At 39.5% G+C, this 121,896-nt stretch overlaps 3 protein-coding genes and 1 long non-coding RNA gene across 9 annotated transcripts; 2 read left to right on the top strand and 2 right to left on the bottom strand.

The window, feature by feature from the left end:
• The first annotated feature begins 8,095 nt into the window (after nt 1–8,095).
• Nucleotides 8,096–45,056, top strand: COL1A2 (collagen type I alpha 2 chain). Of its 2 annotated transcripts, none has more exons than XM_080582156.1 (52): nt 8,096–8,297; nt 10,164–10,174; nt 10,796–10,813; nt 11,470–11,508; nt 13,030–13,113; nt 14,458–14,514; nt 16,771–16,815; nt 16,908–16,961; nt 17,278–17,331; nt 17,708–17,761; nt 18,309–18,362; nt 18,647–18,700; nt 20,312–20,356; nt 20,591–20,644; nt 20,756–20,800; nt 22,693–22,746; nt 24,461–24,559; nt 24,642–24,686; nt 24,788–24,886; nt 25,403–25,456; nt 25,558–25,665; nt 26,514–26,567; nt 26,671–26,769; nt 27,582–27,635; nt 28,028–28,126; nt 28,857–28,910; nt 29,622–29,675; nt 29,804–29,857; nt 29,957–30,010; nt 30,825–30,869; nt 31,748–31,846; nt 32,571–32,678; nt 33,572–33,625; nt 34,199–34,252; nt 34,775–34,828; nt 34,920–34,973; nt 35,072–35,179; nt 36,184–36,237; nt 36,331–36,384; nt 37,239–37,400; nt 38,328–38,435; nt 38,876–38,983; nt 39,613–39,666; nt 39,768–39,875; nt 40,062–40,115; nt 40,461–40,568; nt 41,170–41,223; nt 41,350–41,457; nt 41,890–42,136; nt 42,569–42,759; nt 43,833–44,075; nt 44,635–45,056. In XM_080582156.1, the coding sequence occupies exons 1-52, from the start codon at nt 8,228–8,230 to the stop codon at nt 44,779–44,781; spliced, it is 4,095 nt and encodes a 1,364-aa protein (XP_080438282.1). In that variant the 5' UTR covers nt 8,096–8,227; the 3' UTR covers nt 44,782–45,056. The 2 variants fall into 2 exon arrangements, with proteins under 2 accessions (XP_080438282.1, XP_080438283.1); XM_080582157.1 differs by having other exon boundaries at nt 11,473–11,508.
• A 4,820-nt stretch (nt 45,057–49,876) lies between these two features.
• LOC308190596 lies at nt 49,877–56,425 on the bottom strand. Its single transcript, XR_013947356.1, has 4 exons — nt 54,037–56,425; nt 53,606–53,759; nt 52,933–53,129; nt 49,877–52,033 (listed from the first exon to the last, which is right to left on the bottom strand). It is a non-coding gene; the product is annotated as an uncharacterized lncRNA (long non-coding RNA).
• A 104-nt stretch (nt 56,426–56,529) lies between these two features.
• On the top strand, nt 56,530–88,633 carry CASD1 (CAS1 domain containing 1). 2 transcript variants are annotated; one of them, XM_080582159.1, is made up of 18 exons: nt 56,530–56,849; nt 66,332–66,428; nt 67,006–67,126; nt 68,288–68,332; nt 70,085–70,147; nt 71,456–71,500; nt 73,417–73,540; nt 74,784–74,998; nt 76,040–76,465; nt 76,867–76,956; nt 77,541–77,660; nt 79,833–79,989; nt 81,547–81,626; nt 82,512–82,613; nt 83,912–84,052; nt 84,258–84,335; nt 85,190–85,282; nt 86,369–88,633. In XM_080582159.1, exons 1-18 carry the CDS (start codon nt 56,717–56,719, stop codon nt 86,633–86,635), a joined length of 2,397 nt encoding a protein of 798 aa, XP_080438285.1. In that variant the 5' UTR covers nt 56,530–56,716; the 3' UTR covers nt 86,636–88,633. The 2 variants fall into 2 exon arrangements, with proteins under 2 accessions (XP_080438285.1, XP_080438284.1); XM_080582158.1 differs by lacking the exon at nt 76,867–76,956 and having other exon boundaries at nt 56,531–56,849.
• Nucleotides 88,634–89,412: 779 nt separating this feature from the next.
• Nucleotides 89,413–120,299, bottom strand: SGCE (sarcoglycan epsilon; the record flags this gene model as incomplete). 4 transcript variants are annotated; one of them, XM_080582163.1, is made up of 13 exons in its annotated part: nt 89,413–90,724; nt 93,609–93,643; nt 94,466–94,509; nt 96,352–96,540; nt 97,274–97,300; nt 98,024–98,235; nt 100,934–101,096; nt 102,780–102,978; nt 104,260–104,332; nt 106,624–106,781; nt 109,327–109,449; nt 113,736–113,840; nt 120,142–120,299. In XM_080582163.1, 13 exons carry the CDS (start codon nt 120,287–120,289, stop codon nt 90,692–90,694), a joined length of 1,509 nt encoding a protein of 502 aa, XP_080438289.1. In that variant the 3' UTR covers nt 89,413–90,691. The 4 variants fall into 4 exon arrangements, with proteins under 4 accessions (XP_080438289.1, XP_080438287.1, XP_080438286.1 ...); XM_080582161.1 differs by lacking the exons at nt 93,609–93,643; nt 109,327–109,449 and having other exon boundaries at nt 89,413–91,653; XM_080582160.1 differs by lacking the exons at nt 93,609–93,643; nt 113,736–113,840 and having other exon boundaries at nt 89,413–91,653; nt 120,142–120,289.
• Nucleotides 120,300–121,896: the final 1,597 nt, after the last annotated feature.

Raw genomic sequence — 121,896 nt, forward strand, 5'->3', positions numbered from 1 at the left:
GCAGCCTGTAGTCCCAGTCCTGTGACCAGCTGCAAGAGAGGTTAAGCAGCTGCTGAATCACTCCTCCTGAGGCTATCCAGGCTACTCAGTTTGCAATCCCAAATTATTCTGGGAGACATTGCTTTCTGGAGGGCTGCTTAGGGAATACATGCAGCTCATGCCCTTGAGCCTTGCACCATAGCATGCCCAAGGCACACTCTCCTATATGTTACCTGTGGCCACCTCAGAGCAGGGCAGCCTGCTCACTAGTGATTTAGCCCCGCTGTCCTACAGGGCAGCATGGCATCAAGTCCACCATGCCAGGTTTTCAACACCATGCCTAAGACAAAACCTGTTGGCTTCCTGAGGTGAATCCACTGAGATTTCCCAGTGTTTTAGGACTGCCAGTTTGCCCTTTTCAGAGATTCAGTAAGTCCGGTGATCTATTGCTTAACATGTCAAATATCTTATTAAAATCTCATACATGAAAGTATCACTCTGCGAAAAGAGTCGAGTACACTGTTACAACAACGGTGCGTATATCTCACAAGGCTATGTACGAATATAACAACTCAAGGATTAGCAACCATTAGCAGAAATTAGGAGAAAGAATGGAGAGCTACCACTCTGTCCCCATTAGCAGTATTTAGTAGCAAGGAAAGGTACTACTAAGAAGGTATTATGTGCTGAATAGTGTCAGAAACATTTAGCAAATGTACTTTTGGTCTGAAGGCATGACAGACCTGAGTAAGGGAACACCTCTCTGTTTGCCTGCCCATTGCTTCCCCTTGTAGCCTACTCCAGCAGAAATGATGGAAGAAGCTAAGAAGATACTAAAATTCTGCAAGTTTCATGAAACTGGTGGTAGGTTCACGGAATCGCCTGTTTGTTTTGTGTTTTTTCTTTTTTCATTGCTATTACAATGAATGATGACCCATTAATGCATTATAAAAGCTTTCAACAAAGCACAAGCAGCTTTAAAAATGCTTGTAGGGTGAGATGCCATGCTGTATGCCACTCATTGATTCTACCACTTAAAAAAGGGAACTCTGTGGTATACAAGTAATGATGGGACATAGCAAGATACTGTGCTCAGCCGAGCCTCACGAGTGATTGCATCTGCAGAGATTTTACATTTGCCACTGTGACGTGAGCATATGCCATCAGCCCTTGTATTCAGATGGTCTAAGATTTCTTCCTGGTCTGCAGCAGGAGATCTTGCTTGTCTTTTCATTGAATGGGGCATAGAAAGTTGTGGGAAGGACGTCTAAGTGATCAGCACTCTGATGATTTCCCCTGAATCTCTACACCAGAATGAGGGATTCTAACCCCACATAAAGCAGAACTGACATATGTCCATAGCTGTAGTAGGGTATGAAAGCATTTCAGACCTGTGCAGGATTTTTAAAATTATTTTACTATTATTATTATTATTTTTTTCTGTGGGATGACAAGGAGTGAAATGTTTTAAAGTCAGGGAAAAGCCTGGACTGACGGGGCAACTTTGTTTCTGAGTCTTACTAATATCTGGGTGCTTCCTCATCTTTCAAAGCAGGATTTAGCTGTGTTTGAAAAGTACGCCCACTGCCTGTGGGAATTTAGCTGCTTCAGAAGCTAGCTTTAGTGATGTGCGCTGTCTGAAACAAGCCTTCACTTGCACTGCTGCTTATGTTAGACTGTCAGCACGCATACCAAATGGCATCCATATAATGAAGGATCAGTTTGAAAGTGCTTCCTTCAGAGACATATTTCTTTCCTTTAAATCATCAGTTATGTATGCTTTCTTGTAGTGAGAATTTATTGCCTGCTATGTAAAACTAACATCTATTCATGTTCATTGAAACTCAGAATCTGAAAATAACAAAAAGACTGACTATTTTTTGACCAGCTATAAACAGTTCTGGTTGTATTTTTATTATTATTTATTTTCTTAACTGTGCAGTGAACTTTTTCAGTAGTTAATTTCAAGGCAAAGTACCATTGTATGGCAGTCTCCTGTAATGTTGCATGTGTGATTTTGATTGCTGTAAAAAGTGTATCAAGTAATAACTAGAGCTTTATATGGTACCATCCAGAACCTTTTGTGCAAATACATTTTCATACAAACCAAATACAGCCCATGATCATGTTTGCTTATGCTCAGTTACTCCACTGATACATCTCTCTTACATTTACCAGTGCTTATTTTATTTGTGTACTTCTGTGTCCTTGACCTTATCACTTCCAAGGCTGTCAAGAATGTGAAGGAATGGATCTACACACATCTGCTACAAGTGATTCATTGCATTTTCATTTTCTTTTCTCTGTCTGTGATGAAAAGGGAACTCTGAAAGTCCTCACGAGTTGAGGTCTCTGTAGCTGTCACTACAGGGCTATGCTACAAAGATGCAATGGAACTTTTAAATTCTGTTATTTGATCTCCATTTCAGCAATGTGCTGATTAACAGTGGTATAAGCTTTATTTTAGCATTACTTTAGGTTGCTTTTACTAGAATTCACTGGGGCCAATGATCATTTTAAAAGGACCACCTGCCTCAATTTTATTTTGCCTTCTGTTTCTGATGAGAATTATTTGTGCCTTATGCCAAAATTCCAATGCTGGCAAATGGAATGGGCCAACGAAAGATAGTTAAAGCAAACAAAAAAGGCCAAAATATTTATGATATGGCTTAGATGCTTGTGAGATTTTCCAAGCATGTGAGGTTTGCAACTGTAATGAATAGTGGCCTGGCTCTATTATTACTGAAATCAGTGGAAATTTCCATTCTATTATCTGAGCAAGAACAGAATCAGTGTGTAGGGCTTATTATAAAAGCTGTGCAGACTTATACTTTATTAAATGGAATGGAGGTGAAGACCAAATGGTCCTAAAAATAGCTTTAAAATTAACTTTCAGATGCAAATTAATCTATTCTTTTATTATTGTGTTACTTTATTAGATGATCTTCAGTGTCATAGAGCAATAGATCAAGTTGATAATGATTTTAAAAGTAGTCTATGTGTCCTGAATTTGCTTAAGCCTGATAAATAAGTTTGGCTACGGTAAAGACCAATTGAGTTTTCTATCAATATGTGGACTAAGCCTTTTTTTTTTTTTTTACCTCTTCAATTACTAAATATGTAACCTTTGAGGAGCAACAAACAAAAAGACACATATATATGTATATATACATATTCTACATAAGTAGACAGTATTCAGAGAGCCCAGTGACTGTGACTGCAGAAGTTTATCCCATCTGAGAAGGATACCTAGACATCTCAGTTTCAGTGAAACAGACTTGGGTAGTCCTCTTTTTTGTCTTAAGTATAATTGAAGAAATTTTTCCACTAAATTTGCCTACTGACCCCTTTAACAGTGCTCCCACATGGAATGCGGAGCTGCAACTCTCTTCCCCATGCCTACCAGCAGCTTCTTCTTGAGAATCCATGACCATTGCTCCCACTGAGAGCAACGAACGATAATTTATTTCAAGTGTCCACAGCCCCCAGGGAATCGGAACTAAAGGCAGCAGCTGCTACTGCTGTTAATGTAGAACCTACTTGTTTCTCATTAAAAGTCAATTTGCTGGACTATTCTCAAAAGACATTTTAGATGATTCTGAAAGAACTGTCTTAGAATATCTAGGAAGTATCAAGAGTCAATGGCTATGACTCTTCCATACCTTTCAGTGGCACTGTACAGACTCCTAAATGCTGGTCCATGGACCAGTACAGACTCTTTTTATGTACCTGTGCCATGCTCTTAGACTTCTGTATATCTCTAGTCCTACAAGGGAGCAGCGTCCTGACCACAGAGGCTTTGTGTACCTGGTCCTTCAACACAGTGTGCAGAGGGCTGGTGGAAGTTCCTTGCACTCTCTCATCTCTCCTCTGGCTGTTCCTATAAGGATTTAGCACAACTGTTTTACTTTATTTTGTTTTGTTTTGTTTTAACTAAGCAGTCAGGAATAAAAAAGCAACATGAAACAACAAATTGCAGGGAGGGGGATGTGCTGTACCATTTCTGTGTTTTCTCCACTGACAGAGATTCTTTTCTCATTGTTATTCAGAGCAAGATACTGACTGCACCTTGCTAAGATGTGAAGTACAGAGTCATAAGCACCTTCACTCAAGCTATATCTAATTAAGCTATTATGTCTACAAAGCAGACACCAAGTAGAATCTATCCAGGGTTCAGCTTTGTGCTGCATTAATTTGTATAGACACTCATATTTCCATGTACCCTACAAAAGAAAGACCAGACCACTGCACTAGAGACAGATTGTGTCACTTAACCATCCCCACCACTAAAAGGAGTCCCACCGGGAAACCACTTCCCCTATGTAGCTTTCTTGTTCAGCCTTTACTGCTATATAGTTGGGCATGTATCCATTATCTGAACGAATGTGTGAAGCTTTGCATTGAAATAGAAGCAGAGAAATCAATAACTATTTGCAACAATTACAAATACTTTGGCTGTCCCATTCATATCAGCCTGAGGAGAACTGGGTTCTGAGAGCATGCCAAACCCGACTGCCCACCTTGGGGTATGAGGTTTGGCAAGAGCCTAAAAAGATGTAGATTCATTCTCTGAGCTCTAGCATTGCTCCATGTGTTCTTGTACTATGGTACTGGCCAAAGAGTATTAGACTCTTTGGGTGAATGGATGGATGGATGGATGGATGGATGGATGGATGGATGGATGACTGATAAGTTTTAAAGAAGTAAGCAAGGCAAATGCTTCCCAGTGTATTAAAAACTGTTACAGCTTTTGGAATTTTAGGTCTGCATTCTAATGAATTGTTCAAAATTACAAGAAATAAATCTACTTTGACATCACCTGAAGTGTCACCTCTTTCAAAGCTTGACTTAACAGCAAATTTTCCAAGGGTTATTTTTTTATTATCATTGGTTTCAGTTTAAATTGTGCCGTAGGCATTACTGGCTTCAGTGTGAAATATTTCCTTTAAATAAATACGATGCAAAGAGAAAATGAGTTCTCAGATGTTTCCTTGTTAAAGTTGGCTGATCAAATCATTTTTGTTATGCTAATGGCTCCAAAAGCTGTCACGTTACTTCTGTTAATTTAGAGCTCTTGTACTAGTAAAGATACCTGCATGACAGCAAACATTTGCAGTAATTGCAGTTTGAGGAAATATATTCTCCAAGTTCACACTATAGGTCCAAATTCAGTGAGCACACTTTTTTTTTATATACACTTTGACTTTTTCTAAAGTTTCTAAGACTTTTGCTTGCTTAGACAGAGTAGGTGAGCAATGTAACCTACCTTCACAATGGACGCTGTGACAGTATATTTATGATAAAGATACCCAGCATAATAGGCCTTTGTCACTTACCCTAAACTCATTTAGTGTTGTTTGAATCAGTGCTGATGGTAGAGACAAAAAGGGATTCTTCTTTCTTCAAAAATATGGAAAAAGACAATGGATGTGTACTAGTGAACAAAGTGACCAAGGGCTCCACAATTTCTGAAGGTCAAGTATACATCCAAGATTGTTATGTCAAAGCTGCCAGTCCTACAGAATTTCACTTATGGGTTTTTCAGCATGGTAGGGTTTTGACAGAAACCTGTAGTCAGAGGAAAAGAGCCATACCAATGAATTATTATTCTTTATCTCCATCTCTATTTTTTTTTCTAAACAAGGGCATACTGACCTACATGCTCCAATCCTGAAATGGTTGGAGCACACCAAAAACATATCTTATGAAGGTTAGGAACCGTAGTTGATCATCTCAAGAGCTTTCGTGCATTGCTGAGCTTCTGTCTCTCTCTCTCCCTCAACTATCCGCTTCATGGTAGAAGAAGAAGCAGTTGAAAACCTGTGTCTGAGTGTGTTCTTCCTTTTGGGGGAGCTGGGGGCTTGTCTATCCTGTGTAAAATGTGAGGGGAAGGAGGGAGGGAAATGATGGCTTAGTTCAGTTCGGTCAGGACATGTATCCACAGTGTTGCACCCCCAAGAGAATTCCATTAGTAGAGAAGGGCTATCATTTCTTGAAAGCATGCATTTAAGTAGACAAGCAGTAGTTGCCTGACATTATGTATATGCAATTAGAACAGATTTCATCACAAAATACTCTAAATATTATTATAAGCAGATGATGAATGTTCTGTTCGTGCAACAGAGACTAAATTAATTTGAAGATGAAATGAAGAAAAACTCCTATAGAGTCAAATGACTGATTTCAAGGGACGAGTCTTAAAAACCCTGCTATTCAGTAGAAGCGGAGGTGTCAGGAAACACTCATTCTTGGACTCCAGCCTCAGCGCTTTGGGTCTGATTTCAATCATTATTTCAACTTGTTTGGAAGCTCAGTGGGCTATTGTAGATTTATGTTGGTACAAACTTTGAAGTAGTTAACTTTGCTGCCCAGCTCAGTTTTAAATCCTATTTAAATTGATACCATTGACATGATACGATCTCAAAGAGTAGATATGTGCTGTTTACGTGGTATACTTTTATTACAGTGTTGGTACCATCACTTGTTGGGCTCCCGTTTTGTGGCCAGACATACTTTGCTGGACCACCACCTTTTGCCGATGTCGCTTTTTAGCCCGAGGTAGGGTTTAATTCCACGTTTGTCACCCATTTCACCAGCACTCGTGGCAGCTGCCAGCCAGGTACCCAGAGGCGGCCTCAGCCCGGCCGGGGCCCCGTGGGCTCATCCCGGCACCGGGCTGCGCCCCGGGAAACAACCCCAGCGGGTTGCCCCCTCAGACGGACACCCCGAACAGAGCCCCCACGCTCTTTGTAACCGAGGCAGCTTGCAGAGGAGGGCCGGGTACGCCCCGGCACCTCCCCGAGGACAGGCCGAGGGAGAGCGGCCCCCCTTCGGCCCGGCAGCGCGGAGCCTTTCCCCGAGCGGGACCCGCCTGCTGGGCGAGGGGCCGGGGGAGGGAAGCGGAGCCCGCCCCGAGCGAGGGGGCCCACTGGGGAGCTCCAGCCCGCCGCCGAGCTCCCCTTCGCCTTCGCCTCTTCCCGGGACTCCCCTCAGCGAGCGGAGGGGGCCGGGGCGGGGGCCGGCCGCCTGCTCGGAGGAGCCCCTGGGCGGGGAGGCGGGCCGGGGGCGGGCGGGCCGGCTGCGGCTTGGCCCGGCCGGCGGCACCACGTCAGCTCCCCTCAGCCGCGGGGGCCAGCGGCCGGCGGGGCCGCGGTGGGCGACCCCGGGTGACTGCAGCCCGGGGAGGGCGGACGGGGCCCTGCCACCCCCAGGGGCAACGCGGGCGGCTCCTCTCAGCCGCCCCTACCTCCCCGAGCGCTGTGGGGCGGTCGGGGCAGACGTCCTCCCGTTTCCCCCTCCCCATACACCCACACCCCACGACGGCAGCAGCCCGCTACCGGACAGACGTGGCAAGCTGCGAGCCCTCCCTCCCTCCCCCGGCCCCGGAGAGCCGCCCTGGGGCTCCGTGCCCCCAAAGCCGGGCGGCGCTGGGGACAGCGGCTGCGGGGCACCCCGGGCTGCGCCCCCCACGGGGACCTCCGCACGCTGCCGGGGCGGCTGCGAAGCCGGGGGGGGGGGGGGGGAACGCGGCGGACACGGGGAAGGGAGGGAGAGCGAGGGGGGCTCTGCCGCGGCGCTGCCGGCGAGGGGATGCGGAGGGCGAGGGGATGCGAGGGGCCGGGCGGCTCGACGGGGGTGAGCAGGGGCACGGCAGGCAGCCCGCCCCCGGTGCCTCCCCACCAGGCCCTGGACAGCTCCCGCTTTGAAAGCCCTCGGAGCGCCCCCGGGGGCCGCGCAGCCCAGGGAAAAAAAAAAAAAAAAAAATCAGGGCGAGGGGCGGGGGGACGTCCTGAAAAAAAAAAAAAATAATCAGACGGCGAGTCAGATTTTCCTTCCGAAAGCCTCAAAGTGTCCACGTCCTCAAAGCATGGAACCAATTTAGCGTGGCCGCCTCCCTCCCTCCATCCCTCCCTGCCTCCCTCCCTCCCTGCCTGCCTCCTCCTCGCCCCCCCCCCCCCCCCCCCCCGCCGACCCCGGGGCACGTGACGGCCCTGGGAGCCGCGCGGGGCCCGCGCCCGCCCCGCGCCCATTGGCTGCGGCGGCAGCGGCGGCTCGCGGCGCCGGGACCCTCCTGCGGTATAAGTAGGGCGGAGCGGGGCCGGGGTCACTGAGCGTGCCGGGCGGCGGGGGCGTGCGGAGGTCGGGGGGAAACTTCTCGGGACTGTATGCCTGCGTCCCGCAGGTAATAGCTAGCCACCGACCGGGGGGACTCTGCGGCACAAGGAGTCTGCATGTCTAGCGTGTAGACATGCTCAGCTTTGTGGATACGCGGATTTTGTTGCTGCTCGCAGTAACTTCGTGCCTAGCGACGAGCCAACGTAAGTTGCTTTCGGCGTGTTCGTGGCCGGGGTGGTGGCAGGGGGCGGCGGCTGGCCGGCTCTCCGCGCTCTGCGCCCGCCGTGCTCCCCGCCGACGGCAGCCCGCGGGGCGGCGAGTGCCGAGCGGCAGCTTTCGGCGCCCCGGAGAGCGTCTGGTAACTGTGCCACCTCCGTCCCAGGGCAGGGTCTAGCCTGGTTAGGGTGTATTTTCCTTCCAGAATTAGCAAAGGGTGGCAAAAGCCCAAGGAGCTAAAATCAGCCCAAGGAGGTAAAATCAGCCCAAGGAGCCCCACCGAAAAAAAAAAAAAAAGAGAAAAAGGAAAGGAAAAAAGAAAAAAAAGGAAAGAAAAGGGCGAAAAAAAAAGAAACTAAACTCGCATCCAAAGGAGAGCAGATGCTTAAAGCCCCGGCGAGACGGGAGCGGGGTCTCGGCCCCCCCCGCCCCTCCGCGGCTCCCCGCGGGCCGCCGCCGCCGCGCCCCCTGGAGGCGAAGCGGGCACCGCGGCGGGGAGCGCCCCGAGCCGGCCCCGCCGGGCCGACGGGGGGCACCGCACGGCCCCTCCCCGGGGCTCCCCGCACGCTTTAAGCCGCCCGCCGAGGGGGGAAGGCGGCCCGAGGGCGGCGGGGAGGCTCCGCGCTTAGCTGAAGGGGGCAGCAGAGCCGCGGGGGGGACGCCGGCTGCCCCCCCCCCCCCAATTCCCCCCGCTGCCGGCGCCGAGGCTTCCTCAGCCCGGTGGCCGAGGCCAGAGGCGGGCACGGGGAGCCCCGTCTGAGGCCTGGCCCCCGGCCCGTTCCCTCCCCCTGTGGCGGGCGGCGGCAGCAGCGCCCTCGGCAGGCCGCTGAGGGCCGGCGGCGGGGGCTGAGAGGCCCGGGCGGGAAGCCCGACGTCCCCACAGCCCCTGCCCTTCCCCCAAATAACACAGCGGGGGCGTCCGTGTCACCAGCACCCGCAGACAGCCGCTTTCTGAACTTTTATATTGAGTTGCCATCGGTATTCTGCCCGCTCACTGTTCTGGAGCTTGATGATGTTCTGCACATCGTCACACGTCGCCACACCACTTCATGCCCTACTGTGTGAACCATTTGAATTCAGTGCCATCAAACACCCCCAAAGGGACACTTTTTGTGGGGGACGGGCACGCCACACCCAACAACCTGTTAGTCAAATGTCAGATTGTTGGCATTGAAGTGTGGTGAAAGAGATCTTTTACCACGGTAAGTTTCAGCCAAAACTAAATCATTCACTGCTTGAACTTTGGAAAACAGATTTTAAAAGTTGATTTCTGCATCTAATTAACAAGAGCGTACTTAGAAGGAAGTAACATACAGAAATAGAGTTTTTTGCTATTTGGTGGATAATAGCTTCAAGCTATTCTGGTTACACAATGGCATTTTACATTTTAGAAATGGGTCCATTTGAGTAGAACCATTCCCCTTAAACGTGCGAGGGGCCATCTATATCAAAACCTAAAGTTGTGGCTTCCAGTTCGCATGTGTCATCGTACCTGGCTTTATTCATCTGTTGCATGCACACATACATGAAAATACATGTATTTTTTTCCAGGGAGATATTTTTAAGTGTATTTACAACAGGCTTATAGAAAATAAGCTGTCTTCTTATGTATCAACCAAATGACTTGTTTTATTTTATTAGCAACTCTGTTTTGACTTGGAAAAATATAGTGATCACACTTGTGAGTCCTTACAGTTTAAGATAATCACATTAAGAGAAAGAAATTGCATTAAGAAAATGTTTTTTGCGTTTAAAAAAATACATTTTTATTTAAAATACTGAAATGTCAACCTTTTAAAACCATTGAATCCACAATCTAATTATCTTTTTTTTCCTTTCCCTTTTTTCTACAGGTGCGAGTGAGGTCAGTATGATTATTTTTCATCTAATATATAATATTAAACTTCAATTAACAGGCTAGGCTACCCTTTCAGGGCAGTATTATTTACTAACCTTAATTCCCAAGGTGGCCATGGAAAGGTACCAATTAAATCCTGAAGGGACTGCATGGAAATGTACCCACCCCAATTTCTCAAGTGGGCTGGCCTTTTTAAGAGACTGCCTTCATAGGTGTAAAGATCATGAGGAGAAAAATAACTGAGCAGTGGTGTTCGGACGTTATACCTGGCAGTGTGGATTGGAGATGACTGTACTTTAAGGCCAGTCTTCGAGGCTAAATTGCGTTGCACAGAAGGATTATAAAAGAACTCAGGTGTGACTTCCATTTATGTTATATTTGTAGGTTTTAGTAAGTATAAAATTTACAGTCTTCAATAGGATGTTCATATGTAGGCGCATATATTTTCACTAGATAATAAACTCTTAGCCTTCCTAGTAATTTAAAAAGCATAGGATATACTTGCATATATTGTACCGACATAAATTACAGAGTTGTAAGAAGATGAGCCTAAATTTGTACATTAGTTTAGTTTAAAATATTGGGATAACTTGTATCTTTTTTAATTCTCTGCTTTATTTCTTCCAGGCACCTGCAGGGCGAAGGGTAAGCATTTTCATTTTTCTTCTGTGGAAATGTAGATGACATCAAATATTCTCAGGCAGAGTAATATTTTGTGGAATGTTTGATGACAGAATATTGACTAAATCATTATTTTCAGTGTTCACTGAGATGAGTTGGACATAAAAAGGAGGGAACAGTGGGTGCAACATGTTAACACCATGGTAAATTCAAATTTTGGATTTAATCTGCTTTATCCAAGAGCAGAACTAAGCATACCAAGAACAAAACTGCCTCAAGGAAGGATTCTTGTTCAACAAGATTTCCTTTAGAAAGGTTTCATGAATTGAACCGTACACTAATATCCATACTGGTCTAAAAGGCTAAATAGATTCCATTTTATTTCTAAAGTCACTGTTGTTAAATTAGAGCCAGTTACTCAGATGAGAATAAAACAAACTGTGTAAGTACTTCTGTGGACTGTGCAGTGATACCTTGACTGACATAGTGATCGTAGTGACTAATCTGTTTTCAGTAGCGTATTGAAGAAAAAACAATATACCATGGAAATAGGTATAGGACTTCTATATGCAGTCTTCTTTCCCTTTTTTCATGTACACTAATTATTTTTAATGTATCTCTTTCTCTGTATCGTCCTGGAAAATTTCCATGGTAACTCATTAAGTTCTCTTTTCTTCCAGCAGGGCCCCAGAGGAGACAAAGGGCCACAGGGAGAAAGGGTAAGGAATTAGATTGACGCTTATTTATTTGTGGTCTTTGAACAGTTGTAGGAAAATCAGTATGGAAAAAAAATCAGTGTAGGCATTAATGACAGATCAAGTGATTATACATGCAAGCTTCTACAGGTACAATTTCATTGAAAAGAAATCAAGTTTTCTATGTACCGACGCTGCCACTGGCAGTACCACTCCAACATACTTATGGTCATTGCACCTAATTAGATGTGATTTTGGTTCGGAGAACAGCCTAGCACTCCAGATGATGGTTGCAAACTTTTTTTTTCACGACTTCTTGTACTGGACATGGTGCATGAAAATGCAAAAGAGAAAGTTGTCATGTAAAGACATAGTCTTTGAACAGGATGGTGTAAAGATAAGCTCTCTACATCAAACCCAAAGAGACAAAGGTAGCCTAGAGGATCATTCAATACCTGTACCTCCAAAGGTGGCTTGAAAAAGCTCTCCTCTTGGCAGCCAGGCATTTGTCATCCACATCTTGTTAGTCAGAGCAGACGTTGTGCTGTTAAAGGCAATTTTAAATGTAACCATAGATTAAGAGAGTTGGTATGATAATTTAATTATAGTGTTATAATTAAATTTTATTTAATTGTAATGTTCATATTGTTGATACCTGCTTTTCTGGTTCACTTCTGCATCACTGCTGCTTTTTATAGAGCTGTATTCTGAAATTCACGTCCTTAGCTGATATTTGCTTTAGGCTGCCACTATCTACCTCTGTTTAATGAAGTAAGATACATGCTTTATCCTGAAGACAACAAGCCTAATCCTGTCCCTTTAAGAATCCTTAAGGTTTTTATTACGGATTTCATTTAGACCAAATGAAATGCCTCACCTCAAATACTGTGATGGCAAACCTTGATCAGCTTTGTGTATTGAGGATGACAGAATGTAAGAGCAAATATTCTGGACTGAACATGTCCCTTCAAGCTGTTGTAGGAGTGGTTATGACAGTGATAGCAAAGTGACGGTACCAAAAGGAACCAAAAACCTGTAGAAAAGTACTGTTCCATTGTCATCAAACTTCTGATTATAGCAGCAGACAATCCAGGTTGATTAAAAACTGGCCTTTGACCTTTTCTGGATATATGTTAGTTCATAGCAGTAAGACTGACCTGCCAATCCTCGGCTTGTCAGAAATTTTTTGGCTCTCACAAACAGAAGCTGTGTGGGTCTGCATGGGTAACCCGGGGTTCGTGTCCAAGCTTTAGTTGCTTGAAATGAAACTTCTCAATCTGGAGGTTGTGCTTTGGTAGCATAGTGCAATATTACCCTCATAAATCTTCTCAAATATGAAACTACAGTGCGTATCTGATGGAGGAGTGGCAAGGCAATGTAAATTCAGGCTGTGCTTATTTTCTGAAGTTGGACATACTTTGAAACTGCACATACAGCAGTGCTGCAGTATGTGCTGTAGGTTCCCAGTTGTTAATAAAATCATCGCTTCAGAGATTTTATGAGCTACTTCTAATGTTTGCGTTATAATCCTCCTTTTGCCTGTAGGGTCCACCAGGTCCACCAGGCAGAGATGGTGAAGACGGTCTACCAGGTCCTCCAGGCCCCCCTGGTCCTCCAGGTCTTGGCGGAGTAAGGCATCCAAATTTTATGTTACTGAAACTGATAATCAGAGCTTCATGACATCCAAAGGCTAAATGTATATTTGCTGGAAAACACTGACATTCTGCTGGAGAGTAGAGGAAGCATACTCTGGAGAGAAGATCATGCCAACCACTAGAGTCGGCATGAAGTTTGTGGTCCCAGTTCCAGTGAAACACTCCTTAGGATTTCCTCAGGAACTTCGGATTCTATGTGCAACAGGGATTTATGCAGAGGAACAAATCAACCTCGTTAATTAGATCTGTGCTAACATAATATATATGGATTAGGAGTCAACTAAAGGAAACCTGTGCTGTTAAGCGGATGGATGAAAGAAACAGTACTTTGCTGTTGTGTTCAAGAGAAAGCAGCTGTACTGGAATAAGCTTGAGAAAACTACTCTTAAGCTAGAAGTCCATAATTAAACATCAGTACCTCATTTCCTTTAGAATTTTTCATCTATCCGCACGAATGCTGCAGAACACAAGTGGATTGTCATGTACACACTTTCTGCAGAAGTGTCCATCATCTATGCTCTGTCAAATGCTTGTTTTAACTCTTTGTTTGACTTAGGCTTGGGCTGGGAACATAAAGACATTAAACAGTGTCTTTTTAGCAAGTGTAGTAAATCCTCTTGAATGGACTCTTTTGCCCTCAATACGTATAGCAATAATTTATTTTCCTATTAGCAAACAAAAAACTGTTTTTGTTACTTTCTATTATTTTAATAGACTAATGAAACAAGCAAGAATAAGATTGTTGATTGTGTTGCATAGATCTCCTCCGTTTTAGTGAAAATATATTCTACAAAGCAAGAGGTGTATTTATCTACAAGACTTATATAATAAAAGATCAGAAATCCAGTGCAGTGTTTCTGAGGCGGCATGCTCTGCAGATCTCTTTGAAGCTGAAGGGCCCATCTCATCCAATAATTTGTCAGGGCTGGGCTGTGAATTTTGCTTAAGTAACGTGGTAAAAAATATGCATAACGTCTCTCATTAGAAATTAAGCAGAATGATTTGAGAGATTCAGGAATGTTTTCAATTTTTAATGGGCACCAAGTCTACATCCTTAATTTTCAGTTCAGGCTGTTGCAGTGCCTCTCTCACTACTGGGTAGATATTTGAGGCCAAAGTGTAAAATGGTCTTCCTGGTGAAATAAAGTCTTTCTGGAAAGAAGCAAATATAAATGGGCCATGTTTACTGAGTTTTAAGTATGTTCCTTTAACATATCATATAGCAAGTCAAATGACAGGTGCATATAGAATGATAACTATCAATACTTGTTACAGAAAAAACTTTAGTGCTTTAATTTCAAATTTTTGTCACCCACAGAATTTCGCTGCTCAATATGATCCATCTAAAGCGGCTGACTTTGGCCCAGGACCTATGGTAAGTATAAGATTTAGCACTTGATAACTTGCATAAACATGTATTTCACATTTTCTTTTGAGTCTAATCCAGCTGTATTAATTCAAAGCATAGTTTTAAAATCAGTGTTTTGAGCATATATTAAGTCAGATTGTAAACTGATCCTTCGACATAGCACAATGTGAAGTGCTAGAAATAAGTCTTAGGACTGTATCTTCAACTGGAATATAGCACAAGTAGGTCTTGAGCTTTAATTCTGTCTGTTGATCACACGTCTGTGAATCTCGTTAACCAATGATGGAACATCTGCTTTGGGTACAGTATTACTTTACCTCTGTTGAGACAGAAGAAGTTCGTATTGTAGGAATGAGGTCAATTGTAGAGATGCTCTCTAAAGCAGACAGATCTAGAAAGTAACTCAGTATCTTAGCTCCAGTCAGTGACCGTTTTATCTTCCATGGCTGTACAACCCTTCAGGACAACCCTTTTGGCGTGCTGGTATTGTACAGGTTTGGCAGAACACTGGCCACTACATTTAGTTCTGAGCAAGTGAAAAAGCTAGCACTTGCTACTGCGAAGTTATTCTGAGGAGGAATCTTTCCCAGTATACTATTTTCAAATGGACATTTCAGGAGTCTTCTGCCTCTCTACATGAATTTCTAAATTTTCCTGATGATAGCAGGTATTTTTCAGTGCATGTAGATAGCATGTAGATGGGTTAAATTCATCACACACATTGATGTCACAGACAATGCATCTGATGGGTGAACAGCAGGATGAAGGCTGCCAAGGATTAGTCTGGGTCATATTCTGGGTCAAATACTTTTTTCCATTCCTGAAAGTAGTATATCATCAGATTCATTTTTGAAAATACATTGGCATTCATTGAGATCCTTAATATAAGAAAACTGGATTATTTTAATCAACTTCGGCCTTCAGTGTCTGACAATAAATTAGAAAATATAGATGAAGATTTATATGGCATGTCACCATTTCTAAAAGCTCCAATTGTTGACTCAATGAGGATTCATTGACAGCAAAAGCAGTAAGTTCTATCTTCTGTGAGGCATTAAGTTCCATAAAGAAAACGTGAGAGATTGGGAACACAGAAGAGCAGGGAAAAACAGTTATGGAATATAATTTGTGAAAAGATTCACAGGGCTTATGCAGCACATATGATTCAGACTGTCCAGTAACTGTTGGTTTTTTTCCTAGAATTAGTGCATACTGTTATAGCCATATGATTGCATTAGCTTCCATAAGTTAATGCCTGTAATGAATATACATTTATTCTCCTTGAGAAAACTTATTCAGTCTCATTGGAATGGTATATAAGCCATTGAAAAACTGTTAGTCCCCTTGTAATGAGAAAAACCTAACAGGGTTCCCAATGAAATTTTAAAAGCAGATAAAAGTATAATAGCTTCTGTTGAAACGTCTCATGAAACGTCCATTTGGACAATAGAAGGTTAAATTAAATTTCAGTTAAAAGTTGTCTGCCTGCTTAGTAAAGCTTAAGATGACTGTTAAGGAACTGCACTAATCTATGGAAAAATCCCTTTTAGGAGTGATTTTTGACCAAATTTTTCAAGTTGTATATAAATCTCTAAAATCAGCCAATGAGAGTATATTAGTGACTTATTTTGGAGGTGAAATGAAGAGAAATTAGTCAAAAACAAGCAAATTGAAATAATTAAACAGAGTTAGATCATTATTTGAAATAGATGTGTGCTCAATATTTGTAAGAGGAAATTGATTTCTTTTCAAAATGATGTGTGAACCTCCTGGTTCATGGTAACACTGCCATTTGCATACATTTGTTTTCATTTTTTCCTCTCTATTATTTTAATGATCCTTTTCTCCAATATCTATTCCTGAAAACTATGATAAAATGGACAGGCCCAAAACACAACCCTTCTTAATGTGTTATGACTGTCTTTAAACTCTGGAAGTTCACGCACAGGGAAGAAGTGGGTACATAGAGGACTAAGCAACTGTGTGAAAGCACTTGTTAATGAGCCAAAATAGAATAAGAAGCCTAATCAAAAGGTTCTCAGCCATAATGGCACATTCTTAAATCATCTCACTGGCTTCAGATTTGTTTGTATTTGGACTGCCTATGCAGATCTCTTAATTTCCTCAAATTTCATTTGGACATTGCACGATGAAAACTGTTGCCTTTACCAAGGTTTTAGGAATACCAGGAACTGGTGTTATTGATGAGTTTAGGTAATAGTGATTTTAAACAGAAAAACAATATTTGTTTTTCCTCCCTAGGGTTTAATGGGACCTAGAGGCCCACCTGGAGCATCTGGACCCCCTGTAAGTACACTCAACGTATTAGTCAGTAGTAGGATTTAGACATAGCTATAAAATAGCCAATTCAAACACCAACAATCTCCATTCTCTTCTAGGGTCCTCCTGGTTTTCAAGGTGTTCCTGGTGAGCCTGGTGAACCTGGCCAAACAGTAAGTACAGGTTTCACGTACAGACACTGAGCGTTAGAAATAAGATGCAAAGATAGGCCTGTAATGCTTAGGCCTGTTAATCCTATCCATATGCTTGTTCTTGAATGTTAGAATTGCTTGATCCTGTTACAGAAACAGCTGAACATTCAGATTCAGACTCCTTCTGACTGGAAACTCATGAAGTGCAAAGGCAATTAGGATGGAAGTACCTTGATTCAGTTCAGGCTCCAGCTATGACCAAACTCTACTGAGAAACCAGGGAAGAGACTAACCTGAAGAAAGGTGCTCGAAGTAATACTCAATCTATCTTTAACAGGGTCCCCAAGGTCCTCGTGGTCCCCCTGGTCCTCCAGGAAAGGCTGGTGAAGATGTAAGTTGTTACTAAAACTTTTTCATCTCTTTGAGGGTTGTGATTCAACTCGAACATTAGATTATTGTTAAACTAAGCATTCTATTGGCCATCATTTCTATATTGTTCTTTATTATCCGATAGAATAAATAAGCCCCTGAAAATTTATTTTATAGTACAAAAGATGCTGTCTGTTGGAAATGTACAGAAAAATAGATAACTTTAAAATCTCTCCAAATACATTATTTAGCTTTCTGAAAACGGGAAAAGGGAAGCTAACAAGCTCTGTCTACCAAAAAGGAAAAGCTTTGCTAATGTCTTTTCTTCTTAAAAAAAAAATATGATGTTCTTTTGCAAAATGAGCTTTCCTCTCAGTGCATTTTTACTGCATTTTTAGGGTCACCCTGGCAAACCTGGAAGACCTGGTGAAAGGGGTGTTGCTGGCCCTCAAGTAAGTATTGATCTACCGTCTGGTATATAAAACAGTGCTTTTAGCAATGAAACCTAATGACATTTCTGAATTGCACCCCATAAACAATTCATCAATATTCCTTATATGGATTAATTTCAATATCTCCATTGTAGTTCTTACCTTCAGGGCTATCATATAGTTATGTCTTTCTTTTGTTCCCTGTCCCCCACCTTCTTACCCCCCAGTAAAGCAAGAGTAATAGAGGTAACATAGTGAGGAGCTGCATAGGTGGTGAGCAGGTACCTTGGCATAGAAACTTAAAATAGCTGTGCTATCACAGGTTAATTTGTGAAATTTCTGGGATACAGAACTGGAAAATCAGGTTAATTATTTTTAGTCTTTGAACACATTTGATCCTGGGAGGTTTGGGAGTGGACTGTGATCCTCATTTGAATGATTGTGGGTCCTCACTTGAATGATCATGACCCCAATATACTCACTAATTTTAATGAAAGACTGATGCTTTTTCTTTCTTTTTAACTGCAGTATAAAACATGAGACAATCATTCATGCTCTGTGTTTTTAGGGTGCTCGTGGTTTCCCTGGAACTCCTGGTCTGCCTGGCTTTAAGGGAATTAGGGTGAGTCTATACATACCTTTTCTCTGAACAGTTAAAACTGACAACACTTCAACATACTGAAAACACCTGGAAATCCCTTCAAAGTTGAGAGTATATATTCTAAATCCTTCAATATCTTTGAAGTTTTTAATATCGCTTGGCAAAAGAGAATGCTTTAAAAAAAACTTGTAAGATTATATTAGAAAATCATTTTGTATGGAAAGAATTTTACCTTTTAAGACTGAGCTTGTGTGTAACAGTTACTGAGAAAATACATACTAAGTATTTTTTTCTACTCTATATAGGGACACAATGGTCTGGATGGTCAAAAAGGACAACCTGGCACTCCTGGCACCAAGGTAAAGATGAAATCTGTAAATGTAGGGTGCATTTTTAGCTCTTTCTAGGGAAATATATATGAAGTCCTCTCCAATTGATCTTTCGTGTTGTCATTGAATGTTGCTCAGTTGCAATGATAAAGAAGTCAACAGATCCATGTAAGACAAATACTTGCACCTCAACATGAGAAGTCATGTTGGGGCCTTATTCTTAAGCCCTTAGTCAATAAATTACTTTTAATGAGTAAGAGCTGCAGAACTGGGCTGCTAATAGCTGGCTTTCTGTGCTTTTCTATGGAATGTAATCGGGGTTTTTCTCTAAAGCACACTGAAATCAAAATATCTCACTTCTCTAGAAAATTCAGATATGTTGCTTTATTTTAAGGCTTCCTCCTAAAACTTTGGATAAATGCAGTGCTCTTCTGAGTTAAGGTTACTTGATCTTCAGTCTTTTTCCTTTTTACCTTCCTCAGCTTGGTGCATATTTGAACACTGCTTAAGAAAGTATTTTTAAACATGGTCTAGAAACATGTTTGGCAAACTCTTCTCTCTTAATTTCATCTCTCCTATTCCGCTTCAGTATCTAATAGCAGTGTTCTTAAACACTACTGCACTATTGGGTTGTAGGAAACATTAATGCTGCTGACTTATTCATGGTAGATTTGTATTCAAGAACTTGTAACAATGAAAAGGTCAAGTACTAATTCTCATTATTGCTTGTTTCCAAAAGCTTACACCTACTTGTTTATAGAGTTATTAATTGTATTGTAGCAATTTCCCATATCAGTGCAACTTAACCTTCAGAAAAAGTTTGGGAATGAGATAACAATCACTTCCCTGGTCTTGGAGATTAAAAGCAGATAAAGTCAATAAATAAACAAAGAAATAGGTATTAGAGTCCTAATTTGACTGGAAAACACAAGTATAATGAATCAAGGGTACTCATAACTGTGATTAAAGCAAAAACAACTGGAGTTTTGCAACATTTAAGACTGGGTGCATTCAGATGTGTTCAGGATACCAGTGCTCTAGGACAGATCCTGTCATTATAGGCCAGTCTAGACTATCTGTGGGCTTGTTGAGAGCTTAGTCCTAAAGGGAGATAAATCATATTTTAGTGTCTGTCACCCATATCAGTAGTACTGGTCTTAAGGGTCTGCCTCAGATATTTGTCATATTTCCAGATGTTTGACAGCACAGGTTAGGAACTTTGTCACCATAACCTAAGGCAAAATAAAGTATCATCCCCTTTCTCCTCTAGCTAAATAAACCTGCCATTTGATTTGGATTGTTAGTTGATTATTTAGTCCTTATCTCTTAGATGGGTGCTACAGAATAAATATCACAGAATAAAGAAAGGGGATAAAGAAAGCAGAGATTGGCAAGTGAAGCAACTTGCTGTGGGCCTCCTCTTCTAAGGTGATTTCAACTGGCCATGTTCCAGTATACAAAGGGACAGTCATTGCCTCTGCATCCTTAGATGATGTGCTGTTATTCTGCGTGGTGGTGTGAGTGCTACAGAAGGCAAGGACAGTAGAATACAGCAATTGAGTATCTCTTCCAATGGTGTTGTGCTGTCTGTCCAAGGAATCTTATGAGTAATTTAAGCCTGTGAATTTTCTTCTTTCTTAGGGAGAACCTGGTGCCCCTGGTGAAAATGGTACCCCAGGACAACCTGTAAGTATTTAGTACTGCTTTCAAAAATTTGATAGATATGGCTCAGCCAGTGTTTTGACCAGTTACCATCAGTGACACTCTAGCTAGCTAGATGTTCTAATGTAATAATCTATGAATGTATGGAATAGAATTGTCTGGCTACACCCTTCTTCATATAGTGACTTAGCAGAAGTGTATGTGTGTGTATATATATATATAGTGAACAGGTATAAATGAATTTAACTTTTCTTTCAGGGTGCTCGTGGTCTCCCTGGTGAGAGAGGAAGAATAGGTGCCCCCGGACCAGCTGTAAGTGGCTTTCTATCTGTCTGTTTGTAGTCATGAACAGCCACTTACTGTGGCTTTCTCCGATCTTTGAATCTCCTTCCAGTTTCTACTTACCGTGTTCTCTGCTCACAGGGTGCTCGTGGAAGTGATGGCAGTGCTGGCCCCACTGGACCTGCTGTAAGTTTCGGTCTTGATCTTTTACAACCTGGCCTTATGTCCATTACTCCCTTTATATAGGACTTTTCAGGCTTCAGAGAAGTTGATTCTGTGGATGTTTTTAACACAGGTCTTTTTTTGTCATAGTCTGATAAGCAACAGTATAAGCCCATTGCAGACAATATCCTCAAGTTTTATATTAAACACATCTTTGTCAAAGGGACAAAATACTCTCTCATAGACACCAGTGTATAGGGAAACAGCTGATGAACAGAATCCTCAGTTGTACCAGTGTAACAGAACAATAATCATCCCAGATCTAAAAATCAGGAATAGCCCAGAATAGTTTTTCCTTCTTGCCTTCAAAATGTGGGTCAATGATGAAGCCAAACTTGGTCCTGCCTACTTTGCCAGAAGTTGATTTTATTACTCCTCATCACAGCAAATATCTGTCATGCTTCAGCAAAATAGAATGTTTACAGAAGTATGAGTTTCACTTCAATTCCCCCACACAATATTTAGAAACATACATCATTAGGCATTTAAAACAGACAAATAGACAACCTGTAGTAGCAAGGGTTTGCATTGGGTCACTGTGTCTATGCCAGTGAAGTAATTTTACATATACTTAAGTTATGATGCTGCAAACATTCTGTAAAGCTTTTTTTTTAAACTAGAACAAAAATACCGTTAAATTCTCATTCCTCTAGGAATTTAAAATGTAAAGAGTCACTATAATGGAAATTCAGAAAGTTGATATTTTCATACATATTTTATAGGGCAATTAATCTCATTTTCTGTGTGCAAAACCAGTGAGAATACCAGGTACCCAGTTTACAATGACCACAGTAGGTTATAGAATGTCAAAAGCCAATTCCTATTTGCCATATAGGCTGGCCCATTTGAATTCCTTAGAACTCTGAGGTATTTATAATTCAAAGATGTTAGCTCACAAAAGCAGATGTCAATCTCTGATAGCTATGAATGAGTTGGATATTTCATTAATAATCAAAGAAAAACTATCCCTTTGTATTTTTATACATTAAAGAATAACAAAGGCTATGAATCCATCAATGTATCTCCTCTTTTGGTGTCTGGCTACTGTATGCTAGGAAACATGTCCTATCACAATCAAATTTCACAACAGTTGCTAGGTTCAGTAGAAGGTCCTTGGCAAGCTGACATGAAAGGGTACTGTGGCTGTCCATACCTGCTGCCTCAAAAATTATTCTGTTTATAAATCAAGATTGCTAATCTGTTCACACCTTAGAATCAACTCCTGCCCTCAGCAACTGTTATGCTTGATCCAAATTCTAGTAAACATTCTTACTGACTTAATTAAAAGTTTGGTCAAGCACTGACTTGTAAAGTGGTGCAGAGATCTCACCAATCCTCTTCGATGTGTGAGGAAGGACAAATGCTGAAGGACAATGAGCTCTTGTGATAGGCCAGAACAATTACTGCTGTGAAAGTGTACACAGTTGTCCCTACACAGTAAATGTGTTGGAAAGAGCCACCTAAGAACTGCAGTTGCAGGATGCAGTGCTCTCCTTCATCCATCTTGGGACTGTACAGCAAGACACCTCTCCTCGCAGATGCCTGTCTCAGCCCATTCTCTGTTTTACTCTTTCTCAGGTGTTTGCCCTCAAGGCAAGGTTTTACCAGTCATTGCTTAACTTACACTTTTTTAGCTGCACTACAAATGTTTTTCACCATTGACCTTGCTATCAACTGTTTGTAGTGAACCAAATCTGTCCATTTGGAGTTGCAAAAGGCAACTGATGTTCTGAACTGGTAATGTGCAGAAATGTCTCAATAAATGTGCATTTAAAATAATCTGTTTACTTGAGCAAGCAAGGTATTTGTGTAATCACTGAATGCATTTACTCATATGCTTCCCCTTGGTTTTATAGGGCCCTATTGGTGCTGCTGGTCCTCCAGGCTTCCCAGGTGCTCCTGGTGCTAAGGTATGAATATCTCCTTCTACTGGTACGATGAATATAAAATATAGTTACTAGTATTGACAGGCAACAAAAATACACCCTCTTCGAAGTGGGAGTGCTGTCTTACCAAACTGTTACAGATCAGAATGAGCATGAACTCTACAGTACTTGGAGAACTTGATACATGAATGTTAATATCAAATACAGCGGTTAATTTCACAGCTGATATGCACGCATACTGAAGTGTTAACAAGTTATTTACCATGTTATATGTCCAGAAGAAAGATTTTACTTTGGGATCCAGGTTCCATTCTATTCCAGAAGTGACTGTACTGTCTTGTGTGACAGATGCAGTTCTACATCCAAAACAACATGTAGAAAAAAGCTCAGGAGGCCTGCACAGCCAGCAAGTCATGGCTGGGAGCTGTAGTTGTTAATGAGTTAGGTGGGAGCTGACTCAGAGGACTGATGCTAGGCAGGCTCAGTAAGACACAAAACCTAATTTTTTCACTGCATCCTGTGTGGTGCTGCTGTTTTATGCACCTTTGAAAGATGATGTGGATCATGACAAATAAGCAAAGTAGCAGTTTTTGTCACTTTAAATAAGTAGTGGAGGGCAAAGAAGCTGCAGTTGAGTTTCAGGCTCCTTCTAACCTGAGTTCTTGAAGTTACGATGCAGAAACTGCGTTCAAACTTTCCAGGTTTAGGGCAATGCCATTTTGCTCTTGTGGACTACATGATTCAGTTTATTGCTCAGATCTTAGCATTTTTACCTGGGCAAGGCTCATTATTTTGAATTTTACTGAAATTGTCCATAAGATTTTAGGCAAGTGTCCATACACTGCATTTACAAATTTCACTATTTATCCAGAAGAGCTGCGTACACTCACGTGTAGTGTGATACCGTTTTTCATCCTTAACACGCGTATACAAATTCTGTGTCAAAATAGACAAAATTCTTATCTTGATCTCCCTTTATAGTAAGATAGAATATTGTTTGCTAGACCTCTTTATATTAACTGCATGGAAGATGAGGAAAATTTGTTATTCTGATGGTTATTCTGAAAAACCAAGACTTCTGGAAATCATGAAATCTGTTCTGATACAGATGTCAGTGTGGTTACAGCAAGTAATTTCAAGAGAAAACCACCTATATATCCAGGGTGTGGACTCTGGATACTTACAGAATTTCTCATTAGAAGTTGTCATTATATTCAGTTTAGGCTTTTATAATAGACTAAGTGAATACAAAGTTCTGAGAGCAGTACCTAGAACAGTTTCCCCTATCATTTACACCACTGTGAGCACTGTTCCACAGTACTCTGATCAGCCAACATTTTGCACTTTGCATCAGTTCAAATTGCAGCTTAAGGTGCAAGATAATAGTCAGTTAGGTCTCAAACACTGTAAGGCATCTTAGGCCACTGCTGGTGACACATGGCTGCAGATAAGACTGCAATCTTAATCCTAACTTTCTAGGTCAACCTGATGTGTAATTCTTGATAATAACACAGATATGCTGATAATCTGTTGTTCCCATGTTAACCATCAGCTTCAATGGGGTCTACCTGGGCTTCAGTGCCTTCGAAATCCAATAAAGGCTCTCAGTCCCTCGGTTCCCTGGTCTCTGAAACAGGGACTTGTATTGTGGTCTTAATGTCAGGCAAATAAAGGATTGCTTTGCTATTGCACGAACATTGTGCATACTAATAGAGAGCTTTATCCTTTTCTCAAACAGGGTGAAATTGGACCTGCTGGTAATGTTGGCCCTACTGGTCCTGCTGGTCCAAGAGGAGAGATTGGACTTCCTGGTTCCAGCGGTCCCGTTGGCCCTCCAGTGAGTAGCTTGCTAGTCTTCATTGTTGAATGGTGCATTTGAGACTCTGAATTAACCAGTATTGTTTTTTCTGTGTTAATAGGGCAACCCTGGTGCTAATGGTCTTCCTGGGGCTAAAGGTGCAGCTGTAAGTACAGCCATACTTCCACTTTGTTTTAAATTAAAAAAAAAAAAAAGCAACAGAAAAGATAATGAGCTCACCATACATTTTCTCCCTCTGTTGGACAGGGTCTTCCTGGTGTTGCTGGTGCTCCTGGTCTGCCTGGTCCCCGTGGTATTCCTGGTCCTCCTGGCCCCGCTGGTCCAAGTGGTGCTAGAGGACTTGTTGTAAGTGACTTTCTCTGTTGCACGTCCTCATTTGAAAGCTGGACACAGTGTCCATCATTGTAAAAGATTTCCTCTAGATATATTTTTGCATTTAATGCAGACACTTTTGTTGCTTCACTATAATTAGGGCTTCACGATAATTAGGCATTGTAGCTCATTTGTGTTACACTGAGACTGAGGAGGTTGACTCTGTACTCCCTTTGAGTGCAAGTACTAAGCTCTGTCCATGTTGATGCTATCAAGAGATGTGACAGCAGTCTCACAATCAGGCCCTCAGGGGGTATCCTCAGTGGAGGAACCAGCGCTGAACGCTTTATACTTCCATTATTGTCATTTCTAAACATCTTTAACATGTTCGTTTTCATGCCCAGTTACATTCATAGACCATGTATCAGAGTAGAGGCAGGCATGACATTGGATGATGAAAGATATTTTTGATTCATGAAAGCTGTACAGGTAGAAGAAGATTCTTAGAATGGCATGTAATTCTGTGATCTCTTTTATGTTGGACTCTAGGGTGAACCAGGCCCTGCTGGTGCCAAGGGAGAAAGTGGTAACAAGGGTGAGCCTGTAAGTATGGCAATGTGTGAGTGTTGTTTCAATGAATAAAGCCTCATAATACCTGCAACACAGCATCTGATTTCTTCTTTTCCTCTGTTTGGTTGAAATAGGGTGCTGCTGGCCCTCCCGGCCCTCCTGGTCCAAGTGGTGAGGAAGGCAAGAGAGGCAGCAATGGCGAACCTGGCTCTGCTGGTCCCCCTGGCCCTGCTGGTCTGAGAGTAAGTTCTCTTTTCATGTTCCAGAAGTAGAAACAAAAAGGAAAGAAGAAACAAAGCTAGGCTTTGCTAGACAAAGGCAATTTAAATAATTTAAAGTCATTAAATGCGTGTTATTGCAGCTAGGCAAAGCTCATTTGCCATTCTGAGCCTTTTGATTAGTTGGGAACAATCCTGTTTTTGCTTTGCATTAATGCTGTTTGCTATCTTATCCCTGAATTAATTATAGGTTGCTTTGTATTATCCATTGTTTAACGTTTAGTGAATCATTATTGATTTCTCTATAAACCTTCATGATGGGATTTAACTGCTTGAAAGAGATAATTGGCTCACAAATAGTGTGACAAAGGTTTCAATTCAGTGTCTTCATGGATGTCTAGCACCCGTTTTGCTGGGGGAGGAGATAATGCAGTGACTTTCAGGAGGCATGTGGGTGGCTTCCTGCAGGAGCAGGAATTCAGTGGAAAAGGCTAGGAAATAAAGGCAGTGTTTCCACCATTTTTTTGATAGAGATCAGGATTCAGTATTGCACCTCATGCAGGTTGTGCAGAGTCAGATAAGCTAGTAATGCTCTGCAGAGAAGTGAAGGTGAAATGCTACCTGCCAGGTTGTGGAATCCTAGCTGTTGGCCACACAAACTGTTAAATTACACTGAAAATGCTCTCTTAAAGCAGGTTAAAGTGAGAGATTTCTTCACTGCTCGTTGCAAATGTATATTGTGAATGCTTAGAGCTGCACTTATGTTATATTCAGCATACCTGCTTGAAGAGCTGAAATTTAATAAGCGCTATCCACCTTACAGGAATAGATTTCTCTTTCCCTTTCTTGATTTGTTTTGTGTTCACTTGCAGGGTGTGCCTGGATCTCGTGGTCTCCCTGGAGCTGATGGCAGAGCTGGTGTCATGGTAAGACTTCTCCCAGAGTCACTATTTCTAAACCATCTTTTTATATACAGACACATGATGCTTTTTGCCACCTCTGCCTAATTTTGTGTATTTATTTTGATAGGGACCTGCTGGTAACCGTGGTGCTAGTGGTCCTGTTGGTGCTAAGGGTCCTAATGGTGATGGTGGCCGTCCTGGTGAGCCTGGTCTTATGGGTCCAAGAGTAAGTTTGAACTGTGCAAAAATAAAATCGCTTGCATTTGGGGGGATAAAATTATTCAGAACTCCAACTGCAAAAAAAAAAGTCTCTGCTAACCACAGTTAGGGGATTTCCATCAGTCCATTGAAAAAATACCCGTGAGGAAATGATTAAGCAGCATCAAAATGTTAATTGAAATTCCTTTCTTTTGTATGTGGTAGCATCTTACTGCCTTGATCATGGAGCAGTATTCACTTATACTGGCTACTGCACTGACGAGAGGGGTTCTGCTTATGATTATTTACACAATGTGATCATTAAGATCACAATTGTAGTGTGTGTCCTCTGTAACTAACTAAAAGAAGAGCAAACTCTATTAAAATGATGTGAGATGGCTGATCTCAATTCTTTCAATTTTATTTTGCTCATGATTTCACTGAAAACAGCCATCTACTTCGGTGGTCCTAGATCCAGCCAGATTATTCCTATGTCAATGACTTTTGTCCTCTTTAATCTATTTTCCCTTCCTATCCCACCTCCCATGAAGTGAATGCTTTCAATGCATGTGTGAACTATTAAGCATCTTCAAACTCTCTATTAAAGTAGAGCATAAATGAGTTTGAGTGAAACAGGTACTTAACCTGTCAGTCACTTTCAGCCACATGGAGGCACACACCACCCAACTGAACTTCAGTTTAGATGTAAACTTAATAGGACATGCAGCCCTGTTTCCACAATGTATATCAATAACTTGGCATCTGCGTGTGTACGTGTGTGTAAAAAAGCTGATTAAATGTTGAATGCCTTCTAAAGACATGAAATCTTTCCTTTCTTAGGGCCTCCCAGGTCAGCCTGGAAGCCCAGGCCCTGCTGGCAAGGAAGGTCCTGTTGTAAGTACTCTGATTTTAATTCTGTTTTTCCAGTGCATGCAAAGCATAAGCATAAACTGAGATTTAAGAAGCAGCGTTCTCAACACTGAGGTCTAATTTGACTATGTAAAACCAGTAAGACTTTACTACCATATTACTCAGAAGATCAGTAAAACACTTGCCATTCATTTCTGTGGGTCTTAGATCAGGACTATCCTCTGGAAGAGGAAGAAGAAATTCACAGCTCTTATAAAAAGGAGAAAAAGGGAGGAATGCAGGTGCATGTGGTGTATAAACAGTGTTTAAAAATTAAATGGCATTTGCTCCCTGTCAGTACACTTCTCTCCTAAAACTGAACTCTCAGAACCAACTAAATTACCCAGCCATTCAACATGTATTTTTTATTTTTCTAGGGTTTCCCTGGTGCAGATGGTAGAGTTGGACCAATTGGTCCAGCTGGCAATAGAGGTGAGCCTGGCAACATTGGATTCCCTGGACCAAAAGGTCCCACTGTAAGTACAGTAGAGAAACTTCCTATTTCTATGAAACTATTTCCAGACTAAGTCGTAGGTCCCCAGTCAAATACATCTCTCTGTGTCCTGTACTGTTTACTGGATGGCATTCACTTACATTCAAGAGTTCCATCTTAAATTGCTTTCCAATTATCTAAAACGTGATTAAACAAAAAACAATTTTTAGGAATATTTGGACATTAAAATGATGGTAGCTACATATATTTATCACTTCTGTATATACAATTCAGTAAAAGTTCTGTAAAAGTTGGACACAAAGCCTAAATTTCAGTTCCAGGGGACTGTTATTTCAAAGTGTAGTCCAAAGCTTACTCACCTGAGAAGAAAAGCTGTCAGTGATTTCAGTGGGGCTTTTGACGTGTCCCACAAGTAACAATAGTTATTTCCTGGATTTGCAGTGTTGCTTTACATGCACATGCACACATAGGTATAGTGTCTGAAATAGGAATTTACATGGATTTTCAAGGGCTTGGATTACTATCTCAAAAAAATAAATGATTGGAGTTTTGAAAAGACGACATTTATTTGCATAATTATTTTATCTAACTGGTTAAACAGGACAGATGTCAGTTGTTTTTTTCATTACGGTTAAAGAAATGTTACAGTAAATCTTTCAGCAAGGAGAGTATCAGTCTCTATCCAGTAGTTTAGACTGAACCTAATGTGAAGTCTTTGTTAAATTTTGGTGTTTTTTTCTTTTTGACTTCAGGGTGAACCTGGCAAACCTGGTGAAAAAGGCAACGTTGGTCTTGCTGGCCCACGGGTATGTGGATATGTCTTTTTTATGAAACTCCATAGAGAAAAACATAGATTTTCAAAGCCTATGTAATAAGATAACACTTTCTTGTGCAAGCATGAGTAGGTGATGAAACAGAAAAGCACTTTAGAACTCATTCATACAGCTTCATGTCAGTGGGGATTATTACTTAAGGATTAATATTAGCATAAATGAAAATTATCCCTACTGGGTATTAATTTAGTAATTAATTATGGGGTATTAGCTTCCTATTAAGAGGAGAAGATAGCACTTCCTGTGCAAATTTTTGAGGAGAGTGTATAGTTTCTAATTTATTCTATAAATTTCCAGCACTTTCTTACTGATAGTTGTAATTTAGTAAATCTTCCATGTAAGGGTTCCAATAATTGGTTTGTTCTGGGAAAAATACAGTCTCTCAGCCAGGTTCCTATATCTATAATTCCAAAGGAAGTTTTTGTAAGGATGAAGGCACTGCAGTTACTAAAACAAATGCAGTGTAAGCATCTCTAGTACATTAAATGTATAAGTATCTCCAGTGCTTTTTGACAGTGAAGCTCTTAGAAGCAAATAGGTAAGTCAAATAAACCTAAGACTTCAGCTTAAATGTACCAGTGTGAGTTCAAAAGATGCAGCAGGAGACCTTTTTTTTGACACAGAGGTACTTAAAAGAGATATAACAAAAAATTTGATAACAGCTTTCTGCTTGAACACATTTAGGGTGCTCCTGGTCCTGAGGGAAACAACGGTGCTCAAGGTCCTCCTGGTGTCACTGTAAGTAATAGACTCCACACAGATCCAATATGTGATTTATCTTTCATCAATGGGACTTAACCATTTTCAAGTCCATTTTTCTGTATTTCTGCTACCAAATTAATCCCTTGGTTTTTTATTCTATCCAGGGCAACCAAGGTGCAAAGGGTGAACAAGGTCCAGCTGGCCCTCCTGGCTTCCAGGTAAGTAACTACGTGCTCTGCCCAACTTTATCTGTTTTACAAAGCATGAAGTGCTTCTGCCTTAACTTCATTTGTATCCTTGTTTTTTTTTATGCTTAGGGTCTGCCAGGTCCCTCAGGTCCAGCTGGTGAAGCTGGTAAACCCGGTGAAAGGGTGAGTGCCATACACAGTACTGCACAAGTATATGCAGGTATTGCATAAGCATTATGTTTACAACTGCACATGTGGTGAAGCAAGTACTTGTTGAATCCATTCGCAAAACAGTGATCTGTGTTATATGTAAAGTTTAATAGTCCCTTTTGTTAAAGGTAGCCATAAATGGAGAAGGTCCTTTGTCATTTGCAACATACTCCTTTTTTCAGAGTTCTGGTATGGAAAAATAAAACCAATCCTTTGTTTTTTGGGCAATAAGCAACAATATCCCCCACAAAAGACAAGACAGTACATGAAGAATATTTTATTCCAAATTTCTCTTGAAATCTACAAGGTTCAATCTAATTGGCATTACTCCAGTTGTATGGGTTTGCACATAACTGATTTCAGTGGTTTTACGATGGCGTACAACTGAGGTAACAGTGATAATTCATGCACCAAGTTCTGCACAGTTAATGTGTGATCGAATCTGCAAATTGTGCATCCTATGCATCATAACCACCCTTAAAATTTTATAGTTACACCATTCCATGTCCCATTGTAAAAGAATTTACATTGCATGTGCCTTACAAATGAGCTTGGAGTTCAATAGCTCTTCACACAAGAAGTACAGCTATTACCATGTGTGCTCTGAGATTTTTGTGCAACTATATGAAAAGCATTTATGTATCTAAAAGATTCATTTTAGTCTGAAGATTTTCAATATACTGCTGCAATTTGAGAAGCATTTCTATTTACTGCTAAGAAACATTCTATTTAAACTAATAAGTTTGCTTTTGAAATAACTTTCATCAATCCATCTCCTCTCTTCTAGGGTCTTCATGGTGAATTTGGTGTCCCTGGTCCTGCTGGCCCAAGAGTGAGTAATTCATCTGAAATCTAGTAGAGACTGTAGAGACTGTCTTAATAAAGTGTTCAGTAATAATATGATCTGTATACTTTTACAAGTTTCTCAAGACAAACAGCTCTTCTTGGGTACAGAACACAGCAGACTGACTACCCGGAAAGAGAACTTTCTGTGCTCTTTCCAGTTGTCAGGGTATATGATTATACAATACACGCCAGTGTTAGTAAACTTCTAGACAAGCAATACAAATATTATCCAAGTAATGAGGTCCTGATGAGCTGATCTAATTTTTTTTGCATTAACAATCTTCACAATGGGAGTGTGGATGGCAAAAGACTGGTCCTACAGTGTTACTCTGAGGCCTGGTACATATGAGAATTTTCAGCTCCATTGTCCGTAGATCGACTTAATCCTGACCAGTTCAGTGATACCATCCCTTGCTAGCCAGCTCCTGCCTCCCATGTAATGTCATTGTAAACAAATGGTGGGCAGAATCCAGAGCCTGGAGTAGTCATTAGAAGATACTGCCTTCACCTCTCTTCACTCCCGTGCAATTATCTGCCCTCAAATTGATATCAGAAGCTCCATTTGACAACAGTATGCAAGTCATTATTCAAGAGTAAGCACAGTAGCCAAAGTCCGTGATCAAGAAGTACCTGTAAGTTAATTGTCAGCTGTTATGATGCAAGACTTTGGTACCTTGCCGTATTTGTGTCAACAGCTAGAGACAGTTCTTCTGACCAATTTAGTTAATGTCGATAATTTTAATATTAATAATAGTTTGTTCAGCTAAAAATGCATCATAATGTCACTGCTATCAGTCAGTTCTTTTAAATCTCTAAGCTACAGGCCAATTCAAGGAAAAACTCCAATCAGACTGTCTCTTGCAGGGTGAGCGTGGTCCTCCTGGTGAAAGTGGTGCTGTTGGTCCTGCCGGTCCCATTGGAAGCCGTGGTCCATCTGGCCCGCCAGGCCCTGATGGTAACAAGGTATGTCTCTGTCTCTTCTAGCTGCTATTGCCTCACTGTTGAATCGCTGATGAGGGCAGTCAAAAGCCTTCTTTACTGAGCATAGCTGATTGCTGGTAATGGGTAACCTACACACCGTAGCCACTGGGCCATTACTTCAAGTAGTACAGCTCCATGATAGTAGTAGTAAAGCTCACAGATAGTCCCCACTAACAGATGTTTTGTTTAGCTCTACAGAGTATAGAAGGGGAGCTCCTGTTTGAAATCAGTTTGAATACAGCTTGTCATCTAGGAATACTGTTACTCTGATCCAGGGTCAAAGATTTTGGCTGAAGTTCATACTAAGCTCTTTTTATACCCACCTGGGGCAAGGTGTTCTTGAGTCTAGTAAGCAATATTTTCCCCAAAACATTAGCGTGATAATGAGTGATCATCTACCAAGCTAACACTGTCTGGATGCTGAGTGTGGGGCTCAATTTTCAAGATTTTCACATATACTCTTTCTACTAAAGTTTACTTTAGATTGTGGGACAGACTAAAACCTCAGGAGTTCACAGAGTCAGGGTTCATGTCTGACATCTTCGCTAGCTGAAAAAGTAAAATAAATACAATAGCTTGAGACCAAATACTACTACTGAGTCTATTTAAAAGTAAGCAGAATTATGGTCTTAGTAGTAATAACAATTTTGTTCCGTATTGTGTGAATTATTTCACTCTGTCTTACAAGATATCCTGTTGCTGCTAGGGTGAGCCTGGTAATGTTGGTGCTGCTGGTGGTCCTGGCCCTGCTGGCCCTGGTGGAATCCCAGGAGAGAGAGGTGTTGCTGGTGTTCCAGGAGGCAAGGGTGAGAAGGTAAGATTGGTGGTCTAACCTGCTTTGTTATGGCATACACGGGTTTGGGAGATACCTGAATTACACTAGCTGGAAAAAAAAAAAGGCAGCTTACCCAAATGACTTTCATATATTGTGAAACTGTATTTCAGTGTTCATTAATACTCCATAAATACAAGTTTTGTTGGTCCAACAGACTGACAATCTTTTGAGGTTCTAAGGCTGTATTTTGATCTTTGCAAATTGGTTTAAGTGGCAGTTAGTACTTCACAGGGTTTGGTAACAATCAGCTTACCTTTACCAAAGCAATATTAAATTTGTGTAGGCTTTACAGCAGGAATGGGCTTACAGATCACAAAGGACTGAATCTCTGATCAAATCCCTAACAGTTCAACTCTAGGTGCAGTGCCTATGACATGTAAATCAATCACAAAAATGTTGTGATTATATCAGATATAAATAAAATCAGAAACCATTTTAGCTGGCATAAGCAGTTTTATAAGGCTGTGACGTCTAGTTAAGTGCAGGTCCTGTTGCAACCTCTGTTTTATTCATATAATTATCCTTAATTGATTTCTATCTTGTTAAGTACATCTTGTTCTAAATTCTATTCTGTTCATTATTTAAACTCTATACTGAGATTTCTGGAACTTTAGATTTTTTCAGTCAAAACAATAGCCATTTAGTGTAAATGCAATTGTAAGGAACTTAGGATAAAAATTGCTTACAACTTTCTGTAAAATACTATGCACTGACATGCAGGTTAATAAGTCTGTTCTCACACCAAACCCACCATGATATATATCTCTGTAATGCATGTATACTTAGCAAACAGCTCAGGGCTTCTTTCTTAGAAACCATTCTGTTCATTGCCAATATAATTGCTTTTTTCCTCTCTGTGTATGATTTTCTAGGGTGCCCCAGGTCTGAGAGGTGATACTGGTGCCACAGGAAGAGATGGTGCTCGTGTAAGTATTTCTTGGTTCTACTTGAGTTTGCCTTGCTGCACTTCAGAATTTAAGTGACTAAAAAGAATATTTAGGACTTTCATTTTCCAGTGTATATTATTTCCTTTTACAGCTGTTTGCTTTTGAGGCAAATTAGCATGATTGTGTAGCACCTTATCCAGAGATGTTTGAATCTGGGGAGTGAGAAAAGCGATCACTTCTCATGCACACAAGCAGAGAAATGACATCAGCAGAGATCAATGTATTTCGTAGACAGTTTTCAATGTGATATTGTCCTCTGGAAGTTTATAGGCTCAGCCCAGAGACAACCAATTCAAAAGGCAGCCTGTAAAAACACAAAATTATCATTAATTTGACATCTTGGCTGCCTGTCCTAGATTGCATGTTTTGGGAAGAAAATAATGGCATAGATTTTATTTGACAAAATCATGTGTCCGTTATATTAAGTGTTCTTTATATTAAAATACCTGCAGGGAAATCACATATCTATCTCCAGGAGAAAAGAGAAAAAAATTAAGTAGTCAATCTTGCTTACATATTGTCAGAAATGTTGTCCTGTCTGTTGACCTATAGGGTCTCCCTGGTGCTATTGGTGCTCCTGGCCCTGCTGGTGGTGCTGGTGATCGGGTAAGTCTATTCTTTGAATGAAAAATAATCTTGCCTATTTATATAGTTTACCCACAGCAGGAGTATTCAAGATGAAGTGTCTAGTCTAATAAAAAACAATTCCAACTTGTTAGAGTGTAAGTTTTGTAAGTTTTTCACATCTGGAAGGCAAGGGTTATTGGGATTTAGCCATAGCACCCATACCTCTTCTTAAAAGGACAGGGAAGGGATAAACGCCTATATGGCAGTGGTTTTTACTGCAAGAAAACTTTGATTTGGGCTTTATCAGAACTCTTTCCAGTTGAGGCTAATTGCCATGGTCCTGCTCATGCAGTGGGAAGACATTCTGATATGGTACTGAAGAACCACACATTAGCTCATGATGATTCTTTATCCTGTCCAATTATCATTAGAAACTATTAAAGCAGTGCAAGTCAAAACACAGACAAGGGGAGATTTACTTAGGCACCTGTACCACAGGGTCTACTGTGTTCTGACTAGCGTGGCGTTCCCCCACATCATGTCTTCTGCCTTCTGTTTCAGGGTGAAGGAGGTCCTGCTGGTCCTGCCGGTCCTGCTGGTGCCCGTGGTATTCCTGTAAGTAGAAATTCCTTCCACTAGTCTTGTGTCAAAGACATGATGTTCAGAAAAATGCCCTCTTAAAGCCAATTCATTGTCCTCTCTTTAGGGTGAACGTGGTGAGCCCGGTCCCGTAGGTCCTAGTGGATTTGCTGGACCTCCTGTGAGTATTGTTGCCCTTTCACTGATTCACACCATTCCTTTACTTTCTTTGTATGTTTTTCCAACTCCTTATTGTGTGTGTTTCTTTTCTGCCCGTAGGGTGCAGCTGGTCAGCCTGGTGCTAAAGGCGAACGTGGACCTAAAGGACCTAAGGGTGAAACAGGACCCACAGGTGCTATTGGGCCAGTTGGTGCTTCTGGACCACCAGTAAGTGAACTGTCTTTGTAAAATGCGTGGTTCCTAACTGTGCTAAGCAAGAAATATGCTAGCCTGAAGGCCTTGAATTTTGAAAAGGTAATTAAAAAAAGAACAAAATTTCAAACTAGGCTGTGAGGAAAGTCAGCATTCTGATTTTCACCCACTATATAAACTTTGTCAATCTATTTATGTGGGCTCAGATCGTGAGTCTGGAACTGAAAGGAAGAGAAATAAGTAAATAATTTTCAACTTGCCCTGAAGATCAGCAAAATCAGTCTATCTTGGACCATTCAGGGCGTGTTTGTGGGTAAGTTCCTGAGCTGAGGACCCTGATACCTTCCTCTCAAAGACAAGATATGCTGTTGCAAATCGAGTTTCAGTCCCAGTCATGCCGAAGCATATGTGCAAATTTGTCTGTGCACCCACTTGCAAAAAGGCTTTTAATGTGCTTACACCTTTATAGCCCAAAGGTATCCACTACTTCACCTGCATGCAACCCATTACTGGGGAATTGGTGGAAATAATGCAGAAAGTCAGGCCTTGGTCTTTGAAATACTGTGAAGTGTTGCAAGATAACATGGCTTGGGGATCTTACCATATGCTTTAGGGCAATACCAGGCCTTGGAACTACATGGCTGAAGCAGTCATACTGTGCAAACAGGGGACTTGCTGGTTTTTGCCTTACTTCTCCTTTCACCTTTTTACTTCCAGATTTGCTTAGATGTATATGCATTGGCAAGAGAGATTTCAAGGGAGATTCACTGGAGTTACAAATGCCTTATGCAACTCTTTGCAGTCCTTGCCATATTGATTTAAAACATACATGAGAATTTCTTACCCCTAATATTAGGACATAAATTCTGTTTTAGGACCCAGTACTCCTCCCAATAAAGTAAATAACAAAATCATCCTTCTCTTTTGTAAGAGTGAAATTGACCCCTTGACTTCCACTTTTTGTGAATATAAGCAGTCTTTGCTTGAATCATCTGTCTCTTTCAATCCTTCACATATAGGGTCCTGCTGGCGCTGCTGGTCCTGCTGGCCCTCGTGGTGATGCTGGTCCTCCTGTAAGTCCTCAGGCTTTTAACATTAATGTTGGTGCTTTCCATAAAGTCATCGTTTCCTTTAAACCAAATTTTCCTTTTTACTTTTATTTTTAGGGCATGACTGGTTTCCCTGGTGCTGCTGGAAGAGTTGGTCCTCCAGGCCCTGCTGTAAGTAACTAATGAAAACGTTTTAATGGGAGACAAGTCCAAAGTTGGATTGGTTAGGGATAATCCTCAAATTCTGACTGTATTGGAATTACTTCAGGTCTTTACCTGGATGAGAGTCACTTAACTGCTTAAATTCAGAGAGTGGGAGTTATGCATTTAGTTTAGTTTTTTTACAAGCCATCAAGCATCTGTCTGCATCTTGTAGTACCTAGCCACTTGTAAAAATCTGGGGTTCTTTTGTTTTTATACATTGAGTGTAACTACATTACCACTGATTTCAAGTAGAATAAAAAGATTGACCTTCCTCAAAAGGTATGGAGAGATTATCTTGTGTCCACTCTTTCTAAAGTATCTGCAGTTCCAACCCCTGTCTGAAACAGGGCAAGCTCTCCTTTTATTTAAGAAGGGAGTCACTGCTGCTTTATTTCTCAGCCAAAAAATCTTATTTTATATTGACTTTTGTAAAACTTCCTATTCACAAGGGTGTTCCAACCATTAGGAAAAGGCATTTCTTTCCTATATTTAAATATACTTTAAATCCAAGTATCCAAAGCAAAACAATCCTGTAGAAAGTTTTTTTTTCATAGACCTTATAGTTGCAATTAATGTCTCCAGAGCCGATCAATATTTTCATATAAATTCCAACACATTCAATAGATATAGTGAATATATATTCAATAATTCTGATTCCAGCTATCCACTGCTAACAAAAGTAGTAGCAGTTGCTTCTCTGGAACAGCTGATAACTTGTTTATTGCAAAGTACCATTTCTGTACGTGGACATAAAATGAAACCTGTTATCCCCGGTTAATTAGTCTATATTGTAATGATGTCATGTTCATACTCAATCCTAGGGCATCACTGGTCCCCCTGGTCCTCCTGGCCCAGCTGGCAAAGATGGTGCTAGAGGCCTGCGTGGTGATGTTGGTCCAGTTGGCCGTACTGGTGAACAAGGTATTGCTGGCCCACCTGGTTTTGCTGGTGAGAAAGGTCCATCTGGAGAGTCTGGTGCTCCTGTAAGTTACTAAGTATCACATCTCATTAAAACTATCTCTCTTCAAGTAAATGTTACAGCTTCTAAGACACTTTTGGTACTTCTGAAGGGTTTTTCTCCTTTATCCTTAAATTTGTCAAAGGTTTTAAGCAGAAGCTCCACTGAGACTCAAGAATTGTTTATAAAGATGTAGCTAAGAGTAAAGTCTTCGGTGTACTTGTCAGACATGCATTAAAATTTCGTAGGTGGCAGTTGAAAATTTGCTGTATAATGTCCAGTATAAAGCAAAAAATGTTCTAGTTTTATGTTGTAATAAAAACATAGTTGACGTAGAGGGCCTGACTGTAATTAAGAATAATAAATAGGGTGATCAGTCAGGATGATTACTTAGGCCAAGTTTAGTAGCACGTGCTCAAATTTTAAGAAAATTGAAAAATCTCTTAACTAAACAGCCTTTGCCTTTCAAAGGGTCAGTAAAGAGCTCTAAGACTTGTCTAGAGATGTTAGGAACTGCCTATGTATCTTCTAAGGCTATCTCAGAATCAGATGATCACTGTGGAATCCCCTCACACAGTTCCCCTCACACAGTCATTTTCTCTGTACTGAGTACCCCAGTTTTCATGCACCACTCACTGTTAGTGAATGGCAATGACTCAATAGATCTTGTCCAGAAAGGAAAAGTGTGTGACGGTTTTTCAGAAAGAGCATTTTCACTGTTGTGGAAGCAGTTGGGGAGGGGAGATGTATAACCGGCATTACCTCCTCACAGACCTTTGCCTTTGGAGTTTAAAGTTTTCTGCCTTGGTTACAAATTCTTCTATGTGGGAACCGGCACTGACACACATTGAGATCATTGGAAAGCGGTTACAGAGCAGAACAAATGAGAAGTGTGAAGGGCCTTTAAAATCATTTTTTCTCTGTTAATATAAATGATGTCTTCATGTCATAGGGTCCTCCTGGTACCCCAGGTCCTCAGGGTATTCTTGGTGCTCCTGGTATCCTTGGTCTGCCTGGCTCTCGGGGAGAACGTGGTCTTCCAGGCATCTCTGGAGCAACAGTGAGTATATGTCTAGTTAACTGCTTTAAACGGGCTAGTGTAAAGGAAAATGAGGTCTCCTCTTAAGGCTTACTATGGGACAGGAGATCTAGATTCTGCTGTTTCTGTTGCTCATGCAAACAGATGATAGTTATATGGAGCCTACAGACTTAGAGCAGCAGGAGAAATTATTGCTTGCTACAGACAAGATTTGTGTCTGCAGGTGAGCATATTTTTGAATGGCATCAGAGGTTTTTGTTCTTAGCAAGGCATAGAAGAGGCAGAAAATCTAGAGTGAAGATAACATTTACTGTAGTTAGATATGTTTCTCCTTGTCTCCTTGTTTGTTTCACTTCAGAATTGATCACAGGGAAATGTTTCTCTTAGACATAGGCCAAAAGTTCTATAAGACTGTTTTTGTTGTATTATGTCACATTTTGTTACCACTGTTCCTGTATTAGGGTGAACCTGGTCCCCTGGGTGTTTCTGGTCCTCCTGGTGCTCGTGGTCCCTCTGGTCCCGTGGGTTCTCCTGGTCCAAATGGTGCTCCTGGTGAAGCTGGTCGTGATGTAAGCTGTGTCTTATTTCCTCTTCAAGATTGCTTTTGTTTTGAGCCAAAGACAAATACACAGAAAATCTGGATGCAACTGGTGGTTGTCCTGCTAGTGAACTTGTACCTTCCAATATCTTGGTGGCCTTGCTACCAGCTCTTCAGAGCAGTGAATAAATTTATCTATCTAACTTAGCCATCCAGGTTAGTAGTTCACCTTTAAGAAGGGTATCCATACAATGGCTAGACATAGCAGTTAAAAGATAATGTGTACATATTTTATTTTATCCTGTACAGATAACTATTATAAAGCTTTCTGTGGGCTATATAAGGGAAGTTTATTCCTGTGGGCTATATAAGGGAAGTTTTACTGGAGTCCTCAGATTATCAAATAAAAGAACAGCAACAAAAGTTTTATTTTATATTGATCTTGTAAAACCTAGAATATTTGAAGATTGTCTTAGTTTTCTGAGAACATGAATGTAGGGACTCGAGGTGTCATCTGTAATGAAGGGTTTGTATCTTCAAGACTTTAGCTATCTCACCTTAATGTCTTCTCAATCTCACTGGGAGCAATTGGGCTGACATACAGTTCTGTGTGATATGAATGTTGATGGAATTTAATATTTTTAAATGGTATTTTAACAGGGCAATCCTGGAAATGATGGTCCTCCAGGCCGTGATGGTGCTCCTGGTTTCAAGGTAATGTGTTCTTTCCTTCTATTTCATGCTTATGAAAGAAGTATTCCAATATGTGTAAGTCAGTAGTAACAGTCTCTCCTCTTGTATTCCCTTGTTTCCAGGGTGAGCGTGGTGCTCCTGGTAGCCCTGGTCCCAGTGGTGCCGTGGGTGCTCCTGGTCCTCATGGTCAAGTTGGTCCTGCTGGAAAGGCTGGAAACCGTGGTGATCCTGTAAGTTGATGAGATCTTGCATTTTTTGATTGATACAGGAGTACCATTTGTCCATCATATGTGTATACATTATACGTCAAAACCCTGCAGTATGTGGATAATTAATAAAAGTTCCATGCTTAACATATCTGCAGAAAACGATGTACAATATACAGCAGTGACATGCATTTTCTTTTCTTGTTTCAGGGTCCCGTTGGTCACGTCGGTCCTGCTGGTGCTTTTGGTCCAAGAGGTCTTGCTGTAAGTCTTGATTTCTAAGTACCTTACTACATGCTTGCAAGAAGAGAAAACGTGTTTTATTATTAAGGGCTCACAACTGTGCTCAAGCCCAAAAAGTAGTGCTTAAAGAGCCGAAAATATTTATAGACCTAGAATCTCGATCAGCCTTCTCTCCCCTGGGACCAATCCTGAGGCTTTTGAAATCGACACTGACACTTTTCCTGGGTGTTTAAACAGGATGCACATAAGTAAATCAGGGGTACCCTATGGCATAACGTAGAATGCTTGTTCTTAATTCTTGCTTTGAGAGTAATAACTACTTGAAGCCTTCTGTTTTGTTCCTCTGACATCTGTATCCCTTCCTAGGGCCCACAAGGTCCACGTGGTGAGAAAGGTGAACCTGGTGACAAGGGTCATAGAGGTCTGCCTGGCCTGAAGGGACACAACGGATTGCAGGGTCTTCCTGGTCTTGCTGTAAGTGAACGATTTTCAGTATTTTGACTTAATCCAGTCGGCAGCATCTGTCAAAGGCCATCAGATCCTCTTTAACATTCAATGCTCTCCACATAAAATGTCAAGTTTTCATAATGCCATTGATAGTTTATCTTAGAACTGTGAATACTGTGAGCCATGAAGCTCAAGTGCATTTGACTACTCAGAATTAAAAAAGCTCTGCTTTTGTTTTAGTATCATTTCCTTTTTTTCCTCAGAAATTGCAAAGCTTTTGTATCACAGAGAAGCAGAATTCATTTGTAGATTGTCTTCCCTTTAAATTCTGGTATCCACTTTAGGAATTTTGACTCTTACTTTTAAAGGCTTCTCAGAAAATCTGAAGAAACAATGTAGAGACCTTTTTATATAGGTTATCCCTGTAAATATGTACTTCCACCCTCTCTCCTCCCTCCCTAAAACAGGCATTTTATATCCCAGCTCCACTAATAAATGCCAGTAGCCCTAGATTTCCATTCTGTGAACCCAAATACATCTGCTGATTATAGTTCCCTCCTGAATCATGCTAATACAATGTGTGGCACTGCATTTTTTTTAAAGACGGTGCATTTGTCTTTCCCAATAGGGCCAACATGGTGATCAAGGTCCTCCTGGTAACAACGGTCCTGCTGGCCCAAGGGTATGTAAATATAAGAGCATATGCAAATAATTCTTCCATTGTTTTATGCAATAAATTTTTACGCTCCCATTTACAAATCCCTTTTTGTAGTGTTCTCTACTGTCATTAAACTGAGTTTCCTTTCAGGGTCCTCCCGGTCCTTCTGGTCCTCCTGGTAAAGACGGTCGCAATGGTCTCCCTGGACCTATTGGCCCTGCTGGCGCACGTGGCTCTCACGGTAGCCAAGGCCCTGCTGTGAGTATAACTTTTATTTTGTTGTTTTAACACTTCAGTCACAGTTACAAGAAAATAACTTCAAAACCTTAATAGTTTAGAGAGATGTGTTTTCATTCGGGGGGGAAAAAAAACACTTCCAAATGCTGTTGTGAGTTAACATTCAACGTTTCCTGAATAGGGAACATCTCAACCGTTCCCTAATAAACCTGAAGTCCTTGTTCATTTCTTACGGCCAGACAGTATGTGCACAAAGATGTGGTAGTCCTACGCAGTCAGTCTTCTACTGCTTTAGCTCATAGTAGTCACCACACAACGGGTCCATAAATCCTTCCTCAGATAAGAGCTGAGAGTGCTAGGACTTTGGTAGGACAATGCGTGTGTAGAAGCAGTCAACTGAGAACCCTATTTATAAGAGAATGCTTCTTGTCTTTTGCTTTTGGAAAACTTTAGGGCCCCCCTGGTCCTCCTGGCCCCCCTGGTCCTCCTGGTCCCAATGGTGGTGGATATGAAGTTGGCTACGACGCAGAATACTACCGGGCTGATCAGCCTTCTCTCAGACCCAAGGATTACGAAGTTGATGCCACTCTGAAAACATTGAACAACCAAATTGAGACCCTGCTGACCCCAGAAGGCTCCAGAAAGAACCCAGCTCGCACCTGCCGTGACCTGAGACTTAGCCACCCAGAATGGAGCAGCGGTACGTTAGTGCCAGATAATTGCCCCTTCTGTCCCAGGGAGTACTTCCAGCTTATTGGCTTTCTTTGATGAAGGGTATCCCTGGCCAACAGGTGAAAATACTAAATGTCAGGTGAAGAAGTTCTGTCTGCCTTCACTGAAAATACTTATCTATGAGGTCATTCTGACAAGTTCTTCATATCTGTTGTTGTGCAATTATTGCAATAATTTTTCAAAATAATACAAAAATATTTAAGCCTAGTTTTTGAATAAAATTTCCTATATATTGACAATCTAAAATACGTGTTTCTCCCAACTGACACCCTAATATTTTACTTAGTTGTGATATTCATCACCTCTCTCTTGAGTTCCTATAGTCAAACTATGAAATACAAACTGAATGCAAATGTTAGCCTCAATGAACTATTGTTCATATTTCTTTCCTCAATTACAGGTTTCTACTGGATTGATCCTAACCAAGGCTGCTCTGCAGATGCCATTAGAGCATACTGTGACTTTGCCACTGGTGAGACTTGCATCCATGCTAACCCTGAGAACATTCCCACTAAGAACTGGTATGTCAACAAGAATCCCAAGGACAAGAAGCACGTATGGTTTGGTGAAACGATCAATGGTGGCAGTCAGGTAAGTGATGTACTGGAGAATGATTGTTTCCAACAGTGCTGTCTGAAGAATTCCGCATCTACTGTCTGTCTGAGCAAAACTTGACTTAAACTCTTAGACAAAAACAGGAAAAGGGGAAAAAACTACCTTTTTACCTTTTCTCTCAAGGGAACTCGGTTCCATTTGAGTTGAATCACAATTCACTAAAATTATTTCTTAGTATTTTTCTAACTTTTCTTGGTGTCTGCAAATGATCAGTTCAGTATAAGTGGCTATTTCTAAGGGAATCCTGGACTGGAGTATGGTATATTAGTATAAAGACAGTCCAGAAACTGTCCAAAAAAGTAAGAAAAACCTCTTTGCTTATCCTTTTAATTGGGATTTATTTTTGATATATTGCACTGTCCCTAGATAGATATTTTTATGACACGTAATAGATCCTGAGTGTATGCTACAATAACACTCAGAATTACTGATCTAAGTAAAACCAAGAAATAAGTCTACCTGCATGTTAGACAACAGCCTGTCGAAAATCTCTTATGTACAATTAAGGAGATCTAACTATGTAACTCTTAAATGAAATTGAATTAGTCTGATGAAATCAGTGTCCCAGGTTCTTTAGTATAAGAACATAAAATTCATCACTGGGTCAGAACAAGGGTAGCCTAGAGTCCAGTTTCTCTCACTGGCTAAAAGCAAATGCTGTAAAAGAATATAAGAAGGAAACAAACATCCATAACATCCACAGACACTATTTTATTAAACTAAAAAAAAAAAAATCAGGTTTTCCTTGATTCTGGAATTGTTTCTGTGTATTTATGGAAACAATAGATTTCTAATCCTCAAACATCTGATCTCATCTTTAAATCCACATGAACTGCCAACAGCGATATTTTGGAACAGAGTTCTACAGCTTAACTGCATCCACTCGTGCCTGATTTTCAGCCTATTTCCTGCTAGTTTCATTTGGTGTTCTCTAGCTCTGCAGTTGCAGTAGGCAGACTTCTGTGATTTTTATGTTCCTAGAACAAATACTCGAACATCCACGTTTCTCCAGCAAAACAATTGACTGTTTTCCTTTCTGTTTTTTTCAGTTTGAGTACAACGATGAAGGCGTGACTTCAAAGGATATGGCCACCCAGCTTGCCTTCATGCGTCTGCTGGCCAACCACGCCTCCCAGAACATCACCTACCACTGCAAGAACAGCATTGCCTACATGGACGAGGAGACTGGAAATCTTAAAAAGGCTGTCATACTGCAGGGCTCCAATGATGTTGAACTACGAGCTGAAGGCAACAGCAGATTCACTTTCAGCGTTCTTGAGGATGGCTGCTCTGTAAGTAACACGGAGCATGTGCACCATGATTGCAATAATGACAGAGTTGTGCTTTCATTCGGGACTAGATTATTGGTGAGATCAGCAAAATTTTACCCACTGAAGATAAGTAGCCTATAGAACTAACTATGCTGATCTTTAGCAAGTGGCAAGGACTGGGGTACAAACAAATCCTACCTGTACTGTGCAGTGTGGCATGAAAGAAAAGGCTTTTAAGAGGGACCAGACCCAAATCCTGCGTAAACTGAAGACTTTAGAAAGTAGTTCACAAGCTGCAGGAGGGGCAGGATTAAGTCCTCAGTATCTCAGGCAAGGCTCTCTGAGGATTTAGCATCAGTGTGAACAATATGGTAATGTAGAGCATCACACACTACTTCAGAAGATTAAAGTAAATGTTTCCTCTTTATCAGAGATATGAATAGTTTGATATGGGTATCTTACTTGCAAACAATGGCAGCAAAATTAACATGAACTTCTTTCAGAAATTATCGAATCAGGTAGAACAATTCTCAGTACTATGAACAATGCAATAACAACTCTAATGAATCTTCTCTTGCAGAAAAAGAACAATCAATGGGGCAAAACGATCATTGAATACAGAACAAATAAGCCATCTCGCTTGCCCATCCTCGACATTGCACCTTTGGATATTGGCGGCGCTGACCAAGAATTCGGTTTGGACATTGGCCCAGTCTGTTTCAAATAAATGAACTAAAATTAACTTAAAGCCCCCCCCCCAAATTATTCTCTTTGTCATTTCTCTTTATAATGAAAGCTGACTCCTTCCATTCCTTCTGTTCATCTACTTGCTTAAACTCTGGGCGAAAGAGAAGGAGAAGAATTGATTGGAGCATTGTGCAATGAAATTTAATACAGCCCCAAAAGGACTTGGAAGTCTTTCAAGATTTTAACACCTTGCTTTGGGAAATGTCAACCTTTGTAAAGAAAAAAAAAATAAAATAAAAAAATCATGAAAGTTTGCACCACTTGTGGCCTTTGAATATCTTCCACAGAGGAAGTTTAAAACCATGACTTCCAAAGGTTTAAACTACCTCATACACTAAACTAAGTGTGATCCACATCCTTTGTAGGCACTTCTCCATATCATATGAGTTACTTTCAGTTCCACTCAGAAGACAGTGGTGCTAATTTCATTATTACAGAGTATCTTTCCAATACTTGAACTTCGATGGTGCTAACAACATTTAAAATATTTCTTCTGTTTCTTTGAAGTCTGTCTCAAAGCTTAGAATGTCCTGTCTCACCCCCAGCTTAAGCATGTGGATCATTTGTCCTCATCTTTGTCCTCTTCCTCCAAAATCAGGTGTGCCTGCTTTCAAATCTCATTTTCATCTTCTACAATGGGTAAAAAAGAATCATCACTTCTCAAAAAAAGAAAATGTATTTTGTATATGTGAGATGTTTAAATAAATTGTGAAAAAAAAATGAAATAAAGCATGTCCAGTGTTCCAAAAGAAACTATCGAATGAGTAAAGTTACTTGCTTAGATGCATCAGCAGATATTTATAGCTAGAATTTAAAGTACATTTCCATTACTGTAAGTATCTTTCTTAGCCTATTGCTGTAAAACATTTGCTTGGAGCATTTAAAAACTACTCGGAGCTGTATTCAGGGTGTGGTTGTCTACTTGACTCTTCATTTCAACATCACCTTTTGAAAAGTCCACAAGAAAATCAATAACATCATGCATCATTGTACAAGAACTTCAAAACCATAAGTAATTCTTTTTTTTTTTTTTTTCCAAATTCCAAGCAAGATTAATGTCTAAAAGAAGGATCATTCTCTTGTGTAAGGGTAGCAGGAAAAGGAAGATTCTGCCTTGCTGAAAGCTGCTTGTTGTTGAGAGAGTTGTGCTGGCTGACATTCAGCAGGACTGTATGTTTTTGAAATGATATGCAGGAGTCAGAGCAAGGCATCTCTAAATTCAGTCATCTTGTCAGGAAGATCAGGCTTTGTTAGGCCCTTATAGTTCATACAGTTGTGCACAAGATGCAAATTCATCCACTGTTAACTTTAAAATCACAAGAAACACACTAAGATCCAAAGACTGTTCTTTGCTGAGAGCTTGTAAGATACTGTTAAGATACTGCTATCATACAGTGCAACCCCTGGCTGTACTGCACAGGAACAGAATTGCTGGAGAGTCTGGGTAAGACTGGGTAAGGAGACCATGGAGCTACCGACATACCCAGTGCTCGGCTGCGATACGCCTGTAAATGCCAGTACTGATGCTGTCAGACCAGTTTTCCTCCCTGCAACACTGTGGGACTGGTCACACATTTGTGTGTCCCCCCTTTCCTTGCTCCTCCTGAGTGCAGCTCTCAGGGCCCACCACTGGGCTGGCATTTATTGCTGCCATCCCCGCAGGCTCCACTGGCAGCAAGCTGGGCTCTCTGCGGCACGTGCTTTTGCATGAACGTGGCATAAGCAGGTGAAAACCAGGGGTGGTGAGAACATCTGAAATTCAACCAACGCAGAGAGAAAAACTTCAAAGCCTTGGAAAGTGGTTGTGGAAGGGAAAGTTGTAAGTGACCCGGCTGCTTCACTGGGAGGAAAATCATGAGCCCCTGACTTACCTTAAAGCAGTTTAAAATATGAATACTGTGCTGAAGACTGCAAATAGTCATATTTCTTTTAACACAAGTAAGAGACGAAATAACAGTCCTGTTAACAGATCGCCATTTCCACCACACAGCTTTACGTTGCCACTCGTGACGTGGTCAGCTTTGCTGCAGTGCTTAGTGGTTTGAGACAGGGTCTCCTAGAAGCTGTTTTTCTAACAGCCACCTGATCCCGTGTTTTACAGTACCAGAATCACACAGACAGATTTCAAACAATGAGATAATGGCAAGTTCAAATAAAGCAGTTCTCAGACATACTATCAGAACTCATCTATAATTCATCTCCCTTTACACAAGCTTCATTATCAGAACATTAAAAAAGCATTAATTTTCTGTATTGCTCCCGTATATATCTCAGATGCAATCCAAATGCAATCTACAGTGCATAAGCAAAGATCTTCCAAAGAAACGGCTGTATTTCTGCGTTCCTAGGCTGGAATAAATTAGTCCTTTCCTGAAAAATAGGTGGTTGAATGCGGGTAGTACATGAGCAAAATTCCCTAAACATGATTCCAGGTTTAAGCATATCCTCCGACTGATCAGGAAGCAATGGCTCTCGTTAACTCAAAGTTAAGTACCCAAACAAATACAACAGATGAATGCCCTTTTGAAAACAAGCATCTGAAATGTATATAATTCAATATAATAATTATTTCAATGTCAGCACCATTTAGAAACACATATATATGTCGTTTTCTCTTACTACAGAAATCGTGTCTTTGTGTGAAATGAAACAAGTTTTCCTAAATGCCAATTTTAAGACCCTTAGTAAAGAACAGCAAGTGATCCTTTACCATTTCCACGAGGGCAGTGCACCACCTATTGGCTTAGACGGTAATCGCAGACCTTTGAAGAGCATTTTCGTTGTTTGTACCTGAATTCAGTGAGCGATATTTCACTGCCATAGTTACTGTTGAAATCTTCTGAGCCCTGCATGACCAAGAACATCCCAAGGGCTATTTCTGAAAAATATCAGTGCCACAACTCTTTCTGAAAATCAACCGGCTTATCAGAAGTACACCCATCTGAACCAGGAAAGCTCCCGGCTGCAAACTGCAGTCTCACTCAGGGTAGAAAGAAATCCAGATGAGAATAATTTTGTCTTTTAGTTGTCGATTTCTATGAATCCAAAATAGGAGAAGCAAATTCATCCAATTGACAGTTTCCTGATGAATTGAATGCTTGTTTAGATACTTTCTGTAAGTCACCTCTCAGTTTCCTGCACCCGTCTCTGCAAATATACTGCAGACTCTGCCATTTCAGGTAGGCAGTATATTCAGTAGTGATCTGGAACAGGTAAGAAACAGGAAAGGAACGAAACCCAAGATGAAACCTCATAGGCAGCTCTTTCTTCTTCTCTGTCCTCCCGGCAAGTTGTTAGATGCTTACCCAACTCCCGTGGTCAGGGCCCTGGTCTCTGAGTGTACCATATGTTTTCAAAAGAGAAAATCAATTGGAGAAAGGGGGATTTTCTTTTCCATTTTAAAGCTGTTTTGCGCGCTTCTGCAACTTTGAGGACTTAGAGCAAACTTCTGAAAAACAGGAGGCATTTTTAAGACATGTGCCTTGCTTGTAGAGTAGAAGCACTCTGTCAAAGGCAACAGACCAGACCAAAGACCTCCGCTGGTTTTATTACCTGCTCTGTTACACCTAGGTCAAGGCCGGGATTTTTTCTTAGCTATTGGTTCACCTCTCTACCAGCTAAATATCTGTTTCTGAGCTGACAGTATTCTAAGCTTTTTGCCTTTAGCTTTGAAAACAGTTTTTAGATCCTTCTCTTCTGACATTATAGAAAGGAAGACATCTCAGAAAAATTAAATTCTTGCACATATCATGAAAATACACAGATGAGCAGAGGAGAGAGAGACATACCGGTTTTCTCTGTGAGAAAGGGCTGACAATTATGAAATGGAAAAGGGAGAGAGTGGATTCAATGCATAAGAATTTGTTCTGTTCTTAGGCCTTAGGGAAGGGGAGAGTCTGTTAGTGAAGCATCTCAATACAAGTGGTTTTAAAGCATAAACAAGGACATTGAACGAAAGAATTAGATCCATCTGCCTCTCATTAGAGCAATTTTTAAAGTGTGTCCTGCCCAGGACATTCAAAGCTGGAAGCAAACAATTACAGCTGCCCTGCAGAGTCCAACTCACTAGGCTTTCACACACATCTTACGGGAATGGCACGGCTACGTGGCTGCCTGTTAACTCCTAAATGAAAGAAATCTTTGCTAAGCCTGAGGTGCACAGGAGCCTGTGCTGATATTTAGTGTGTGTGCTTCCATTTTAACATCACAAAACTACTTAGACTCGTGGGAGCTCACAGCAACCCAACAGAGAACCATATAGACAGATAGATATGGCAGAACAGTGTGAACCCTAAGGACTGCTCTGTAGTATTCTGCTTAAACTACATTATTTCTACGCAATTTCATCTTTAAATAATGACTCATGGAAATATTCTAGTCTGTTAATCTATTGTTGATACTTGAGAAATCTAGTGTTTTAATGAGCCCAAGGTTAATACAGAATTTTTTTTCCAGTGTTAGAATTATCATCCTAATACTTAAAAAACCTTCCTAAAATAAAATTATCTTCCTAAAAACACTGAATCCAAGAACAAGATACCCTGCACTAAGTCCTAGTAAACTACAGACTGTTTCAAGCTGCTGAAACTAACTTCACAATACAATATTTCACTGTAGTAGATTATTTCATATAATATCTCGGTCATTTCACGTTTAAATGCAAAAGCTACTCAAAAGCACACTGCAAATTCTAATGAGAAATTAAATTGCAAAAGAAATAAGATCATCCTTAGTGGAGAAATAAGACTGGCTGGCAGGTTCTCCCTATTACTAGTGGGGAAAGAGCCCTGCTCCAAAGGCCTGATCTTTCACCACCAAAATCAGTTGATATTGTGTATATTTTCCTCCCTGACCTCAGGCAAACATGCCCAGTTCCACCAAATTTCACTCATTTAAAGAAACTGGGGAAAGTAGCCATAACTCTAAAGATCCAGAGTTACATTACGTTCAGTGAGAAATGCCTTTCTGGAGATAGCTTTTTTTAACTGATTTCTCCCATTTCTAATACAGCTACAATATCAAGTGAATACACATTAATTTTTCAGAAAAAGCAGACCTGACAAGATACAGAATAATTTCCAAAAAGTGTATTTTTTCATTGGTGTCCATAGCAGTCAATTACAATTTTTTTATCTACAGTAAAGCTTTGAGTTTTCCATTTCAGCTTTTGTTCCATAAAATAGTCAGACCTTCTCATTTGCACATTTCTTATAAATTATAAATTCCATAGCTCATTCATGAAATACGTGCCAGTTTGACAGTCACCCAGCTCCACTGCCTGAAATATTGCCAGATAACAAGCACAGAGGGCAGAGTGTTGAATGAGGACAGCTTAAAAGTTGCTCTGTGGACCTGAGATATTCTCCACGGCCAGCCAAAGGAACGCTGTGCAGCCCCTCTCCAGCAATATTTAATAACCTGGTCAAGTATTTGCCAAGCAACATAGGTATATTTAATATTTTGGTTTCTGTTTAGGTGAGGTTCTGAAACACTGAACTTCACAAAAGTAGAGGCAATTATACATGAGTGAAACCTCTTGGCCAGCTCTGGGGTCTGAACTTTCTTCCAAATTCTCAAAGGCAGTAGATGTTACTTCATTTATCATCAATACTTAGATTGTCCTTAATTTTCTTTAACCAAACATCTTTTATAACATTGAAGTTTGCCTCTGTCCATTCTCAAGGACCACAGTATTTATTTTCCTTGGCTATCCTGGTGTCTCAGGCATTATTGCAAGCAGTAACATTTACTGTGCTTCTTGCCTTCTTTTCTAAAAGAAAAGCTTTGCTTTCTTGTTCCACCTTTTCACCCACCTTCAGATCTCAAAATGTCTTTCCTTCCTTACACCACTTTTGTGCTTGTGAGCGTAGCTTTGCCAGGAAATCCAGCCATCCTCATTACCTGAGCCTCTTCATGGTGTTCCTTTGATCATTTTCTAGGTTTTGTCTGTTTTCTTGTCAATCATACTCTTTTCTTTGGTATGTTTTGCCCTATATTGATTGCCGACCCCATTACAGACTCCAGGCTTTTAAAATTGAAGTGGTTCTTCAAAAAATAAGGGAATTAGGAGAACTGCTTTACAGAGATGCTATACCTTCACCCAGCATTTATATCAACTGCAGGCTGATATCACTCTTCCCCTTTATTTTTCCTCAGCTTGTGCTGTTTCCGCAAGTTCTTTCTTTCATGCAATCTTTTATTATATGATTATTATATTTTATTATATTATTTTATTTCATTTGCTATATTTCCTAATTAATACATTCTGTAATGTTCTTCCTAGAATTCTCTTGCCTCTCAGCTTCATGTCAGGTTAATCAATAGATGAAAATCCCCTCTTGCTCACACAGGTACCTAGCCTTTTCCCAGAGTTCAGCTATCTAACAACCGTGACAACAGCGGCCGTTTTAGCAGGATACGTTATGGCTGCGCACCAGGCATAAGCTGCCCGAGACAGTGATGTAGGACTTTTTGAATTCAAGGCTAAGTATTTTTTAATGGACCAGCATCAAACAGACTACTAATGCACCGTACAGAATGTTAATGATGATTAGCGTTAATGATTTTTATTAGAGATTACACTGATAGAGCTGGAAATGATACTCTCTCTCTCTGTTTTAAAGAGAACACGGTAATTACAGGATGACATCTGTACTGCTAGCAGCCAGAAGAAAATGTTCTAATGGTCCCCAAACATGACACAGCTTGGACAGTAGCTGCGTAGGCTTCCAAAGACTGCCCCATAATTATACAAAAATCTGAATTTTAAAGAGACACATCTGGGAGCACAAGGGGGAACCAGGAAGAACAACAATGTGAAAATGAAACATTGATGAAAAAAGAACAATTCAGCTTGGCAATGAGCTAAGTGACGGCCATTTTCTCTGAAATAAGACTCAAGAAAAGAGAAGGAGAAAATAGAAGAGTAAAATAGTACCTCCTGCCAAGAAACTCATATAAATTGGAAATTCTGAACCCATTATAGTGATGAATACAAGGCTTTGAGGATAAGAATCTACGCAGCTGAAATTAAAATTGATTTGCATGCAGAGTTCCCATCTGATCTCAAGCCTGCATAGCTTGGTGATGACCACATTCCATGCTGCCGAAAGGTGCATCCTCTTGACTGTCCTTAATGGAAGAGGAGAAATGACTCAAAGATTTGAAATTCGCCTATTTCCATTCCCTGTCTCCATCCCTCCAATCTACTTCTATTTCAGATCCACTGAAACCTGAAATGAAACATAATTAATCCTCGTGTTATAGACTTGCAGATGCATTTGTCTCTTAGTGATAAAGCTAAATATATCCTTTGTGCATGTGATTTCAAAACTACTTGACTTAGTATCAGCTTCCATGTAGTGCAGACTATTGAGGAACTTTATGAGTTTTATAAAATTAGAAATCTATAAAAGCAGTAATTTGTGATAGAATTCCAAGATCTTATGAGGCTGGTGGTGTATCAGTTTCAGCATTTGGCTGAGACAGTACTCGGAGTACAGTGCCTGATTGAACAAGTCTTGTTATTCTTTGTACTCCCTTTTCATTAATGCAACCAAATATTTGCAATAGATGGCTACCATGCATTCACATGCCACATGGAAGCACGGTGCTTATGGAAAGAATGATTGCTGTTACAAGGTTGAAAACTCAGTAATTAAAATGTTTGATGTTGTCATTCAGCAAGTACAAAAAAGCTGCTGAAGGAAAAGCTGCACTTCTGAAAGTATTACTCCTCCCAGAAATCTGTTGGAGATACAGCTTTGTTTCTGGACTTACAACAAGAGCAGAGCAAACTGACAGTGATGCACAAATTAAATTAAAATCTGATATAGTTTGGAGCATGGCAGATCCTACTGATTGATTATTCTACACGATCTATAAGGTAACATACGGGATCTTCCAGTTACTATGTAGCAAGTGGTGCATTCCTAGAATGATACATAATACTTATATTTTAAAGGTGTGTTATAATTTTTCTTCCTTGTCTATATTACTTGCTATAAAAAATTGTGCAAATTAACTCCACTCCTATAAACAGGTAAAAACTCTGAAGCAAAAATATCATGTGGGAGAACATTTAAATACCACCTCTCAATAATATATAGCTACTTTATCTATTTTTACATGCCTCAGATCCTTGGGATTCAGCATGGGAGGATCCTTGGGAGGACAGCAGCTCTCTCTGGAAGCCACACTTGGCTGTAATGCTGAAAACAGGAGAATCAAAAGAACGAGATCTTCTGGGAGCTAAGCTCATCAGCAAACTCATATGCGCATGCCTGTTTCAACCTGCAGCACGGAGTTCTTCTTCCATTAGCACTGAGCCTGCCAAGCAAAACAGGAAGCAGTAAAGTAAGAATTATCTCACCTAGATTACAACTGTGTAAATGACATCTGTTCGGTGTAAACTAATTATCTAAATTCAACAGAGGGCAGTCATTCCTAATAGTAAGTCATCGACCATATTCTAATCTACAAGTAACTGGTGACTTTCTTCCATCACTCCTACAGCGGGATTTCAGATAATGAGTTTAAAACTGATTGATTCTTTCTAAGTGGCTGGAGCTAGGTGAGATGAACCTCATCTCTCCTGATTGTTTTATTATATTGACACATAGGGGAAATAGCGCTCTGGTAAACCACAGTAACATTTTTAGCTTCTGTCATTAGTGACCACACATAACACCGCAGCCTCTTATTAAAATAACAAATTCAGTTAAGCCAAGGCTTCTACATCTGTAGAAAACAGAAATATGAAATCTCTCCTGTGGCTGTTCACTCTCCATATTCACAGTCATTACCCAATTTATGGAGCAGTGTCACACCTCCTCTGGCTCTCAAATGAATTGCTGCTCAGTTTCTGAGTCTTTTCTCCATGACTGCTCCAGGTCTTACCCTCCCAGTGACGACCCTGGGTGCTTCCACCAGAACAAGCAGGAAGCCAGCGCTAAGCATCTGAAAAACAAAAGATGAGGTTTGACTAAGAAGAGCTAGCATACTTCTGGTTTACTTCCAGCGTACTAAATTTATCAGCAGACAGGAAAATAAAGTAGGTGTATAATGGAAATTATAAAGCTTCTTCTAGATAATTCATGTCTGGAGTCTGTTTCATGGGGTAGTTAGCAACCCCTAATTAGCCTCTTGAATCACGCCTTTTATATACAGTGGGTTTGGTGTGAATTATATGCAATGATTCCAAATTCAATTAGCTTGTGAGAAGCAAGGGAGGTACCTGTAAGAAGAAAAACTGCAGTCACGCAAACCACTTTGAAGTCATGGCACTTTAGCCAAGAGCTTCTGACTGAAATGAAGGAGATTACTCTTGTCAAACAACATCTACAAAGGAACAATGAAGCAAAAGCAGATGTTTTGCTTAAATGCACTTCAATAGTTAATGTAAACAGGTGGATAAACTTAATGAAGATATTTAACCTTCAATAGTCTCAGTATTCATTGGTACAGTCGTAAAATAATGGAGATGTAATCCACAAGCAGGGTTTTGGGGCATCACTGAAGAAAGTGTTAGTATTTTAGAGCAGGTGAGGACTGCCATTTTACATTCAGGGGCCAGGGGCCAATCTGAAACAGCCCTCAAAAGGCCGTGGGACAGAATTTCTACTCCTGTCTGCTGTGATCTTCTGAGATATCTATAAACAAAAGCATGTTTATTTTGTTACCTTTCTAATTTCTGCTGTTCTTTCATAAGAAGCTAATTTAATTGCAGATCAGTGAAATTCTCCAGAGAGACAATTGTGCAGTAAGAGATTAATTCTTTTTTAATTTGGGGAGAAAAAATTAAATCTCCCTGTTCAGGCATTGCAGCGACCCTAAATGAAAAGATGAGTTAGCGCTCTGGGAGCTCCAGTTGAACTCTGTGTTTTCTGCATCTACGTTGCTTTTAGCAGTGGGGCTGACTGAAGTGCATGTTGAGAAGCTGCACTCACCGTAACAAGAGCACCATGCAGATTTACAATAGAGCCAGGAAACTTAACACAGTTATACCAAAAAAAGACAAAGGCTGAAGTACCTATGGTTTGGTTGGATGAAAGGTCTATTTGAATATGAATAAATATTATGAAAATAAATGAAGAAGAATATCTGTAGTCCTAGATGACAGCAGGGAATGATACACATTGTAAGACTGTTAAGAATCATTGGGTAACAATGCAAAAAGTTACAGAAGCTGTTAAAAAGATTAAGTTGCTTATTGAAGTCTAAAATGCTTGCATCTGCCACTTAAATGTATGTGAAACAATGAGAACAAGGAAAGCTAAAACTAAGAATAATATTTTAAGAAATAATAAGGTTTACTCACAGTAAGAGAGCTTTGAAAACATGGCTTTTTGAATGTTGCATGACCAAAAAAATAATACACAAATTGGAATTTTTCATTTGTGGAGTAAAAGGATCCATACCACCACCAGCTTGATAGTATCTGTCCACTTGGGAGTTTACCTGGTACCTTTTTTTTCCTCTCTCCCTGAGAGAATAAATCTGAGTATTCTAAAATAGTAATGCGTATATAACATTTTAAAATATGGCTCAGAAACTAAATGAAGTAATAGACTGAGTTGAATAGAAAAAAATATAAATTACATGCTGGCAGATAGTACTGGGTGGGTGGAAATGGCATATACATTGAGTATATACTGACAGTGCCCACTCAAAGAATAGTTAGAACTCAAATCTTGTATGTGCATTAAATTATGTTCGCATGATGTTCTTCTGTTCTTCAGGTAAGACTTGAAAATAAAACTTTGCTTGCAGTGTGTAGACTTCCTGGTTTTAATTGTTTAATTTAATGGTGTTTTTTTGTTTGTTTATTTGTTTGTTTTTTGTTCTCCATATATTATTAATTCTGCTTTCTTTTCCAATTTTTTCATGTATTACCAACTATGAATTATGAAGTTGCAAAATTTCCAGAATAGCCTTTGGGGGATGACAGGAAAATGGAAGGATGGTGAAATGAAAACCGTACTTGTCGCTGTTCAAAATCCCAGTATTTCATCATCAATATTTACATGCTCAGTCAAAACAAACAGAACAAAACCAAACAAATAATAATAATAATAATAAACAAACATTTCCAGTAACTTTTTTTTAGCCGGTGCTAATGACAAGGGTTCTGAGATGAGACAGTAACTGTCAAAACCAGCTGAGCGCGGTACTTCATCATGAACCTGAGGCCCGATGACTGCTCCATGTTTGTTCCCAGCATTTTTGCAGACATGTACTGAATGCTTTCCCGAGTTTCTATTTCTGTCCCTCCTAACTTTGGTCACTCCGTGCTGTGTAACCGCAGCTCCTGCGGCTGCGGGTTGCGCGGGAGGCCACACCGCAGCCCTGTTTCAGGACTTGACCTGCTCCCTGGCATCTTTTTCCAGGTATGACTGAGGTAGCTCACTGTGGAGGCACACGGGTGTGTAAGATTTCAGCATTCCCCTCACAACACACTCCTCTTTCCCTCATGAAACTGGTAGATCTGAACCGTGCCAGCTTCCCTGCGCTGCGTTATCTGCGGATGACCGAACGTCCTGACACAAGCTAGGAGAGGAGAGGCGAGCAACTACAAAAAATAAAATTAAATCAAATAAATCGGCGGGTAGCCACACACCGCGGCACGGCTCAGAGCCTCGCTGCGGGCTGAGGCAGCCCCGGCGCCGCGGGGCGGGGAGCCGGGAACAGGGGCCGCCCGCTGGCCGAGGAGGGGAAGCGGCGACACCGGGAGGAGGAGGAGGGGGGCGGCAGCTCCGCCCCGGCGGCGGCGGGGGGTCGGGCTCCTCTCCGCCGTGCCGGTGGGGACGGTGGCAGCCGGCGGCGGGGGCTGCCTCGGCCGCCCGCGGGGCCCCAGTGCTGCCCCGCCGCGCCCGCCCGCCCGCTCGGCCGCGCACTGTTGTCATGGAGGAGCCAAGATGGCGGCCCTGGCCTACACCCTGGGCAAGCGGGAGATCAACTACTACTTCAGCGTGAGGAGCGCCAAGGCGCTGGCGCTGGGCGCCGTCCTGCTCCTCACCGCCTGCCACGCCGCCTCCCGCCGGTACCGAGGTGAGGGGGCGGCCGCGGGGACCGGTGGGGAGCGGTGGCCATGCGGGCAGGGGGCCGGGGCAGGGACGGGTCCCGTCCCGGAGCGGGGGAGCACCGGGCGGCCCCCCCCCGGCTTGCCGCAGGCCGGGCCAGCACCTCCGGGCCGGGCATGGGACCTGTGGGGATGCGAGGGTTGTGCTCCGAAATGCTGGGGCCTTGTCTCTGTGTGTGTGTGTGTGTGTAGGGGCTGAGCTGGTGGAGGTGAAGTTGCAGGGGACAGAGCAGCTTCTTCCATGCTGCGTTCCCCTATATGAAGATTAACGGCCTTTACCTAGCAGTTACGGCCATTAAAATGTTAATTGGCGTAAGGTTCTGTATACCTCTTTTCGGTGAAGGTAGCAATGCCTTTTGGGTTTTACGTGTCGTTAGGGGTTGTGGAGAAGCGGTGAGTGGGACGAGGTGGGCAGGGGGGTGCTGGGTTTCTGCGCTTTGGGTGGTGGTGGTGCCACGGCTGACAACTTGGTGAGCTCTGCAAGTAACGTGAGAGCTGCCGCAGGACATCCGTTCCTGGTTCGGAAGAAATGGAGTATGTTTCTCTGCTTAAATCAAAAAGTTTTATCTGAAGACAGCTGGCTACAGTTCTGTTGCAGGACAACTGGTGTCATTGTATCGCAACGCTCCTGACCCCTGTTCAAGGAAGACGAGGCTGAAACAGCTCGTTGTGGAAATAGGGAAGGTGGCTAGGGAGCCTTTACGGATACAGCTCTCAAGATTCACCCTCTAGCTCACGTCAGTAAAGCTAATAAACTGAAGAGCGCTAAGTTGCGAGACATTGAAGTATGTACTGACAGCTAATGGAGCTCAGATGTGACAACACTAAGCTTGCTTGTTGTGCTCTGTTCCCTGTGGCTTAAGTCAGTCTCAAAAGTAGATGGAAGGAGGGTGCAAAACATGATACTTTTTTTTTTTTTAAAGGGGGAATTCTAGTGTGACCTAAGAAAACGAGGACTTCCATATTAAGCAAATTAACAGGAAGGCACACTATGCATAAATGTAATACATGATGGGAGACCTAATAAGGCTGTTGAGTCACAAATTGAAAAAAGATAGCGGTTTACAGGCCTTGATATAAGTTGATACAGTCGGTATGGATTTTCACACAGATTTCAGGAAGTTCATTCACCTAGAGCTTTTAGTTTCTTTAAACTATTATAGGGTGAGAGGTTTTCTCACTGACTAATAACTGTTTAAGAAAGAAACAACAGAGAATACAGAGCTATCCAGTCTGGTCTCTGTGAGCAGATAGCATTCAAAGCACATAAATGGTTTAGAAAAGGAGGGTTGGGCATTTATAGCAGATACAAAAGTTTTTGGGGTAGGTAGAAGCGGAGGTGGTTGAGAGAGAATTTTTCAACCCTTCAGTGATCTTGAACATCTGACGTTCAGCAAATTCATGAAAAAACAGAAGATTTCGATGTGATACCGTGTAGCTAAAGCTAACCTGTGTCTTGCTTATTGTCTGTGGTGCTGGTCACCACCTTTTAGTAAAGGTATAATTGAAATTGAAAACATACACAAAAAAGCCATGCAAATGATCAGAAGAATGAAATGGCAGTAATGAAACATTAAAGTTTTGTAGCCTGGATGGAAAATGAGTAAGCTGATAATGGTTTCTAATATTCTGAATTATATGGGGAAGGTAAATTAATTGTGATTTGTTTCATAACACAAAAAGAACCAAGTGAAAAACAAAATTAGCAGGTAGTACCTTTCAAAACAATCAGAATGAAGCACTCTTTCCACACAAGACATAAGTATGTCTTGAAGCATGCTGCCAAGATTTTATACTATAAATCCTCCCCAAAAGGGTTATACCGATTTGTGGAAAGTGAATCAGGTGGTGGCTGCAAACCCGCTGCCATTTTTAGAAGAGAGGCTGGGCCGTGCCAGGGGAGGGGTCGCTACTTGCCGTGCTTTTTTACACAGTCTTTGAGCATCTGTCATTGGCTGCTGTCAGGAAGAGGAGAGCAGAAAGACAAACTTTCATGTGAACATATGTTCTGCTACAGTGCGTCAAAGAAATTAATAATGAATTAACCATGTGTGTGTATACTGCTGCTTTTCTGTAGATGCCTGGGAATATGGAGGAAATGAAACAGAGCTGAATATAAGTAACAATTGGTGAAATCGGTTTTGTGGGAGGTAGCTTATATGGCGGTTTCTGTTTGTTTTGGTTTTTTCCCCAAAAAAGTTGGATCTTTAGGTTATCAATTTCTTCGGATATTAAAGTTTGTACATTAGTTGAAACAGCACCTTCCTGATTAACAGGGAAAACGAGAGAGGCATTTTTTGGACAATTCAGCCAAAGGGAGAAAACCACAAATAATGTGTATAACCAGACAGGGAATGCTACCCACAAAGAAGGTTGGTCAGTAATTAATCCTTTCTGTGGGACAAGGAAGGGCATGTTAAGCTTCTTTACAAGATGGTAGTTGTTTTTAAACTGGATTTTTTATTTACTTATTTATTGTTTTGTGGAGGAAGACATTCTGAAATCGGTAAAAGCATGTAAAGACTGCTTCTTTCATACATACTCCTTTTTCTCACTCTGCAGTACTCTACTCCAAAGTAGGAGTGAAAGAATTAATATTTATATTTTGTGTGTTCATAGTGTGCCTGTAATTCTCAGATTTCATTTGTGACAATCGGATGCTGTAGTTAGCCTAGTTTATTCTGCTCAGATTAGAAACCTCTGTTATGCAGACTGGCATCTATTTTTCTTCTCCAACTGTAATCTTGAAAAGTTCATGAGGCATTAATTAAAGTTAAGAATAGGCATACACTTTATGAAGTGGTTGTTTTTGTTCTGCTTTCCTTTGGGAGAGCAAGACTTTACTTAGTGTTTCTTTGTTTTGTCTGATTATGTTTACGTATAATGGTTTGGGCTAACTGTAGCCTCTTGTGCAAATACATATTTTAGATAGGAGCAGCTCACTGTATGTCCCAGGAAAACTTGCTCATGTGAACGCTACTTGTATGAAAAAATGTCAGACTGTAGGTGTTATAGGTCAAATTCATGATTGGGGAGACTATTGCATTTAGGGGTCACCTATGTTTTTTGCAAAACTTTAAGTGAATTAAGAGGAATTAAACTGTCTTTAAGTTGCATACAGCTTCTTCAAAAAGTTAATTGGACTAAATACTTACATGATATCCAGTAAAGTTAGGGCTGTGCGTTTTTCAGGTATTAGCATATTTCAAAGGTACAGTCTTACAGCTGTAAGAATGGAAATATGTTTTATTTAAATGTTTGCATTCTTAGAATCATCATTGAATGATCAGATTTTAAACTACGTTTTTATTTTGAATAATAGTGCACAACTGGGCACTATTTCAATTTCTTTGAAATAGAGAGCATGCCTTTTAGAGAAGGTATTGTCAGTCCTGGTGTGTAGTGTGAATGACGACTTTGAAATTTCACAAATTCAGTGGAAAAACATGATTTTGAAAATGTGATTTTTAGGAGGATAGCTTAAAAAAACACAAAGGAAGATCTTAAAAAGAACAGTCTGTGGTTTTTGTGTAGAATGACTAATTTTATTTATGTGAGATCTCATTAATGGTTAAGAAGAAGGTGCATTTCCAGAGGCACCAACTGGTGTGTAACCTCCAGTTTATGGTTCTGGCTGCTGTTTCCATCTTGTTTTAGTCTCCTCTGTTCCCCCCACTCAAATTCTACTGTTTTGTCTGAAGAAAGACTCGGACATAAGTAATGCTCCTCATGGGTTTTAGGAGCTTTCTGTGTTGCTTGGGGAAATAGTAAGATGTGCAGTATCTAGAGCTGTGAAAGAAAGCATACCTCCATGCCCTCAAATATTACCTCTATATGTTTAAAATTAATTTTTATACTATGTGTGATGTTTGGAATGCAACTTCAGTAAAAGCCCTGTAAGACAGGATAGTTTCATTTGTGGGCAGTTCCAGCAGAGTGTAGAGCTGCTAAGCTTTGCCCGTGATCTGAAAACACAGAACATGCTCTGCTATGAAAAATGATAAGATTCTCAGTCTTGAAAACAAATGGCTTAGGAAGGATTGATAGTGGTCTCTAGATCATGGTGGATGTGAGCGTGATCTTTCCTTTCCCATACAAGACCAAATAAAATTAGTAGAAACCATGTATGTAAAATAATGAAAGGCAGGTGGTTCTTAGAGCAGCAGCTGTGGGCATGGAAAATGCCTGTAGAAGGATGCTGTGAAGGATAAAAAATTGAAGAGAAGATAATGTGACTTTGTCAGAAATAAATCTGTTGAAGGTTTTATAAAATATGTAGAAATCATCTCTAGCTCAGGAAGTTCCTGGACTGAACATAGTTGGAATAAAATTAGGCAAGAATATTATGTATGCTCTTCTTCATCCTTTGTGGCCTCTGCCGAAGACAGGATACCAGGCTGGTCTGACCATGAATACCATCTTTATTTTCCTCTGCATCTTCTTCAGTGTCAGTTAATGGGTTTCAGAGGGAGTGGAATTAGTGGTGGCTTTTCCTTTACATGCCTCACACTTACGTCACTTCGATACATCTTGTAATTTTCATCATGTGCAAAGTTGAGGTTCTTATAGCAGTAACAGTAATAACTGTAAGTCACCTTTCTCATAATCTAATCACAAGCCACATGAGCTTGGTAGCTTTTAAATTCTTCATGACAGTTTCATTTTTAAGCAACTTCCTAGAAATGAGGTGGTGTAAAGAAGTGAATACGTTGGAGACACAAATTCAGTTGCTTGAAAGTCAATGTACTGAAACAGGTTTTTATTTGACGTGATTAAGAAAAACCAAAACCAGTCATCTTGAGTTTCTGGTTTCTATTCGGAAGATAACTATGCAGCAAATCTGAGCTATGCCAATGTATTTTAAAAGTAGGTGAAGATTCAGTTTTGCACGTCATCTGCTGCGTTCAGAGCTACTTCTGCAGGAATTTTGGCAGCAGGATCAGCAGCTGTCTTGTTAAGTAGCAATGGTTGGAAGAGGAGGAGAAATGCATTGATAAACTGCTTCTAGAAGATCTTTTCTTTAATCTGCTCTGCGACAGCACCGTGCTGACCAGTGAGACAAGTGCCGACTGGAAGAAAAATCTGTATTGCTGACCTGGAGCGACCTGTACGGGTTGAAAAACAGGAGAGTGATAGAGACTGTGTTTCTGGAAATCTCTGAGATCAGCCTACACCTACAGCCTAGGTCTCACTATGCTCAGAGAGCTCCTTGAGGTGTTCAGAGGCACGTGGTCCGCTGCGTCTGGCAGTTTACCGCATCCTGTTGCTGCTCGGTAATTAATCAGTTTGACATGGATAGTGCATGTGCGTTGTGATTATGAAGTGTCAATTTGATTTGTGGTACCTCAAGGATTTGCTTGAGAGGTTGTTGGTGAATTCAAGGGAAATCATGAACTACCCTGGGACAAGTGATGGCCACTTGACAAAGTGACATTTTCATGACAAAAATTAGGAGTTTATCACTGAATGTGTATATTTAATTTAAATCTTAAAATACGTCTCCTATGCTTCAAAATCTGCCTGACCAAGAGTTTATCGTGCATGTTAGCAGTGTTATGTGTGGGTTGCTCATGGAGAACCGACATAAACCCAAAGCTATGATTCTGAGATGTTTACCCAGACACTTTCCAAAACTGTTATAATTCTTCATGTTATTCCAGCTTTTTTTAGTAGTGATGATGCCCTAGGAGTGGTAAGTAATTAAAGGGCCAGGAAAGGAAAGAAGCCTGTTTTGTTGCATTTCGAAGTAAGGCAATGAGGAGCCTTAGATAGTTGTATGTTACAATACTTGATTTTGTTACCATCACTGAATTTGGTTGAATAAGTGAGGCAAGGAGTAGCAGTTGAAAGACAGTCTGTTCTGCATTCCCGTGTTCTGATTTTCGTGAAATTGGATAGAAGGAGTTTCAAAGAGGAAGATAAAGACGGAAGATGTCTTCAGCTGCCAATTCTTCCTTCCCTCAAGCTAATTTTGTTTTGCTCCAAGAAACAGCATATGTGAGGTGCGTTGTCTATACTTCTGCATCTGAGATACTCTGCACATCCTAAGTAAAAGAGAGAGTTTTGGAGTCAGAAAACTCAAGAGTTTTGGGTGTCAGCTGCACTTCAAATGAGCATTTTGTTTTATGCTTTTCAGCCTCATAGATGGGAACCTTACGTTTTATTTTTGTGGGAGGACTGGGAAGGAGCAGGCAGCTAAGAATCAGCTTACAGATCATTATTGCCAATGTTAATGCAAGAGATTTCTGGTCAGATCTGTGATCCTGGCTCTGTATTTGATGGAAATACAGATGTTCACATCATTCATGTATTCTTTAATGCTGTTTGCCCTGTCACATTAAAAGGCTTATTTTTGCTGGCTGATAAGTCTCTTTCCAGACACTGGGATTGGAAGAGGGATTGTTAACCTTTTAACTTCAATACTTGTGGAATAAAGGAAAGTAATGCTGTTGGGGAAGGAAGAGAAGGTGTCATCTAGTGACGAGCAAAGCCTGCCGGGCACTACCTTCTTTATCTTGTAGTTATTTCCTCGAGCACATTGGAAATGTTGGTGTTGTCATCTCCCGGGTTTCCATGTTCTTCATCACCCCTGTTTGAGGAGTTACTTAAGGAGAAGGGCTCATATGTCCATGGGGGTTCATTTTATTAATTTGTATTGTTAATTTTATTAATCTATATTTTATTGAACTTTTTCGTGCGGAAGCAAGAGAGGATTCATGCCTTCTTTAATACTTCTTGCATGCTGTAGAAAGCAATTCATTGCTTTCACAGACCAAATACTTTAAATAATTTCATGGATATTTATGGGGGAAATATACTTTTCTGGAACACAGTGGAAAACATTAAAATAATTGTATTTCAGTAAAGTCAATGCTTTGAGTGTAAGCAGTGAACGTTCAAACTCCAAGAGTGGAAACTTTTCAACCGTTAATCTCGCTCTTTGTTGCTGTTGAAGCAGCGATATTATAAACTACAATTTTAACTTTACGGTGTCAGCGTAGACCCTAAACTTTAGTGTATAGGTAAAGTATTTCCGTAGATACGAACAGGCCAGAGTTGGACTGCCGAGAAACTGCAGTACCAGCAGACGGTTGCGTTAGCCCCCAGAAGGGGCTGTCCCACCTCGTTCAGCCTCTGCCCCTGCTCTTGTGCTTCTAGGCATTGCGTAGTTTTCAGGATTTTACTCCTGAGGAAGGGAGATCCCTTTAGTTAAGTTGCAGGGCAGATGAAAAGTATCAAGTGACTGTTTTCTGAGTTTTCTTACCCATAAATGTAAATGTTTATAGTAATTTTTTTTTCAATATAGGCATTATTATCACAGTTTCTTCTTAGTGTCGGGAAATTATGAAAATAAGAAGTCGTTGTAGCAATTATCCTAAGCGTAACTAAAAAAAAAAAAAAGTTGATTCAGTGCATATGAAAATTAAATAGCTTTGACTGTGATGGTATCACTGTAACATAGGCTACGTTTTCTTATCAGAATTTTGCACAGAAAGTCCTTTTTTATCCAGTGTACTTTTTATTTTGTCCTTATTCTTTTTCTTTCTTGGTTGAGCTGTGGCCACGTGGAATCACAGAACCATTAAGGTAGGAAAAGCCCTCCAAGATCATCTGGTCCAACCGTCCCCCTACCACCAATGTCACTAAACCACGTCCCTAAGCACCACGTCCAACATTTCCTTGAACACCCCCAGGGACGGTGACTCTACCACCTCCCTGGGCAACCCGTCCCAATGCCTGACTGCTCTTGCTGAGAAGAAATGTCTCCTCATTTCCAACCTGAACCTCCCTTGGCACACCTTGAGGCCATTCCCTCTAGTCCTATCACTAGTTACCTGTGAGAAGAGGCCAACCCCCAGCTCCCCACACTTTCCTTTCAGGCAGTTGTAGAGAGCAATGAGATCTCCCCTGAGCCTCCTCTTCTCCAGACCAAACACCCCCAGTTCCCTCAGCCGCCCCTCACAGGACTTGTGCTCCAGGCCCTTCACCAGCTTCGTAGCCCTTCTCTGGACATGCTCCAGGGCCTCGCTGTCCTTCTTGTAGTGAGGAGCCCAAAGCTGGAAACAGGACTCGAGGTGCGGCCTCACCAGAGCAGAGTACAGGGGGACGATCACCTCCCTGGTCCTGCTGGCCGCACTGTTCTGGTACAAGCCAGGATGCCGCTGGCCTTCTTGACTACCTGGGCACACTGTTTGAGCACATGAGAAGTGATACCATGGCTCTGTCTCTCTTTCCTGAAAATGTTACTGTAGTACCACTGATATTTTACATTTAGGATTGTGTGCTGAAATGGGGTCAGCAGTGCCTCATAAATTCCCACTCCGACAGACCTCAGACATCACCCTGCTGATGTCTCTTTCTGTTCGCCCTAATTTGCAGATCAAGATAAAGCTTCAGATTTTCTCTTAGTAATTGAGATAGAAAGTCTGCCTGTTTCATTATGTGTAGCTTCCAGCAGCTCTAAAAGTTGATAAAAAATGCTCCCTTCTTCAGAATTAGTGCCTGCAGGTTACAGTGGAGTAAAAGAGCAGATTTGCATTTATTGGAAGTCAATTTTTGACAGGAAGCGTGAAGTAGGGGCTGTGGCACGTAGTTTCTGCACAAGCTAGCACAGGTACTCGTGTTTCATTCACCGTTTTCCTGTTTGTCGTGCTCTGAAAGGCCAAGTATGACAAAAATGTTGGAGGGCGACTCCTCTTGCAGTGAGCAGCGTTCAGCTGCCTTGAGTTTGTGTGGCAGCAGAATCGGGTACGTTTACTGGGAGATAGTCACCGATTTCATAAATTAGGTATTTTATTTATATGAACTTTAAAAAGTGACCTGAAATCACCACCCACAAGGTGATTAATTGTAATTAGTGTAAAACTTCTGGACTGGAAATGGTAGCTGCAATTCAGAATCATCAGCAAAATCTTATGTAAATGTTTTTTTGTTTTGCCTGTTAACCCAGCATGTAATTTCAGCTGTTCCAAGCTGACAGCTGCATCTTAAACAAGGAGAAGTAATAGACTGTCTTTTTTTTTTGAGCTCCTTGTTCTGTACAATATGCAGTGTATGGTAATTCTGTGTAGAACATTAAAGAATTAACAGCTTAATATAATAAAATTTCATATATATATATATATTGTGATAGTAGATAGCATAGTTGATTGGCATCTTTTAGTGGAAACACCATGCTAGGTTACAACTTCTTTCCAACAGCAGAAATGGGATCATGAACGTTTTGTGGACAGAGGAATATTTTACAGAGAAGTGTGGTATAATAAGGGAGAAGGCGATTTGCAAAAAATTGTGCAAGACCTTTTCGTAAGTTAAATTTGGTTACTGCTGTTGCTTGCTTCCATTCTTTTGTGTTTCAAATATTGTCAGATTTATTTATTTATGTTTAGTAGCAGTGGGGTTTTGTGACTTTCATGTGTCTGAATTCTAATCTTTATTTAATATTTTAAAGGTGATGATTCATGTGAGTATCTTCTGTCCAGTGGAAGATTTCTTGGAGAAAAAGTATGGCAGCCCCACAGTTGTATGATGCACAAGTATAAAAATAGGTAAGGAAACTCTTCCTTCGTTCATCTGCCTGGAAAGAAGAATAATTATTGTTCAACTGCAGTTGAAATTGTTTCAAATGTTTTTTCTTATCTAGGCTTTCACAAATAGGCAACATTTATCAGAAGAAATTTTTGTTGTTGTATATTATCTGTGTATCTATAGTGTCTACCACATTTGTGCTTCTATATTAAAATACAAATAAATGTTGTTGGTAGTAGTACTGATACTTGTCATGAAGAGCCATCAGACAGTGCAAGAGATGGCGTAACTTTGTATGTCCCTTTCAGATTACTGGAAGGGAAAATACTGTCCTGATTTGTAGAATCCCAAGTAGCTAAATGTGTACTAAAAATAATCTTCCCTTGAGGAATTGTATGATTTGTTTTTTTCTGTAAAAAATCTGTATGCAAATTACTGTAAACCTTTAATTATTTCATCATGTTTAAAAGACTTACCATTCCTTAGAGCTGGATATAATATATGCAATTGCCTATATTGTTCTATAGATTTCTCTGAAGATTTTTTTTTTCTATTATAAATTTCCTGTAACACAAGTCTTGCTGTTTTGTTTTACAGTGAAGCAAAAAATTGCCTCATAGACAAACATATCGTGTTTTTAGGAGATTCTAGAATTCGACAGCTGTTCTATTCATTTATAAAAATCATAAATCCCCAAGTCAAAGAAGAAGGAAATAAGGTGAGGTGGTTTATTTTGATGTTTTTGTTTCTTTCTTCTATTCCCGATTCACGTCTTAATTCTTCTCTGAACTTTAAAAAATAAAAATAATAACAACAAAAATCACGCAAGAAACTGCACTGTTTGCTGGCCTAGCCACCAAGAAGAAGAACCACAAAATGGCATTCTGGAGAAGAGCAAGATTAGACTAAGATAATTGTTTGAGTACTAATGAGATGATTGGAAGTCTGAGAAATGAACTGTCAAGCTTGAGAGAAAGCTTGTGGCAGTCTGGGAATAAATAAATGAAGCTGACTTCTCCCATTGCAATTTAGGCTTTGTATCTGGCTTCTTGATGAGAAAATGATTGTTTCATTGTGTGTTTTGAAATAGTAGTAATTCATGGTTTACAATTTGTCATTTTTTATGTCAGTTAAATTGCTAAGGTAATCTGCCCATAAAATTCCTTGGGGCAATGACAGATTTCCAGGTCTAACTTGAGGCTAAAACTGAAAATAGCTTCTGGTCTCACCTTTGTTTTGATATCTGCCGCAGAGATTCTTGCGAGATGGAGAATGTAAACTACAGCCTGCTGTAGTGGAAGCAGTAGGAAAGGATTTAGCTGTACCACTTGCTGAACAGAATACCGATTTACATTGTTATATCATGTTTCTTAGGTCTCTCTCTTCTTGGGTGTATGTATAAATGTGTTGGAAAAGACACACTCAACTTTTAACTGTAGATCAGATTTGTCAATTAGTTATTGCTTCTGTGGTTTAGAAGTGCAAGCTGGCACCTTGGCCAGTGGACAGCATGCAGTCTCTTTGACTTCTCAAAAGAAGACATTTGACTAATGGAAAAACTTTTCTTTTTTTTTTTTTCCTAGTCTGTTTGTTAGGTCAAAGTTACTGCCTAAAAAATGGGGTGAATTCAGCATCTGTGAGATGTTAGAGTGCTATAATTAATTTAAAGCTGAGAGGTATCTTTTGTCAACATTTATAAAATCAAGATCTGTTTCATAAACATTTTGCATGAGTATACTGACAAGTTTATGCAAGAAAAATCCTTTCTACTGAAGGTAACGCTTTGGGTGAGAGCAAATTAACATACGAATGTAGTTTTTTTCTTCTCAAAGGTTGTTTTACTTTGTTTGTATTGTGTTTTTTTCTTTTCTTTTGACAGCATGGAAATATCCCTTTTGAAGATAAATCTGCTTCAATTAAAGTGGTAAGCTTTTATCTGGCATTAAATTGCAAGTCATAATAATGCGTATATAATTTCATACAAATTGCAGTCAGAGATGGATTTTTCAAGTTTCCACAAGTGCTGAAAAGTAAAAGAAGTTTTAGAGTATCAACATTCTTTATAGGTCTTGAACAAAATACGTCGGAGTGTATCTCGACACATTATATTTTGTATAAGATTGAGAGACTTTGGCTTTGAGTACTTGTATTGAGTGATGGCTTTGGGCATAAGCTCTGGAAGTGTGTGTAATTTTTCTTTTTGTCAGATCTTGTAAGTTGGCTTTTCCAAGAGTATTTTTTTGCCAGGAAGCTTACTCATTCACAGCTGTAGGAATATGTATTGGACTAACTTACTTGGAGTGGTAGTTGCAATAATTGCCATCGAGCTCTCTGTGCTATCCCAACAAGTATCCTTGCCACTGTTTCTGCATAGAGAAATAACCACAACGTTATTTACAATGTGGATATTAAAAAAATAAAAACAAGTACTTGAGGGTAGCTTTTATGAAGGACACTGTTGTATTCTGCCCCAGCAATTGAAATGGTGTCCTCAATAGCTTTCTTGCTTCCCATGACAGCTGTCGGTAGTGCTGGCACTCTGCTAGTCATGTATTTGTTTATCACCTGGAGGCAACTTATTTCTCTGTTCATGAACACCAAAGAAGCAGTGTGTTTGCTGAGTTGTCTGCAAGTGAGTTTTCAGTATCTGTGTACGTAGGTATGATTAGAGTACAGAATAACATTTTAGGATGTGAGCCTGTGGCAGTTTAAGCCTACTCTGTCCCATTTTGTTGCTGCCTACAGCAGGAACACGGGAACATACAGTAACTAGCCCTGGTAATGCTGTGGGGCGGGCTGGTTTAGGAGTCGTTTCAGCCAGCTTACCTTGTAAGGTTTGGTTTTGGTCAGGTCTGATGTGGCTTATCGTGTGATTATCTGAGTGCTGGAAAGTTGGGGGCAGAACACAAGGCAGAGTAAAGGGCTAATGGCAGTGGTGTTTATATTGGCTTAGGCTGTGGCAGAGCTACATCTTTAAAACTCTTTAAGCCTTGGTAGGTGTCTAACCCCTAACGTTTCACGTGGCAGGTTTGGGCTTCTGGGTGATGCCTGGGTAGTTAAGAGAATATTTGTACTCTGCTGCTGCAAGAACAACACTGTGCTTCCTTGCTTGGACCCCATATTGCTGTTGACATTATAGGCATCATACGTGAATTTTTACATTCTGAATGGCTGTGACCCAGTGACCTAAATGCAGAAAATAGTTGACTAATGAAGGAGAAAAGGGTTGGGCACTATTCTTGAAATCTCAAATAAAAAATGAAAAATCTGTTGCCAGAAACTGTGGGAAATTGAGCAAAAAGCAAGCTGTACCAAATAGGTTATAGATGTGACCTTGGTTTTAGCCCTGATTGCATTGGAAACCTGTGAGGCCATTCCATTTGCCAGAGGCTGAAAGTTACCTTCTTGATGAAATCTTGCCTCCTGAACTACATGATAATTTTTTTATTTTTATTTTCCATGGAGATTAATGAAATCTGGCAGAAAAAAAAAAAAAGGCAAAACAGCATTATCAGACTTTTCATGCTTACTATAAAGGAAATCTCACTTTGGGTTATGTGGTTTTCCTTCACAGTTGAATTGATGGCAATTAGTTAATATTTTCTTTTTTAATTTTTGTTGTTAATCTAATGCTTGTCTTGGTGCTTACAGATTACATCTGCGTTTTTTTTTACAGGATTTCTTGTGGTATCCTGAAGTTAATGGCTCTATGAGGCAGCGCATCAAATCTTGGACTGAGGTTGGTCTTAAACTGTATATTTTAGGTAAATATTGCAGCTGACCTCTTTTTTTAAGAAACATGATTATAATTAGAGGTCAACAACTGCAGTGTATGACATTATATTCAGTCAGTTATGTACCAGAGATCTGAAATTTGACATGAAAATGAAAGGGGCATGTTTGCTGTCATATGTATTTCTTGGCGTCTCATGGTCTCCCATGGATGGCTTTGCTTGAGCCAATAAAAACACCAAAACAAGGAGGAAAAAAAATTCCTAGGGGCAGGTTGATTCATCCCAGTAGGAGCTGAAACGGTTTTACTCAGATTTGGCAGCTGTCTTGGTCTGCGCTTGCTGTGGCTATGTTTTTCTGTTACCAGACATTTTGATATTTGCATTAGTTTGAGTGTTATAAACTGAAGGACAAAGGCAATTTGGAAAATTAAAAATGTGTTGATTTTTTTCAATATTACCTGCAAATTATGTAGTATTTATTTCATGTCTTTCAGTTATTTTATAGATGGTCGTATTATTCAGCATAAGGTTATGTGATTCTGATAAAGAATAAAATGTTAACAGAATGGCAACTCATTTTTTTCTTTTCCTTCCTTTTTTGGACTCTGAATAGCTTGGTTTTATTTAATAATGGCCAATGGTGATTCTTTTGCTACCTTATTTGTAATTCCCTCAAGACACCTTCTATCAAAACAGCTAAAGTTATCATTATTTTTTCTTTTTTTGTGATTACCACAAAAAACTTGAGCTGTTCAAGCCTTGATGTTGCCAAGGCAAAACTCGTACTGAGGAGATCAGCACTGTCTGTTTCCTTGTACTCTTCTATTTGTGTACATATTTGTGTACGTGAACATTTGTGTTCCTTGCGTTAGGCATAACTTTCAGACCTTTGGGGCAACAACTGTCTTGTTCTCGTTCTGTTTTTGTCACTGGTTTTGTGGTCACTTTAATCAGTACAACAGATCAAACAGATGTTTGAGAATGCCGAGAGATGCAAAAAAAAAAAAAGTGTACTTCAGTAGTGTGACCTACAGTTTACTTGACCTTAGGAGGAGGTGTTTAGATAGCAGTATAAATTAAAAGCTAAATAGTTAGTGATTTTAAGTGCTTATTGATACTTTGCACTCTCTCACAGGAAAATGTTGGTGTTTCACATGTTGATGTCTTTGTAATGTCCCTGTAACCATTAAATGATGGACAAGTCAAGTCAGTTAATTTAAGATACAAGTCTTCATTAACCTTATCAATAAGTCAAGTTATAAATGAAATTTGTGAATATTTTAAAACTAATTTATTTTTACTTTGTGACTTAGGGTTCTGTGGCAAAACCTCATATAATTGTAGCAGGAGCTGCCACGGTAAGTTGTACATATATGGGGTATTTGAATAAAGAGGGAAGTTTTAGTAGGATAATTTGGTGCTCTCAAGCTGGTTACAAGATAAAGTGTTTTATTCCAACTTATAATAAAAATATGCTATCAATGAATTTCCTGCTTCTAGCTAGTAGTTCTGAAGTATCAGGTACATTTTATTATAGCTATGTGGTATACAGTACTTGCTCACTGGCAGCAATACTGGTTGATAAGCTTTGATTAGCTTGAATCATAGGTAAAAACAGAAGTAGCTTCATTCCAAGCGGATTATTCATGAAGAAAATTCAAGTGCTTGCACATTAACTGGGATGCATGTTTAATAAAGTGCATCTTTTCAGGCACAAAATACTGCATTTGAGTATGGACCAGCACGGAATGCTCATTTAGGGTGCCCACATTTCTCTTAGGCTTATATGGGCAAAAAGCTGGCATGAATAATTCAACAAAAGGAATTGCATTTCCTGGGTCTTGTTCCATTGGAAATTTCCATCACTGCTATAGGCTGCAGCATCAGAGAAAACAGGTCTGACAAGGACCTGAAGAGGTTAGCTAACCCATCAGTTTGCCACGAGGCAGGATCAGTTGTATCTCCGCTGTGCTTGACAAGAGTTTGTCTAACTAATTATTTAAAACTTCCAGTGGTGGAAGTCATGGTTTCAGCCTCTCTGAAGTAGTCTACTCCAGTAGTTTGCTGGTACTGGGAGTCAAGAATCAAACAACCGCTCATCTCATTAATTTCACATGTAATGTCCCCTTCTTCCAAATACTTTGGAAGTGGAATTTGAAAGGAATTAGCTATTATAATTTCCTATCAGCTCAAATGTAGAGGGGAGAAAATGCATTCCATTTTAAACAAAGTACTTTGAAAGCAGTTTGGTTTAGAGACAGTTCAGGAATTCTACTGATCTGGAAGCTCCTGAGCATTCTGATCTTCCGGGTGAAGATCATGTATGTGTGTGTAACCTCCACGCATTTCCTGAGGGATCAGAAATTTTGTTTCCTTACAGATGAAAATCCTAAATTCTCTTCCTTGGTGGGATCCACATAAATATACTGTACTTTAGTGGCATGATTAAGCCTAGAATACCTCTGCTCAGTCTTAGAATCTAGCATGTCTTACTAGCATGAGTAATCACCGTATTTCACACAGAAGATGCTGTTACGTACGGGTAGTATGTTGGCACAGAAGACCAGGTTGCAAAACTGTAGGACTCTTGGCTAAATAATCCATTGTACTCATATGGATGTTAGTATGCTATCATTTCTGGATGGTAGAAGAGACACAAAGCAACAACATGAATGTGATGCTCAGCTCTTTATAACACAAACCTATTTACACAAAACACAGGATTTTCTAGAATCCTCACAGGGATTTCTAGAGTTGGCCAAAGATAAATGTCCCCAGTTTTAAGAGACTTGTAGAAAAATACATTGCTTCAAAAATCTGATGTATCAGCAACGGGAACATGGCTAATGGCAGTGTGGTAAGCTGCTAGTAGATGAAACTTTGGCATGACCTTGGATTTGACATTATTTTGAAACTTCTCTGTATCTTTAACTGTCTCTGTACTCCTTTTTCATAGCTTTTGATTTGGTCATGATACTTTAGTTTGGACATGTCTATCTTAATATGTCAAAGCTTAACAGTTTATAAATAGAAGTAAAGTATTATAAGCTGGAGAAGCTCCAGCTAGTACAAAACCCAGCTGCTGGCTTATTTTAAGAAAAGGAGGTTGCTCTGAGACTGTCTCCCTGGTGCTCTGCTTTTTAAAACTTGGCTTTATGTTGAATAGAGTATGTTTCTTAAAATGTATGTAAAAATACTCGAGGTATTTTAGCTGTGCAGATTTATCTACTGTGAGACATATAGGTTCTGAATCTCTTTTTGTTTAATTTTCCAGTGGTCTATCAAGATTCACAATGGCAGCAATGAAGCCCTCACACAATATAAAATCAATATCACTTCAATTGCACCTCTTTTGGAAAAATTAGCAAAAAGTAGTGATGTTTACTGGGTCTTACAAGGTAAAGTAATGAGCAGTTGGTAACAACAATTCATACTGTTGCTGTCTGTTGAACCATTCTTTCGTAGAAGAATATGGGCAGCTTAGTCCATACCGCTGACTTCCAGATTAAATATGTTGTTTGGATTCTAATGCGGCTTTTCTTGCAGCCATAACAAGCTGGCACCTAAGTAGTTGTTAGTAGCAATGGAGATCTTAATTCTCTCTCAGGAAAGTCTTTTGCCTTCTGAACTCTTAATTCTGTTAGCTCTCTCTCAGACTCAAGATGCCAGGAGTATTCTCACAGTGGTGTGTTCCATACATGCCTCAAGGGAGTCAAGAACATAAATGCATAAAACGTCTGTATTCCTGTGTTCATATTCCATTAAATTTTCAGATTACATATATAATAGGAAAGGTTCAACAGCCTGTGCATGTCTAGAATGAATAGACACATACTCTAAAGAATATAGAGAACTCAGCTCTCTAGACTGTACACTTCTGTACACTAAGCACTGATTAATTAAGATTGGGAGCCAGAAATCATGGTTCAAAATGAGCCTGTGAGATTTATTATGGCGCTAAGCTTACATTCTTTTACTTTTCTTCATTAGAACTCAGCTACATCTCTGAAACTGAACAACGAGCTGATAGTAGAATGTGCTCCTGGTTTATTAGCCATGGAATGTGACATTCTCATCACCTCAGTAAGGTGATGTTCCAAATTTCTGAAAAGCTGAGATTCTACTATCAGTTAAACTGGAATCAACAGGAACAAGTGGAGTATGTTTATAGACTGTAGCTAAGAGGAATGAGAAACTGGTTTCTATTGCAGTAACTAGAGTTCTGAGATTTTTTTTTTCCCTACGTGTTTGTTCTGCTGCTTATCTTCTGTCCTCTTGGCTTTGGAATCCCCCAGGTAAAGGTTCCTTTACTGAGAAAAGGCACCAGCAGCTCTACACTCCAGCATTATATGCTCTTTATGGAGCACAGAAGCTTGGGGAAATTAAAACAGGCATTCATGTACAGCCAAAGCTTTTTGATCTATTAGTACACATGTATAACTAGGGAATGGTGAAAAGAATATTTCGTCATAAGCAACTCTGGTTGCTGTAGCAGTCGCTCATTCCTCACTGTATACTTTTTACTGTACCATTAAACAATTGTGACTACCAAAATGAAAGGAGCCTGTGCAACTTGAATTAAATAAATGTATTTGCGAAGTGGAAGATTAATGTGCCCATTCTTTGTCCTTTCAAACTCAGATCCTGTTTATGAAGATATGCTGAGTGAGAGTCGGAAAATGATCACTAATGAGAAAATAGATGCTTATAATGAAGCAGCTGTTCGTATTCTGAACAGCAGCTCCCGAAATTCCAAAGCTAAAGTTAAAGTGTTCAGTGTATCGAAATTGATAGCACAAGAAACTATTATGAAGTCTTCAGATGGCCTGCATCTCCCTGAATCAAGCAGGGATACAGTAAGTATTTTTAGCGCCGGTCAACATTAAAAAGTATTAATTGTAAAAGAAGATTTCAGGTGTATGTTCTGAAACAGCAGACAATGTGAATGTAGCGAGGACTCACATTCTTCAGGGAATTTTGCTCAGAAGAGCCCAGTAGGTGAGAGGGCAGTCAGTTATACTGATGTTTAAAAACCGTAATATCTAAGATGATAGTACATAGTGGATTTACAGCTATTTTTAAATAGCTATATCTTTTAGACCCTGAGTGCAAACTTCATGCTTTCACCTGCATAAATGATTTAGGGTGATTTGTGAAGCAGTCCTAAGGAGTGGGTCTTCTTTTTTCTCCTATGTGCCCACACAGTTTAATTTAGAAAAGAGTATAAACAGGATGAGAAACACAGTATACACCTTCCCCATTGCATGGAGTGCCACTGGCTTTAATCCTTATGTTATCACTACATATGTATGCAGTGAGCCTCTCAGAACTTTATCAGTTTGTCCTTTCTGTGACTGAGCTCTTCTGCTGCGTCAGTTTTAGTTCTACTCCTTTGCAGGTTTCAATTGCTTTCAGTTGCTGATGAACTAAATATCATCTCACCACACATTTCAGTCTCTTTGTCATGTTTTAGACGTATTCATTACCCTGTGCCTTGAGGGCCTTAAATTTGTGAGATATTTTTTCATTTATGGTCCATTTAGTTCTTTATAGCTCCTTTTAGCCTTAAAGAGAGCCCTTCTGTTGTAAAAGTGAGAATCATAGAATCTCCCGAGTTGAAAGGGACCCACAAGGATCATCGAGTCCAACTCCTGGATTAATTAGGATTAAGTCTTTTTGCTTACCTCAAGAAGTTTACCCTTTGGAAGAGATGTTTTGACTCTTAATGCTGAATGCAGCTAGGTGTATGGGGGGCTACTGTGAACTTTGCCGTATATAATGATAAGAGAAAATTGCATGTTTTCTGTCAATTCACAATCTATTTAAAGATTTCTTATGATGAAAATTTTTACTTTTAAATTAGAGATTAATCGGAAAATTGCCTATTTCTTTGACAGAATGCGATGATTCTTATGAATGTCTACTGCAATAAGATAATGAAGCCCATTGATGGCTCCTGCTGCCAGCCTCAGCCTCCTCTCACTCTGATACAGAAATTAGCTTTCTGTTTCTTTACTTTGTCCATTATTGGATATTTAATTATCAGTTTAATTCACCGGAATAATTATCGGAAGAACAAATCATGCACTGATTTGGAAATTGGAGAGGAGAAGAAACCTGCCATCAATACTCCTAATGTTTCTACTTTAGAGATGCTCTTACACTCCTTCTGCAAACTCGGTCTAATCATGACCTATTTTTATCTATGTGACAGAGCAAATCTTTTCATGAAGGAAAATAAATTTTATACACACTCATCTTTCTTCATACCAATCGTCTACATCTTGGTTTTGGGGGTATTTTATACCGAAAATACCAAAGAGGTAATGATCAAGTTGACATCCTGCTTGTAATATTGTTTGACAGTTTGAGTGTAAATTTCTGATTGCTAATTATTGAAAGTAAAATTCTTAAAATCAGCATAACTCATCTTCAAAAATGTAAAGTTTGCATGCAATTAGATGTAAAATCTTTTTAAAAGCATGTGGGTGCAAGCACTTTTAGCCATTGTCATACAGTCCATGTTTAAGTGAATGTAGCTCAGATATGTGAGAATGTAGACCAGATTAGCATTTCATAGACCTGTGTCCATTAGAAGGAAGGCTTTTACAATTTAGACCTATTTGCCGTAAAGTGGTTTATTGTTTTGAACTTTTTCTCCTCATTTTGTAGATGTTCGTTGTACTTTTTGGAATAGCAACACTCTTATTTTGTTTTGCATTAGACTAAAGTGTTAAATAGAGAACAGACTGATGAATGGAAGGGCTGGATGCAACTTGTTATTTTGATTTATCATATCTCTGGAGCAAGCACTGTAAGTGATTTGAAAATTGTGTTTTCAAGTGGGATTGGATTTCATGTTTTCAAGTGGGAATGCAATTTAGGCATGTTACTTCAAAAGGAAGATAGTGCAAATGCTTAATAGAATTGAATAGAGGGAATAACTAATACTATTGTTCCTGTAGTTTTAGAAATGGTATTTGCAGAATTAGTTTTTTTCCTCTTTCAGTTCCAAAGATAAGAGAATTTTATGCGTTACGCAACCCATGAAAAAATATACTTGTTTTCTCCGTGTAGAAGATTGTGTTAACTTACTTTTAATTGTTAGCAACACTTTATTTTTATGTTCAGAACTTGAAACTCTTGAAGGTAAGCTTTCAGAGATTCCTTCTTAACTCTATCTTAACTGGTTACAGAATATGGAAATTGTAGAGCTATAAATAGAAGGAATGCATTCAGATTATCAGAGAGGTTAGGGCAACAAGAGAGCTTAGTAATAAATGAGAAACGCAGTTTAATATTTTTCTTTGTTAAACTTGATGTAGTGCAATGCAGAAAAAGGAAGACCAAAAGCATTTATGTGGCCATCTATAAAAGGTACATTATTTTTCTCAACAGTTTTTGCCTGTGTACATGCACATTCGAGTTCTGGTTGCTGCATATCTGTTCCAAACAGGTTATGGGCACTTCTCATATTTTTGGATAAAAGGGGACTTTGGCGTATACAGAGTGTGTCAGGTAAGAATATATACTTACTGTTTCTGTAAGGATTTTTTTTTTCAAAAATAAAATACCTGTAACATATCCATACTCCATAAATAACATGATACCAGGTTACTTAACCAGAGTTTTCAAATCCCAAATGGCTATTGTTTCTGTCTAATCTGAACTGTTTAATTGTGTTTATCTGATACAAACACATGTCATATGCATAATAATTACAATGTAAAACATGTATGTAGGCTTAAAAGAAACACAAGTATTAAATACTTTCCAATATATAGCAATGGCATTTCCATTGCAGTAGCAATTTCCAATATACATTTATAAACAGAATGTAGCTAATGATGCAGGCAGGCTGGCTGGCAGTAAGGAGGGATATCCATGGCACCAAACTTACTTAGCTAAATCTTCCTAGGTTTCTTCTATAGTCAGTGGTGAGAAAGAGGTTTACTTGGATAGCTGTGATGTACCGAATCACGCTTTGGAGCAGCCTCTTTCCAGCTGCTGTTGAGCATAAATGGGTGGTATGAACGTTCTCATCGGCTCTCCATTTTTAGCAAAAATTATGGTTTTCCCAGAATTAGTCACTGGAAATGCTTCCCTTTGTTTCCCTTACTTTGTTCTTACCACATCAGCCTGCTCCATGCCATTATTTTCTATTTATTATTATTATTAATTACTAGTGTGTTTCTATTAGAGGTTTATTGGCTTTTTTTTAGACGAGTAGGTAAATGTTTGGTGAATCCAAGATGCAGTTGTGTACAGACCTTCTTTTTTTGTCTTTCTCCATGAATAAAGGTGGTTATTCAGCACATGGGTTTGCTTGCTCCCAGCACTGCAAGTCTTTATGTAGATGAAACAAACACTGTTTTGTCTCTGATTTAAATAGAAGTCATTTCCAAGTGCTTACATTGTACAAGCTTTCAAGTTTTGCTTGCCTTTTGGGTCTTTTCTTCACTGTGAAAAGAAAAACTTTGGGGTTGGTTAGTTGAGACCATTAGTAGTGTCCCAAAACACTTGCTTTTCTTTCTTTTCTTTAAGATGAGTGATGGTTTGGATCTGTTGAAAAAACTTTCCACACTGCTATTTCATTAAGTATCCAACTGTTTTGTTACCAAAGTAGGCTGCTAATACATGAGCAAGAGGCATCACTGCAATATTCGCTGCCTCTTTCAAAGCTCTGCACCAAATGTTCCACGCTACTGTTTCACTTGTTACAGGATCCCAGCTATTTTTTTTTTTTTTTAGTCAGGACAGTAGAGTTCTGCATAACAGTATGTTTAACCATTTGGTATCTAGAATACGATTGGAAATACCACACCCCTGTAGTGTTTTTCTTTAGAAGTAATGAATGTTTCACAAACATATCAGATGTAGCTGCTTCCTTTGGAGGGAAAAAAAAAATTCTCTTTCACTTAAAGAGTGAAACTCTTTCACAGGTGTTTTCCCTGAAGGCTTTTCAGTTGTGGCTTCAAATTCTCAGTTCAAAAGGCAAAATGGAGAGAAAACAAATACTTTCCAGTCAGCTATATTGATTCTCTCGGGTTTGTTTTTGGTTTCCGTCCTCAGAGACAGTGTAGTAGAGGCTACGTTTGTTAATAAAGAAAACTATTTTTTGCACTGTAAGAATACTCTTTTTTGTGGTTTTCCTCCCAGGTTTGGCAGTGTATGCCGTAGCAGTGATTTTAAACAAAGAAAGAAACAAAACCCTCCTATTGCTATTAAGGGTCACACTGTAACTTGGATCATTCTGCTTATTAAACGTAGGGCTCCAGCCCAGCCGCAGCGCTGGTAAGGGCACTAGCCTGGCTTTGACCAAGCCAGCCCTGTTTGCTGTTAGTGCAGGCAGGGTGGTGGTGACAGCATGCAGCAGCTGGCATACTCACTCAGTCCCCAGCCTGGGGTCAGTTCGTTTGACCCAGTTTTCATTGCTGTTGCTGCCAAAATAGGCCAGGGTAGACTGGTCCAGTCCTCCATAACCAGCCTGTGTCTCATACTGCAGTGGTGTTGCTCCCTGAGATATTTACCCATGTGTCAACTGGAATGTAATCAGGGAGTGAGGTGGGAAATACTTAGGTGCTTTTCAGATAATGTCAAAGAAACATTCCTCATCTCTCCCAGCTTTGCCTCCCGGTTTATGTATACCCTGGATGGAAATGTATTCTTCTTGCCTCTGACTCCCTCCAGGTTTTATTTCGTCTCAATTTCTTGGTCGTGGTACTGTGCATAGTGATGGACCGACCTTACCAGTTCTACTACTTTGTGCCCTTAGTCACTGTCTGGTTTATGATCATTTATGCCACCTTAGCCATATGGCCTCAGATAGTCCAGAAGAAAGCAAACGGTAAGATAATATTCCTTTATAATTCTGCTATAAAACGTTTCCATGTTACTACAGATCATAACCACACAGAAAACTACTGTCAGTAGATCTCAGCCCCTTTATAACGTAGCACAAAGTATGTTAAATGGCTGCTCACAGAAATAGTTTGTCAGAGATGAATGAGATGTCCAGTAAAAAATAAAACGTCTGGTAACTAAACTCCTCTGTCTCTGGTTATAGTCATAGAGTGCTTTTCTGTGGATTTTGACCGTCAGAAATGTATTTTATCAAGAGCTGATATACTGAATGAAAGCTAAAACCATAATACCACACGGTCTATGCTAGTTGAAATTACTGCTGTAGTGTAGGGACAGGTGTAGCAAGAACTATGATCATCCACACGTTCCTATTTTCTACCGCCAACATGCCTGATCCATCTTGAGCGCTAATACTGCCATGTCCAGCCAAAACAGGGGGGTTGTTAAGGGCCTTAGTCTCTTACATTAAGTGGACTGTGGAAAGTGCTTTTTACGATGCGAATATTTTAAATAAAAAATGAAGTGAAATCCCAGTTTCTCATGGATTACAGTTTATTGAAGAGCTGTCATCGTGTGGTAATGCTCATTATTTAATTCACCTAAATTAAAACTAATAACCCTAAGAGTCTTAGATATTCTTTCCCTATTGAGGGAGTAAAATCCAAATTTTATAGTCCGCAGATATGAAAATGAAATACATCAAATACATGCTAGGAATAGATGTTGCAGAAATACAGTTAGCAATTTTACAAGATATCTAGAAGGCAAATATATCATAGTTATATATTTGTATGTACTTATATTTCTACAAAGGCAATCTTCCAGGTGCAGTGAAATGACTGTTGTGTATTTCAGAGAAATAATGTACTGTGAAATTAGAAAATCTTCTAGTGACAACTTTTATGTGTACTTCCTTACTAATAGCTGTCAATTTGTATGGTGAGAGAAGGAGATGATTTCTCGTTTGCAGTGTTGAAGCCTGGGTAGAGGTTAATATAAGCTGACAGCTTTGAGGAACAGTTTCTCTGGCTTGTCTTAACAAAACACTTGCCCTTAATGTACTCAAGCTGAACAGCAGGTCAGCTGGCAGCTCAGAGTTTAGGAATATGTGCTCTACTTATTTCACACAACAACAGCTGCTGGGGACTTTATTTTGCATTCAGCTAGAATTAGAAGTACCTGTGTGAAATGTTTGCGAAGGCAGAGGCTTTAGAACAGTGTTTCTGTTTGAACGCTGACATTCTGATTCTGTATTTATGTTGTCCTTGTTTTTAGATATGAGGCTTAGTTTAGGATTAACAGGCTGGTAATTGCTATAAATGTTTATTTTAATTGCTTAAAGTAAAATGTAAAGTATAAATATATAGTTAGTGGTAAAATATTGCTGGTAGGATTTGAATGTTTATTTATGAATGCATCCATTACTGAGCATGGCTACGCTAATAGTTGGCAATTATTATTAAATATGTATAAATATTCATTGTTTTTGCTAGTGGAAAAATTGATGACCATATAGTGATTAATTTATTTTTTTCTTCAGGGCACTGCTTATGGCACTTCGGATTACTGCTTAAACTGATTTGCTTACTGGCCTGTATATATTTTCTGTCATATTCTCAGGTTTGTAAACTTGTACAATTTACATCCTTCTTGATGAACAATATTAGCTGCTTTTTAGTGCACTCATGACTTGAGTATTTGCTTCTATAAAATAAATAGGAAAAGTTGAACCTGTTTTTGGTTTTGAATTGGTGTGGATGCTGGAAAAAAAAAATAGTGTCAAAATCATTTCTTTGTAATGCTTGACATGTTTTTGGTATATTGCTACAAGTGTAATAAATATAGAGCTGTATGGGTTTTGTTTGTTTGGGGTATGTTTCTTGTTTTGTTTTTTCAAATGTGCTGTATCTAAAGTTACTGGGATTTGAATCAGATAGCGTATGGCAATACCGACATCTGTCTCTTAGAGACCTGCTGTTGGCTTTGATACTTTATCAAAAGACTGGTTCTCATGCTAAATTATCAATTTACTGCATACTGTAAGTAAAAATAAAAGACATAAGGGCAGAGTTTGTCACTCTATAATTTACAGTGCCTTTTGTGTGTTTTTTAATCTGCTGTTGTTTTTACACCTGTTGAAGTATAGTTTCCTGTAGAATATGCATTTATTCTCCCAACACATAGGTGTATCTCTTCATTTAAGCCTGCAGAACAAAATGAAAGAAGTGCCCACCTTTATGGGAAAACAAAAAAAAAAGAAAACCTTTTTCATCTGAAGCATTTTTGGTTTTGTGGGGGTTTTTTTTGGTTTTTGGCGGGGGTAGGGGATGTTTCTGAGGAAGCCAGTTAATTTGGTGATGCCACTTAGCTTCAAGGTCAGATGATTTATACTGTTGAAACTGGGATGACATAATATCAAAAGACAGCTAATTGATTTAAATGTAGTAAACATGGTTGACATTAATGTTAATGCTTTTGCAATGTTTTTGTTGTTGTTAATTACAGGGTGCGTTTGAGAAGATGTTTTCTTTTTGGCCACTGTCCAAGTGTTTTGAACTGAATGGGAATGTCTACGAATGGTGGTTTAGGTGGAAGTTAGATCGCTATGTATGTAACATTTGCATTTCTATACTGTACTTTTAAGTGTTGTGGTTTTTTTTTTGTTTGGAGGGTGGGGGGTGGTTGTTTTCCCTTCCTTTAGAGAAAGCAAAAGTCTGTCACAGTGGATTGTTCATTTCATGATTAATCCACATCCATCTTAATTCTGCAAATGGCTGTCAAAGCCTTGCTTTAAAGATAGACGTTGACGTACGTGCTGCTGGATCCTGCTTAGTTACTTAAAATAAATGTGACCTTTTGTTTTTTTTGTCTTTCGCCAGAAATTTCACTATGAAAATGTACTGCCAGCAGCACTTCAGGCTATTGAAATACAAAACAAATTGTTTTGGTAGCTTTCTTAATGCTTTTTGAAAGTTGTATCAATTAAGCATGTATTTCTTTTAAGGTAACTTTTACAATACTTTTATTAAAATAGGGATCTTGATGCCAAAACCAGACTATTGCACCTACTTTTAAATGCTTTTACAGTGGCAAAGTGCTTTTTTTCCCCATTATTGACACTACAATGTTGAGGATAGAACAACAGGGAGAAATTGTTTTTGTTTTTTTCCTTTCTTGGAAAGGTAAGCAGAATGTCTAAGATGAGAGCCTTTATCTGCTAACCTTATCCTTAACTGGATCACGTGCATGCTTCTCCAGCTGATGGTCTTCAGTAACAAATTTGTGGAGTTTGTGGTGCACTGCACTGCAGCGTTTTGGACGTGGAGCTCTGTTGGCTGTAAGCAGTGTGTATTCTGTGATGCTGCTAAAGAGGAAGTCCCAAATTAATACTGAAGACTAACAGTGCGTGGGCCTGAAACAGCATCATTTTGGTAGCTAATGAGAACTTGGCATAGCATCATAAAACACTGCTGAACAATTGTGTCTGTGAGAGGAAAGCACTCGCAGTGCTTTGTGAAAATGTTACACCTGCCAGCTTGGAGAAAGCCAGAGCAACATGCTTTTTCCCCAAAGTAAACCCTTTTTGGTGCTGGCATAGGTTACAGAGAGGATAGTAGGTACTTGAAAGCTGCTTGAGATTTCATTGTCTTGAAATTTCATGTCTTTAACGCTCTGGGAAGCATTAGTAGGAATACTTCATTTTAGTTTTTGAGCTGAGTTAAAAATGCAGCTTAGAGCACTCTAGTGTAGGAAGCCTTTTTTGTTAGTTTCAGTAAGTCTGGGAAAGGAAAGGAGCTTAGGCTTTGGTATTACAAATAGACTACACGGTAGCATTTCTGTTGAAAAAGTCTTTATCTGAAGTACGTGTAAAAGCCATGAAATACTCACTGCGTTGTCTTTCACAGGTGGTTTTTCATGGGATGCTGTTCGCTTTTATTTATCTGGCATTGCAGAAACGTCAGATGATTTCAGAAGGAAAGGGAGATGCACTTTTCTCCAACAGAGTTTCAAATGTTTTATTATTTATTTCAATTGTATCCTTTATGGTATGTATCTAGTTTAACTATTTACAAATTTAGCTATTACAGTCAAGTTTGTAAATCCACACAGAATCCGCTTTCTGAAGTTCTTGTTTAGGAAATGCTTGATTTTAAAAATCAGCTCCTGATTTTTTTTCAACAGCTTATCTGTTGGTTCATTTTTAAATGTTACATACAATTGTTACCCAGACTGATTTTTGTCGTCTTCTAGACCTACTCCATTTGGGCTAGTAGCTGTAAAAACAAAACGGAGTGCAATGAACTGCATCCTTCTGTTTCTGTGGTGCAGGTAATTATATTCCTTTTCCTTACAGTGACCAATCTAGAGTGTTTTTTTTAATTGTTTTTAAGTATAATATCTTTGCTTTAGTGTGGAATGTCAGATGATTGGCTTCATCTTCATGTCTGAAAATGAAAAAGGATTTAACTACACTGCTTGCTGTTTCTCAGTGTTTTATTACTGAAATTGCATCTTGCGGTTATGCTTTTGATTAACCTTGATGTCATTAGTGTACGTTCATACACAATTCAAGGCCAAAACCAACTTCTGGCTAATAGCACAGCAGTGGTAAAAGGAGAGAGCTGTAGGGGAGCGTTACAGTTCGGGCAGTGTTAGTGTACTAAGCGAGCCCTGTGGTTACTTTTAGACAGAAGAGGTGGGCCGCAGGGGCATGTGTATGGTTTTAAGTTAAATTTTTCTCTTACTGTCTTTCCTGCCCTACCTAGCCCCAGCTGTTTGATCCTGTTCCCTCTGTTTCTTTTTTTTTTAACTTGTAGCTTGTCCAGCTGAGGGGCAGCATGCGTGACTTCAGTATTTTAATGTTAATATGCCCATCTCAACATCTTTTCTACACTTTGTCTTCAAAAACAGAAGGTTAACTTATATTTGTGGCTATCTTTGTCATGACTCTACTGAAGCTGTAAACGTAACTTGCTATGCTATTGCAATGTAATAGACTTGCAATTTTCAGACTGACTTCAAGTATAAACTATTTATACGTTAGACTTGAAAGAGAATTTAATATTTTTATGATACACTTTCAGTTTGGTTAAAATGAATAATTTTTATGTGTGTGTGTGTGACCTACTTTTCACCCACAGTCACTCTTTTTCTTCCTTTTTTTTTTCCTTTCTTTTCTTAAGATTTTAGCTTTCGTCCTCATCAGGAACATTCCTGGATATGTGCGATCTGTATATAGCTCATTCTTTGCCTGGTTTGGCAAAATTTCTCTAGAGGTAAGTAGGATGATCAGAACTGCAAAGAATTTCAGCTTAGGAATGTAAAGATGTTTTGTTATGCAAATTGCAGTATTAAGATAAGTACCAAATACATGTATTGCTTTATTTAATCCTACTTGACCTGTTTTAGTGTTGTAACTTCCATCCACACTAAGAAATCCCAGCTGAAATAGCAGTCTCAGAGTATCGATCTTATCTCTTATGCTGTTTTGGGGGGGACTTTAAGGCTGTGAGAGTTGGGGCTTAATGCTGAGGTAAGCTGTGGCTTGTATGCGATTGGAGGATACATTTTAAGTCATTTGAAGAATCAGCATTAATTATATTGTCTAGTATAAGCCCACTTATAAACAAGTTTGCCTTAGAAAGCTTTGCTGTATTAATAAAGAAATACATCTTTACAAGCAAAACCCTTCTTAGTGCAAGTTTTCTTCTTCCATTGAGTGAATATTGTGAAACGGTAGGAATTATCTTGCTTTCAATTTTATTTGCTCTTTATTAATATTAAATGTTTAATTTTACTGTAATCTTATAATTTATTTTTTAAAGGAAAATTAATTTACATGAAGAAATAGCTTATAGGAGAAACTCTGTAATACAGTGTATGTGTAGCACGAGATTACATTTATATTTTTTTAAGGATCTTGTTTTCACCATGCTGATTAATGGTGAACTTTAAGATGCTCATTAACTCCAGGGGCTTCCACGTTCACCAGCAGTTAAAGCGTTGCCTTTTGTTTGCGGGTACGTGAGTAAGTCCCGCAGCAGCAGCTGAGCGCAGGCGTATTCCTGATCTGTTCTCATACAATATAAATGATGCTTCTTTATGCCTTATTCAGGTGAGAGCTCAGCAAACCTGTTTTGCTGTGCGCTGTAACAGGCAAACAGTCTGCTAGCTCAGTTGCTGGGCCTCGTCTGAGGAGGCTTATAGCAAAGACATGTGGAATACAGCTCCTGAAAGTACATTATTTGTCTGACTTGAGCAGAAGTACATCGTGTCACTTGATGCAATAGTAATACGTGTTCTACATATAAGCAAAAAATTTTATATATAAGTGTTTTTAAACACTTTATTTTTTCTTGCAGCTTTTCATCTGCCAATACCACATTTGGCTGGCAGCAGACACAAAGGGGATCTTGGTGCTCATTCCTGGATATCCGATGTTTAATGTTATTGTCAGCACTTTTATATTTGTGTGTGTGGCACATGAAATTTCTCAGATCACTAACGATCTAGCACAGATCGTGGTTCCTAAAGATAACTCCACTCTGCTGAAAAGGTTGCTATGCATAGCTGGATTCTTTTCTGGACTCCTCCTCTTCTCAGCAATGCAAGATCAGTCAAGGCATTGACTTGAAAAGGTTCTTGAAAACTTTTCTTCAGGTTTACTTTGCATCTGCCTGAACAGAAGTTCTCAGCTGGAAGTACAGGAAGACATTGACATGAAGTGTGGAAAATGTAAATAGTGGAAATGTACATATTTTGTGCGAAAATAGCATTCTCAAAGAATCCGAGAACCAAGAATGCACTGTACAGAATTGCATGTGAAAGCGAGTCTTTTTCTACTGGATATATGTTTCTGTTTACATATCTGTTTAAACGTGACAAAAGACATGAAGTGAAATGGTACAGCAGCATCACGCGCCTGTCATGGAATTATCCACACCTTGGGTCAGCCGAATGAAGAGTGGCTACTGCTAGAGGGCTGCATGTACGTAACGCACGCTCTAGGCATTCTCATCCAGGAGCAAGAAGAGAGCAAACCTGCCATCCTTAGTTAATGGGCACCGTTAGCTGATGTGAAGCATGAGGTTACTTCTCTGGTAAACCAGGGCATTTTCCTAAACAAAGCAGTAGCTCGTTCAGGAGGGACTGTTCTAGGTGGAGATAGAATATGTTACATGAAACCCTTTATACATGGAAATAAAAAGTCATCACCAATTCAGTGACTTAAGATTATATACAGGTTTACATAATAGGTGTTTTTAAGACATTTCCAGGAAATATGGTGAATTTTGAGGTTGAAACTCTTGTTAAATATATAGAGAAAATATTTGATTTTTTTTTCCCTGAAGTTCTTTGCCTGTGTGCAGTTCTTTCTGTGCAGTCCCAGTGGACAACCAGATGAATAATTTTCTCAGCTGAATATTGGAAAATTCTGGAGAAATTCCATCCTTTTCCAGTCAGACGAAATCCATCATGTCCACTTCATCAGATCTTAAGGAAACGGGAGAACAGTGATCTTTTGAATCTTTCTTTGAACCTTTCTAGGCCATCAGTGACCTTGAACCAGGTCTGATTAGGAAACTGGTGCCATATTCTGTCTTGTGATAACGTTTTCATTTAAAAGGATGGGAGTCAATCTGTTGGTACCGTGAGGGAAGAGGGATTGAGTGGACATCCTGTTGCGTGCAGATGGTTCGGTGTCAAAATTACAAATCGAATGAGGTTGAAGCTGTTGGAGGAACATTCTTCCCCATCCTTTTCAGCAGTGCTGTTCTTCATTACCACAATTTGAACTCTGAACCCAGTCTTTGGCATGAAAAGGAAAATCTGTGGAAGTGACAAGCTGGAATTTAAGTTCCACTTGGTGAAGTTATGGTAATTTCCCCCTAATTGTGGTTTTTGTTCAAGTAATAGTTTGACCTCGTTTCTTTTACATTATGTTCTTCTGGTTACTTTTTAGCAGTCAAAAACATGACTACAGTATTGTTATCCCAGCGTATGTGCAATTATGTAATCCTAAGTGATACTGTATGTTTTTGATGTTGTCCCAGTTGAATCATGGAAAAAGATACCAATGGCAGTTTAAAAAAAAAAAAAGCGAGAGAATGGCTTCAAATTTGATTTTGGTAAAGAGAAGAATTTCTTTTTACAAATGATTATTCATCATAAAAAAAAAAAAATGAAATCACTTCCCCCAAATTCAGCAGTTTTACTAAGTCTGCCAGATGTTTGAAGCTGTTGGGAAAATACTGAGCTGTTTGCTCTTTGGTACATTATTTCCAATGTTTGGAAAGTTATCCTCCTTGATAAGTATATTACTGGATGCTGAAAGAAATGATATAGGTCAACACTGGTACATAGGATCCGTAACCATCTATGCCAGTATTAGGGTAATGGCGAAATGTGAGTTTGAGGGGATAATTTTTGTTTTGTTCTTCACAAGTTAAGTATTGTAGATATAATTTTATTTATCTGTTGTACAGATTTGGTTAAGAGATTTATTTTTAATGTTTGAAATAATGCACTTGTTTACTGTATGTGGGATAAATATATTTTCAGGTTATGTAAAAGTATGAAGTAATTTAAACATTAAATAAATGTGCCGCGGATGCTTATTTTTGTAATGGGAGCGGCATCGATGAAGTAAAAACTTATTGCCTGACTCTAGCTGGGCTGCAGTTCACTATCCTGCCTGGTGTAAGCTACCGATTCGTATTGCAGAATTACTCCAAGGTGATGTTCTGGGTACTGTTACTGGAGACTAAGGCAAGGTGTATCTAATCACTTGTGTATCCCAAATAATTTCAGGTGCAGTGCAGGAAGAAAGATCCTTTTGCAGTAAGTCAGACTGTCCACTTGCCACAAGTCTAACAGTGGGGTTGAAACAGCCCTCGGCTGCCTTCTGCTCCTTTGTCCCAAATCCCCCTGGAGTCTGGGGGAGGTAACCCAAAGGGGAGATAACCCACGGGGGCGATGTAGAAATCTTCCCTGCCAGTTAAAAGCCTGAAGCACTGTGGCCGATTTTCTGTGAAAGGAGAGGAACTGGCGTGACTTCTCTTCAGTATGGTGACAGCAAATTCCCTTGTGTTACGGAATTTAGCTTTTGAGTTTACCCACTCAGGTCCCACACAAAGTAGCTAATAGAAGGGCGGGTTTCAGAGCATGAGCTCCTCTCCCTGAGGAGGAGAGGTCCACAAGGAGGTGTGGGGCTATTATGTCTAACAAGGGCAAATACTCTTCCCCTCTTTTCCATCACAACAGAAGCTCCGTGCCTGCGCAGTCAGGGCCCTTTCTTCGATCCTGAGTCGCGTACCACCTACTACTACTTGTCCGTACCCCCTACTGCCGTAACAAAGAGGTGTCCAGGGACCGTCATGTAATAAACAGGCAACACCATCACTAACGTTCTTCCTATTTATTAGATTTGACATTCTGTATATTTACAAAGACAGCCGTAGTGCTTTCTACTTCATGTGGTTGCAACAGTCTCATTACAATACCAGTTCACACCGTCACTGTACATCGCTGAAGGAGGCTGTGACCGTACCACTCTGTCACCAGTTTTAACTATTTCTAGTTCTTTAACTGTTAAGTGTCTTTAGCCAGCTTTATAAATCTATGCTTCTGTGGTAATTATTTTAATAAGTAAAAATAAATAATTTATTATTAAACTTACCTCAAATGACTGATGCTTTCAAGCATAAAATAGTTTCAGGTGTGCTTAATATCCGTCACCTACATCATTAGAGTCCTTTCAGAATACACGGAGCACCTGCTGGTACAAACTGATCCTTTATGCACATACATAGCAGCTTAAGAAATTTCCTTCAGTACCTTGGCACTCCTATATCTTAGTACAAATAAGATGGGAGTGGCTCAGTCGGTATTTAATTGATTGTCACATCATCCTGAAGTTATCAGAAATTGTCGTGATCCAAAACCAGTATTATTTACAAAATTTAGTCAACTATAAATCACTTTAAAATCCATTCCATTCATTTCTGTTTCAGAGCACACATTTGAAATTAGCAGTCGAAACCCAAATGCTGATTTTACTCAAAAGTTTTACAACTGGCAAAAAAGAAAAAAAAATTTTTTAATTTAACATCCATCTCAGTGTTCATTAGCTGGTTTTCTAATTTACTTCTCATTGATAGTCATGCAAAGCTTTTGGAAAATCAGAATGTTCTCTTAGGAGCCTGATGAAATCTCTTCCTCGGTACAATCTGAATGAGCTAGGCGTGATGCATGCCGCTTGGAAAGTAAGTACGAGTTGCTCTCTATTTCAGCTCTTTCAGAAACTGACTTCATGGTTGGTTTTATGCTTGGCCTTCAGGGCAGCCTTGCAAAATAGGACCTTTGAGGTTAGGCAACATACAAGTATAAACAAAAAGTTGGGTCTGTCCTGTTTGCAATGCAAATTGGATGTGGTCATCCAGCCTGAGCACTCGGTACGTACTTTGCTGCAATTGTTACACTTGTACAAAATGTGTCTTTATGGGCTTTGTACAAAAAAATGGCCTTTATACAAACAGTGTAGTAATTCAATTTTAACATCCCTTCTTAGGCTCAGCCTTGAATTCCTAAATTAGTCAGAATTTCTCTTAGCAGAGACCTGGGAAACCCCAGCTACAGAAATATAGCCAGCATATAGCAATTTTAAAGCAGAAGCAGCTTTGTGCTTAAAAGGCAATGTCCCGCTGACCGTACAGCTTCTGAAAGAGAAAACATTACAGAAAAAATACACAAAGCACAAGTGTCAGCTTAAAACAGTGATGCTTTAAGGTAAAACGTCAAAAACTGTTGGTGTGGGCTCTGACAGCTGGAGACCCTTAAGTCCTACGTCACACTGTCTTTGAGGATTTTGAGAAGCATCAGAAAAAAAATGCAAAAAAGCCACTTGAGCTAAACTACCACCATCTAGTGAAAAATAAGGAACCGCAATTCAGATGAATTTTTCTAAAATAATCAGATGAATGAATGGACAGATTTTAAATTTTATTGCTTACAAGTCGTCAAATACATTAAATGTCTGGTAAAGCAACAAGGCCCATTTTCAACACGAATAGTTTAGGTTTTGTGTTTGTTTCTTTCAAAAATAACTTTGCTCATTATATTTTGATCAACTCTACAAAATTAATGCCTAATAGATGTGGAATACTATTTCTGAGCATCATATTGCACCAGCTTTCATGCCAATACAACACTTTCTGTGTGCAGCTGTAAGGCAAGTTGTATCATCCCATACAACAGACTCTTAAAATCCTTTGAATCTGTTGCTTAGTTTGAAGTTTTGATTTCCCTGTTAAAACCTTCAGGAGAGATCATGAGACAGAAAAAAGTTTGATATTTATTAATACATACATTTGAAAGATTATTTTCTTAATGTAACAAATATAAAAAGTTATCAGTGTTTACAAATTGTCCAAAATGTCCAAAGTACAAAAAGATACAGTACATAGTTATATGGAAGTGATTGTACTCTCTGGCACTGAAATCAGCTTAATACTGTGGGCATGCACAATATACACCAGGAAAACTCATGCATCAATCAGAACAGATAAGGAAATAAGACAATTCCTGCTTTCTCTGATCACAAATTCATTGCTTCTGTTAATTTTCTTTCCTCAGGAATACCATTTACCTGTAAATAGATAAGAATTTATATAATCCATCAATTGCAGCTGATGCTTCAGCAATATTGAACTATCAACTGGTAGCACAGTTTGTAAATACAATTTATTAGTCCCTTATCGACAAGCACATTAGAATTATCAACAGGAAAAAAAAAATGGTACAAGTACAACCTGAACCAGAAGACAGCACAGGCAAAAAAAGCTCTGCTTGTTTCCTTTTGGGAAAGGCGAGACATGGAAGAAGCTGGTTTAACTGGGAATTAATTCATTTTTCTACTTTGGATCATTTCATGGGGAGACAGTGAAACTCAAAATGGAAAATGCTGTATGTAGCGTACACGCACTACTTAGTCTTTTCCGTCATAAGAAAATCCTACACTGTTCATCTAACCACCTTGAGAGAGTGACCATGGATTTTGCCAATCTATAACAGAAACAATTATAAAAATAAAATTTAATAAACCTTTCCATATTGGAGTTCAGTAGCAGTTTTCAGGAGTCTAAGATGCTTATGCTATGATAACTCAGATGTGAGGTGCCACCTTTCATACAATTCCTTACTGGTTATGTTTTAACTGTGAAATGGTTGAGCATTATGCTAGCAATTAAGTCCAGTTGCTGCTTTTTTATATAAGGTAAGAAAGATCTATTGTTTCTTTGGGGGTTCAGATAGTTCCCCAGTAGGATTTTGCTTATTAGACACCCTCTGCTTTTTAAATTAAATACTGAGTATGGTTGACTGAAGGTTTGAAATAGAAATAGCCTCTTATTCATACTGGCGACTGCTAATATGTTAGCAGTCTGAATGTATCATTGGGAATTCTCCATAGGAAAGGAAGAAAATCAAACTGAGTGTCTAGTTCTATAGTTTTTTGTTTGTTTGTTTGTTTTACCTTCAGTGTTTTAGTTCTGTAAATGTCTTATTTGAACAGACCAATAAACCTGATTGCTAGGTTTGCACTGATGCTGCTCAGAGTTTTAGGAACACCTGAGTTTTACTTTATGTCTAACTTTTATCTACAAGTCTAACCTGATATTACAAGTCTAACCTGACAATACAAGTCAGAGGTTTCCATTTAGAAGACAAATTGCAATGGGCATATGCTCTCATGTCATGAAAGCGCTCGCTCGCAGAGTCGTCTGTACATCTGCGTTACAAAGGAACGTGTCATTGTAAACTAAGAAAATCCAAGGAAACGTCTGTCCCCTTCCACCCTCCCCTTCCCCTTCTGAGAGCTTGTCACAGGCGGTGTCTGTGCTGAATACAGAGGAGCAGCTCTATTTAGCTCGTCCAGACACGACAAAAGGTAACTGACATAACTAGCCTTTGCCTGAAATGCTGTTCAAAGCCAAGTAACCACGACACGAATATTTTGGAACCTGTGAAGCAATTCACAATTAAGAGAATTTTTTTGGTTTAATATATTTTAAAATCTGCCTTCTGTTTAGGAAGAGCTAAGAGTGATTTCTACCAAAATAATGTCCTTCAGAAAACACATACACGGGAGGATTTTTAACATCTATTTTTGGGCAGTTCTCCAGCATGATTTGCAGGTTACAACCCCATGGTAGCTTACATATCATACCTCTTTAAAGTTTCTCACTGCCATCACCATACACAGTACTACCAAGAGATTTTGCATCTTTTTCCTGCAAGACAGACTGGCATTCTTATAGCTAAACAGTCGTACCAGAAATGCTGGACTGTGTGACATTTTTACTTTGCCTTCCAAATGCCTTTGATCATTGAGAATATGCTAAATTTCAAACCAAACCTGTGCTGGAGGCTTCAGATGGATACCTCCAGGGTCATCCACCATTTCCAATATAGGTAGAATAAAGCACACAAGTGGCAAAACTAGTAGAACAGCAGTAAGTTTCTTTCTTTTTTTTTTAAATGTTTTTAACTTCCAGATTTAAGCAAAAAACCAAACGTGTGCAGAAGCATCTACTATATACTTGCCTCAAATCTTTGAAATGTTGTCATACGAAATTCTCCTTTAATCCCCGAAAGCAGTAATGAAGAAGAAGGATTTTGAATGAAAATGAAGAATTGCTTATATAACTCCTAACTTAAAACGTAGCTTCCTTTCAGAGCTGTAATTTACATAGTGTTCAATACATATGTATCTACAGTTTTGCCTAAATACCTCTTTGAATATTCAAAAATTATACTTTGGCCTTTACATTTTCCTTATAAGATCCTTATTCCCTTTCCTACATGGCTAAGACCATATCCTTCTCAGTTCCCACGTGTTATCAGATAACTAAGTGAACAATCAGCCTTAGGGAAATCATTCACAACCTCAGTCAGCACACATTAGCATTTGTGAAAATGATGCAAAAGTGATGACTAAGACACTGGAAACCAGCAGCGTGGATATTTGTCTCACCACAAATTCCCCAATATCCACTGCTTATGTTAACAGCATAGGAAAAGCTCCTTCTTCAGAGCTTAACTGGTATTGGCAGGAATTAGAAATGTTGATTTTGTATTAAGCTTTAGAGAATCTGAGCAGTGTAACTGCATTTGGGGATCTGGCTGTAGTTTCCCGTTGTAATAGAAAACGATTTATATGAGGAGTTTTCCAACTTAGCTGTACCGGATTCCAGTGTCACATGCTGAGTCCTAATGTAGCATTCCTCCTACTTGTTCAATCAGTCCTATACCAAAATTTCCAATGATGTATCTAAAAACATCTGGAATGACAATCTTTTCATACTTCATTATTTTTGAAAATGGCTTCCACCGTACATGGACTGTATGTGTTTTGGTTGCCCACCGGTCACGTAATAGTCACAGTATTTTTCAGTACTGACCTGCGCTCTGCTGCTGTGGAATCTGAGTCTGATGTGGCAGGTTCCTACAAAAAAACAATTTAATAACTTTAACACTTCCATACAAATTCTGAAGTATGTTATGCATAAAAGTTTAATAGGTCTAGCAAAAATTTGTGGGGTTTTGCTTATGAAGCAATAATATCAATTTTTGCTGTGCAAATATAGCTGTCAAAAGTCAGCTAAGTCAATAAAAAAGTTAGTTTTAAGGAGTAGTTCCTGTGATTTTACTTGTCAACTGGGCTCAAAGGCTCAAACTTGGTGAAAGACCAGAGGTAACAACAGGCTTCTGATGTTATGCAAAGTTCAGTTTTTGTAAGTGATGAATATAAAAAAGGTGACCGTATTTGCAAGTTAATTATTGACTGCAAAATGAATGGATGTTTTGCTAGTCTTACACATCTGACCAGTTCACTTATCAAGGCAAAGTTATGTTTCTATGCCCTGCTTAAGTGTCTGTTTTAACAGGTACCAGATATTAAGGGTGCTTTTACAGAAAGGAATTAGGGGTTTGAATGAAGGTGAAGTGGCTAAGAACTGTATGTACAAGTTCGGAAAGCCTCTGGTACAGGCTCCAGCACCCCCATTAAAAAAAATAATATATTCACAAGGTTGGCTTTCTTTGGAATTAATCAGCTGAGTAAAGGCAAATACACACAAAGTGTTTACAGGGTTGTGGTCCAGGTGTGTGAAGTAGAGAAGGAAAACACCATCTGGAAGTATCATTTTGATCCGGCATCATCTCTTAAACTTCCCTGTACATTTGGCATAAATTCATACTCGCTCTCGAGTATGTCCTCATTTCTTTTACCATAACTTTTGGCTTTATTTTAAAAATTGCTATTGTGAATAGAAGAAGAAACTGTAAAATAGCTCAACAGTTGTACAAGGGGTCGTTTATACAGCTATACTTCCTGAAGAATTTTTCTGTAGAACGTAGTTTTGGAACAGGGAGAAGAAAATACTTAGCACATATCTGCATTATGAAGGGAACACGGGGCAACCATGTCCAAACCGGGGCCAATTTAGTGCTGGCACTGGACCAGTATCATCACGGTTGCGCCATTCCCTCTCTCACACAGGTCCATCAGCTGAGGAGCTACCAACTTGAGCTGGTGCCATGCCATGTCACTGAGTGATAATGCCAGTCATGTCTAAGGCCGTTTTCTCAGATCTGCTCAACTACTGACAACTCAGCCAAACCCTTCCAGAAACGTCTCTTTTCTGCAGCACTGCCTACCTGTTTGGCTTGGAAAATATGCAAGCATTAGATGATTTTGTCTCCATAGTTTCATAAAGTTTTTGATATATGAACTTTAAGGAATAAAAATGACTATTTTTCTGGTTTCTGTCTTGGCAACAGTGGAGATGGCCGAGATTACATTTTCATTGGTAGGTCCGTATTTATTATCAGCATAACGGAAAATGCTCTTCTGTGCAATGTTAACATTTCAAACACAAACCATCCGTGACAGGTACATGACTAAATACTAAAAAAGTTTGGATTTTACTGGGTCGATGTTGTTTTTATCACAGAACTCCAAAGACACATACTAAGAAATAGGGTTTCTAAAAAGGAACAGTTCTAACCGATTTGTCTGTCAAAAGCAGTTTTTCTCCAAAATATGCAGAAATGTAACTGTTCCGTACAAAGCTTCTTGCCAAGCTTGCAGCCTGGAATCCAGTCATGTAATTTTATCACAGTGGGCCTTTATTTCTGCTTGAAATGCATACGTCAGAGCAATCCTGAACTACAGAGTCATTAGTGGTACCCCCACAACAAACACATTCCAGATGACAAGCGCTGGTGTCCAGAGTTAAATTGTGTAACTTAGTAAGTATTTAAAAAAATAAATTGAAATACTTACTGTTGTGTTTGCATCAGCGGCATACTAGTATTGTCGTAGCTGTCTGTGTGAAGGGGTGGAACAATCTCGCCAGTAACTGGGTGAAACACAGGCAGCGTTGAAAGAGGCCACGCTATCTCCCTGTTTTTAGACATGTCGCGAAGCTCTTTAGTTGATTTCTGTATAGCGCTGTGGTGGACCAACTGGATGCTAGGTCAAAAAGGAAATAAAATAGTAAATATGTACTTTAAGTGCTCTATCTAAACTGACAGACTTTTACAATTATTATTTTTCATAAAAATACAAGGACTAATGCATGCTACAGACTCAATAGTGCAGCAATTACAGCAAACCTTTCCATAGTTAATTTTATAAATAATAGATTTATTTAATTTTGAAGGCGGTAATTATTCCACTAGATTTTGCTGTCGGGAGAAGTATTTTGCATAGGATCCAATGCTGTGCAATTTACTGCTAATATTCCATTTATTTGCTGCAGTTCAAATAAAACTTTTGGTAACTCCTGATTCATGTGGTATATCCAAAAAACTTCATAGAAAATTAATTTTAAAACACTCTATGCTGTAACCACTGGACACCTTCCAGGATATTCCTCCTCCTGTCCACTGCTTTGAAGATACAGACTGGGAGGTCCACTAATCAGGAGAATAAATTACATTTTAAGATATTTATTCTTAACAGAACTGATTTATTACAGACTAATTTATTTACAGAACTGACAGTTGTTAATTTCAAACCCTTTTTATTCTGATCTTTTATCCTCGCCAAGACTCTGATTTAAAAGCAGCTTTCACATTTATGAATTAAACCATGGATTAGAGAGAATGAAAGAAGATTATGACACACATGTATGAAGCATGACAAGCTACTGAAAATGGAAATTAAATGATAAAAGAAAAATAACAGGAAAGAAGACACTTACTCTGGTGTTTGCATGTTTCTCTTTTCCCTAAAAACAAAACAAAATTTATGAATTAAATAATAGCATTGATAGTTGGAACATTAAGTCTATCTGATGATGAAAATAGTACATGATATAGAAATGCTGACAATGTTACTGCTAAATGCAACTTGGCAGCATTTGCAACTGGGTTCATGGCAAGGCCTTGATGAACGCACGTACAGAGATGTGGTACTGATGACAGACACACGGACACACACACGTAGAAATGAAAATGCAAGTTAAAGAACAAGCTTCTGGCTAAAATAAATTCTGTGACAAAATGAAATTGTAGTTTGTGTAAGAAATGGCAGAAATTACGTTACTTGCTGCTTTCTGTTTATGGTTACCTCTTCTATAATATGTCTAAATTCAGTTCACATCCTCAACCAGATTTGTTTTATAAAAGTTAGCATTTTAGAAATTACTTAATAGCACTGAACCAATGATCCTTTATTAGTATTTTATTTGTTTGGGGGCGAGAAATTTCAGGTTTATGTGGAGATTTTTAACCCTTTCAACTAGAATAATTAAAGTCCCTATATCCATTTTCTTGGAAATTACTGTATGTGATTAGATGACAAATAGTTTGATATTTCAAAACAGATGTCTTTTGGCATGTTTTATTTATTCTTTTAATGAAGTGAATGGAATTCTTCTAACAAATAGTCTTCTATGCATTATAATCTTAGAAAAGTCTACAATTACTAATTAGTGTGTTAAAGTACTCACACTCCTTCCCGTCGGCAGCACATGATATAGGCAAGAATTAGAAAAAGCACCAGTGCTATTGCCGAGGGCACTGCCAGTGTAATTAGGAAATCCGAGTAATAGTCTCTGCTTTTCAGTGTATCAGAAGGTGGCTTGTATTCTCCACCATCAGGTAATATCCCCTCTCCGCGAATCACTTCCTGAAAGGTGGAAACTTGCTTCGTGTTGTCAACCTGACAACCAGGGAAAAAAAAAAAAGAAAGAAAAAAAAGACAATTACATGACAAAGTAAGAGAATGTAAAACCAGGAAGTACTTAATCAATGAAAACACAGAAAAGAGCCTATATTACACAATAACATTTGACAAATTCTATACTGTTTTGTCCAGTCACTTTTTTTTAAACAATAAAATCTTACATTTTGTCAAAACTTTCTATACATTATATATTATCTATATACTAATATTATATATTATCTATATTCTAGTTTCTAATATTACTTTATTATATCGTTATTTTATTTTATGCCTACCAGAGATACTGTTGGGTTTTTCTTGTTTTTTGTTTTGTTCTGTTTTGTTTTGTTTTACAGATTAATTTTTGGAATATTGCAAACATAGTATTTGAGTAGAAGTTCAGTTTTTTTTGTGTTTGTTTTTTTTTTTTGAACAACAAAACTGACTTGTGATGAATAAATTGACTTCTTTCTGGTCTTCCTAAATAACAATACTGCCCTCTCTTGTATGAAGGTGGTAGAGGTGAAGAGTGTAACTTTCCTCCTCGTAGTGTCCTACTGAGTTTTAATATTGAGTGTTAAAAACAGCAAGAGGCAACAACTGAGCTGCTGAGGACTGAGCAGCTCTAGGCCGTCCCCTTCCACCAAATGCAGAAAGCATGCCACGATCAGATGAGTATTTAGTTGATCATACCCAGAGTTCAAAGTTTTTTCTACCTCCTAATTCAACTAAATTTCAGAAGACTGCATTCCTTGCCACAAATACATATTTTTAATGTCTGTATCTAAAGTTCCTAGAAATACAAACTTTGTAGGTGCTGAATTTCATATTGCAATTAATTGACTGCCTGTTCCATGATCTCTCCATTTTCTGGTTCTTTTCTTGTTATCTTCAGTTAGATATTTGAAAATAAACTGTATTTGCCTACACACTTGACTTGTGGTTATGTCTTTACAATTTGCAATTTAATTCACAAAAAAGTGCATTAAAACTTGTGCAGTGGATGAAAAGGTTTTCATGGAATGCTAGAAAGAACGCTTGCTTGAGTTACAAGTGTATACATATGTATTTTCTAAGTGCAAGACAGTTAGACAAAAAATAATGTACGTATTCTCTACTTATTAAATTCTGTAGTATATTTTACATGAGGTATTCCAGGTCCACCTGGTTGCTTAGTGGAACCTCAAACCCTAAGCTGATGCACAAAAAAGATTTGTGTGCGTACTGATGGGGGCAGGAGCCCCCACAGGGAACGAGAACAAGCTATCAGACAGCAGCGTTAAGAGGAATGTATGAAGTTGCCCATCCTTTCAGAATTTGGGACCCACAAACTTAAATACACTCTTTGATGCGTGTGTTAACTGCCAATGTCACTTCGTAATGTGAGAGGAAGAGGATATGATGGTTGTATTTTCAGTCCCTGGCTTAGGTTGCAGTTATGAGAAACGGAGCTCAACTCTCTCCCAGTACACAGATCTCGGGGGACTTCCTACCCCTCGTCTTGCCTTGTGAAAAGCTGACTATGATTAGATAGAGGGAAGCTTGGCTCCATTTTCTCTTTGATGCAGCAGCCAGGAACAATACTATTGGCAGCAGTAAACACCCCTAAGCCTGTTTAAATTCAGTTACTGCGGCACGCTGCCAAAACAAGTGCCAAGTGCCAAGTTCAAGAAGGTTGTGAAATTGACTGCTGTAGAAAATTATGCTTCTATTAGGGAGTCTGTTCCTTTTACACATCCCAGGGTGACCTCTGCCTTTCTCAAAACAGCATGACAATGCTACTTCATGATTAGTTTATGAGCCACTGCTACTGACAGACCTTTTTTCTGGAGCAGTCCTAAGCAGTTGCTCTTCGTTCTGCATCTGTACAGTTGGTTATTCTTGCATTATTGCACTGTTCCTCTGCTTCTCCTTTTGAAATTCATCCTGTTTGCTCAGGCTACTTCTCGAGTTCATCAAGATCTTTCTGAATTCTGTCTTGTCCATCTATGCACATGCACAGTTCCTTTCAGTTTTATGGGGCCTGCAAACCTAATTTAATAAGCACATTCCATCATCTGCCATATTAAGGAAGAATGGCAGGGAATTACTAGTAATCCTGATGTGATTGTGGCTATCCAACCAGTTCTCCACTACGCCCATGAACAGTTTCATCTAGGTCATGTTTCCTGAGCATACTTATTTTGATTTCACTAGCCAACACTATTTTCTGTTTCCCTTTTAACATGAAATATGTTTTATACAAATAGTATTTCTATGCTGTTAAAAAGTATTTCCAAAAATTAACTACCCAGTGCTGTAGACTCAATATTTGAGAAAACAAATCTATATACACATTTTAGGAAAGCAGATGTAACTAGCACTGAACTAACTACATCTACCTAAATAGTTGTCTTTACTTTTATCTCCGTTAAGTCCTATAGTTCTTTTGCCATTTATATAAACCACAATTAGCAAAAATTAATATTGTGGTTTCACTGTTGCTGTATTCTAACAGAGTTCAGTCCGCAGAGCAAAATCCTTTCACAGTCTTAAGAGTGGCTGCTAAATGGAGAACAATGTAAATTGGTCACAAGGAAGTGGAATTCGGCACAATTGTCTGGCCAGGCTGGCAAAACTCTTACCTAAATAATGACTAGAATGAAATATTGTACTTCCACAAACATCATTTTTATGCAACAATAAAATAACTCACCAGAGAGATTTTACACCAATCAATATGGAATTGAGTACGAAACTTTTTATCACATGTTATTAAAGGCTCCATTTCTTGACTGCATCTCAGCTGATTTTGTGGGTTTTCCACTTCCCGTAAGCATGAAGAGAATGGAACATCTGCACCAACCATAACGTACACACTGTAGAAAGAGATGAGTGACAGACTGTCAGAATACCTCTCACAAATACCCAAAGGACAATGATGTACTCTTCCAAAGACTATTCTTGTTCACAGTAACAGTCAGCCATGTTTTAAAGGCTAAAATATATTCGTTTTACATTTTTTCTTGATGGTATGCTTTATCTAAGCATAGGAATAGCAGACTGAAACCAAACAGATTTTTCTAGCTACTTATTACAACTTACTTTGTTTTGCAGCATAATGCAAATGTTTGCTTACCGTTAGAGTTGTCAATTTCTGTAAAGTCCCAGACTTCCAAGTGTAGGTTCCTCATGTAAATAAATCAATACTACTTATGAAAATCGTATTAAAAAGTACAATTTTATCTTTTGGAAATCTTCAGTCCCTCTCAGTATAGTATTTTTAAATAATTTCTTCCCATGTTTTCAAATAAATTAATTAGGACTTATATTTATATACTAATATGAAAGTGACAAAGCCCCCAGTTTCTCCTGAAAGATTCAACACAACCAACACAATCTGGAGAATAATGAAAGCTGCATATAAACATAGTACTTCATTTAGCATTACAGTACATAAAATAACAGCAGCCCCACTGACTATATTATTCATTTTCATATTTAAATATCTAGAATTCTTTTGGAAAATATGGTCTGCTGCACTACATAATAATGTATCAGTGGATCCTGGAATAGAAATTACATCCTGATTGCTGTTTTTATTTAAGGTATTATCTAACTAAATGTTTGAAATGTAGCCACTTGCATTAAGCGGCCCTCCTACTGCTCTAGCAAGTACAGAGTATGTAAGCCACCCTCGTTCTTTAGATGTGTTCAGAAACTCCAGATGCAAAACAAAGACTCTGAAACAACAATCTTGTTTGCACACAGCTTGGATTTAGACACCCTAGCCCTTTCTTAGATATTTATTTGACCCAAAATATCTAAAAAAGGTAAAAAAATAAAATAAGATAAAATCACTAGACACCTTTTAATTTTGCCAGGGAAAAGCACTACCACGGTCGGTATAATTGAAGAGACTGGATCCTTATCAATTTATAAATGGAATATAATATTTCAGAACAGTGTATGGTTATGAATCACATCTGGAAATTATGGATTTCTGCAGTTTACAGTCAGTAATCTAACTCCCCAGATAGCTCAAGCTTAAAACTTTGATTTGTCCACAGTGCTTCTGAAGCACATAACTAGGGATTTCACTAAGACTACAGCTACAAATGGCACTGTTAAAACACTAAATGCTCATAGAAATCTGAGTGCCTTTGCAACTTACTCTCTACAACACCCTGTTTCAAAATTTTTGAGTATTTAATAGTTCCCAATTTACAAAACTCAAAAGTATACCAAACCACTTCTCAATATTAAGACTAGAATTACAAAATAAGTATATTCACTACTATTTTGTAACTAATTGAATTTATTAGTATTTGTTGGACAGTAAAATCAATGTATAGAGAAATTACTTGTTGTATAAAACAGAAGAAACCCATGCTATAATGGAGGTTTGGAATATCAGTAAACGTTTCATATCTAACACCAATCTGGATTTCCAAAATATAAAACAGTAATTGCAAAGTTTCTAGAAAACCTGTAAAAATATTAAGCCTTTCTGTAAGAAAAGAAGAGTAAAGTAAAAATAACAGACTGACACATGTGCTTACCCTTCCTTCATATCATTAATAGGAAGTGGAACTCTCCCTCCCCTGTCTAGCGCTGAAGTAATGTTTATAGCATTCAAGCGTTCTGGCTGCCATACATTTTTCACTGCTCCAAGAAAGTCTCCCAGAACTTCACTTGCTAACATTTCTTCCACATTCATATTCCTTATGAAGAACTCCGCTTGATATGGTAAAGGAAAATCTAGTCGTAATGAAGAAGAGAGAGTTTTGCCTTAAACAATGACTTCATAACAAATAATTTAACAATTAATGCAATACCACTTTAAGGTTGATGAACGTTTCCAAAAATCTTGTATTTGAAATAGCCCACTTTGAGCCTAACAAGATTATGTCTGTTTAATTGAAGATTAGTAACATCAGTTATTACTTAAGCTGAAAATCATTGGCAATGTATAATGTTACTAAGATATGGGGGAGAGGAATGAAGGAAAAGATTCTCAGCTCCTAAATCTTCATTACAGACAAAACTAGATTCATGCTAACATTAGCGTCAAAACTGTTACCTTGCTACCAGAAAATTAGAATATATTTATTTAACTGCAGGATGTGTGTTACTAGTGTGATGTTTGTAGAAAGTCTCTAATAGCTGAAATAAATAAAATACCTAGTAGCACTACACCTCTGCTACTCAAGTTATACAGTAATATAAAAGAAATATGGTGTTTGAATAATTGGACAGAAACTGTTCTTAGATGTCAAAAGAAATAGACCTTACAAATGGTTGATACAGAAGGCAAGCTGAATCTTTGCCGTCTTGAAACATTCTATATTATGTAATTCATTCTTTCATAAATCACAAAGTATTTTAAAATATCATTAAACTGTCATTAAAATGCATATTGGTGCTTTCTGATACCATTTTGGAATACTGGCTCTGCTACTGCTGAGGATGTATTTCAGAAGCTCAATTTATTTCAGCAGACCAGTGGCAATATGCCACTGGGCAATTTGGCCCAGTGTCGAAATTTTAACAATTTTTCCTACCCACTGCTTTAAAAAAAAAAAATCAACCCTTATATTCATTAAACAGTAATGTGTTATTGCTGAATTCTTTGTCCTTCAACACTGATGCTGAATGCCCTTTTAAAATGCACCTACCATTGTTCTTTGCATAAAGAAAATTAAGCAAACTGAACTACATGCAGAAAAACAGTGAAATCCTTTGTGTAAGCTCCATTTGAAAAGACATAAATTTCAAATTACTTCCAAAACAGTAAACATAGACTTTTTTTTATTATTGAATAAGGGATGATAGTCTTACCTGACATAAATAATTTAGACAAAAATAACAAATTGAAACAAAAGAGGAAAAACTCTTACTTCCCCTTTATGCCCCTACATTTGGCTTGAAGACCAAACAACTATTTTACAGTACTTTTTATCGTAAAAGAATGGGATCTCAAAAGATTTTTTTTGTTTGTTTATTCAGTTCAAAACTCAACAAGCTGTTTTCTGTACATACCTTCTGCTGACATTATATTAATGATCAAATTACGTCTTGCTGTCTCAAAGGTACGCCTGTTATATGCAGTGATCTAGAGTTAAAAAAAGAAACAACAGTAAGCAAAAATGTGGGGGTAGCATTTTCCATCCTACCCACAACCCTCTGGAAGCCCCACTCCCCTAGTACTGAGATCTGTATTCATTGTTAGCTCCCTAGGGAACTAAACTAGCTAGAGACATTTAAATGAATTATTGGGAACCCAGCAATTGCAGTCTTTGGGACTGGGATTTTTTTACTTCATGAATGGATTCATAAGCATTGCTCTAACACGAGTAGTTTTTAAAAAATCCTGGAATCTGTAAGTGGAGGGGAACTGAAAACCAGTAGGTAGATGCAACTTTCATGTCTCTTATTAAACTTATACACTCCTGATCAAATTATGCAAGGATACCAATCTTATATGTATGAGGTGCCTGATACGCTTGCAGGTGTCAAATACAGTCCTCGGTAGTTGCTGCATGATGCTGCTCAGAAATGGAACTGTGATTATGTGCTCGCTCACAGGAATTACAGAATGAGGCTGGATATCAGTATTATGAAGTATTGTTTTTTCTACTTTTTATTTCCTGGATGGTGATAAATCTTTCATGAAACAAATAAAACAAGGCTTTCTCCCTAAGTTTACACTTCAGTTCATTTCAGGGAGAGAGGAGAGGCAGAGCATGAGTGCAGTTGACAAAACTGTGCTGCTCCTCAGCAAGTAGAGCTACACAGCATTTGTGAGATTGATTACCAAAGAAACAAAAGTACATCTACTGCAGACTCACTTGAGCAGTGGGAAAAGGTTGCCCAACAAAATTAAATCTCATGTAATTAATCAATTTTGTGATAAAAGTACAAGAAAATGCCTTAGATTTTTTTAATTCCTCAGTTTTGTTAATTTTTCAGAGTTGTTTCAACAGTAGTTTGACCATTAATACTTAGAAAACCTAACTTTGGTGGTACGAGATCTATGTAGGAACATGGAAGTACCCATTTTGAGTCTGTACTTCAGACTGTTGTTGATCTGGACTGTACACCCATAGCTAGTAAAAGCAACAATGGTAGAGATTGCCTCTGTACTGAGTATTCATTCAAATACAAGCTGTCTGCACAGCTTTCAAAGGAGCTTAATCTCCCTTACTACCCCTCTGCTGCAATGCTTGGGTTGCTAGGTCCTTCTAATCACGAGGTCTCCTCAAACTAATTTACCTGCCCAGGGCATCGCCTCAGGCATCGGGACATGGTGAAAGTTAATATTCAGACTAAGAACACACAACCACTCCTCTCATATGGCACTAGAAGCGAAAAAAATGCAACCTGCCTTCACCTTGTAGGGTGGAATTAATGCAAAAGCCACACACGAGCACAGGTCCACAACAAAGTAACTCATACGTTAGACAAGATTTAGTTCAAACAGAGGCTTGAGCTCATGCTTACGATGTAATTCTTGATATAGACCCTAGGGAGTAAAACCATACGCCAGACAGAAAAATATAATTTTGAGTAATGGTTTGCTCTACAGAAAGTTGAGCAAATGGAGCTAAATGGAGTCTGCAAGTACTTCTGCACACAATCAATTCCACCGATGTGATTAGTCGTGCTGAAATCAAAAATGAATCAAGCATGGGTGAAATTATCTACAGCATAACTTAACATTTAGAGTCGTCATTCCTGAGGAAGAACAACTATATCAAATACAATTTAAAGAGAAAACTCATCAGGGGTTTAGGACAAATGCACCGCTGAAGAAGCGCAATGGCTGGAGCAAGTTAATTAGCGGATTTTCCTTAGCACTGTGGGCTACGCAGCATCTTATTCATTCTGCTATGATATACCTGACAGAAAATAATCCTTTTTCCCTTTCAGTTGCTGCTCACTGAATAATTGGTGCTTTTAAACATTTGCGTAGTTAATTGTCAAAAATAAAGTAGTGGGTCTGTCATGGCTACAATTACAAGAATAGAATTAAATTAATGAAACTGCCAATTAAAATAAAATTTGTCTATAAATACGCATAATGAACCAGATAATACTTGATGAAAAATAATGCAATTAAAACCAAAAAAAGTTAACCTGTTTATTGTATGAATGCTATATTTTACAGAGAGGAAAAGTCTGGCCCAAACATCAGGGTAAAACATTACAAAGCTCAGAATTGAAATATTATGAAGACATACTAGAGAAAATGTTTATGTCACAAGTGACTTCCCTGCCTTACAATCTTCCTTTTCCATTGTAATTAACTTTTCAAAAAGAGGAGTGGGAGCCAATACCTGCTGACAATTCTGAACATATACTCCAAACCAAAATAATTTGGGGGGCATTTTTGCAAGCAAGTACCTCAATGACGGTTGGTTTGCCCACGTTCTCTACAGTCGGTGAACCGTACAGCACTCCATCGCTGTAGGGTGTCCTCTGTATGTAACGCAGCCATCCAGGTCTGTCAGGGTAACCCATTAAGTTGGTATTAAATGTTATAGGGTCATTGCTTATTTCACCTAGATTGGAAAAGTAGTATTAGAACTTTTACAAGAACACGCAATATGCTTGGATTTTGATGTTTGTTTTAGAAAAACTTATTCTGATTTCCAGTTATGTCTTCTAAACACTTTCATGGAGAAAAACAAAACAAAACAAAACAGAAAATGCTCATCTTTAATATGTTAGAAACATGTGAATTCTTACTCAGCACCTGTAAGCATTAAGACATTCTTATCTGAAAAATGTAACCAACTGCAGAGATGAATGCACTTGTACTCCTAGACTCATTTTTCAGTGACTCTGATTTTTAGAACTCAGTTCCACCTAGGACTGAATCATCTGATCTCCCTACTGATGAAAGCACAAATTTTAATGCCCCAGAAGGTATCTTTTAGTTATTTTTTTTCCTCTCCTTTTTTTTTTTTAATAATAATTATTCCGAAGACCCAATGGGCCTGGGTGAGGCTTACTGTAAACAGTGGCTGTGTAACTACTGATGCTTGAAAGCTTCTATTAGCATTAGTATCAAGACATACAGATCTTCAGCACAAACAGCCTGGCAGTAAATTATTTTTTTTAGAGAATAAATTAATTCAGAAAGGGGACCAAATATGCCTGCAAAATGGATCACAGATGGCTATGTACAGTGGTCTGGATGCAATCTCCGAAAGCAAACAACAGCACCAGTTCTTGTGGCTCCTCTGGATGCTCTCTCACGCGGCTGGTTTTGACTTCTGTTTATTTTAGCTTCTGCAAATGAAGGCAGACATGCCTCAGGGCCAGAAGACCCTCATTGCTGAGGGGGGAGCACCTTACAACGGAGGCACGGAGCTCGAGCAGAGCAGTTCTGCACCCGCGCACGCACCTCTGCACTGCGCTCCTCGAACTCGGCTTTGAGACGGCACCAGCAGCAACTGTAGGACAAGTGACAAACGAAGGTGTGACAGGCAGGCTGGCACAGAGGGAAGAAACTGAGCCCAGTGAAGAAAAGAAGGCTGTCATCTCCTCCTGAGAGGCACAGCTAAAAAAGAGACCGAGAGCTGTTGCAAAACGCTGACTAGTTTTCAGGTGAGCATTTACACACCTGGCTGTGGCTAAAGGGACCGGAACTGAAGGAAGGGCCACACTAACCCAGCGCCGAGGTGTAACATGACTTTCCTCACAGCTCCCTTGGGACATCACAGTCATCTATTATTGCACTGGTAATAAAATTCCTACCATCGCATATGCTTGCTGAAAAGCACCTGTGATACCTTCTGGTTTGCCCTTCTTTAAGGTAGGCCACGCCAGGGAAGTAGCCCAGCTTTTCAGGCAAAGATGACTGTAAGGACCATGGCAAGCACGGTAAGCTTTGGTCCTACGGTCAGTTCACGTATGTCTACTGGTACCGAAATTTCAACAGTATCTGAAATCGGACTGATGCCTCATTGGAGTCAGGCTGCGACCGTGGGGACGTGAAAGAGAAGCCACAACTAACACAATTTCCAGGTCTGTGTGCCAAAGATGTGGAAAAACAGGGCCAGAGGCAAACTTCACTCTACCCCTGGTAATAGCTCTACCAGTCACTGTTACAGGAAACGAAGACCCAGGTACAAGGGTAAGTAAAAACACCCATTTCACAGGGAGGAAATAAATAAATAAATAAATAAATAAGCCGGTTGTATCCATGACAAAACTTAACTAACAGGAACTTATTTTTTCTTTGAAGAGAGTTTTGAAAGTTGTACTCTCAAATTGATTCAAAAGCTTATTAATGAAACAGTAGGTTTTGATTATGTATGCACGATACATGTACTAATTTTTTCATATTCTATAGGAAAAGAGCATACATTTATTTATATTATACACTAAAGGACAGATTAATATATTTATGATTCCTTTCCAGTGTTGTGGGACAGGATGTTCCTTCTCTCTCCTCTCCCCCCAGCTTGTTTATTCACATTCTCGCCTGCCAATGATGGATCCTTTGGCTTTAGCTCAGGTGTACATCAAACCACCATGCTTAGGAAATAACAGCTCCGTCTCTAAAACCAAACAGCTTAATAACATTAAACTGTTCCTAAATATAGAACTAAGGCTGAATCCAAAGGAGCTTTTGTTTTTAGTGAAAGGAAACATCCTTACATAGTCTCATTTATTTTAATCTATTTTGTCTCAAGTTTGCTATATGCTTGCAAAATGCTCCTTCATCAAGCCTGATACATGCTATTTCCATAAGACTGATCAAATAAATGTCACTTTCAAGAAACATAATTATTACACTTCCGTCATTTCATATTTCATGGGAAAACACAAAAAAGCATACTTCTTAATCTCAGATAAACGGTGTGTGTTATTATGCATTAATATTATGCGTAATTTATTCTGAAAAATTAACTACATTTTTCAGAACACAGTTATATGCATCTTTTCACAAATGATGATCACAAAACAAAACATTTGAAGGTATTTCAGTAGAAACTATAAACTATGTTAGATGATTCACTGCAAGGTACATTAAATATATTTGATTTTTTTTTTCCTAATTTTTTACATAACATGGAAGATCTTAGCATCCCATACCAGGCTTTGGGTAAGGAGGAAACTCCCCCTTAAAGTACTCTCTCTCCAAAACATGAACAAAAAGAACTCCAGCAGAAGGGTATACATTCCGATCAGAGTGCACCTTAGACAGAATCGTGTACACTGGAAAGCAGAAGGAAAGATAAAAGAGAGAAAAGCACAAGTGAGACATGCTCCAGATAACACAGCATGCATTTTAACAGCAATGTGCGCAACCGGGAAAAGGAAAGCAACAAGTATTAGATACCTGTTAATAAGTTTTTAAAAGGTTGCATAGATTTAAGAACAGAACAAAGGGCAAACCCTCTCTTTCCCCCACAGGATCCCTTCCAGTATTGCAATAAACAAAATGGGCTGCATTAGAATTTAAGTAGTACAACCTATTTATTTTTATTACAATAAAAAAAATGAGGGAGCCTACTGCAATTTTTATAGTTGTTTTATTTGCAATATTACATACATAAGAATACATGAAATAAGAATACAAACATATTTTCTTGATATTTAACAATAAAAATAAGGAACTTGAGGAAAACTGTGGAATCTTAGCAATAAATAGTAGTGATTCCTCTCTAAACAAAAATGGTAGACTTTTCAGTTCCAGGGCAGAAAAGGGCAAAGCAATTCACTTTAGCTAAGGATTTATGAGTTCTTAAAGCTAGATTTTCTTAGACCAGTATGGTCAGATAATCTACATCTAAAAATGTGTTCACTGAAGATGTTGTGCACGTATTGAAACTGAAGGACATGGGTAATTATAGGACAGTCAGTTGGCACTGACTCCAAACAAACAAAAAAATAGAAATAAAAATAAAATAAATCCACATTTTACAGGAATGAAAATTAAAAACCTAAAAGAAACTTACTCTAGAACAATATGCCATTTTAATACAAAGTTAGTTCATAAAAATACCTCCTATTTAGGTATAACACCTTTGATACAGTATTATAAACACATTCTAATGAATTAGAGTACAAAAATCATTATGATACATTAAATGAATAAGAACCCACTTGACTGACAAGTTTCAAATTTTAAACATAAATGGAGAACACTGATCTAATAGAGATATGTCGTGGGGTCTTAACAGGACTGACTGTAGGTCATATCACTATTCCATACTATTATTCAATTTTTTTTTCAAGTCACTGCTATCCAAGAATCAATCATTGCTGATAAATTTTGTGCATTAAATTAAGATAACACAAGTGGTAAAGATAAGCCCTGGATAGAGAGATACACAGCTACCTGCCTTGCATGCTAACTGAAAGAGACTTTACACAAAGCCACATCTCTGAGCAAAGACTCCAGGCCATCCCGCATGGGGAAGTCAGATGGAAGAGTGATCCTACAAGGGACTTCAGAGTCATTGTAACAAACTCGTAGGAACAAAGGCATAGCTCCTGGTAGATGAAAGAGCTATTTTCAACATTTAGATCAATAAGCAAGAAATATCTGCAATGTGTATCAAGCTAAATTTTCTAATCCTGGTAAAATGTTTCTTCAGACTTGTCGTTACACCAACTTCCTTATTAAAGAGCTCCTTAAAAGAAGCCCTGCTAATTAGGCATTAATCACAGACATGGCACCCCTCGTACCACGTACTCCGTGTGGAATCCATCTCACCTAATTTTAGATGCCTACAGAAACAACATCCACCACTGAGTCCGCCAGGCTCCTTTTATAGTCAGTGAAGAGAAACAGACGCTTCTAGGGGTTGATTAATTTGATTTCGCCTGTAAAATGAGATGAATCATGTCCTACATTCCTGCCTCCTCTCACTGGATCTCCGCTGACTACAGCCGAGAGGAGACGCAGACATCTGTAAGGCAGACCTCTCTACATTTAGTTATACACCTTCCAGTCTCTGAGCTGGATCCAAATTTAACAGGCTCAACCTCTTGATACAATATTGATCAAATTCCACAGCAGGAACATTTCCACTAAACAGCACTGACCGCCTCAGTGAGAGGTTGTAAATAAGTAATACTTTTCTAAGGATCGATGACAGGCTCTTCTTACTGATAGAGAAAGCGTTAGATGCCTCGCTTGAGGTACGAACCATTTTCCTATGAATTTACATGAATCTTGCTGGAAAAGCGTTGGCCATAATCATGGTCCCTCGGTTATCTGTGTAATGATCTGCTTATTGGAGTTGGTGCTTTTTTCAGTTTCAGAAGTTCCTTTTGACACACTATGGAGCAATGTCTCCACAACAATTTTATCTTAAAGAGAAAATGAAAATGGACCCTGGAATTTTAATATAATTTATTTTTTAATAGTGTAATACATTTTTTTGTAATCAATAAACCAATTATTGTAAATTCAGTACAGTAACACAGCCATTTGATTTGTAAAATTAAAATTAGTAATTTAATGACCCAAAAAAACTTGTGCACTCCCTTCTGTGAATAAGCTGTAAACAGATCAAGGGAACTTTAATTTCCTGTAAAATAATTTCAAGAAAAGCTGAAAAAGTATTTATAACATTAATAGGTCTCTTCACAGTGCAGAAAAGCTCAGAAAAATATGGTAGCCGGATGAAAATGTGTCAAATATCTCAAAAAAATCTATTTTTCCATTTCTGATTCTTTGACTCTACAATGAAGGTCAATTTCAAACAGGAAGAACAGTGAAAAAGTAATGTATATATTCTCCACAAAAATAGTTATAGAAAGTAAGAAGGATAATAGGATCAACTGTTACTAAAGAAAACCCCATATAACCCATATATTTCTTTTGTCAGTTAGAATAAATCTATTGCTACCACTAACTACCTGCACCTAAATACCTCGTAATGAGACACTCTCTCTTGCTAAGGTAAACATATGCATAAAGATTTCACCAAGATCACTGTCTTACATCTGCATAAAGTCTAAAAATGCCTCTCAGAAGGAAAAAAAAAAAAGGAAAACATCCTTATTTTGTCTTATAATGGCAAATATATTGTAATGACACGAGTCCATAGGGTAAGAACTAGAAAGTCCTTGCCCCCCATATCAGGGAAGCTCTCTTCTTTTTCCCCAACGAAGTTCCTTCAAAATCAAAAGGAAAATGATGAGTCTTCAGTCCTCTGCAGCAGTCAGTGCTTTTCAGTAATGAAACAAGTGAAATGCTATTTTCTTCTGAGGCTTTTAAAACTCACAATTATTTTCATAAGGTTGCCTGAGACTGAAGATGAACGTGTAATCATTTTAGGTGATCTAAGGCTGAAGCTGAATACACCAACTTCTAAATACTAATCTAATACAACAAACTGTCAAATATGTATTGGCTGGGCAAATTCCCCATGGCAGATAAAATTCCAAGGAGACTCTGAAAGGCTTCTGTAAATCTACCCATTAGAAATTAAAATTTTTCACTGCATTGGATAACAACAGTTCCCGAAAAAAAAAAAAAAAAAGAAAAAAAAAAAAGACAGCAGCAGCTACCTCAACAGCACTGTTGTTTATCTTTCTTGTTTCCAGGTCCCTTGGAGGACTTTCCAAGATCCCAGGATCTATCTGCACAGAAAGGATAGAAATTCTGGAGACTGGGGAAAAAAAATAGATCAAATAGGAACTGAAGGCTGGAAAACATGCATCACTCTTTGAACCATGTAAAGAAAATATCCCAGTTGTCCTTTTTGTAGATCTTGTGCATGGGCATAGCCAGGAATTCAGCTAGGACTGTATCAGCCTCCAGTCCAGAGGCTGTTACCAGCCACATGCCAGAGTGTGCGTATCGGATACAGATGACCCTCGTCCCCAGAAATTTCAGAAGATTCACCATGTTGGTTGGAGCCTCTATGCTGACCATCTTCATGAAAAACAAAACAAAACAACGCACACCACACCTGGACATTTTCTCCAGAAATTTCAATGGGTTCTTTCTCCACTGATTTTTAGCAGAGGAGACAATCCCAGAAATAATTTGATTTGGGGGCCAATCCAGAGTGCCTACCTGGATGGGCAGTCAATGCAAAGCCAACAGGCTTTTCTCTGCTAGTGTACAATAGATACAATATTCTAGGTGCACTTTTACAAATTACAATAAAATATATTTTTTTTAATGTATGTATATCTAGGGATTTTTTTTAATCGTTTCAGAAAAGTTATTGTATTAAGCAAACTGCAGAGGTGTTTCCAAGCAACCAGCAGCAATAAGAAAATATGCAATATTAGGTACACACACAGCCATTATTTCAAGCAAAGCTGTAACTGCAACAGGAAAAGTTGGGGAGAACTTACAAAGACACACAGGTCTGTGAATGTTTAAAAGATTGAAGAAATGCAAGATTTTCCAAATTACTTACCTTAAAATAGCACCTTATTCCTAAAACAAGGACATGACTGAAAAAGCAGGAGTAATATTAAAAGCAGATTTGACTGAACCAACATGGGGGTTTAAATTGATGACCTAAACTCACCATTCTTCTCAACAGCCTTTATTCTGCTGATAATATAACTGTTGGCTTGCTTAGTCTTCCAGTTAACTGTTCCATTATTGCCATCAGCAGAGCTTAACAAAAAAGCTTTTCAGAATAAAACAAATGCAAAATAAATTAGTCAGATCAACAGACTCCCACAAACCAACTATCAGATGGAATCAGATACCTTCTAAACCAGGTTTTTTATTTAGTCAGAGCTTAGGAATCTCATCTTAAGAAAACGATGGTGTTTGATATGAATACATAAGTATATATTATTCCTCCTGATAGTGACCTTTTTGACATTCATTGTCCAAATAAGCTAAATTTGCACTAAATGCTTAAGCACCTGTAGCCGCTGTTGCTGACATAATTATACTGGTAAGAAATATGATGAAGCACATTCTCTGATAAACATATTTGCACTGGTAAAACCTCATATACAGGCAAAGACATACCTGAAGTTACTTCTGCTGGTGTAATATATTGTGGCCAAAGTAGGGGAAGTAATATAACCTAGAACACGGCTTTGCTTATATGAAGATGCTGGCAACTGGTGCCAAACACCTTGCCTTGCAGCATAACCAATAATCAGTTCTGAGAAAAGAACTGCTTAAAATTAGTTACCTTCATCCCATTCAGCCAGAGCACTGCCTGAAACGGTCCCATCAGCACAGCTGAAGGCACAAGAAGGTTTACACATGGTGAGGAGCAAAGCACGCAGGAGACTCTGAAAGCAGCTGTTGAGCTGCCAAACAGCCTCCGTTTCAGCAGCGGCAGAACTGCCTGAGAAAGCTCCCTCTTCACCTCCCACTTTTTGTCCTTTTGTTCCTTTCCTCTGCGATGAAGGATATACCAGCTGTTTGTAGGTTACACGCCAACGGAAAGCACCGATAGAAGGAACTGCGGTAAGGTGCTAGGAAGGGGAGAGCGGACATAATAAATAGGTTTTCTTTTGAAATGGCTTGGGAGTACAAACTCACGTCAAACTCCAGCTAGAAGATGCTATCAGGCTAACATCTTAACTTGCTTAGAAAAACAGCAGTATCAGAAACAAACAAGTAGCGGTATTTTCCCTCAGATACATCTTTGTTGACAAACATGCATTCAAAATATGCACGGAGCCTTTATACTAGAAACTTAAACATTTGTGGAGACTTCTGCTGACACGGCTGCACTGGTCAGCTGTCACCCTACTGATACCACATTTTCCACACAGAATTTGGGAGGCCCCACAGATCAGGCTTAAGCAGGAAAGATACACAAACACGGATCTATGCATGTGGCTGAGACACTAATTCATGACAATTTACCCAAAACACCTAAAATTTAATTGAGGATAAACTGTAACAGCAACAACAAAAAAACAGCTACGTACTGAAATTACCCTACCAGTACAGTAACATTTCTCAATTATACATTTGTTAACTTTCTTTAGATTTGCAGTACATAGCAAGGATCTGGTTTAGCAAAAAGGTATTATTGCCATGCAGTGCTCTCCATCTGTCTCGCATGAAGGACAACTTCTTCCCTGCTGAAATGATCTGCCTACCCTGAAAGCCTTAATATAATAGTGTCCTAGAGGTTACCCCACGCAGTGCTGTTCATGACCTTTAGTGTACATTTTTGGTAACACTAGGAATATGCAAAGAATTCCAGAAAGGTAAAATAAAGTTGTTGCGGTATTTCAGACGCATGATCCAGGCAATTAGAACCTTTTCAGACAGAAACCAATCCCAGGCAAAGCAATTAACACAAGATTTGGTTAATGAAGGATTAAATGTTGAAGAGTATTATACCTATCACGATCGACAAGGGCTTCATGCATCTTTTCAAACTGATGCTTTTTGATGAGTTTGCCCGACATACTGACAGTGTTGCCCACAGACATACAGCACATCACCTGGCAATTTGAGAAACCAGATGCAAAATGAATCTAGCATATTTAAATTGAATATATGAAAAAAAAAAGTTCAAAGATGCATTTTTAAAATACTTTTTTTTTATATTGAAAAATAAACGATCAGTAAGTGTCCTTGCTCTGGGCGCACAAGTTGTGCTAGGTCTAGCTGTGGGGATTAAGGAGGTTACCTGTCCGCCCCTCTACCCTTCGCTGCAGTTCACAGGGGAGCTGGAAAAGCATCCAACGCGTCTGTTATTCAGATGCCACGGTTTACAGTGTGATGTTTTCATATAAGTATATACATCACCATCTATTTGATCTTAAATGAAAGGTGTGAAATGGAGCAATTCAGGAACACGCTGCCCATTCAGTAGCTTTCACCACAGGAAAAGCAATCTCAAACAATAGTTCAGGGCTCCTGGATAGTTAATTGGTTTCATCAGATTTCCAGTATGTCTCACAAAGCATTGGCTTTATGCTACTGGAATATTTTAATACATATAAAATGACCAGGATATATAACATATATTGATAAAATCTGCAGGTTAAACCAAAGGCTGGAAGATTAATAAATAATGTAAGCGACAAGCCACTAACACAGTACAGTGAGTTGTTTGGTTAGCTTATGGTGATCGCCGATGTGTACTTCAGTGGAATAAAATGTAAATACATACCCAGGAACAAAGAATGCATGCCGCACTTACATTACAGAGCACGCAATTCAGGGATCTGGAACTTTGATAAAAGAAACTACAAAGATGTGGCAGATAATAACTGGTTGAACAGAAGCTTTCAGTAGAACACTGGTTAGAACAGCTAATACATAAACAAGTACATCAAGGAGTAGCAGGGAGATTTTATTTTTGTGTGTGAGACAGATATGATCACTGTTCAAATGCTGTGTCTAGTACTTAAAAAGAGCCATCAAGAAGCATAGTGACAACATGAAGAAAGCTCAGGGAGTATCTGTGAATATGATTAGAGGATGACAAAAGAGGCCTTACACTGAAGAGCACAGGAGTTCAGACTACTCGTTTTTACCAAAGATAAATTTTAAAGAGAATGTGATCACCTTCGTACTCACACTGAAAAAAAAAAAAATGTTAATGGTGTCAGGCTCTTTAATTTGTTACACGTTGCCTCAGTTGCCAGAGCGTGCAAGAGGACCAGCTCCCAGCTCTGTGTCTGGGACTTGAACATGCTCAGGACAGTACATCTATGGGGCCTTTTTTGTTAATTTTATTTGCATAGATCTTATGTAAAGGTTTCCATTATTAATACTTAACAGCAGAACACTAAACAGAGAAGATACCCCCAACAAGTTCTGTCCACCTCACAGTCCAAAAGGACCTGAGCGTCACAGACCAACCTCACCTTGCCACTCCTGTACTGCTCTAACATCCACCCAGGGATTCTGCACCGCTGCCTATCCTCCCTATTGCTTCCTCAAACTAGGATCACGAATCAGCCTCTTCCACTACGAATGCAGCACACAGCTCCACCTCTCAAAACCCTGCATCGCCCCTCTCTCCCATACCTCTATCTCCACAAACCCGGAAATGTTTCTGAGCTCTACAATTATTCATCTGTGCTCAGTGGGTAATGGTTATCTACCTGTTTCTGTTCCATCCATTTACGACTGTAACATCCGAGCATTTCTCTGAGATCATTCAAGAAAAGCAACCGGATGAGGCACTTTGTCAGTCTCACTGTGAAACTTCAGCAGTTGCATTCTTGGGAATGCTGCAAATTACACACTGGAAGAATGAAACCCTCATGCTTTATTAATAGCAACATTTAGCCACCACCATTCTCCCTCCTACCGCTGACCTGACAAAGAAACCAAATCCCAGTAGTTTTTCCACAAAGGCAAGGAAAACAATACTGCCACAATTCCTGGGGTTCAGCCCTGAGCCCATGGTGTAGCCAGAGAAGGAACATTGCCTGGATTCCTCTTATATTTCTATCTGCTCTTGATACAAATTACTACAGTATCTCTGCTTACTTCTGCTTTCTCAGGTTGCAATGGATTCAAAAGGTTAAAGAAATTCAGAAAAGCCACAGATTTCAAGATGCTGAGATTGCCACCTGACCACTACATAGTTCTTTCTAACTTCCCGTCTTGGTGGCTTAGGCCACCACTAAAAGTAATCTACATTGAAAAGACGTTTTGGCTGGTTGTGCTGCAATTGTAACAACACTTAGCAAGAGTCTCCACTACTTAGTTGGAAGGGAAATGTCAAATCTCACTACGATCGTGAACTGATGGACATGGAAAATTGCCTGGTTTTAACTAGTCGTTATTTAATTTTTTTCACAGATATACAGATAACAAAGCTAGTATTATTAGGTTTTACAATTAAACAGTTACCAGCCTTGAGTTACTTCTTCACTAACACAGCAATGTCATACAGCATTGTTTTTTCAGTGATGAAACCATACCATCTAATGACAGCTATTCTTGTACTTTAGCTTCACAGTAACAGAATTGACAATCTCATTCGTATTAGAAAAGCTTAACCTTAAATATCATTCCAACAACAATGGCAAGACCCATTTTTTCCTAGCACTGGAGAAGATGATCATCAACTACTGTTTGAGAGCCAGGTCCTCCACTCTGAGTACAATACTAGCTCCCTGGGATCAAATGCAGGACTTCTGAAATCACTCTTACACTCTTTAACCTCTTAAGTCTCTTGAACTCCCTAAATTTTGAGTTAACATTTTAGCTGTGAGAAAAAGAGAGAACAACATTCTGGACTTCTGGCAGCAAACAGCCTCCTTCAGAAAAACTCTATGTATATATTTCGTATATCTTTAACACATACAAAAAGCATAATGTAAGTTTCTTCTGTAGTCAAGTGTTACAACTGAAACAGGAAAAATTAATCTCTGTTAGTAGAAGAGAACTCAAGTCTATTCACTGATCTTGTGGTTCTTACCATATTCTGTTTTCTCTGTAAGCTGTTTGTTTTTGCCTGGCTAAATAATGCTTCAGTACTATAGAGTCTACTTAAAGACAGAATTCAAAAGACATTATTTTTATGGGAGGCTGTAGCTTTGCTTAGGACCAGCGATCCAGGATGGAAGTTCTCCGACATGGTCATAGCTGAGATGTCAGGCACTGGGAAAGCTGGAAGATGGACGGGTTCAGCCCAAGAGTTGCACTCAAGAGCTATCATGAATACAACTCTGTTTGTTTGTTTGCTTAAAGAGGGGAAAAAAAGCTCAAGTGAGCCCCCAGGGCAGCTTACATCATTCAAATTATATGAGCTGTCCTGTGTTGTACCTGAATTGAGACCAGGGACATACTACAAAATTCCACCCTGATGAAGAATAAATGTTATGCAGATATCACTCACAAGAACTTAATACTGTTCACGCTTCCTTTTTTATATTGGTCTCAAGCCATTTATTGTGCTGTTGGAACTAATGAAATCCAACTTGAGACAAGCTTAAAAAGGTCTGAAGAGGAAAAGTTAACAAAAAAAACTTAAAACTTCTTCCTTTACTGTGGAGCCTGGGAGGAACTTGTGGATTAAGCTCACAGCTCAGCCTCCAGAAACTCATTTTAGTTGAGCTTTTTTAGATTTAATATCTTTGTTGATAATGAAAGCTTATCCTAGGACTGTCCTAGTTTTCCCTTGGCTGCCGTGCCAGTCTTGGGAGAGGGAGGCAGGAAGGATTTCCACATTAGGACAAAGCGGTATCTTGCAGTATCCTGTAGTGTCTCGTATCCGACAAATTCAGTTTCATCCTTACATTGAACAACTTAATGCTTAGGCGTTAATTGCACCTTTAATATATCCAACACCTCATGTCACTTCTGCTGTCAGTGCCCAATGACAAGTTCTGTCATACACATCAAGTATAGAGGTATATTTACGTGTTACTCAGAAAGATACTGAACAGATTGTTAGTTTCCAGATGGCATACCCTTGATCCCTCAGACCACAAAATAACTTAGAGAAATATCGCTGTCAACTTGCTCTTTGGGTGGCAAAAGCCTCAGCGCAGCGCTTGTGGCTGGGCTACCGGTGAAGTACTTCACTCTGAAGAACCCTGGAGGTGCGAAACCCGAGTACGACCTGATAGCTACGGTTTATACCCATCAGGGAGCGGAATTCAGGCTTTCTCTGCAGCCTGAATTCCGACACGGCAGGATTAAGCGCTCAAGCTGGTAAATAGTTTTGACGGGCGGGGTGGCACGCGAAGGATGGGCTGGCCCAGCGCCCGGCCGCCCGCTGCAGGCACGGCGGGGAGGCGGCGGCCCCGCTCCGGGGGCTCCGGGCCCGGCCTCACCCCCGGCGCCCCGGGAGCACCGAGGCGGCCGTGGCGCCCTCCCCGCGCCCCTGCGCCGCGCCGCGCCGGGAGGCGGCTGGGGCCCCGCTCCGACCCTCCGCCGCCTCCCGAGGGGGAGAGAAGGGGCCACGGCGGGGCAGGCCGGCGGCTCCCGGCGGCGTCCCCGCCCGCCCGGCGCGGTGACACGGCGCCGCGACCGACCTGTCAGCAGCAGGGCGGGCCAGGGCCCCGCCGCGCAGCACCGCATCGCTCCCCGCTCCTCCGCCGCCGCCTGCTGCCGCCGCCGCCGCATCCTCCGCCCGCCGGCCCGCCGCCGCCGCCTCGCCTCGCCCCGCGGCAGCCGCAGCATCCTCCCCTTCCCTCCCCGCCCCTGCCCGCCTCTCCCCGGCCCGCTCCGCTCCGCCCCGCTCCGCGCCGGCCGGCCCCGAGCAGCGCGGCGGAGAGCGGCAGCCCCGCCGGGAGGAGCCCCTCGCCGCCCCCCCCAACCCCGACCGCCGCCGCCATGTTAGGGGGAGGCGGCCGGTGGGGACGGGCTGAGGCTGGGTGTGGTGGAGCCCGGCTCATCTTGCCTCAGGCCAGCGCTGCAAACGCATCGGCAGCGAAGGCCTACACCTTTCAAAGTTTATCTATTCTACGTGTAAATGCAGTGTGGTTTTTTCTTAAAACAGTGCTGCACCATCATACCGGAGGAGACGGTCAGGGATCCAAGCCCCGGGCTGCAGCGTGCACTGGGGCTTGCTGCCCCTCTTCCATCGCTGTCCCGCAGCACCGTGACCCCAGTTAAAGGCTGTGCTCCATCTTCTGTTAAAGCCTGTGCTCCATCTTCCATCCCAGGCCTGGCTGTGCTGCGCTGCCTCGTTTTACACAGGCTGCATATGCTCTCTGGGCTACTGATTCCTGACTGCCATCTGATGTCTGTGTTGCAGCCCGAAAGCGATGACAGGAAAGCTGTCAGAAAGGGAGCAAAATGCTCCAGTGCAGGAAGAATACTGTCAAATACAGTTCTCTGCAATAGTGATGCTGTATTTTGGGGGTAGTTGTATGCATATGTGATACATAACCCCTAGAAGAGACATCACTATGCAAATAGGGCATTTTCTTGTGCAGAGTTACACTCTAGAGCTTCCAGTATTGTATATACAAGACAGTCCCTGTACTAGAACTACATACTGAACTACATCTAGAGCCATGCCTGGTTTTATGTATTATTTAGTTAGTTTGATTAACTCATTACTTAAACTTGCAATGTCTTAGGGCAATTAGAAACGAGAGGGTAGATTTTTTGACATATTGAATGCTTTGTAAACATTTTGCTGTATACGCTAGCACAGGAGCTCTTTTAAATAAGGACAAGATAGCAAGTCTTCTATTATCCATGGAAATGACCTTCCTTCCTTTGTTGTGCATAGAGAATGTTGATTTCTCATGGAACTTCCTCAGTATTTCTAGCCTTGAAAGTCAAATGTATTCGCAGAAATAATAATATGCTTTTGAGGTTTGGTAGGGAGGAGTAAAATCTGGCTTACTTGAAATGTATTGAACCTATTGAGCTCTTTAGAAGCAGGGGAATAGAAGATGAGTGTAGAAGACTTCACCCTATCTGGCTCATGAAGGGGAACCGTATGTAGTGAGTGGCTGTTCAATGTAGAAGTTCTGCCTGACATTAAGATGCAAAACGCTTTGGTGTTTTTAGTCAGCCAGCTCATTGTCCCAGATGAAGGATTTTTTTTTTTCCATTGAGATTTTCTTTCAGAATATATTCACATTTTTCATGTGACTACACAGACATTTATGAGCAGAATTATACTCTTTCATTTACCTCTGTCTAGAAGTACTCTTCTGTTTCATGGCACTTTATACTTTTGAGGAGGCCTCCTTCCAATCCCCTGCTATGTATGATTTTTGGATTCATTTCATTATGAAAGTGTACAAAGCCATACAGGTACAGCTGTGCCA

The sequence above is a fragment of the Anser brachyrhynchus genome (assembly GCF_964034855.1).
Source record: "Anser brachyrhynchus genome assembly, chromosome: 2".
Classification (NCBI taxonomy): Eukaryota; Metazoa; Chordata; class Aves; order Anseriformes; family Anatidae; genus Anser; species Anser brachyrhynchus.

Coding starts and splice junctions, on each gene's coding strand:
- COL1A2 (XM_080582156.1), top strand. CDS start 8,228: ATGCTCAGCTTTGTGGATACGCGGATTTTGTTGCTGCTCGCAGTAACT. Junction 31,847..32,570: donor CAGGCCCTGATGGTAACAAG/GTATGTCTCTGT, acceptor TGTTGCTGCTAG/GGTGAGCCTGGTAATGTTGG. Junction 44,076..44,634: donor TTCTTGAGGATGGCTGCTCT/GTAAGTAACACG, acceptor CTTCTCTTGCAG/AAAAAGAACAATCAATGGGG.
- CASD1 (XM_080582159.1), top strand. CDS start 56,717: ATGGCGGCCCTGGCCTACACCCTGGGCAAGCGGGAGATCAACTACTAC. Junction 67,127..68,287: donor TCAAAGAAGAAGGAAATAAG/GTGAGGTGGTTT, acceptor TTCTTTTGACAG/CATGGAAATATCCCTTTTGA. Junction 68,333..70,084: donor AATCTGCTTCAATTAAAGTG/GTAAGCTTTTAT, acceptor TTTTTTTTACAG/GATTTCTTGTGGTATCCTGA.